At 46.0% G+C, this 144179-nt stretch overlaps 1 protein-coding gene and 1 long non-coding RNA gene across 2 annotated transcripts; both read right to left on the bottom strand.

Moving 5' to 3' along the window:
* Positions 1-19511: 19511 nt before the first annotated feature.
* Onecut1 (one cut homeobox 1) lies at positions 19512-55431 on the bottom strand. The gene is made up of 2 exons (XM_028865224.2): positions 53905-55431; positions 19512-26842 (listed from the first exon to the last, which is right to left on the bottom strand). The coding sequence occupies exons 1-2, from the start codon at positions 55007-55009 to the stop codon at positions 26550-26552; spliced, it is 1398 nt and encodes a 465-aa protein (XP_028721057.1). The 5' UTR covers positions 55010-55431; the 3' UTR covers positions 19512-26549.
* A 9195-nt stretch (positions 55432-64626) lies between these two features.
* On the bottom strand, positions 64627-68965 carry LOC119089042. The gene is made up of 3 exons (XR_005092889.1): positions 68418-68965; positions 68176-68255; positions 64627-66595 (listed from the first exon to the last, which is right to left on the bottom strand). It is a non-coding gene; the product is annotated as an uncharacterized LOC119089042 (long non-coding RNA).
* Between the last annotated feature and the right edge of the window lie 75214 nt (positions 68966-144179).

Raw genomic sequence — 144179 nt, forward strand, 5'->3', positions numbered from 1 at the left:
CGAATTATCCACAAGCCCTGGTCTTCTTGAGAAACAGCACAGGGCACAGAAACCGGAGTTATTGGCTCCCCCGGAAGGGAAAGCGCAGCCACCTGTTGTGACTCATGCGGGCTGTCCGGTAATGGCTTCCGGGTTTGCCTTCCAATTAAGAAGCTGAACAGAAGGACGGAGATTGTCTAGTTGAGCCTGTGGGGCAACAGGTGTTCAGACCATGAGTCCATGAGGCCACGCCCAGCGTGGGGACTTAGTCTGAAAATGAATTCTGATCTTTAAAAGTACTGAGAGCAGGGGCTGGGGATGCAGCTCAGTTGGTAGCACCTAGCATGCACAAAGCTCTGAGCTCAGTCCTCAGCACTGCCTAACCAGGCGTGGAGGCAGGAGGATCCCAAAGTTCAAGGTTATCCTTGACTACACAGAGAGGTCAACCCAGCCCCCAAGAGACTATCTATCTACACACGCGTACGCAAACGCACACACACACTGACATAGACACACACACACAGTGGTTGTGAGCTGATATATATTATCTATATATTACATAATATAGATTTTTATATAGTAATTGTGTCTTAAATTGTATAGAAATAATACATTATGTATAATTTTTTAAATTGGAAAATAAAAATTACTGAACCCTGTCGTGGGGTCTGAAAACAAGTGAGTCACTTCATATTGTTGAAGGAATAAACAGGAACTTACGTGACAGATTCAGTGGTTCGGGGGCCGTAGAGCCTCTGGTCATAGCAGTCTTAGGACTTGGAACTGCATTTCTTTTTTTCTTTTTCTTTTTTTTTTTTTTTTTGGTTTTTCGAGACAGGGTTTCTCTGTGTAGCTTTGCGCCTTCCCTGGAGCTCACTTGGTAGCCCAGGCTGGCCTCGAACTCACAGAGATCCGCCTGCCTCTGCCTCCCCGAGTGCTGGGATTAAAGGCGTGTGCCACCACCGCCCCTGGCAGAACTGCATTTCTAAGAAGCTACCAGATAAAACACCACTGCTGGGGGAAGGCTGAGCGGGGAGGAAGCTGGGGGAGTGGGTAGAGAGCGAGGAGGTCGGAAAGAAGGGTCTGCAGCTGAGAGAACTTGGAAATGTGGGAACAGCCCTCCTCCCCTCCAGCCTGCGGGCCTCCCTGAGGGGTTCCAACCAGGCACTTGGAATCTGGAAGGAGAGAGACCCACGAACTATGTAAGACCCATCCCCGTGGGACCATAGAGGGCCAGCGATGTCTCCAGTACAGAAGCCAGCCCTCAGCTTGTGTGAAAGATTTCTGCCAGGCCTGTGGTGGTGCATGCCTTTAATCCCAGCACTCGGGAGGCGGAGCCAGGCGGATCTCTGTGAGTTCGAGGCCAGCCTGGGCTACCAAGTGAGTTCCAGGAAAGGCGCAAAGCTACACAGAGAAACCCTGTCTCGGAGGGAGAGAGAGAGAGAGAGAGAGAGAGAGAGAGAGAGAGAGAGAGAGAGAGAGAGAGAGAGAGAGAGAGAGAGAGATTTCTGAGAGTTCAGCTTGTTCTGAGACCAGTGTCAACCCCAAATTCAGACTCTTGAATGGACTGTTTCCTGAAAGGCCTTTGAAGGGCTGTGTGTGGTAGCGCAGGACTACAGCTCCAGCTAGGAGGGAGGTGAGATGGCTCAGCAGTTAGCTAGGCCCAGCTCTCAGGTCACGTGGCTCACAAGCACGTGTAACTCGAGCTTCAGGGGATCCAATGCTCTCTTCACACACACACACACACACACACACACACACACACACACACACACAGAGAGAGAGAGAGAGAGGCAGATAGACATACACACACACATACAGTAGAAACACACAGAGAGACACATATACACATACATATAGACAGAAACACACATACAGACAGACAGAAACACATACACACATACATATAGGCAGAACACACACACACACATACACACACACACACAGCTGCTGAGTTAAGGGGTCACATAACTTCATAATCAGAATTGGTTTCATGGTAATTTTTTTAAATCAAAGCCCTTCCCTGCTTTTCTCTTAAGAGAAAATACAATTGTTACTGACTGGGAACAAACCAAAGTTACTTTCTAGTTCAGCACACGGGCTGAGGGAGTCTTGTGGAGAGACACACTTGCTTGATACTTCTGCACCCAAACTGAGTGTGGTGATTCACACCAGAACCCCAGCTGCCCTGGAGGCGGGGGCTGGAAGAGCATTTCAGTTCAGGAATTCGAGGCCAGCCTGGGCAATATAGTGAGACCCTGTCTCAAAGGGAAAAAAAAGACAATCTTAAGTCATCACTCCTTCACTCTGTTTTTTGAGACAGGGTTTCTTGTGGCCCAGGCTGGCCTCAAATTCACCATGTAACAAGACTGGCCTGATCCTTCTGCCTCCATCTCCTGTGTCCTAGGATTATAGGCATGTGTCACCATGCCCAGATTCTTCATTCTATTTTGGGGAGATAAATCACTACCCTCCCCCAACTCTTTCGTGTATAGCACACCTGCTTCGGTAAACGCCCATATTGTGACAGTGATCAATTCCCTGTTGATTTGGTTTGTCCCAGACACGTGCCGGCCGGCCTGCCTTATGACTAATGCACACCTTAAGAAGCCCTAAATAGCTGACCTGCCATTCTGGTTTTTTGGTAATAGGCCCACGTCTGGTCTCTCTTCCTCATCTAGCTGAGGCAGTTGATGCTGAGGGAACTTTCCTGTTTCTGCCCTGCAGGGGCATGGATGAGGTTAGCTACTCACGCTCTACTTCTGTGCAGAGGGGCCTGGGAGTGTAGCTCAGGCAGTAGAGCGCTTGCATCGTCCGCCCAAAGCCTAGGGTTTAGTCTCCAGCACTGTGGGGTGTATAATCCCAGTTCTTGGGAGGTGGAGGCAGGGGGATCAAAGTCATTCTTGGTCACATAGTGAGTTCAAGCCTGGGGATCATCTCTCAAAACCACACACACACACACACACACACACACACACACACACACACACACGGGGGGGCGGGGAGCAGAGGAGTGCCTCTAGGCAAGCATAATAAATAATTCTTACTCAGAAAGCTCCTGTCCCTGTTCTCTAAGGTCCATGACCTTCTTCCTGAGAGGTAGAAAAAATGAGTTGACCTGTCACCACCCCTCACCCCTGCCCCCGCAGATTTCTTACTTATATTGCATCCCAGAGAGTACCTGAAACTATATGTAAGCCAAACCCAAGGCTAAAAACAACTCTCTCTCTCTCTCTCTCTCTCTCTCTCTCTCTCTCTCTCTCTCTCTCCCTCCCTCCCTCCCTCCCTCCCTCCCTCCCTCCCTCTCTCTCTCTCTCTCTCTCTCTCTCTCTCTCTCCATCTGAGGAGCTGGGCTTCCCCTTGCACAGGGCCCTAAAGACCCCAACCACACTCCTGCCAGGACACTGTCAGGAGAGCCACAAATCCAAACACAACCCACCACACCCTATTTTCCAGAAGCTAAAAATACAGATCTCCCCAATAATGATAACTCTACCAATGTATTTTAGCAACAAAAACCCAACTTATCATTTTCCAAAAAACCAAAGTGAACACAGTAAAAATATCACAACAGTACAAAAGTCTATTTATTAAAATTAGTCTTCCTAGTTCATACACCAGGTCTCCTCAGTTGCCCCCTCATCCCTTCCCACCAGTCATCAGAATCATACAGAACCTCCTAGAAATGTTCTCTGTGTGACGTACATCTAGTATCATTTAGTTGACATCTAGTGACATCTAGTTGTCATCTAGGTTGACATCTAGTGTCTTCCTCCATCATTCTCCATCTTCTTTTTAAAAATATTTTATTTTTATTTATATGCAGATAGAAAGAAAGATAGATAGATAGATAGATGATAGATGGATAGATAGATAGAGGACAGTAAATCCCCCAAAGCTGGAGTCATGGGAGGTTGTGGGCCCCCTAATATGGGTGCTGGAAGCTGAACCCGTGTCTCCTGGAAGAACAGCAAGTGCTCTTAACTGCTGAGCCATCTCTCTGGCCCTTCCACCTAATTCTTTGAGGCTCAGCCACTCACTGAACCTGGAGCTCACCGATTGGCTGGACTAGCTGGCCAGTAAGCCTCTGTGGATCCTATACTTCCCGATTTGCCAGCATGGGGATTTATAGACATGGGCCACTTCTTTAGCTTTTTATGGCCGTGCTGGGGATGTCCACTCAGCAGGTCCTCATGCTTGTAAGACAAACACTTTACCCACAGTCATCCCCCAGCCCACTCCTGGAAGTATTGTACATATATTCAGGCACATATCCATTGCCATTGCCCTCCCTTTCTAGTCCGTGTGTGAGAACATCCTGAATGAAACTCCTTGTGCCCACCCCACCACCCTTTATTTCCTTGCTCGTTTACGACGCTTCATTTGCTCAGAAGACACCTTGTGCCTGGGGATTCCAGCATTGCCTGGTTCCCTGCTCCCACTACAGAGCACAGATGTTGCCCTGGCTCAAGGATGAGCCAGAGGCTTAGGCACCACACTCTGGAAACAAAGGGGGTTTCCGGCCCTTGTGATCCAAGGTGCTGAGCCTTGGCAGCACTAGCTGGTCCCTGGAAGGTGACCCGTGTTAGTAAAGACACAAGCTCACAGAACAGATTGTTTATTCCCTAATACATGACCAAATGTTTATAACTGGATTCGTACCAAGCTTGGGAATTAGAGTGTACTGAAGCCCTGTATGTAGCTCAGTGGCAGAGTATATGCTTAATGTGTGCAAGGCCCTGGGTTTATCCCCAGCACCCCCCAAAGAAGAAAGACTCTAGATACTTTGTAAACTTGGAGAATAAGGTATAATGTCTGTCCTAGTTAGGGTTACTATTGCTGTGAAGGGATACCATGACCACGGCAACTCTTATAAAGAAAACATTTCACTGGGGTGGTTCACTTACCGTTTCAGAGGTTCAGTCCATTACCATCATGAAGGGGAGTATGGTGGCATGCAGGCAGATGTGGTGCTGAAGCCAGTCCTACATTTTGCAAGCAATGGGAAATCGACTGTCATTACTGGGCAGTATCCTGAGCATGGGAAACCTCAAAGCCCACCCCACCGTGACACACTTCCTCCAACAAAGCCACACCTCCTAACAGTGCCACTCCCTATGAGCTTATGGGGGCCAGTTATATTCCAACTACCACAGTGTCATATCCAGCCTCACCTACCTGCATTCTCTCGTAGCTGGGTCTGTCACTTACAGGTGTGTGGCTGCTGGAAGGGTTGGCCCAGGAGCAGGATTAGGAGTGGGGTTAAGGCTGTGAGTCAAAAGAGTGGACACCAAGAGCTGGGGCTGTAGTCAGCAGCAGACCAGTTGCCTAGCATGCGTTTCAATCCCTGGTGTTGAAAAAAAAAATCAAAAGATTAACGTCCACATCTACCTCCTCACACGGATACACAAAGAGACACAGACACACACAGGCAGGCAGGCGGGCAGACCCAGACAGACAGACAGACAGACAGACATTGTCATTTAAATAGAAGTCAGCTTTTTTTGTGTAGTACCTTTTCTACTCATAAAATATTCTCAGAGGGGCCGAGGATGTGGCTCAGTCAGTAGAGTGCTTATCTAGGGTGCATGAAGCCCCAGGTTTGATCCCTAGCACCCCAGAAACTGTTGGAGCCCACTGAGGTTTCCTCGTGGCTTTCCCCAGCAGGACTGCATACGAGGATGATTGGACCACGGGTCTGGGTACCAGGTGTTTGGAAGGGTCTACACTTGGTTGTATCTAGCAGGGGGAGCTCTTTTTGCCTCCCCCCCCTTGGTATTGTTATAAAAAGCCCTTTGGAATAAAGTTCTGGGCCGGTGGGTTTTGACCCGGGCCCTCCCGAGGCTGTCCTGTGTTTCTGTCTTTGCTCTTGTCGTCTAGGTCTCTCGGTCTCTCTCTCTCTCTCTCTCTCTCTCTCTCTCTCTCTCTCTCTCTCTCTAAATTTATTTATTATGTATACAGCATGTATGACTGCAGGCCAGAAGAGGGCACCAGATCTCATTACAAATGGTTGTGAGCCACCATGTGGTTGCTGGGAATTGAACTCAGGACCTCTGGAAGAGCAGTCAGTGCTCTTAAAACCTCTGAGCCATCTCTCCAGCCCCATAGGTCTCTCTTTCTATCTAAATATTTCCCACTTCTCCCTGCTCAAGAGCACCCTGGTCGTAAAGGTGGGGGCTGGTCCCCCACAAGAAACTGGGAGTGACAATGTGCACCTGTAACCCTAGCACTCAGGAGGTGGAGGCAGGAGGATCAGAAGTTCAAGGTCGGCCTTGGCTGGATGATAGGTTTTTCCAGCCTGGGATACATGAGATCCTATCTAAGGGCTTAAAACTCTAGCCCTTCAGAAATGTTTAACTCGGATGTGTAGACAGAACTTCCAGCATGCAGGAAGCCAGCAGAGAAAGCAGGCTAAGCATCACAGACAGGCCAGTGGACACAACCGCGCAGCCTGGCGTCCTCAGGGCCACTTGATCCTGTCCTCAAGGAGTCAGCCTGTGGCTAAAAGGAGTTTTGAGGTTTGAGACAGACAGAAAGGTTTACAGGTATATAAAAAGCAGGCACATTGTATGGTCTCCTACGGATCCTAGTTTTCACAAACATGCTATAAAGACAATTTGGGAAGTTTCAGAATTTACTGCAAATTATATAGTATTGAGGATATAATTATACAATTTAATTTGGTTAACTGGGAGAGGTGATATTTTGACTCTGAAAGTGTTTTTATTTCTAAAAGATGTACACTGAGTTTTAAAAAGCACCTTCCCCCCCCCCTTTCCCTGGAATTTCCAGCCTTCAAAAGGGAGGTGACCAGGTGAGGCAGGCAGGTGTGGCTGTGCTGCTGGCTCATTTTTGTTCTGGTTTCTTGAAAACAGGTGGCGTTACTGACAAGTGGGGACAGATTTGTGGAGAGAAAGAAGAGCAAACTGAAATGCCTGTGGACTACACACACACACACACACACACACACACACACACACACACACACACACACACACACCACACACCCCTCCTGTGCCGTCTCTGTGAGCCGTGAGTTCTGCACCGTCAGCAGGCAGAGGCAGGGCCCGCATTATGCAAAGTCAGGCTTCTTGCTCCACAGTTTGGCGCCCTCTTACCCACATCCTATCACACTCACTGGAGATACAGCAAGGCACCCCGAAACAGCAAGGGAGCCAGGTACACCCTTGTTTGCACCATGTGCTCCAGGCCTCCCGAAGTCAGGGACCTGCTTCAGAGGTAGCAGGAAGCCCTGAGTAAATATTACCAAAGGACTCACGCGTGGGCGGGAAGGCAGACGAGGTCTCTGGGGGCTTTAGTTCCTCCAGGCGTGTAGACCTCAGAGCTATGCCTTCAACCTCTAATGAGTCCCTCAGGAGGGAGCGCATATGAACTGGAGCGCCAGCTTCTTGCACTGTGCCGTTTGGAACAAACCTTGAGATCCACCGAGAGACAGTGGCTCTGGATGTTTTTTCTTTCTTTCTTTCTTTTTTTTTTTTTTCAAGACAGGGTTTCTCTGTGTAGTTTTGGTGCCTGTCCTGGAGCTCGTTCTGTAGACCAGGTTGGCCTCGAACTCACAGAGATCTGCCTGGCTCTGCCTCCCGAGTGCTGGGATTAAAGGCATGCGTCACCACCACCCGGCAGGCTCTGGACCTTATTAACGCGAACCAAGAAACAACTGATTAAAACTAATCCAAAAAGCCCATCTCTGCTGGCTGTGATCCAGCACCCCTGAAATCCCAGCACTTCAAGGCCAGGGTAGGAAAATCCAGAGTTGGAAGTCAACTCATGCTTACACAGTGGCCCAGCCTAGCCTATGTAGTGAGACTCAGTCTCAGATGAAAACAATAAAAACAAAAACCCCCAGGCTGGCCTCTCGGCTCCCATGCTAGATACTCTGGGTTCTGGCTGACGCAGAGGCTGGGTCCTCTGCCTGTTCTTCAAGGTTTTGCGGGGAGGCTTGGGTGTTTCATGGTGCTAGGAAATGCTGAGTATTCCAGGGTCGCTGACGGCTTTCTAACCAGGCAGGGATGCCCCTCCACCAGTTGGCATCGGGCTGTAGGTTAGGAGTGGCAGAGAGGATGTCTTTAAATAGATTTCCTTTTTTGTTTGTTTGGTTTGAGGCTTGGTGATCGAGGTCACTCTGGGAGGAGCTTGGAACGTTGTAGAAGGCTCTGGGTAGAGGTTTCGGGCTCACATTTCACCACCATTAATTACCCTTCCACTTCAGTGGGGGGAAAGAACAGGGTTGGCGGGGTGGGGTCCAAAACTGAGAAAGAGAGGAAATCCGTGCAATAAAGTCAGCATGGGCAAGACTAGTAAAAATGCATTTCAGAAGCCGGGCGGTGGTGGCGCCACCTTTAATCCCAGCACTCGGGAGGCAGAGGCAGGCGGATCTCTGTGAATTCGAGGCCAGTCTGGGCTACAGAGTGAGTTCCAGGAAAGGCGCAAAGCTACATAGAGAAACCTTGTCTCAAAAAACAAACAAACAAAACAAAACAAAACAAACTGCATTTCAGGGCTGAGAGTGTTACTCAGTGGTGGGGGCCCTTGCTCAGCATGTATGAGGTCATGGTTTCATCTCAAGCTCCACAAACAAAAACCAACAGGAATGACAAGCTATGGTTCAGTCCTCCTGAGAGTTCAGTTCAGCTGGCCCAACTTAACTTGATGAGGACTCCTTGGTGCTCACGGCTGGAAAGCTTGGGTCTCCCAGGTAAAGACAAGATAAAGCAAGGTGTTCTTGTGTTGTGAGCAAGGAGTGAATTTATCCGATGTCCTAGCTAGATTAAGGTTAAATCTTTTATCTGACACTTGGGAGCTTGCATGGTTTGTGGGTGGTGGTGGTGGGGGAGCATTAAGAGAATGTTTTGCCATGCATCCCAGCCTAGCCTTGAACTCACAACCATCCTTCTGCCTCAGTCTCCAGTTTTGGTGTGCACCACATGCCCAGATAGCCTTAGTGTTTTAAACAAATTCTTTGGCTTCGTTGGGGCAACTAACAAAGAACTGAACTCTCGGGGCCAATGCAGACTCCAACGATCTCATGCTGCAGTGAGCAGGTCTGAGGTTTGTGAGAGAATGAACCCATCTCAGGTGTACAGTTATGGGGGAAAGTGTGTGTGTGTGTGTGTGTGTGTGTGTGTGTGTGTGTGTGTACATGTAGGACATCTATATATAATACAAATATAAACTTACATAAATTTGCTTACAATTTTGCTTTAAAAATGACAAGGAGCCGGGCGGTGGTGGCGCACGCCTTTAATCCCAGCACTCGGGAGGCAGAGGCAGGCGGATCTCTGTGAGTTCGAGGCCAGCCTGGGCTACCAAGTGAGTTCCAGGAAAGGCGCAAAGCTACACAAAGAAACCCTGTCTCAAAAAAAAAAAAAAAAAAAAAAAAAAAAAAGACAAGGAAAAATGAGAAAAAATGACGTGGTATATAGTTTCTTGGACTTAAACACTTGGGAGTACTCTTTGCTACTTTTCAGCAGTGTGACCCTGCGCACCTGGGGAGCCCTCCTTGAGCATGGAGGAGTCCTGCCTTGGGCTCCTTCAGGATCCTAGAGGCTGCAAGAGGAAGAAGGGGTGGGAGTGGGTGGGGTGGATGATTTAGCCTCTGAACTTTACATCCCTGTTTACTGGCTCATTCTTCCGTACCTCGTCACTTAAGTGTCTCTAAAGACGGCATCTCCTGGTAGTGATTGTACATCACGCAATGATGTCACCTGCTCCAGTGTGAGCAGGAGCTATCTCATTGTTATAAAGCTCTCTTTTTGATCCCTGGTTCTTCCCAGTTTTGCTGACAGGCATGTTGGTCAAGTGCTGCCATCTAGTGGCCAAAATACATGCAACTAAGCCTGGAAAAGATTAAGGGCCCAGGCATGTCCAGCCATTGGACCTGCTGGACACGTGGTCATTTACAAAGTTCACGCTGGAGTTTTAAAATCAAACACACACACACACACACACACACACACACACACACACACACCATAGAACTCATAATGTTTTAACTGTGTTTCCTTTTTTTTTTTTTTTGTTTCTCAAGATAGGGTTTCTCTGTGTAACTGGTGTGGCTGTCCTGGAATTCGCTCAAGTAGACCAGGCTGGCCTGGAACTCAAGGAGATCCACCTGCTTCTGCTTCCCGGGAGCTGGGACTAAAGGTGTGCGCCACCACTGCCCAGACTGTGTTTCCAATTTTCATTCATTGCTATCTCGGGTTTATTGCCCACCCCACCCCCCTTTTTAATCCGAATTTTTTTTCTTTTTCTCCTTTGTTGCTTTTCCTTTTTGTTTACTCTTCCCTCATACATTACACCCCATTGGCAGTTTCCCCTCCCTCCTCTCCTCCCAGCCCCTCTTCCTCCCCTCCCCTCTCCCCTAGACCCACTCCTCCTTTCCCTTCAGAAAAGGGCAGGCCTCCCAGGGACATCAACCCAACCCTGCATCACAAGTTACAATAGGCACCTCCCCTCATATTAAGGCTGGACGAGGCAACCCAGAAAGGGGAAAGGGTCCCAAAAGCTGGCAAAAGAGTCAGAGACAGCCCCTGCTCCCACTATTAGTAGTTCCCCAAGAACACCAAGCTACACAACCATAACATCTGCTGAGGACCCAGTCAGACCCACACAGACTCCCGGATGGTCAGTTCAGTCTGTGGGCCCCTAGGAGCCCTGGTTGGTTGACTCTGTGGCTTGTTTTCTTGTGGTGTCCTCGAACCCTCTGCAGCCCCTCCTCTTTTGGATGGTTGTAACCCATACTGCCAGAAGCATTTGTGTGTGTGCTTCTGGGTGACTAGGCCTTTTTCGGTCTTTTAGTTACTAGTGCAAATGGAAATTGTATGAAGAATTTTTTGAACCTTTTGTTTTGTTTTTCAAGGCAGGTTTTCTCTGTGTAGTTTTGATGTCTGTCCTGGATCTCGCTCTATAGACCAGGCTGGCCTCGAACTCACAGAGATCCGCCTGGCTCTGCCTCCCGAGTGCTGGGATTAAAGGTGTGCGCCACCACCGCCCGGCTGAACCTTTTTAATGTTCCTGTCAGTGGCATAAGAAAATCTAGACTTCTTTAGGGAGCCTCCAATGTATTAGTTCTGTCTTGCTTCCTTCCTTCCTTCCTTCCTTCCTTCCTTCCTTCCTTCCTTCCTTCCTTCCTTCCTTCCTTCCTTCCTTCCTTCCTTAAACAAGATCTTGCTAAGTAACTCTGACTGCTCTAGAACTTGCTATGTAGACCAGGCTGGCCTCAAACTTGTGATAATCCTCCTGCCTCTGCTTCCCCGGGGCTGTATGACAGGAATATGCCGCGAGTCTTGGCTTTAAGAAAAAATTGCTCTCCTAGTGGGCAGAAAGTGATGTTTCATCATGGTTTCGGTTTTCATTTCACGAATGACTTAATATGTTAGGTATATTTTACGTGCTTGTCGCCCATTTGTTTGTCTTTTCTTGAGAAATATCTACCCAGGTTGTCTGGCTATTTATAGACTAGTATTTGCATTTCTGAGTTGTTTTTTTATGTATATTGTGCTGCTGGAGTCGCTGTGTTCTCTATGATATGACTTGCAAATGTCTCCTGCTGGCTGGGCTGGCTTTAACTGTTGTGGTGGTGTCTTTTAAAGTGTTGTGTGAGCTACTTGTAGTGCAAATTCTAATTGGTCTTAATAATAAAAATCCAGAGTCAGATATCATGGTGAAAGCTGAAAGATCAGAGAAACAGAGCAGCCAGCCACTAGAGAGTCTTCTTACCTCTTGGAATCCTCTGACTGAAAGGGCTGAGCTCCTGTCTCCACCCTGCCTCATCACTTCTTCTCTCTGTCCAGTCATATCACTTCCTGTTTCCTCCTTCCAAGTACCGGGATTAAAGGCATGTGCCCCCCAAATACTGGGATCAAAGGTATGAAATCCCAAGTGCTGGGATTAAAGATGTGTGCCACCATTGCCTGGCCTCCAGTACCTAGTTCTGCACTCTGATCACCAGGCAAGCTTTGTTTGTTAGAGCACAAACAAAATATCACCACATGTCCCCTTTTTTTTATCTAAATTTTAAAAAGAAGGTTATAACTAATATAAGAAAAACTATATATAATAAGTACAATAACAATCTACAATATATACAAGCAATAATTACATTTACAATGTCTAATCCATTGACATTTGACAAATTCAGAAAAAATACTCCATTATCTATCCTATCTATCACCTATCTTGGTGAGTCCAATGGGTTATACCTAATTTACTTTTTATCTTACTTGCATTACCAAAACTATCTTTTAATGTCTCTTAACCCTATATACTTTACAACTGTTCAGTGAATTTCTTTTCTGACTCTGGTAACAAGGAAAAGTATAACTATAACTATAAAGTCTTCAACTCCATCAGAGACTCAAGAAGGAAATAATATTACCTGAGTAAGCAAGCAAGTGATTTCCAAAAAATGTGAGAAAAAACAGAAACAGCTGGCTAGCTGGACAGTCATCCAAGGTTCTTTTGTAATGTTGGGGCATCTATCTTTAGCCTACAGGTCTAGACTAGCTGACAAACTTATTTGTGAAGCAGGATTTTCTGAAGGGCTGTCCTACCTTGTCTTGGCAAAGTTTGCTTTCTTTTGTGTCTTGCTTGTCCATTTGGACAGTATACTGTCAGTAGTCAAGGCAAGGGCATTTTCTTGCCCACTGCCACAAAGAAAGCAAACTCCATATAGAGTTTCTTCTATGCTCATCATCTTCTCTGAAAGGAAGGAGCAGACACGTCTCATTGTCATAAAAAAAAAAGAATCTATATTATTAAAACATCTTAATGCCATTTCCTGTAGATCTCTGAATTGTTTGAAGACCACCTATTTACCTAAAATATATGTTTGACCTTGAAAAATACATAACATGACTACAAATTTAATTGTAATAGGTGACTAACTACTAACTTGCATTTCTTTATTATCCTAAATAGTTTGTAATTATAACTTTCAAGGACTAGCAATTTGCATTACATTGTTAAATGAGATGTATAGGTACAATACCTTGAACAAGATTAGAAATATATGTACTGCATGTTCTAACAAAAATAATCTCAACTTTGTATCAATATACAAAGATCCTTATCAATGTAAAATATTTAAAACAAATAGTTGCTTTTTAAGAGTAGATTCAATAATCTACCCTTTTATCCTATCATATCTATGTCTCCCCTTTTTTTTCTTTTCAAAACAAGATCCCTGAATCTCAATTCCTTTGTTCAGCTTTTTTCCTGACCATTACCAATAACAACTTGTAACCAAGCCCCCTAAACAATGACAAATATCCATAACCCATTGAATGACCAAAAACCACCCACCCCACCTCTTGAGAATGTGGGTGTTGTGTTCTCAAATTTACTTCCTGCTGTCTGGGGGTGACAGCATCCTTGGGGGATCCTCAAAAGAAAAATTTGGGTTAATTGTCAAGTTCTGGGAGAGGTAGCTGTATCATTTGTTGTCTCTGCATAATGAGAAAGTTACTTTTCCTGTAGTTGTGAAACATTTTTCTAATTATCCTTTTATCAATAAAAACTCAGGAGTCAGATACTGGGGTAAAAATCTGATTGATCAGAGAAGCAGTAGAGAATCAACCAGTGATTACCTTTCTCTTTCCTTCCTTGATTCAAAAGGGCTGAGCCTCTTTTTCTAAGCCCCTCCCTATTACTTCCGGCATCTCTCTATATGTCCTGGATCCTCTAAAACCTCTATGGCTAAATTGGTCAGCTAGTAGCTAGCTCTGATTTGAGGTAAACTTTATTGGAAGTTTTGGGAGTATCAGGGTGCAATCAAAATATCCCACAACATATTTGTGATATAATATCTGGGTAAAAGCAGCTGAATAGAGGAAAAATTTTTTCAGTTTATAGTTTCAGATCATCATGGTGGGGACCAGAAGGAGAGAGGCGACTGGTCACATTGTATCCACAGTAAGGAAGCGAGGTGATAGGAGCACTCAGCTCATTTGTGTGTGCGATAGGAGCACTCAGCTCCTTTGTCTGTTTTGATGTAACTCCCGGCACTAACCCAGTAAATGCTGCTACTCATATGTGGGGTGGGAGCTCAAAGATGTGCCCAGGGACCTGTATCCTAGGTGATTCCAGGTCCTGTCAAGTTCACAATCAGTATCAACAGTCATCAGAGCAAAGGTGTTTGATTTTGTTAAAGCCGAACTCTCCCGGCTTGGCCCCAGGTCCCATTCAGTCAAGCACTCATCCAGGGGCGTTTTCTCCGTGCGATTATCATCCCTAATTTGTGAACGTCAATAAGTGAGGTTATTCTCTATAGGTGTATGTCACTGTCCAGATTCCCAGCAGTGTCCTGGAACTTTCCAAAGCCTGTCATGTTATGTCATATCTGCCTTTTCCCTTTTAGTTTTAAACCCAGCTTTATGGGTTCTCCGCGTGGCCACTGCCTCAGGCAGCTGTGATATTAAACTCTTACTTTTCACTGCTCTCAACAAATGGCCCTAGGACATCAGGGTGAGCTCTGAGTTGGGCCAAATAAATACAATTCCTGTGAATGGAGATCTCTGGGGAATAGCCAGAGAGGTCAGACAACGGCAGTTCACAGAGATCTGCACTTTGGGAGAGAGCAATCGCCTGCTGCCCTTCCGCCATGGCTAGGAAATTGGTTTTCACTGACTGGGGAGCTATTGGTTCTTAAGGCTAATGGAGAGCTGCCGTGGCTTAGTGCGCATTAAAGCATCACAAAGTTGGTGGTTGAGCTAGTTGGCTTCATGTGTTCATGTATGTATATGGGTGCATATGCATGTGTAACAGTTGTATGTGAAGTTCAGAAAACACCCTTGCACATCATTCCTCAGGTGTTGACCTTTCCTGAGCAGGGACTCTCACTGGCTTGAAATTCTGATTAGGTTGCCCAGGGAGCCCAAGGGACCTCTTGTCTCTGCCTCCCCAATGCTGGGCTTAGGAACACCTACCACCATGCCCAGCATGGTGACACTCACTGCTCTGGGAGTCAAACTAGGGGTCTTGTTTTTGCAAGACAAGGGCTTTGCTGACTGGGTATCTCCCAGCCCTTGGATATTCTTTTTTTTTTTTTTTTTTTTTTTTTTTTTTCCAAGACAGGGTTTCTCTGTGTAGCTTTGCGCCTTTCCTGGAACTCACTTGGTAGCCCAGGCTGGCCTCAAACTCACAGAGACCCGCCTGGCTCTGCCTTCCGAGTGCTAGGACTAAAGATGTGCGCCACCACTGCCCGGCAAGATATTCTTAAACATATATTACTCAGATCACAGCAGACCTGAGACTAATTTTTGTCACGTGACTAAGTTGTGTTGGGTTGTTTCTGCTAGTGTCCTTGTTGCTTTGATGGAGGACAGACCCTGGGGAGTGTCTCTGCCTTCCCTGGGATACCCAGAACCCCCTTCAGGCTGCAGGTCAGTGGAGACCAGCTTCAGAGAACAGAGGTTCTTTCAAGGCTCTGATACTTGTCCACAGCCGCCTTCCTCATGCTGAGTCTTCAAAGCTGCCAGGACTGAACACAAGTATCTTCATGTGATTGTGTAACCCATCAGTGTGTTGGAGAACGGATTCCATATATCCTTTCCTGAATTCATTCCTTGAGAACATCACGGTTCTCTGTACAGTCTAGAGAGAGCTGTGTTGAGATTCTGACGTCTTCTGGTCCATTCATTCTAGACGAAGCCTTGTTATAAGTGTCCGATCCAAGCCATAGCAAAGCAAGGTGGGTGGCAGTTTTTTTTTTGTAAAGAAGATCTCACTGGATGTCTGTCAGGACGACACAGGTGGTGTGCTGACTCACTAAAGGGAGTTGTGGTGTGCATCTGTGTGCATGTGTTATAAAATGTGTTCAACATAAGCAGGTATTGAGATGAGGGGTGGGATGCTGTGCTGGACAATCACAGAGAGGGAATGGGAAACTTCAGGCAGTCAAGGTACCTTGAGAATGGGGCATGGGTGGCTGGCTGTTTTACAGGTGATGGAAGCAGAAGGGTGGGATAGTACTCCAGGCAGAAGGCTTCAAAGGCTGAGGCAGAGAGGGAAGAGAGAATAAACCTGGGGAGTAGCCCAAGCTGGCGAGAGCAGGAACAGGACAGTTCTTACAGTGTCTCTCGTGACTATGTCTTGATGTGCCTGGTATAGGGTTTAGATGATGCAGTGATTGGCATGACAATCAGAACAAAAATGAACAACGAATCTACCCTAAGTACTTTGGACAGCCAAGGGTCTCTCTGACAGCTTATCACCAAGATATCAGGGTTTTGTTTGATGGGTGGTTGTTCTGAAACAAGGCTTCTTCTCTGTGGATCTGTGGAGTGGAAGCTAACCTTGAACTCATACCCATCCTCCTTCATCCTTCTTAGTCTAGGACCACAGAAGTGCCACACTGTGCCTTCCTTAAGATGCCAGTACCAGCTCTCTCTCTCTCTCTCTCTCTCTCTCTCTCTCTCTCTCTCTCTCTCTCTCTCTCTCTCTCTTTCTGTTTTTCAAGACAGGGGTTTTTCTGTGTAGCTCTGGCTATCCTGGAACTCACTCTGTAGACCAGGCTAGCCTCAAGCTCACACAGATCCACCTGCCTCTGCCTCCAGAGAGCTGGGATTAAAGGTGCGCGCCACCATCACCTGGCAGAATACCAGTTCTTAACAGCTCCCTTTTCAGAGTGCTGGTTAAGAGAGGATACCATAGCCTATGACTAAAATCCTATGTCTCGGAGAGAGAACTTTTGGGGCCTAACTCTTTCCCTAAATAAAAATCTTTAAAGATGAAGCCAAATGCAAAATCCTCCTGTCTCAGGTTTCCTTGAGGGTTTGGGTGACAGCACAGGACTGTGTTTCTGAACTCATCAGTTGGATTGAGATCAGAGGAGAGGGCTGAAGTTGGGGGGGGCTCCTTAAGCACCCAGGAAGACAGAAGGGGGAGACCTTCCTCCCTGCACATGGTTGATGCCCTGCCTCGAGTGGACACAGGGATGAAGTACCTTAGAAGGACTGTTCTCTGCAGCCAGAACGTACACTGGTTTCAGTGCTTTAAAAAATAGGTGGTGAGATTGCTCAGCAGGTAAAGGCATTTGCTGCCAAGACTGATGACCTGAGTTCAATCCTTGGGATCCCCGTGACAGAAGGAGAGAACCAATTCCTGTAAGGTTTTGTCTTCTAACCTCCACAAGTACACTGTCACACACACACACACACACACACACAGAGTAATATTTATTTTTATTTATTTATTTTCTCCCTAAACAGGGTTTCTCTGTGTGGCCCTGGCTGTCCTGGAACTTGCTCTGTAGCCCAGGCTGGCCTCAAACTCACAGGGATCCACCTGCCTCTGCCCCCTGAATGCTGCGCTTAAAGGTGTGTGCCACCATCACCACCTGGCAAATATAATACTTAAAAAAAAAAAAAAGAAAGATAGAAGACTGTGGTCATTTGAATGTAACTGACCCCCATAATCCCAAAGGGAGCGGCACTACTAGGAGGCGTGGCCTTGTTGAAGTAGGTGTGGCCTTGTTGGAGGAAGTGTGTCACTGGGGGCGGGCTTTGAGGTCTCCTTTGCTCAAACTACTCCCAGAGTCACAATCTACTTCCTGTTGTCTTCTGATCAAGATCTAACCAGCACCATGTCTGCCTGCACGCCGCCATGCTCCCTGCCGTGATGCTAATGGACTGAACCTCTGAACTGCAACCCGCCATCTCAATTAAATGTTTCCCTTTACAACAGTTGCTGTGGTCATGGTGACTCTTCACAGCAATAGAAGCCCTAACTAATACAGCAGTTGGTACCGGGACTGGGGTATTGCTGTGATAGGCCTGACCATGTTTTTGTTTGGAGGAATTTGGATTTTGGTGCTTTGCGTTAGACAGAGACACAGTGACCATTCCTGGAAGGTTTCTATTTTTCTTCTGACTTCTTTTTTTCAGACAGGGTCTCACTATGTTGTGGGGACCTGCCCCACCGGGAACTTAGGTCACCTGTGAAGAGGTGGCCTGGAACTGAGGAAAGGTAAGTGCGTGCGGCTCACCCGTTCCCCAGCCTCCCTCTTACCCGGAGATAGTCAGACTCAGTGAGGAGTCAAGTCAAGCAAGAACTCATTTATTGATAGGCAGTAAGCCTCTTTTTTTTTTTTTTTTTTTGTTTTTGTTTTTGTTTTTTTCGAGACAGGGTTTCTCTGTGTAGCTTTGCGCCTTTCCTGGAACTCACTTGGTAGCCCAGGCTGGCCTCGAACTCACAGAGATCCGCCTGGCTCTGCCTCCTGAGTGCTGGGATTAAAGGCGTGCGCCACCACCGCCCAGCATAAGCCTCTTTTATACCAGAAAACTTCAGACCCCTGGGGGGGGTGGTGAAGGAACCAACCAATCATTTTAAAGGTCACCCTATTTACAAGTTGTTTATGTCCTGACATTATCTCCTGTTTTTAGTATCTTATCATAGCATAAATAACTTGAGCTAACTTTTTTCCTCACCATTTGTCTCTAGTCTCCATAACAAACAACCCAAGCTAACTTCCTCTCAGCCATCCTTTGTATCTACTTTCTGCACAAATAGCTTACGCTAACTTCCTTTGGCACCATTGAAAACAGCTTAAAGCTTAAGCTCTATTTGTCTAACTTTCCTCTTGGTACCCTCTTTGTAGCCCATGTATGCCCCACACTATGTAGCCCTGACTGTGATCTAGAACTCACTGTGCAGACTAGGTTGGCTTTGAACTCAGAGACCTGCCTGTCTCTGGCTTCCCAAGTGCTGGGTTTAAGGGCGTGAGTGAGCCATCACACCTAAGAAAGCAATTCTGTTCTTATTCTGTTCTTTAAAATATGAAAAACTTGATTCTAAGAGGATGGCCCAGAGGGTGAAGGCAGCTGCTGCCAAGCCTGATTGATGACTTTGAGTTCCTTGCCTGGGATCCCCATTGTAGAAGGAAAGAGCTGACCACCCCCTCCCCCAGCTGTCCTCTGGTCTCCAGTTGTATGGCGTGCTATGTGTGCACACACACACAAGAAATTAATAGAAATGTCATCAAACATTTCACATTGTGGCTGTGCCAGGGGTTGAATGGGAATGAGAAGACGAACCAAATCCTCTCTGAGCAGGTAAGCTAAGAGCCATTGAGGATTTACACACGAGAGGCTATGCCAGAGTTCGTGCTTTTAACTTCTAACCCCCATAACAACCCTGCCACACAGGCAGGCCCGTTAGACAGAGAGGAAACTGAGACTCGGAAAATCATTCACCCAAGCTCACACCCCTGAACAGCACGAATTGGACTCAGTGGGCTACTGAAGAAAAAAAAAAAAGATGGAGCAGTGGGCGGGGATGGTGGTGGGCGGGGATGGCGGTGGGAGGAGTTAAGAGGGGAGTAGGGTGTGAATATGATTGAAATACATTGTAAGGCCTTCTCAAGAATATTCAGAAAAATACATTTAAAGTTTTGTTTCCTTAATTGTTCTTTAAGCAGGCTACCCTCTCACCTCCACCCTTCCTCCAGAGGAAAATCCACGGACGGCTTCCTCAGCACCTCAGGTGGAATAAAACGAAAGCAGGCAAGGAGGGTCTAAATGTAAAGTGCTGGAAAATCCAACATTTTATTCACTACATTTCGGTGACTACACAAATTCGGGAACATTGTAACACTGGGAGCATGATGACATCACCACTTGCTTTTTTTTTTTTTCTTTTTTCTTTTTCTTTAGCAAACACAGCAGATGATATTGCACAGCATAAAAAGAAAACAGTATTGAAGCTCAAAAAAAAAATTAGAAGAGAAAGAAAAGGGAAGAAACCTTAATGCAGTACAAACCAGAAGAATGCCTAACACATGACACGTTTTGTCGCTACGCACGGGAAAATACAGAAGCGTCAACGGAGAAGAAGACAGACGAAGTATCAGCAAATGACTGTAACTGGGTACAATAATCATTTCATCTGATGTGTTGATGCAGTGTAGAGACTACCACCATTTTCTAATTGACAAAGAGAAGGACAGTAACGTTTATTTGTCGCTTATCAAAAATCTCCTAAGCCCCTCATGGTTAGATGTGTAGTTAATTAATCATGTATTTACTTTTTCTGTTGATTTTTTTTTTTAATTCATTGCTAAGGAAGAACTCCCCCTGCCCTTGGAAGATTTTTCTACTCTACTGATCTTTTATTTAACTTTTACCTGATGATTGTCTTAGGCACCCTCCTTATATAATAAACCATCAAGCTAACTTGAACAGGGAAACTGAGTCACACTCTTACAATAGCTGAGGTCAAAAGTGTGCTGAAAATAGAAAAGGGGGGGGGAAGGGACAAGTCTCAGTGAGTGACAGACAGATGGACAGCAAATGGGGCGTGGGGCGAGATATGACAACTGTTAGCAGAACAAGTGGAAGGCAGTGTTTTAAAGTTTATTAGTGTTCATTTTTAATTGTCAGTTGGTTCAGACGGCAATTCTAAAATGAGCCCACAATGATTATGTAATAAATGCAGAACATACTATAAAAAAAATCAACACTAACATAGAAATAGAAGTGTGACCTGGTAAAGATAATTCTGCTTTGAGCTTCACTGCTGACCTCTTTCAAAGCCTTCCCTCAGCATCCTGACTCCGCACTGCCAACCTGGGGCTCAGAGCAGACTGGTTACCCTATTCACATCCATAATCAGTATAAAAATGTTCCTCTTGACCGGAAACCTGCACCCTCCCCTCTCCTTCCCCACCCCAAACACACCTGCAAAAGAAAAGAAGGCTAAATGCCTGTGTTGAGGGGGATGTTGGGTACACCAATGAGTCTATGCAACCTACGCCAGTAAAGCTGACTGACAGAGTGGTGGCTCCTGTGAGGTTGGCCCTGGTCCTTGAGGGTTCTGTGTGTGCTGATCAAAGACCAGACCTGCCTTGGCTGAGGGGCCTGGCCAAGGCTCATGTCTGTGAGATGGAGAGTGAGAAAACACAAATTCAAATTGCTCTGCGGGGTATACTCTCCCCCAAGGACCCTTAGAGTCCTTCCCATTTGGGTAGGGTGCGCTTGAGAAGGCGAGGGTGGGGCAGCTGTGGGGATCAGGGGTGCGGTACTCTTAACTGTATTTCCTAAATTAGGGTGAGCATTAAGCCAAGTGAATTTGTTTTGCTTCTTGCATGGGCTGCTGGGGGTTGACAGCCCTAGGGCCGTCTTTCTCTCCAAGACAGCTTGGAGGAAAGGCTGCCTTCCACCCAGAAGTGTAGAAACAAGGGCCTTGAGTGGGTTTCCAGATTCAAGTTAGCTTGTCTCTTTAGGTTTTTATACTGTGACTTCTTATACCCATGCTTGGATAGTTAAAAACAGACAAACCAAAGTAGTGGTGAAACAAAGTTTCCCACAGACACAGGTGGTGCGAGACACTGGGAAAGGTCTTAAGCTCTTGGAAATTTCAGGTCTTACCTGCAAAGTAATTTTTTTCTAAAATAATAATAATAATAAATTAAAGGAAAACCACAGGTAATGCCTTCCATCTTTCTACCTTGGTACACTCATTTGGCATGGACAACTTTTTGAGAGGGAGCTGGCAGTGTTGAGAGCACATGCCGCTGTGCTCACCAAGGATAAACTCAAGATAACACTCTGAAGGCAAGAGAGGCTCTCTCTTCAGCTTAGCGTCAAGGACAAAAGAGATTGTAACATAGGTTTTGGCCATTTCATTGTACTATATACACTGTAAAAAGCACACAGTCATAAATTAACAACGTGATTAAATAAGTTCATATAAAATGTAATTAAATTAAAACAAATCACAGCACATTATAGAGAAAAATAGGAACCAGTTTCACAAAAAAGATTATATATATATATATAATTTTTTTTTTACCCTGTGGAAACAAATTTTCTACAAAACACAAACTTTCATAAGTCATGATCAAAACGAAAATCATTTCTTATTCCATTCTTGCATTTTTTACACAACCCTTAACTTTTAACCCACTGGGGGAACATTCCCAAAAATGAACTCTTCCTTGAGCAACTGAGCAGTTCGGCCAAGAAAATAAACCCCAAACCAAAATGGGGGGAGGGAGGGAACACCCAAACACACAGCTACAAAATAAATAAGAATTATAAAGGGTTTTTTTTTTTCTTCTTTAAAGTAACCTTAACAATTAACAAACTAGTAAGTTCTGCCTTATCACATAGAGTCTCTATACAACATAACCCTAAAGCTTTATTACTATGAGGTATTTGGAGGAATTGGTAAAGGTGACGCACGGCCTGCCTGGGGATGGGACTCCGTCAAGGAGTGGGGGAGGGCCTCAGGGAGGAGCAAGAGGAGGAGCTTTGGTTTATCAGCAAGAATTGGGGGTGGGGGAAGTCATCCTTTGGTATCAAAGAAAGTTTCATTGCATGGTTGCGCAGAAAAAGCACCACGGTGAATAATTATTCCTTTTTTTTTTTTCTTCATTAGTGGCCTTTCTAAGAGGCTGAGGTATTCAAAGAGTATAAGGTGAGAGAGGTTAACAGCGGTTTAAACACTTTGGTTCAAGCAAGGCACTCGTCCTAGGAGTTTACAAACTTTGCAACGTGTTTGCCTAGAGATTTACAAGAAGTAGCAGTCGTAAGAGTAGGCGTTCCTAATGTTGTTGTCGTCGGTGTTGTATTGTTATTAAGAATGAAGACAACGTCACACACTGAGAGAAGAGGGAGGAGGCGGGGAAGGGAAGGGGCGGAGTTCCCTCTGCAGACCATGGCCGTGCATGAAAATATCTTTGGTATTCTTTGGTATATCAATGTGATTAAAATCACCAATGGAAATTGAGTGAGGTAGCGTCTTTGGTTCACACTATAAATAGTAGATCTTTACACTTTTTTTTCTTTTTGTTTTTCTATTTTTTTCCTTTTTTTCTTTTCTTTTTTTTTCTTTTTTTAACACATGGAAGTAGCTATTTCTTACCTTCTGCTTCTTTGTCCACACTATTTGGGAAGTAGTTACCAAATGCACTGTAGAGCAAACCCACACCACAGTTATAATCCAGAAGGCCAAGTGCATCCCCCAAACAGCCTCTGGTATTTGAATGCACCCTAAACAACGAGATAGAAAAGGGAGAAGTGCTTTCTCTTTGTTTGCTAAATGCATAGTTTCATCCTGTATGTACAAAGCAGGGAGGGGCGGACCGTAAGGAAAAGGCCCTTAGACTCTTTGGTATAGCAAAGTTGCATTTAACCTGCAAAGACGGGTTCTGCACCTGGGGTAGCAATGGGAGTGGGAGGGGTCTGAATGGAGCAAGCGCTTTTATGTTGTTCTGGGAAAATCAGTATGTTTTTCGAGGGGCTGAGGGGCATGATGGGTGACAAGTTCCGTCAGAACTTATAGATATCCCTATACACTTCCTTTGGTCTTTGGAATCGATTCCCAAGGCGCTCAAGGACAGGAGTACTCAGTCCCCAGCATCCAGAATTCCTCCATCTGGACAGTTACTGAGATCTGAGTTTTACAGTCTCCAGACTCCAAACATCCCTGTTGGCTTTCAGCGAAAGCTTCCTGTTATTTGAGGACCTGAATGACTTATGGCCAAAAATTTATACAAAAAAGAAAAGAAAAGGAACAAAGAAAGAAGGAAGGAGGGAAGACAGAAAGAGAAAGGAAAAGAAAGTAAGGAAATCTTTGAAGTCTGGTTTTGTTTGTAATGTGCATAGCGATGAGAGATAAGGTCTGGGAGTGAATGGTGTGAAAGGACATGATCTGCTCTGTAGAACATGAGGGGAGCCATCAATTAGTGCTACATAAAACAGGAATGGAAACATGATCTCTGAGTGCTGGTTCCAAAGCAAAGAAAGAGTTGTTTCTACAGGGTGTGACAAGGTATTGCTTATGAAAGCTGAGTGTGTCTGCTACGGTTTCTAAGAAGCAAAAGTTTGGAGTATGCTCAGTCAAGTAAGAAAATTGCTTTTCAGGCTCTGACTTGTGCCTCTGTTTACGAGAAAATACATCTCTAGGCCCTGAAATTGTGTAATTGGTGCAAATTTAATGCTGGTATGAAATCATCTTTGGTGTCAGCAAGTAGGGTCACGGTTATTTCTCATGATGGGATTTTAAAAATGTAGTCATGTTTTATTTTGAAGACTGTGCCTCCACAGTACCAAATGATTGGCTTGAAAAAATGCAAAATGCAGTTGGGTTAATCATGGAAGTAACGTGGTAAAAGGAAAGACACAAGGTTGACTGAATTTTTGTTTTTTTTTTTTTTTTTTCTGGTTCTTGGAGTACTGAAAGTTGGTAAGACTGTGTATAGACACAATTAGGTTTCCCCTGAAATTTTAATTCCCTTGTTTTAAGTAAATAAGGCTATCCCCCCTCTTAAATTATAAATGCATCTACACTCCCCAGCTCTCTCCACTTTCAAGAGAGAAAATAATGTTTCTATTTTTAATTTTTGTTTATGCTACAGAAAACTTGAGCAAATCTCAAAGGGTGGAGATTTACTGGTTCTTCATGATTGAACTAGAATTGTGCCATCTTTAGAAGAAAAACTTTTAAGTTGGAATTTTGGGTGAACTTTTAAAAATACTGCAACAAAATATGTCAGGGTGCATGCTGGTTTCCTTCGCTCAATTGCCAGACAGATGGTTCGCTGGTTGGGTTAGGTGCCTCTCTCTAGGTATCTGACATTTGACCCCCAGGAGTGAGATTTTGTGTTATAAAATTTTAATTTTTTTTCATTTGGCATTTTAGTGAATCTTATTGAACAGCTACTATTAGGATAGTTTTTGGTGCTATATTTCTAGTTAGGTGTGACATTAACTGAGGGTACCCTATTCTTGACTTTCTTGTGCAGCAGGTAGTTATCTGTTCAGATCAGTTGTAGTTCTACCAAGTTCAGATAGAGTGTTTCTGGATGCCAAATGATCTTTTTTAAAAAAACAAAAACAAAAACAACTTTGTTTTGGCTTCCTGCCTTGGTCTGTGTGGCCCCAGTGAAATGGTTCAGAAAAAGTCAAAATTGAAAACTTTGATTAGGAAGCTTGGGTTTAATTTTTAATCTGTCCCTGCCAGAGAGTAGAAGCCGTGAGATAAAATTTTCCAGGTTCACTTATAGCAAGAAGGAACGTTAATGCTTTGGAGGTTATGCTTAGTAAAATGCATCTTTTGATTCTGAAGGAACCAAAAGGCTTGTGTGAGACCAGAGCACTGGCTTTTTGTATGTAGTTCTCCTGTGCTACCATTTCTCAGTGGCCCTTTGTTTTCCTAACATCTGCCCGATAGGACATCTGAAATCGGAATAAAGTCAGTTCAATTGTTTTCTGGGATGGTTACAACATATGAGATAACTAATTGTCATTAATATTGGTCATTAATATTGGTCTGCTTGCTTCATTCGTGTTTGGGAAGGATTTAAAAAAATATTTGGTGCCAAATGCATAAAGTAAATTTAAGCAAAATTAGTCTAAGTTTTTTTGGGGGGTGGGGTGGGGTGGGACATTTACTAAAAATGATCACTTCGGACAATTTTTCTAATTCAGTTATCTGCCCTGGTAAGCTTTAGTTTCCTAGTGTTTATATGGGGACCTACTCTGAAGAGTCCTCACATCTTGGCTACGTGTAGATGATGTGTTATGTCTTTTCTCTATGGAAGTGACATTTATGGATCCCATGTGCACCACGTCGACCTCTCTGCCATGGTGGTAACTGCTTCCCCGAAGCCACATTCTTCCTTGCCAGTTCTGAAAACTCATATTTCAAATGCTTCAAGAGTCATAAATAATAGTCCTGAATCTACGTGGCATGTGGGTTACAGCTAGATCAGTTCATACGTATAACTTTACATAGTATCTTGTGTAAAAATAGCTTTGGTTATTAAAATCATTGCAATAAAATACCTGCACTATAATATTGTGTGTTCTTTGGTACCTGGGTGATTTTTTTTTTTTAATGGATGGACTCTTGTTTCACTTTTCTTTAAAAAATATCTGAACATTTCTTAACAAACAAAGAGAGTGCACTGGTTTAGGTGCCATTCAAATGATCTTTGCTGGGTTTGAATCTGCATTTAGGTTGTGGGCCTGGCAGGTTCAAACGCTAGGCTAGAAGAGAGAAATCACACCTTAAATCCAATGAATTTAGAAATCCCACACTGTGTGGGTCACACTCCTACGGTGCAACCCTTCCTGAAGACCAGCCCTGCCTGAGTCCCTAACCACTGGTGGTGGTGGGTGGGTGTGCACCCGCACACCCGCCCACACATGATATCGAGACACGATACACCTTTGTGGTGTAGTGGAAGAGATGAGAATGTCTGATCTTAAAAGATGACCGCTCAATGGCTCAGACATTACTGTGCTTCGAGCCACGGAGCAGCCAAGCACAGTGCGGCCCAAGGGTCGAAGGCGTGAGATCCGATGTTTTCCCGATCCTTTCTCTTGCCAAGTTTTGCCCCGCTGAAGTGTCTCGGAACAAAGTCAGAATGCAGGTGAGCTCTAGTCTTTGGTTTCTTTGGACTATAAATACCACTTTTATTTCTTCAAATATTTCTAAGTATAAACCTGCTATCTCGAGGTCCTGGTCTTTAAAAACTTTTTTTCTTTTTTTTTTTTTAAATTAAATTTAAAGCTTTTCCACCGAGGTTCTAGTCCGTGGTTCTTCCTTCATGCTTTGGTACAAGTGCTTGATGAAGAGGAGGAGTTGCCTGAATTGGAGCTGCTCTCGTCTTGCCATTTGTCCAGACTCCTCCTTCTCGCGTTCATGAAGAAGTTGCTGACAGTGCTCAGCTCCAACCCCAGCTGCTGGGAAATGGTGATTTGTAATTCTTTGGACGGACGCTTATTTTCCTTGAATATTGCATGTAGAGTTCGACGTTGGACGTCTGTGAAGACCAGCCTGGGCTTTTTGGGGGTGTTGCCTCTATCCTTCCCGTGTTCTTGCTCTTTCCTTTTGCAAGCTGCAAAGAAATATGGAAGATGTTTAGAACAAATTCCTTGTGGGGGGTTTTGACCAGCCATTCCCCAGAGCCCACTTTTTGTCTGCTGACCCCAGACGAAAGCACCAAGGATGGCTGGGACAAAGTGTAATAAAGGCATAGAGAGCTGAAGGACAGGTGGAATTTTGTGCGCTGTGGGTGGGTCCTGGCATCCCTTAGTTTCTGCACTGTGTCTTAGGTAAGTCAGGTAGCTCCATCAGGCCTCTGGCTAAATGAACCAGCAGGCTTGAGTTTTTCTTCTAAAAGGATATTTAATTCTTTACAAATTATATGTGTGTCAGTGTGGGGGTATGTACACATGAATGCAGGTGCTAATGGAGGTAAGAAGAGGGCGTTCGATCCCCTAGAGCTGGAGTTACAGGCAGTTGTGAACCACTTGACATAGGTTCTGGGAACCAAACTTGGTTTTCCTCTGGAAGACCAGCAAATGCTCTCAACCACTGAGCTGGTTTCTCTAGCTCCTAATGTGACCTTTAGTTTTTTTTTTTAATTTTATTTATTTGTGTGTGTGTGTGTGTGTGTGTGTGTGTGTGTGTGTGTGTGTGTGTGGCCTGTGGTGTAACTCCACCACACTCTGCTAACGTCACACAGGAGGTAAAGCACTCTCCATCTCCTCCCAGCATGCAAATCTCTGAAACACTAAGTCTGTCCCCCAGAAACCTTGCACAGAGACAGGAGCCAGGTGACAGACTCTGTAGGGAAGGACCCAAAGTTAGACAGTGACCACTGAGGAGTGGGACACACTTCTCCGGAGGTGGCATCCAGGGGACACACTGACAACCTGGCCTTGGGTGAGTATGGGGTGTGTGGGTGTGGGTGGGGGTAGGTAGAAAATGTTTAGGATACTTCCAGGTTTCTGGTTAGATGGTGGCACCCAGAAAAAGGAGTTTTATGAGGGTGTAATTACTTGTATATAGGACAAAGTGCATTGGAAGTGCTGGCTGGCCACTCTGCTAAAGATCTCCGATAGGTAGTTGTCCAGAAGACAGAAGGATGTATGGAGCCTGGAGCTCAGGGGAGAGGTCTGAGCTAGAAATACAGCCTTGGAAGTCATTAGGGCTCCAGATGATAAATTATACAATGCATACTTAGGGAGAAGTAAATAACAGTATTGGGCGAAGTCTCAACTTATCTATCATTCAAAAGGCAGAGCTAAGGAAAATCCCCGCAAAGAGATGTCTATTTTCCAGCTAATCAGGAAGCACATTTGAAGGACTTTAAGAGGTCCTGGGTACTTGGCCGAATTCTGTGGCCTGAAACTACCCACAGCAAGTGATTTCCAAGTGTCATCCGAGCAGCAAGAACCTCTTCCACAGCAGTTCTTTGAAAGGAGGGTTTACAGGCCAAGGGCACCTAGAAAAACCCTACCTAAATGGCTGCTTTCTCAAGATTCACAATGTATGTTAGCATACCTAACTGTTTCTCAAGTCCATTCAACCCCAAACCCTTTGTGGTGGAGTATGTCTATCATAAATTATATGCTACTCATATCAGGGAAATATAGGTCAGTATATTTTGCCTCAAGGTTTCAAGTGCTATAGATACTGTAGGATCAGAAACTGCGAGGTGAAACTCTGGTGGAACAGGGACCTAGCTAGTCTCTTCCTTTCTTTTTTTTTTTTTTGGAAGGGGAGCTCAGAGCCTGTGGGGGCTATTGGAGATGGTACCTGTAAGTGCATGTGGTTACATCTGGAGAGAACACTGCAGAAGTCAGAATAGTCAAATACGAAGGCCGAAGAATCAATAGAATAGAGAACAGCCAAGCTCATCTGAGATTATGAGGTTACCAGAGGAGAAGAGGAACAGCCTACAGAAACAAAGTCTTACTTCTGGAAGCTTACATAGAATTATAACTGTTAGAGTCCTGGAGAGACCACATGAGTGAGAGAAATGCTTTGGGATGTCTGTGGGAGACATTGCGGCATAGAGACAACCCAGGCCAAGATAAGGAAACTGCAGCTGGAGGTCCGAGTCTCCACACATGTATGTGGGGGTTCAGGGAGGGACGCGGGAACCAGGAAGAAGGAGCCAGGGGCACTGCAGTGCAGGGAAGTACTCGCACACGAAGGCATACACAAGCTATACACAGGCAGGGGGAGGCAGGCAGAACTGGGTTGAGGGGTTACTACAGATACACGAAGCCCCCAGTATGAGTCCCCTCCAGGAAGGAGGCAAGCCAACATGCTTTCAGGATTCTGTGGCAAATTGTAGTAGTGGGAGATGCCTCAGCCATACGGGTAGCTTTGATCTGCTAGGGTGTGGTCATTCATATGAGTACTGTGCAGGAGGCAGATGCAGGCATGGATTGTGCCCATTGGGGAGAAAGGAAGAAAGAGGAAAAGAGCCGTGTGCAGGTATCACATCTGTGATTACAGCACTCGGGGAATGGAGGCTGGAGGATTGGGAGCTCAGGGTGGGGAAAGGCCAGAGGCACCATGTCTGGAGTCTTGCTTTGCCTGCAGCGTGCAAAGCAGAGCCAAACGCGTTTTGAAAAACATGAGTCTTCCGGGTGTTCAAAGATGTTCTGTGAACAGAGTTTTGAGGTCAGGTCAGTTTGGAAATGCTAATTGATCAAGTGCAGTGATTCCATTCAGACACTACCACCACTCCAAGCCTGTAATGTGGGAAAGTGCCCCAGCTCACGCTATCAGGAAGCACTCTCTGCAGGGAATTTTAGGACATGTTTCCCTTGGAAGAGTGTTTCTCAATATGTGGTTGGCTGCCCTCAAGCTGATCTATGACCTGTCACTGACCTACAACAGGATCACAGCAGGAAATGGAGAGTGACCAGGAAGAACTGTCTATAGATGCTTGACATTGCTGGGACAGTCAAGCATGATGGCATTCCTACCAGTAAATTTTTTCCATATTATATTCTAGAACTGCAGGCACAAGACACATTCGGATTAAAACAAACAAACAAACCCAGCAAACAAGTAGTGCTCTCCTACCTAGAGTTTAAGGCGTTTTCCCCTGGAACACACTTTATAAGCATGTTGTGTGGTGTCGTCCTAGAACCAGCTCTGAACCAGTGGCTGAAGACCACCTTGCCCATTTTCCTTCCCTAACAACACAAAGCCCTATCCTGCATGGGAAGTGTTGACTGTTGGGGCTGGAGAGATGGCTCAGCATTAACAGTTCATACTTCTCTCCCAGAGGCTGGGTGTTTGGCTCTCAGAACACTCAGCAGGGTTAGGGTTGCCACTAACTCATCTCCAGGTGATCTGATACCCTCTTTTGGCCTCTGCAGGCACTGTGCTCAAGCATGTATACCCACACAAGACACACACACACACACACACACACACACACACACACACACACACATAAATTAAAAATAAAGTTAAGTCTGAAGCATTGGCTGAGTTGTGCAAAAGTCTACCAGGAATCTGTCTGGGAATACGTGGGCATGGATATCTTGGCCAGGGGGATGTTTACAAAGCCAGATGGACTTGGAATACTTGTTAGATAAACCTGGACTCAGAAGATACAGTGGATAATCTCGGGGTCACTAAAAATAAGTAATTCTGTGTGAGTCTCTTACCATTTTTAAAGCTTAATGTCTCCAGTTACCGTTGGTTTCTTACTTCCCAGGATGGTAATAAGTTTTAAATAAGAATATATGCATGGATGTGATTAAAACCTTGAGCTCTTAAATAGTGCAGAAGTTAGCAAATTAGGGACTGGAGATGCAGCTCAGTGGCAAACACAAGGCCTGGAGTTCAACCCCCATCACTGTGAATTCTTTTGCATACGCATTTACCAGGCTTCCTCTTTCAGTCAGTATGCAAGTCAGACACTGGGCTCAGGTCTTTGCTGACTCGAACTTCTGTTATAAAGTTGACAGACCCCGGAGACCTCTTTAACTGAACAAAGAGCATTGCAAGGCCTCTGAGGACCCTGAAACTACCACTCAGAGCTGAAGCTCCTTTTCTGGTTTCTCAAGTCTATTATGACCTTAATTAAATAATGTCCAAGGTAATCCTTCTCTCTGTCGGGGTGGAGAGCTACTCCATTGACTTCCATTGTACCATCTATGACCTGTATGGATTTTTATTCTTTATTCTTATTGTTTGCTTGGGACAGGATTTAATTTCTCAGGCTGACCTGGAACTCACTGTAACTGAGAATGAGGATCAGAGATCCTCCTGCTTCTACCTCTCAAGTTCAGCGTTTACAGGCATTTGTGTCATCACATCGAATTTATGTGGTTCTGGGGATTGAGCCTAGCTTCGTGCATGCTAGACAAGCACTCTACCTACTGACTACATCCCCAGACTCCTTTGTGGTTTTTGAAAAAGAGCAAATAAGCCATGAGTCCTGTGGTCCACACCTATAGTCTGTCCAAGGCTGTACTGGGCTACGAAGGGAGATCCTGTCCCCCTCCAAGGAACAAACAATAATAGCAAGAACCAAAGACACCAATGAGGGCTCTGAGATCAGCTAGTCCAGCTTCAGTCTCATCCAGATGAAGGTGGTAAAACAGACTCCTGCTCCTCGTGAATCATGACTCTAAGAGCTTAAAGCAAAGCCAAGTGCCACAGACTCCATTAACAGTCCAACACTGTCCTCCTAGACCTCTGAACCATTGAAAACAGAGGCTGGAGTGGTGACTCGGCAGTTAAGGGCACATGTCGCACTTGTAGAGAGGACCTGAGTTTGGCTCCCAGGGCCCATGTCAGGAGGCTCACACCTGTAAGTTTAGCTCTAGGGTAACTGCACTCATGTATACACAGAGACATACACATAAACCTAATTAAAAGTAATAAAAACAAATCTTAAAATATATGTGCACACATACACGTGTTACATAGGTATGTGTGTGTGTGTGTGTGTCTGCTTTTTGAAGCCAAGTTTCTGCTTTTGCATGGCAGGTGTGAAACAGTAGTTTGAGCGTGCTGGCTGGTGGTCTTAGTCTATCTGTCCCAGGGCTGGTTGCTTCACACAGAGGAGCTGTGGGTAGAGAGAAGGTTTTTTTCAGTGTGGATGTGCTGTAAATCCAGAGGGGCCTGGGAGGTCACGTCATAAGAAAAGCACCACTCTGCCAGAAGCTTCCATATTCTGCTGCAGAGCTAATCAAATCCTTCCAACAACCTGGGCCAGGTCCTTCAAGGGAAAAAAAATGAAATGCAGCTACACGGCTTGATGATGCCAACCATGACCTCAGGGCACAGCAGACAAGGCAGACCCTGTCAAGGACTGTCTGCCTCTGTGTAAGGTATGGACAGCTTGAGCCCAGCCTGGTGGCACATGCCTGGAATTACAGCACTTAGGAGGCTGGGTTATGGGAATTGTTGAGGGTAGCAAGCCCGGGCTGTTTTACAAGATCCTGTCTCAACCCTCTCCCCACCCCCAAAAAGAAATGGACTCCTCAAGAAATGTGGGTTGAACGGTCATCTCTCAGATCAGCTGGTCAGTCCCTCTGTTCCCTATCCCCTTGTCTCACTGTTCACGCAACTCAACCTCAACCTCAGCCTTAGTCCTTAGTCCTGGGGACAGAGATGAGCATGAGGTGGGCCAGACTAAGAAAAGAAGCCCCTTTAGCTTCCATGTGAAAGAGGAGAGATGGGGAACTGAGGGCTTCATGTCCACATGTCCACACTCATACACACAATTAAAAAATATTAAAAAGCCCTTCGATCACTTGGAGTCCAATAATTGGTATGGTTCTACAGTTATGATGCTTGTTCTACAAGCCAGTCAAGATATATAGCTGACCTGATGAACTCCATGCTTAGTTTGCATTTCAGCTCATGTAGGTCTATTGTGAATTGTAAAATTTATTGATCCACTTTTTATAATTAATAGCTATATATTTTATAGTAGTCATAACAAAAAAGGTGATAAAACAACAACAACAGCAGAACTATAAAAATCAGTTTCCAAGGAAGAGAGAAGACTCAGCAGGCAAGAGCTCTTGTTCTACAAGCATAGGGACCTGAGTTTGAATCCCAGCACTCACATGAAAAGATGAATGTGGCTACATGTACCTCTAACTCCAATGCTGTGGAGTCAGGGGGATTGCTGGGGCTCACTGGTTGCCAGTCTAGTTCCAGGTCCAGTGAGAGACTGTCTCAAGAGAATAAGGTAAAGAGTGGTAGATCTGGGCACCCGATGTCTTCCTCTGGCCTCTGAGTATAGATAGCGTGGCTGTGCACAGTTTTGTACACAAATACATACACCATACACACAAAAATATAAATAAAAATAATTGCCTATAGTTAATTTTAAATGAGTGAAGTTTGCCTTCTTTGTATTTCTGGAAAGATGTCTATATGATCATACCATATAATATGCCAACAATGTGCACTAAAAATGAACTTCACAGAGGTCTCCTGAAGCCCAAGAAGAAAGCTCAATGACTACTCTACCTCAGTATCCAAGGATCTTGGTGCTCTGACCTCAACCACTCTTCCTCTTTCTCCCTACTGTTGCCCCCCACTGCCTACCATGACCCCCATGCCACCACGCCCATTGCACCATTCAGAAGCCATGCCTAAGTGCACTAGGCACATTCATGCTTCAGCATCTTTACCTACACTGTTTCCTCCACCCAGAATGCCATTTCTTCCTTCTCTCCATATAAAGAATTCCTTACATAGCAAAGACCAAGTTCCAGCATTTCCCCTTTTTCTATGCTTCCTCTGTCCCAGGGAAAACTGTTGATTCCTATGATGACAGACTACCTTCCATCAATCTCTCCCACTAGAATGGAGAAAATCTCTTGCATGGTTTTAAAAAAAGAAGGAAAGAAAGAAAAGAAAAGGGCTAGACTACAGATTTTATTTTATTTATTTTTAGCATTCTTGTTATATAAATGAGCTAGATGTGGGCCTGTGTGAAGTAGAGACACTCAAGATAAAATATAGTATCCAATTTCAAAAGTCCTTTTCCTGGACAGTTTCTCTTGAAACAGGTTAACACTACCAAGGAGACATTTCTAAAGTGGCATTAGAAAATCAGTGGAGGGCTGGAGAGAGTCAGCTTAGTGGTCAAGAGCACAATCTGCTCTTGCGGAGTACCTGAGTTTGAATCCCAGCACCCTAGTGGTGACAAAACTGTCTGTAACCCCAGTGCCCTCTGACTTGACACCCTCTTCTGGCCTCTGCAGGCACCAAGTACAAATATACACACATACAGGAAAATCACTCATATACATAAAAGAATAAAATAAATACATCAAGAAAGAAAGAATAAGAAATCAGTGAAAGTCAGCTGAGTCCTTGGGAAAAGGAAGCTGTGATACCCTGAATCAGGAGGGGGTTCAGAGCCAGACAGGGAACAAGTTGGAAGGATAGAGCCGGAGAAGTAGAAGGTACAGAGGAATTAAGTTGGTCTGAGACTCCAAAATGAGTTGAGAGTAAAGTAACCACACCTCTCACAGACAAATGGTGTGCAAGTTGAGGCTCTGTGCCCCAGAAGGCTAAGATACGCTGTGATCTTCCTTGCTAAGCCTGGAGTGTAACTGATCAATAAATCCCTAGTTAAGGGTACAGAAGAAAATAACTGGATTTTTTTTCCCTCCTAAGCCAGGGTCTTGTATAGCTCAGTCTGACCTCAAGCTTGCTATGTATCTGAGAATGGCCCTGAACTTCTGATCTTTCTGCCTCTACCTCCCAAGTGCTGGAACTACTATGCCCAGTTTATGCAATGATGGGGAACAAAGCTCGTACTCTACCAACTGAGCCATATCTTTAGCCCAAGAGTTGGAATTGTGCATGTGGACAACACATATCTACCTCCTTTGTAGTGGAAACCGTAGCAATACATTCATGATACGGTCCCTGGAAAGGAGTCTTGGAGGAATTCAGCCTCTGAGACTGAAGTGCTCACATGGATCATGTGCTGGAAATTCGTGAAGATGCCATTTTGCTTCTTTTCTGGAAGCTGCATGTCACTGAACACTTTACCATTTGGGTCTCTCTGACTACTAGTTCCCCACATCCAGAGCTGAAGGCATCATGCTTTTCTCCTGAGTTCTATGACTAGCCTGCGCTCTGCAGTGAGAAAGACTAGTAGTGGAACCTTCAGGAGTCCTTAGTGGTGGCTAGAATTTGGGACAAACTGAGAAGCCTTGGAAGCTGGTACCGGGGACCCGGCTCTAGACGTGCGATGTATCCAGTTCACAGAGGACCCAGGTGATTCAGTCATATGGCTATTGCTGAGATGCTCTAAGCCAGTGTTTCTTAGACCTGAGTCAGGCAAAGATTCTGCCTGAGCAGATCGTGATGGGACCTGAGATTCTGAGTGCTACCCTGGACCAGGTGCTTCTGAGGAAGGTGGGAGTTGGGATGCTCAGATCCATGGCTGGGAGCTGTGCTGGCTTTTGATGCTGGGTATTGAACCCAAGGCTCACCATGCTGACCACATACTCTACCTCTGACCCACAGTCCAGCCCCTGGCTGTGAGGTTTTTTCAGCACTAACTAATGGACCCTCCCCAACTTTGCCAAGCACCTAAGGAGGAGAGTGAGCAGGGAGACTAGAAAGCAGCTTCTTGCGTGGGGTACATATTTCAGGACCAGAGGGAACAGTTTTGGCGTGACTATCATCTGCCAGGCTGGCACCAGACGAACAGGGCGAGCCCACATTACAGTCTTGAGCTATGCCTCTCAAAGTTTAGTGTGCGTTATGGTCACCTTGAAGCTTGTTAAAATATGGATGAGGAGGATCTGCTCCAGGGCTTCTGGTTCAGCGTGGTTTGTAAGAAGCCAAGTGACGTGGGTGTGTGTGTGCTTGAAGGAAGAGCTGGGAGTTATTCCCATCAAAAAACAGCTATGCAGGTTTGTTTGCAGACATGCTATGGGACTGAGCAAATGCTGTGTGTGTGTGTGTGTGTGTGTGTGTGTGTGTATGAAAGAGAGAGAGAGAGAGACAGAGACAGAGACAGAGAGAGACAGAGAATAATTGATTATTGGGTATCAGGCTTCCGATTGTAGACTGAAGGATATATAACTAGGAATATATATGAGGAAAGGCAAAAGAAAAAAATCCATGGGAATATTTCACAATTATGTGGGTGCAGGTATTGGTATAAACTTGTGATTTTACACACACACACACACACACACACACACACACACACACACACACACAGAGCCAGTGAGATGGCTCAGAGGATAAAAGAGCTTGTCATCATGCCTGAAAACCTTAGTTTTGTCTCCAGGACCCACATGGTGGAAGAAGAGAACTAGTTACTGTAAGTTGTCCTCTGACCTTTACACATGCCGTATCATGTATGTATGATCATGAGTACAAACATACACACATAAAAATAAACAAACGAAATACAAATGTAAATATTCAGCATGTCCATGAATGCATCTATGTTTATCTGTGTGTAAATATTTATGTATACACATCCCAGCTTTATCTGAGAGAGCGGAGAAACAAAGCCATGCTAAAGGCACATGCGCACATAGTTCCCAGCTCTTCTCAGTCTCTAACACCTTATCCATCAGCATAAGCCTCGGGCCATCAAAGAAGCCACAAACCCAAAGCTTGGGACAGGGAGGGTATCAGATAAACTTGGAATATCTTTTTATGTTGGAAAGTTTAAGGAAAAATAATGAGAACTTGTCCCAGGACATAGAAGGGGTCCCCATCACCCAGGGATGTTAAAGCAACTCCCATCAGCCACATCTGGGACAACCTGAGCTCCAAAATACTTAAGAGCAAGTAACACATTTGCAAATTGTTGATTAAAAAAAAAAAAAAAGGAATGTGCGAGTCCACACCAACAATAAATGGGTAAGTAAGTGTGAGAGAGAGAGGGAAGGCTGAGGATTGCTCGTCCAATGTGCAGAAATGCTGAGGAAGGAAAGCTAGCCCAGGCCAAGATCAACAGGCACTAACTAACAGGGGATTTTGTAGAAGTAGGATATTTGCACTGTCTTAAAATATCTCCCATGGGTTGCTTTTTAGTTGGAAGGTAGAGGGGAAAAAATGCCCAGTGATTACACAGTATAGAAATTAGACAAGACTTGGGGTAAAGAAAACACACTCACCAGGTAAGTGAGGAACAGACAGTTGGGGGCCTCCGGATGTGGTCCTCAGAGAAGGCACACTGCCACCCATGCCGCTTTCTGGGTAAGAGAGCAGAAGCTCAATGGAAACAACAGAAGCACACACAGGAAAACGAGCATGTTCTAAGGGGGCCGATAATAAAGGCCGCTTGACCGGAGTGCAAGGTCTGGGACCCCTATGGTGGAGGGAGAGACTCAAGTTCTGCAGATGGTCCTCTGACCTCCACATAGGTGCCCTGGCATGCTTGCACCCCCAACACATACACATGTGCAATACACACCTACAAACAAGCAAACGAACGAACGAATGTAATAAAAGTAAAGATTAAAAAAAAGAGAGAATGGCATTCTTCAAACATGCAAGCTTTGTAAAAGACAGAAGATGGAAGAGGGACATTTGACAGTAAAAGAAGCAAAGGAGCCATGGCAGCAGAGCCCGAGATGGAATTCTGTACGGGAGGACCACGCTCGGAGGACATGGCTGAGTCACCCAACGAAGCTGAGCAGTGACCACACAAGGGACTATCCTCGTCCTTAGGAAAATGCTCAGGTATTTTGGGGTGAGGGGCCATGATGAATGTAGCCTGCCTTCAATAAACCCATATGGGAAGAGGGCAAACATGAAGTAGGACACTAACCATTGGCCAGTGTTCACTGGTGAGGAGGGTATCCTGACGGCCTTTGTCCTACTTTATCTTTGAAGATTTTTGTAAGTTGAAATGAGTTTCAAATGAAAATTTAATCAGCTTCGGAATGCTATTTAATGACCCTGAGGCATGTTTGATTTTAAATACTCTATCAAGTTAATTTTGTAATAAAATAAAAACTTAAGGTCTATCTTATGTACGCACCTTTATTTTTATTGTTATTGTATCTATCTGTCTATCTATCTATCTATCTATCTATCTATCTATCTATCTATCTATCTATCTATCTATTGTGTGTGTACGCACATGAGCCTGTGTGCGCATGCATGTGAGTGGGTATATAGGTAGAGGTCAGAGGACAATATGGGAGCATTGGTTTTCTCCTCCCACCATGAGGATCCAGGAGATTGAACTCAGGTCATCTGGCATGTGGCAAGTGCCTGTTTACATATATGCTATTAAAAAGCTAGAAGGCAAGAATTTGGTATCCAGAGGTCAGGGAAGACTGGAGCAAAACCATGTCTTCTGGACATGGCGGGACCCCTGCACTCGTGAACTCACGGCAGCTGTGGTTGCCAAAATAAGACCTGCACAAGATCAACCAGTCAACATTCCAGCATGGTGTGGGAAGCGGTTCCCAAGCCCCCCACCTCTAACTGAGGAGCTATTAATTGTGGATGGCTTCTAGAAGAGGGAGGTCAGTTCCCTTTAAGTGTGGGGTCGTGGTTGGTTCACTATATTCCAGTGGGTGGCTTCACACCCATAAGTATGTGGGCAGCATAAATTTTTTTTTTAAATGGAGGCCATGAAGTTTGGAGGGTAAGGAGGGGAACAGGAACCTGGGCGGAGTTAGGGGAAGTGGGTGTGGGTGAATATGATTGAAATACAGTGTGTGAAATTCTCAAAGAATTAACAATATTGTATTTTTTTTTGCAAGCAAGCAAGAACTAAACTAATATATAGAAAGGTATTATCTCTTGGTTATAGAATAATGAGCAATTTCCTCCTGTTTCTTTGTTATAATCTCATGTTTTCTAAAATTTTAATGTGGGCATCAAATACTTAGAGAAAAAAACCACCTTTGAAAGAGAAAACCAAACCTTTGGTAAAACTTCTTCTATAACATTGCAGGCTGCCCTGTCATCCCATAAGAGCAAAATCGAGCCAAAGCCCTGAATACCATGAAACACTCAAGAATGGGAAGGGTTGTTGGCGAGGACTTGTGAATTATGATACTTCTAAAATATAAAACCATAAAACTTTATTTCCCCGAGCAGTTTATAGACCAATGTAAGTGTCTAAAAATAGGAGATTGATTAAATAAATTATAGCACAACTATAAAATCGAAGATTCATAAATGTTTTCTGGCATTAAGCACTTGGAGAGCAAAGGCAGAGTGTCTGCTTTGTCTTGCAGATTGTGAGCACCCTTATCTCTACATATCTATTGAACGGATGAATGAATGCTACTCATAATAGTTTGGGAAGGGGTAATGGTGGGATTACTAGGGATTAATATGGCCTCTGTTATTCTTTCATGTGTTTTCAAATACTCCACCATAAATGCAATAATACAAGACATTTTTATTCAAACCTTTTGTATTTATTTATTTATTTATGTGTATATCTCTGTGCCTCTGTGTGTGTATATATATGTGTATGTGGATGCAGTACCTGTGGGGGCCAAAAGAGGGCATTAGATTCCCTAGAGCTAGAGCTTCAGGTGACTGTGAGTCAGTTGACACCGGTGCTGGAAGTTCAACTCCTCTGCAAGAGCAGTGTGCTCTCTTAGCCAGTGAGCCGTCTCTCCAGCCCCTCAGTTACTTTTCAAAGCTGGCTTGGAATAAAGGAAACTCCACTGAAGTTGGGATTACTTTCCACCTCCCTAGAGCATGGTCACCCTACACTGCCTCTCTGTTGTCACTCAGCCCTCTGCTCTGGCACACGGCCTGATGTGGGAGTAAACATTTCTAGAGAGGTAACTGTCAGTTAAAAGAACTAAAGCAAGAAGCCTTCTCCACTTTCCCTGGAAACTCATAGTTTGAGGGATGAAGAGCCTTTAATTATTTATAAAGAAGACCATCCACCCTACACGCACACACAAACACACACACACACACACACACACACACACACACACACACACGTGTTCATAGGCTTTAAAAGCCACAGGTTATCTTTGGAGAGTGCAAAAGGACCCCCAAGTTTCAGAAGCTCCCCACCCCCGCCCCATCCTTGTCCCACATCCCCGTAAGGATAACCAATCCTTTTTGTGTGTGAATATCCTTTCAGCCTCTTCCTGGTGGGATGATACATTCTAAAATTTAAAGTCCTGTTTTATTAACTTTAGTATAGAGTACCTGAAAACACAGAGAAGTTTAGTGTCAACTTTAATGACAGGAGGATGGGTTAGGAAGAAAACTTTGTATGCCTATTTATGTTTAACTTTTTAAAAATTATGATTGTATGATGTATACGTAAAATACATGTTTATTAGTTAGAAACAATCCTTCTTTCATTTTGGGGCTCATGGGACAATCATGCAAATAACTACTATGCTGGGTAGTTTTGTGAACTAGATACAAGTCAGGGTCATCTGGGAAGAAGAATCAGTGGAGAAAATTGCTCCATCAGATCGGCCTGTAGACAAATCTGCGGGAAATTCTCTTGATTAATGGTTGATGTGGGAGGGGTCAGCCCATCGTGAGCATCCCTAACAGGTGGTCCTGGGTTGTGTAAGGAAGCAGGCTGAGCAATCCATGGTTAGTGATAAGCAGTAAGCCACACTCCTCCACAGCTTCTATTTCAGTTTCTGCCTCGGATTCCTCCCTTGACTTTCCTTCATGATGGACTGTAAGCTGTAAGATAATACAAACCATTCTCTCCCCCAAGTTTGTTTTGTTTCTGATATAGGCTTGGCTGGCCTGGAAGTCACAAGTGAGCTGACTGCCTCTGCCTCGCGGGTGTTGGGATTAAAGGCGGGCGCCATCATGGCTGTCCCAGTTTGGTTCTGGACAGAATTTTATCACAGCAATAGAAAGCAACCTTAAGACAACCAGATTAAAGAAAAGCAGGATTCTCTTTCTGGTGAAATAAGGCTTGTGTTGTGTTCAGTGCTGTTCCCACCACAGGGTGACTCACGGCTCAACCAAGACTTGCCAAGACTTCACACACACACACACACACACACACACACACACACACACACACATGCCCACTCCACACACATGTCCACCACACATACATGTCCACCACACACACACACATCCCCCACCACACACACATGTCCACCACATACATGCCCACCTCACACACATCTCCCACCACACACACATGCCCACCACACACACATGCCCATGCTGAGTCTCTCTTCTCCTAGTCTTTGCTGACAGATTGGGTCCCTGTTCCTGGGGTTACTTCTGTTCCTCTAACAACAGGAGTGGGTGTGTTTCATCCCTTGCATTGGTTCTTTAAAGGTCTTATGTCCTCGGAGGCAGCAATTGGCCCAGGGTGGGAAAGACTGACTACCACACCATCACAGCTGCTCTGGGTAATGGTGTACCCAAATGCCCAGCTTCCCAAGGCAGGGTCACAGGAGTTAATCCCCATCAGAACCACTCCCAGGATCCCTGCTCCATTTTACTTTAGACGTAGCTCTGAAAATTTACCACTGCCCATGTTTGCAGGCCATCTCTCTTAGCTACTGCTCAGCTGTTCATCTGGCCCCTCCATTCCAGCATGCTCTCAAAACCGCAGACCTCATCATTTCATCTCACAACTGGCCACGGCTGCCTTTAGCCCCTGCTGCCAGAGGCCCTTGGCCTGTACAGACACATAAAGTCTCCATCGGTACTTTTAAGGTTCCTCTTTTGTGTGCCTGTACTTTGCCCAGTGCCTGGTGCATAAGTCTCTAGCCAGTCAGTGTTTGGGCAAACGAAGGAATAGGAAAATGCTGAAGGGTTTTCTATAGTCCTTCCCAGACTGTACACATATAGGAACCTCCTGGGGACCCTGTGAAAATACAGATTTAGATGCAGGAGATCAGGGCTGAACCCAGAGTTCCCAGGTGATGCTGCTGGTCTCTGAGGTTCACTCAGAGAAGAAAGGATGCACAGAATCATGATAGCTTCCAAGTTGGAAGAGTGTGTGTTTGGAATTAGCTCCTTCTACAGGGATCTCAAAATCTTGAGTGAACTTTAGAGTTGAAAGGGATGAAAAGAAGTTAGAGATTTTATATACAGACCCCGTGCACGCTGAGCAAGGCTATAAGCTATTCCAGAAAAAAAGAGAGAAGTAAATAAAAGTCACTTGGTCTTAAATTCACAGTACCACTTTAAAAAAATCAGGGTCTTATGTAGCTCGGCTGGCCTTGAGCTTCTTCCTGATCCTCTTGCCTCAGCCTTAGACTGCGGAGGTTACAGATGTGCATTATTTCTATGTTATGCTGCACCTGGGAATCTTTCTTCTCCTCCCCTTTGCCACCAATCTGATTGTCTCCCTCGAAGGAATATGTAACGTATGGTGCTTTGCTCTCCACTATTGAAATCATAGCCTGGGTGTTGCTGATGGGAAGGTGTTGCTGAGCCGGGGGAAGAGAGAAGCTGCCAACTTTGTAGTAATTCAGATTCAAGAAATTTGCAGAGAACAAAAGGTTTGGGCAGCTCATGCCTGTAGTTTCAGCACTGGGGAGATGAAGGCAGGAAGATCAGAGGTTCAAGGCCAGCCTTGGCTACAGAGTGAGTTAGAGGCCAGCCTGGGCTACACGAGAGAAACTTATTTTAAAAGAAAGAAAGAAAGACATAAAGAAAGAAAAACATAAAGACAGAAAGGAGGAAGGAAGGAAGGAAGGAAGGAAGGAAAGAGAGAAATAGATAAATAAATAAATAAATAAATAAAGAAAGAAAGAAAGAAAGAAAGAAAGAAAGAAAGAGAGAAAGAAAGAAGGAAAGAAAGGAGAAGCCTACAGAGGAATTTTAGCCCCAGGCTCCATGCATTCTGTTCCTGTCACCCTGACTTTGGACTTAATCCCATCTCATTCTCTAGGTCTTTAAAAGTGTTCTTTCACTACACTTAGACTTCTTCCTGCAACACACACTGAGCTGAACACCCTCAGCTCCTGGAAGAAGCATAGGAACAGAACAGCCTGTTGTCTCTCTGCACCAGTCCTATTTCCTGGACAAGTGTGCAGTACCTTTGGGTCGCCCTAGCAGACTGCACTAGAGTAGGGGCTCAGGTAAGGGAGGAAGTCAGTGGTTCTTCCCTACACTCGGCCCACAACGGACTACCTTTCCCTGACAAAACTGGTATCTAGTAAGGATCAAGTCCTGAAAAAATGACAATACAGAATGCTCAGGGTGTATTAGAATAAAAGTAGGTTGGGGGACCAGACTGAAAAACTCTCCCAAACAAATAAACCACCTCCCCAAACCATCATCTTCCTACCCAATGTTTAAGCTTTTTAATACTTAATGCTTTCAAAGAGACTATGTATCATGTGTATAAGATCTGAAAAGGTTACAACATAAGCTCTTAAACCCATCCACCACTCAAGAGGAGAATTGGAACACAGCTGTTGTATAAAGACATAGGGAACTTGTTTTTCTTTTTGAGATGCCAAGGATACAACCAAGGGTTTGCTTGTACTTGGATAAGCACTCCACTACTGAGCTACATCCATGCTCATTCTCTCTCTCTCTCTCTCTCTCTCTCTCTCTCTCTCTCTCTCTCTCTCTCTCTCCACATAATATATCTATATTCTATTATCTGTCCATTTATCTACCATCTACCTACTTCTCTATCTATCTGTCTGTTTATCTATCTATCTATCTATCTATCTATCTATCTATCTATCTATCTATCTATCATCTATCCACCTATCATTTATTGTTTATTATTCATCTACCATCTTCTATCTGCCATCTACCTACTTATCTACCCACCCAACTGTTTCTCTTCTATCTTATCTATCATTTATTTATTTTAGTAACCTTTTGAGACAAGGACTGTTTTTGTAGTCCCAGCTGAATTTGAACTCAAGATTTTCCTGCCTCAGACTCTCAAATTCTACCCTTTGTGTTTTAAAAATAGTTTGTATCATGAACATTCTGCTTCATATGTGTACACCTTACATTGGGCTGTTTCTGGTTTTTTTTTTCCCCTTCTCTTTGGAATAAAGGTTCCAGGAGCAGTCTTTTCACATTTCCAGGAATCCTGTGAGTTTAGAATTATGAGTGGAATTACTAGATGAGTGTGGATCCATGGTTATATGAGGACCACAAATTTGTTGTAGCAAAGATGCTAATTTACACTCCCAGGGTAGTGTATATGTGTCCATGAAAACCCATGCTATCCCTGTCAGCTTGCGTTACTGGAACACAGGCAATAGAATCTCACACTGCAGTACTGTGCCAAGAGACAGTGCTCCTGGCTGCATGGGCTGTTAGCTCCCGAGCACCTGACTAGAGAGGCCAGCCTGAGACACTGCCATCCAGATTGAGCAACCATGCCCCGCATCTTGTCTAACCCTAATATAGGTGGACAGGACACTGAATGGAGACAGGAGATGAAGGCGCCTGCTGGGCTTTGCCATGGTTACACAGTCGTGATAGGAGGCAATCAATGACAGAGTGAAACCTGGAAGGGACCCGAAGGCCAAAGCCTTCATTTTACGTTTAAGGAGACGGAGGCTCACAAAGGTTAAATTACTTGGCAAGGTCTAAGAAGTAATTACTGCGTGAACCTTTCTCTAGGGCACTTGATTCTTAATCCAGAGTTGCCCACGTTTAGTAATTGAAGACAGCATGATGTCATGTGTTAATTTCTCAAAGAATTAATAAAAATATTATATTAAAAAGACAGCATGATGTGATTCATAATGACTTTAAATATTCAAATAATTGATTTATTTTTAAAGGCAATTGTTTAACTTAAATGACTGATGAGTTTGATAATGTGCACTTCTTTGCTTATGGTGTGCACAGGAGTAATATTCAATGGGATGAATGGAAGACAGAGACAACCTCAATTATGGTTTCAATATGCAAATTTAACTGTACTAAAAGACATGGGTCTCTTGAGGAAAATAAAATAATCCCCAATTATCTCATTGATGATTCTTACTTTTGGGTCACCTTCTCAGGAAAATGTGAAGTGAAGGCATCTCCTTAAAAAGTGTGTGTGTGTGTGTGTGTGTGTGTGTGTGTAAAGCAAACTTCAAATTCTTAAGTTTCAATTTAGCTCTCCTTTATGAACATTCAAAATTAAGCTGTCCTAAGAGTCTGGGGGCCATGAGATTATGGTAGGACATCCTCAGTGAACTTTTGCTTTATAATGTAAAACTACTTTACACTGGGACAAGGAAAACTAATCGAAAAGAGACCAATATGTAGGAGATACTTAGTGCTCTTCAGAGTGAGCATAATGATTGATCATGCTGTAACCCAGTGCAGAAGACTCTGACCTACTCACTACAGGGAGAAGAATCCACCTGGGGAAGGGAGGAAGAGCCCTAGCAACAGGCTAGAATCAGTATGGGAAGCAGCTCCCGCAGCCTACAGGGGAAATGCTGGTTCGTGTCGACCTTGGGAATTCTCTGCTTCTTCACTCCTGCTCATCTGCCTTGCTCCTCTCTACTCCAAGGAGCCATTCTTCTTTTAAAAAACATTCCTTCCGGGCTGGAGATGGAGCTGAGTTGGTCGTGTGGTTGCTTCAAATGCTCGAATGTTCTAGATTTGATCCCCATCACGACACAAACTGGGCAGGGTGGCACACTCCAGAACTCAGGAAGTGGAGACGGGGATCAGAAGTTCAAGTCATCCTTGGTTACAGGGTGAGTTCAAGACTAGCCTGGGATACATAAGATCCTGCTGCCTTTTTTTTTTTTTTTTTTTGGTAATATTTTCATTTGACAGTGTCTTTGGTTTGGTAATAAAGCCTTCTGGGTACCACCCCTCTCTCAGTGCCAGAATAAAGCTTTCCAGGTGCTCATTACTTTGGGTTTGGAGGGAGAGAACACCTAGTGATTTTGCCCAAGAATGCTGACTATACTGTACTGAGTTACTTCTTGTTCAAGTTTTCCTCCTGGCAGTCATTTTAATCAGCACTTCTCCTATTTAATGAGCTTGTAGTACCATTACATAATCACCCAGCTCGCCAGATTAATGATGAAAAGAGGAACTGATTTTTCCAGCTGCATCATTCGAAGTAAACGTTAACTTTCTTTCTGAGTCCTTCGTCTAACAGCATTAGCGTGACAAATATGTCTTTCTCTAGCATAAGTAATTAGAATTTAATCACTTTAACTGCATCTTAATTACCCCAAATGAATTGAAAGGACATTTAATAGCAAAGATTAAATTGCCTTAATGAACGATTTCTGTGACTCCATCAATACTGGAATCACGGTAGCCGCTCCTCACCCACTCATCAAGAAGCCTGTGATGAGCGCCACTGTCACTAGGTGGCATTGCTTCACAAGCTTGTGTATCTATCGCCCTCCCTCCCTCGCCCCCGCCCCCCAGTTCCTCTGCCTAAGAAGGCAAGAAGAAAAGGAAGTGAAAAGCACATAGTTTGTTGTGTTCTTCTGACAACCTCTCTTTTTTAAACATCATCAGCTGTTAAAAGAAAGGAATTATTGCAGAAACTGTCCATTCTCATTACCCCACGACATATGCAAAGAATCAAGGGTGGCAGGTACCTTGGAGCCTGGCTGAAACTGAGTTGCTCTCAGACAATTATGAACATACACGCAGAGCTTTTTGTCTGTTTGCTTTGTGTATGTGTGTGTGTGTGTGTGTGTGTGTGTGTGTGTGTGTGTGTTTGTGTGTGTAGTTCTAAAGTATGTGTAGAGTCCTAAAATAAGCTGATTTTGGAAGAACAGAGCCAAAGGCAGATGAGAACATCAGCCTTGGAAGTACGGGTGGCTTGGGCCTTCCTCCAGGCATGGGTCCCAGAGGGCCAAGCTTACCCGCAGAGCACATCTAATGAGATGGGCCTTTCCCATCGATAATTGTTTAAGTGAACAAGTGGATATATCCATGAGAGATGTGAGCTTCACATCTGTTACCACTCTGCCTGCTTCTTTGGAGTCGAGCAATTAACAGAAATCTTGCTTATACATCTGAGAAGAAAGAATGTTTCAGAAACTTTTCTTGAGAGCCTGAGAGAAAAGATTTACTCTCCAATTTCAAGAGCTTTGTGATGCATGGACCTTGTTAAATGGATGCTTAAGATAGGGAGTCAGGCTGGGCGGTGGTGGCTCATGCCTTTAAACCCAGTACTCAGGAGGCAGAGGCAGGCGGATCTCTGTGAGTTTGAGGCCAGCCTAGTCTACAAATCTACAAAGTGAGTTCCAGGACAAGCATGGCTACACAGAGAAATCTTGTCTTGAATAAAGAAAGAAAGAAAGAAAGAAAGAAAGAAAGAAAGAAAGAAAGAACGAGAGGGAGGGAGGGAGGGAGGAAGGAAGGAAGGAAAAAAGATAGTGAGTCAGATGTCCACATTCTGGGAGCATTGACTATAGTCTGGAACTGGCAACAGAAGCCAGTGGTGTAGGATATGCTTGGCCAGTGTCATTAAATTGGGGAAACTGAGTCCAGGGCATCAGTACATTCCAGTGGAGTGACTAAAGACAAATTATTTAACTCCACTACAGAAAGCATCAGAGAAAGCAAAAGTAACTACCACACACCATATAGACTCCCAGACCTCCGTGCACATTAAGATCACTTGGGAGCCTGGGTCACACCCCACTCGATTTCACACCCTACTTGATTAGATTGGAATATCTGGAGTTGCAGCTAGACATTAGTTGTTTAAGTCTTTAAGTGATTTCCATGTGTAGTAAGACTTGTGAGCCACTGGCATAGACAGAGTATTAGGTGGGAATGCCTACCACAGCATGCAATAAACAGGTGAACAACCAACTTCAATTCTCTCCTTTTTCACTGGTATGGCAGCCCTGATGAATTATCCTCTAGGGCTGGGCTCTGTTCAGCTGTTGTCTTATTAAATCAATGCATTAAAGGAATGGAGATGTTCTAGAAGCTATGTGTTCCATTGTAACATCTTTGGGAAGAGACATATGTAGATGATAGAACAGTAAGACCAGATACATAATTGCATGTCTGCATCAAATGGTCAGATTGTCACATGATTGGCCCAGTCACCTGTCACCCCAGCAAGAAAGTAAGCTTTATCAGAGTGTTTCAAAATAAAAACCTGTAAAGTGGATAAAATAGGAATATATGCTAGTGTACTAAACTCATTTACATTAGAAATAAGACCTTCCTTCTTCATGGACTGTGAGACTAACATTTTCCATGTAGAAAGAACATGGCAGTCTTCTGAAGGTACTCACTGGTCTTATTCAAATGTTGACACACAGAAAATGATCTGTGATGCATATGGGTTGAATTTTTTTATTAGAAATGTATTTGATAACAAGCATAGCTTCATGAGATCCTCTTTCTGTAGCGACCCTTGGTTGGGGGGGGGTATTCAATTTTATGAAAGCGTGGAAATCTTAGTATTTAAATAGGGTCTGAAATGAAACCAGTTATTTCACTTTCCAGCTACTGAGGTTGAGTTACAGAAATGAGTGTGTGCTTAAATACTCCACTATATGCAGTTTGCTGAGAACACTGGGCATTATCACTTCAAGGACGTGGCTGCCACTAACTATGGAAGCCGAGGAGTGAGACACCTGGGAACCTCCTTCTAAATTACCCACAGCCAGCCACTAGAGTTGAATATTTCCTTTTTACAAGAAAACCAAGAATGGATTTTTTTTTTTTTACCAGTATGCTCTGTAAGAACTGTTGCTTAGGAGAACTTTGGGGACCAGCGTGTTTGATTAGCTGAATTTGCCACGGATGTGGAAGATGATGACATCAAACAGCTAGTGTAACAACCTCCTTAAAGACCTCGTAGATTAGAGATGACTATAGATTTTCCCCAGCACGGATCAAAGGGACTGAATTGAACGTTTTAGCTTAATGATCCAACTCTTGTCACACCCACAGGGACGCAAATTCCGATTTTATATGCTGGTGTGCACGCGCCATGCCACGTAGGGACAAACCAATCAGCCCCTGGTCTTTGACGACGGTTTTGATCTTTTCGACGACCCGGCAGGGCCAGTGTTTATTCTGGGAGGGGCTTCCTGCTCTCACAAACTTCGGAATATTAGTTGTTAATGTTTCCTTGCTACAGCGTGGAATCCTGTACCATCCCAGCAGCTTTTTTAGAGACAGAGTGCAGCCCAAGGCAGCGAGGCGGTGGGGCTCTGTCCAGCGTCCTGACTCTGGGCCAGGGCTCCATGCCTGCAGGCTCCGACAGCCTTTCACTCACCCCGCGGGATGGGAAAACAAAGGCTTCCAAGCTTAAGGCCCGGGGGGCTGCCTTCAGACTCACTCAGGCCAGTTTGCTGGGAAGCAAGCAAAACAAAGGAACTGTTAATCTGTGCGGACAATACTGGTCCCAGCTTCCTGGACTTCAGACTGCCAGGGTCACCTCTGCACTCATTGCTCCTCTTAGGTAAAAATATGTCGGAGAGCATAATTCGGGCATGGAACAGAAACTGCCACCCTTTCTGGGTAGGTTAGAGTTCCGGGTGTAATTGGTAGGGAAGGAAATTGTGTCTTCCTCGATGGGGCTTTTGTTAGGCATCCTCTTCCTCCTCCACACTTTCTTCCTATCAAAATACTGCTCAGAAAAATCTTCAGGACAAGGATGCTCTAAAAACAAAGCCTCAACCAGCATTAACATCTATCTCCTGTCCCCTCGTCAGGCGGCCACTAGGGGGCACGCGCAGCGTCCTTAGCACAGCCACCCCAGCTGCAGCAAAACGAACCTAGGTTCCGAGGTCCGGGAGCGAGAAGCCACTTCATCTCTGCCTCTGCCGAGCTCACGCGGGGCAAAAAGCTTCGAAGACAGTCACGTTGTAGGCTTTGGATGGCTTTACTGCCACGACCTACCTGTACTATTGGTAAGGTTCTCTGTCGGTTGTAAGCGGCTGGGTCTGGAGTGACCGCAGTACCCTGACTCTGGGCATTCGGAAATGATACTCAGAATTATTCAAGGATCTCCAGGCTGCATTTTAGGGGAGGGAGAAAAGGTAGGCAGCTTCTGAACATGCCATTCGGTTTGTTTCTGGTGGATGTCCTTCTGTGAAGGCCACAAGATCAACACACCGCAACCACCAGGTCTCCTTAAGCCTCGGAAAGCAGGCTTAGCCCGCTACAAAAACTACAATCGCTAATTATCGCCACAGGCACCTCTCAGCCTCATTGCGCTTCCTCTCCTCATGGGATGTAGCTGCCCCAACGAAAAATGCACAAAGGCAACTATTGTCCCACCGAGGGGACAGATAAAGTCTGTGAGAAAGATGTTGCTCAGAGCCTTCTGGTAACTGTCCCCAAGTCCTTTTGACTTTATAACCGGCTGGGGTGTGTGTGTGTATGTGTGTGTTCCGACTACCCCAGTTCACCCCCACCGTTCATCCCTAGAGGCTCTGGGACTCTCGGTTGCCTCCTGATAACGGGTTATCCCTTAGCCATGCTGGGAGAAAGCCATCCCAGGCCTTGACCTCAGCCTCCAAGGCGGACACGGTCGGTCGCGCCCTGCTGGCCCTTTGTTCAAGCGGCAGAGGGCTAGGAGCAGCTGCATCACGGGAGAGCCACGGCGCAGGGCGCCAGGAAATCGGTGTGGCGCCGCCACCTTCTCCTCCCACTCGGGAGCCCAGGAGCCGTTCCAGCCCTGGCATCTCTCATACCCAGTCCTGGCCACCCCCTTCTCTCTCCACCCAGAATTCTTCAGGGGTTGAACCAATGCGGTTCCTAGGGCTCAGCCTAGCACTCCTACCTGGCAGCACCAGACGCTTGAAATGTCACCGATCGGGATAAATATTAACACAAAAGCAAATGGACGTGTGCAGGGCCAGTTATCAATCAACCAGACCGCAAGGCCACTCATTGCAAACACTGCCCAGGTTGGGTTGGGCAAGACTTTCTCAGGGCCACTTCCAGGTAGAACCCCCCACCCCCCTTTGCCCCCAGCTTAGATCTGCCTCTGGCACAGAGGGGCAAATACCGGACCGCAAGGGGGCGAAGTACCGGGTGCTGAAGGGCAGGCCATCTTCATGCAGGGCTCTGGAGGTCTCCTCACCTCTGGCAGGGTCTGTGTGCCCGGCACACAGCCTTGCCTGGGCTGAGGACCTGGGCCGCCACCGCCACCATCTCCTGGGTGCACAGCGCTAGAGCGGCAGGCACTCACTGGTGGGTGTCTCTTGCAGTCTCTTCTTGCGCTGTCAGCTCCCGCTGAGGGGCCAAAGCCTCCTGGAATATTTAATTGGAGGCTAATCTCCTCCTGTCTTGATAGACGCCCACGTCAGAGGCGGGGCACCCAGCTTAGCTTCCCCACCCCACTCGGGACCAGAAGCGGCGGGCGTCTGGTCACGCTGCGTTTTAATGAGGAGCAGCAAGCATTACGTTGAGGCAACATATATTGATTTTTAAAAGGTAGTTAATTTGGTGAGAATTTCCTCCAGTCTTTCACCAGCGCTTGTAATTTATACACCCTTCTGGCGCCTCCCCAAACATACTGCCACGTGCAGGGGATTTTGACCCTCCAAACATGCTGCGTGGAACACGGGGCACAGAGGGGCAATGGAGGAAACTGCCCTTCCACTGCTGAGTGAAGGAACTAGGTCGGGCCTTTAAAAGGGGGTTGGGAAAAGATGAGGGTTTAGTCTTAAGTGCAACAGCAAGCAAAGCTGCAGTGTGTGTGTGTGGGGGGGGGGCGCGGGAGGGCTGGTTAGCAGGCCCTGAGTTCCTGCAGTTGCCACGGGAAAGCATCAGGCTGTCAGTCCTTAGACTCTGTCACTGAGACCTGCTAGTCACCATCCCAAGGACCAGAAACTGACCTCTCTTAAGAAGGGGCGGGGGGGGGGGGCGGGAATCAAGGAGCCAGCCGGGTTGGTTGTTCTTTAGTGACTCAAAAACAGACTGTGACTTGCGAGGCAGAAGGGATGGTTCTGGGTTTCTTGCATGAGCGCCTCGCCCCCTCACTGAAGACTTAGGCCCGATCCTTCTCACTCTTTGATGTTACAGAAACGAGAATGAAAGGTGGTGCTCTGCTCGCTCTGTCTCAGGACACCCAGTGTCCTTGGGTTTGGTGTCTGCTGGAACCTCCTATTTTCCACATATTCTAGGAAAAGGCCACATGCTTGGAGCCAAGAGTAACAAACAGAGCTAGCCATTGGGACCTAGTGTACAGACACCCTTTGATGACCTCCTGGGTCCCATGAGCACCTGCTCAGCACCCAACTTGTGCCTTTGGTGTGCAGGTTCTAGAACTCGGCCTTCATTCACAGGGCTCCCCAGTACCAAGCACCCCCCCCCCCCATCCCCAGCTCAGTTTTCTTATCTGGAGGTCAGAGGGTAGACAGGCTAGGTTTCCAGAACTAGGTAGGTACTCAGCTCAGCTCAGGACCTATCCGTTCTTCCTTCCAGGGTGTGACAGAAGACTAGGTGGAGTGTCCCTGATGTCTGGAGCGTCTTCACCAAGTGATGGGATGGGACTTTCCGTGAGGGAGTACGCTTTTTATCCACACTTCCCGTGCCCCACACTGACTAGCCTCAGAGCCCTACCTGCCTGGAAGTTCCGGAGCACTGGCTTCAAGCGAAGGTGTTGGTGCTATGGAAGGTTCTGAAGGTGGAGCAGTTAGTTGGGAGAGCAGCAAAAATCAGCTGCCCCGCGGGGAATCAATGAGCCCAGCAGGGGCTCCACCGCTACATAAAGTCATAGTGGAACCGTGCGGCTTAGGCGCGGCGTTCGGTCGGCCCAGGTCCCCCTGTCCTTCGCCTCACCAGAACCCTGGGCGCACTAACCCAAGCCTGCCTTGAGAACTTTAGAGCCAAGGACTGAGTGAGCTAAGCCGGAAATTCTGGGCGGTCAGAGGCTGAAGCAGGGTGGTACCTACCACCAAAGGCCTCTAGAGCCCAGATGCAGGGAACACTAGGGTAGCCTCGCGGGCTAGGATCCCAGGCTCGCCCGCACCTGCCTCTTCCCAGCTTCTCATTGGCAGGCACCGGGTAGGGGGAGGGGGGGGCTTGGCCTCATGCTTTGATTTTAGTCCGTGAAACGGCTCAGTGCCCTCGGCTCAGAGCGGATTGACTGTCTCTCATTCTCTAGGGACGAATTAATGGAGAACGATCAGTTAATTAACAAACCCTGATTCCAGCGTTTACCTTTCCCTTCACCAAGACTCAGACCTGGGCTCAGGGCTCAGAGGAGGCTGTGTGTGGCTTGAGGCGGGGGCTGGGGAGTGGGGGGACGCGGACACAGGAGTCAATCAACGCGGCAACCTCCACCCAGGTCTCAGGAACACAGTCCGCCCCTAGGCTGCCCTCTTCTCGCGTCTTCAAGGGTCGCCGACTGTGTCTGAATCCCTGGTGCGGTTCATCATCTGGGCTCAGCTGTCCACTAGGTCTCTTGGTCCACTAGAGGAGTCAGGCCTGGCGCTTGCACTTGGCAGCTGAGACTTTCAGCGCTCAAACATCAAACAGCCTGCTAGAGGTTTTGAACTGGGAGACCAGCTTGCTGATTGGGGGGGGGGGGGAGCATTTACACACTCCTACCCAGTAGCACCGAGATTTAGATGAAAAAAAAAAAAAATCACGAAAACGAAAAAGCGAGTTGTCAGCGGTGGTCCTTGGGCTCAACCGGGAGGTTCCTGGGGACCTGGTCACTGTTTGTCTCTGTCCCTCTCCTTTCCACGGCCGCAGCGCATGTGTGGAAACCCTTCCAAACCAGCCCGTCAGGCACACATCGCCTGCAGGTTTGGAATCTGCACACACCCTATCGAAGTGCGGTTCCCCGGACGCGCGGCGCCAATACAACGGGGGCAAGAGTGGGTGGCCGCGGCCAGCTCAGCCAAATACTGACTGGTAGCTTGAGTAGTGCCAGCCCCGCGCCGGGTATGTGCAGTGAGCAACCGGACCCAGTTTTAGGCATCCTTCGTCCCTTCCCAAACCCGCTGGGTTCCGCTGAGAACCACACACCCAGTGTCCCACCAGGTTCCAAGAGTCTCTCTCGGCCTGCGGCTCAAAACCCTGTAGTTCTGTCCCCGAGCACAAATGCGACCCCCAAGTCACGGAGGCCGCCTTGTTCAGTCTTCGAAGCCTCCCACAGCCCAATGCACTGAGCTCCCGAAGGAGAAGGTCGGCTGCCTAAGCTGGCTCTTCCAGGTCTAGGGGAGAAAGGGGAGGCGGAGCGGGACGAAGCGCGCCCAGCCTTCTCTCATTCCCTCCCACCTTCAATCCCTTATCTCGCCCACGCGCCCATCGGCTCACCTGCTAAGCGGAGCGCGGACATGCGCTGGAACTCCGGCTCCTGCAGCCACTTCCACATTCTCCGGAAGGTCTCCCGGCCCGACTTGAGTTTGCTCCAGGGCTTGGGGTTTCGCAGCAGGTCCGAAAGGGTCCCCTGGGAACGGCAGAGCACCCTCTGCGCGAAGATGGCCTGTGGGATGCTGTAACGTTTGAGCTCGGTGGTGATACGCTGCGCCACCTCTTTGGTATTGATCTCTTCCATCTGCCCTGAATTACTTCCATTGCTGACCTGCGAGCCGGTCACCGAAGGGTTGGGCTCCCGAGCTGTGCTCAGGAGCTGTCCGTGGCCCTGGGCATTCAGGTGGGCATGGGGATGGTGCGGAGGAAGGCCGTTGATGGGCACCATGCCGGCCGAGGTGGGCGTGAGGTGCTGCTCTCCGTGGCGACCGAGCATGGCAGGGTGGTGGGCTTCAAAGCCATTTGGGGTGAGCATCTTGTCGGTGGGCATAGCCGCTCCAGGATGAGCATAGTGGGGAAGCCCTTGCTGGGAGTTGTGAATGCTGCCCAGACCGGAGCCAGAGAGGGGCGAGAGGCTCTGGCCCATGCTAGCCACGTCCTTGTGGTAGGGGGTATAGAGGTTATTCATGGAGGCCAGCCCGCGTTCATCCCGCATAAGTGTGAAACTACCGCTCACGTTGCCCGCCAGGCGCTGGTGGTGATGTGGGTGGTGGTGGTGATGGTGGTGGTGATGGTGGTGAGGGAACTTGTCGGACACGGTGGAGATGGGCGGCAGCGGCTGCAGAGGGGTTAAGGTGGTGTAGGTGGTCGGCATGCTCATACCTGGGGGAGTTTCACAGGCCATGGTCATGGTGGGGTGCAGGGGGCCAGCCAGGCTGTGCTCAGGGGCGCGGTGGTGGTGGTGGTAATCGCTGCCTCCGCTGCCGCCGTCCAGCAGGGACGCCATGCCCATGGAACGCGGGTGCGCGGGAGGCAGGTGGCTGCCGCGGTGCCCCACGGAGCTGCGCGCGTGAGGGCTGCCGCCCAGCAGGTCGGCAGGGGCGGGCACCGGCTCATGGCTCACCCCGTGCAGCTCGCCGATCGCCTCCATGGTCAGCTGCGCGTTCATCGTGATGCGGGCGAGCGGGCTGCAACATCGATGTGGCCGGGCAGAGGCGGCGAGGGGCGCACGGAGTCCAGTCTTCACATCGGCAGCCGCCGGCGACTGTGGCCTTTCTTCCTCTCACGGTGGGGAGCTGTGTCTCTCGCTCTTTCTCTGTGTGTCTCGCCTTCTCTCTTGCTCCCACCTTCCCCTCTGCTTGCTTTTTTTTTTTTTTTTTTTTTTTAATATTAATTTCCAAAAAGGATCCGCGCTGTTGGGAGAGCGCGGTGCCCCTAGCCCGCCCAGCCCGGCCCCCTCACGCCCCTCTCTTTCTTAGAATCGTGCTGACCCCGGCTCCCTTGACGCGGCCCGTGCGCCTGCCGCGGCTGCTGCTTGCCCGGCGCGCCGCCCGCCAGCTCGAGCCATGGCTCGGTTACTGTTGCAGACTGTGGCCGCGATTCGGTAGCCGCCGCCGCTGCCGCTGCCCGCCCTCACGCCCGCCGGGCGCAGCGCGCATGCGCGCTCCCAGGCCCCGCCCCCTCGGTCCCAGTGCACGGGCTCCGTGACGTCCCAGTACAAATGAACCCGGGTGGGGGGGGGTCGAGGTGGGGGGGGGGAGAGAAAGAGCTTTCGAGGCGGCGCCGGATGGCCCCGGGGCGGTGCGCACGTGCACGGGACGCGCGCAGAGCGCGACCTGGAGCCGCTGCCACTGTCCCGGGAGGCTTTGCTTCCTCCCCCTGGTCTTCCTCACTGCCTTCCCCTCTCTTCCCAGCCCGACTCTCTTGCCTAGCTTCTGTCACTGTGGACCAGTTAGGTGAGAGAGTTAAAGCCCCTGGGTCTGAGTGGCTGTTTGCCGGTGCAGGTCGCCCGCGAGGAGCCGGGGTGGCGTGGGGACTGTGCCATGGCCCTCGCCCACTCGCCCACTGGGCTTTATTCCCTGGAGGGTTGCTGGAGGTCATTCTCCAACCTTAAATGCCTGGCCTATGGGGCCTGGGAGGTGTATACTTTCAAGCCTGTGTTAGCCAGGCCGCTGTTGAATCGGCGCCTATGATCCTCCCCGGTACTCCTAGATCCATCTTTCCCCATCCGAGCCATGGGCAGAGGAGCACTCAGTGCCTTGAGTCCGGATCGAGGCCACACCCCGCTGTTCCAGACTTCAGAGGAGGTCTTCCACTATGCTCCCTATTAAGGCGGCTTTCCACTTCGGTTAAGCCTGCTGGGGGGGGGGGTCGTAAGGGGGACAGCAGAGAGTGCCTGGATGGGCTCCCCGGTTAACATCGGGGGCTGCTCTCTCTTAGTTACTCCATAGCCTTTCCAGAAGAGCACCTAGAGGCTGCTGCTGCTCCGAAGGAGTACCCACGCAGGCAGAGTGCACGTGGCCGCGCGGGTCTCCGCTTGGCCCGCAGGGACGCCTTCCTCTTCCCGGCGTCCCTGCAAGAAGCCTCCAGATTTGAAAATCAATTCAGCTCTGGGCATAATTGCGCCCTTGTCACAGTCACGCTCCAATCCGGAATTGAACCCGGGCCTTCAGCCTGGTGGGGACGCGTGGGGAGGCCCCCAGTGTGGGACACACACCCGGCCGCCACATGCCGCGGCTTTCTTTTATTTACAAAAGAAAGAAAGAAAAAAGTCCGTAACAAAAGGCAGAGCCTTGTCTGCTTAGGTGCTTTTATCCCTTGGAGAAAGGACAGATGTGCCCATTGTCAAACCCTTGGCAGTTACGGCCGGGTCAGCGCCGAGCCTCAGCCCGGGGCTAGCGGTGTTCACAATAAGGATAGCCTCGAAGCTGGGCTTCCAGGGTTCAGTCACTGAACAAAGTGTCTGAGGCCTGCTAGTCGCCAAACACAGAGCCCACCACCGCCCGTGTTTCCTTCCCCAGAACCGTTTTTCAGAGAGGTTAGGATTGAGTCGTGATGGTGGTGGGGGTCTGTAAGAAAAGTTTGGTGGGGTGAACCCTGGGGACGAAATCCCATCAGCTAAGGCACAAACGAACTCATCTCTGAGCCCAGGTCCCTGCCACCAAAAGAGCAAGATCACTCCCGGTCAGTCAAGGTCAGTGGGTACACTAAGACTTCCTAGAATGCTAGGCTCCGGGACTGACTGAATCTTCTGGGTCTCATCATCAGAAAGGCCCCCATCCTACCCAAATAACTGCTGTAGATCCTACTTCCTGCCCACTTGGTCATGGCCGTTTAGGAATCTGGAGCACTTCCCCCAGGAAAAAGTATTTTTTTTTGGGGGGGGGGCGGGGGAGTCCACTGGCCAAAACCAAAACTACACTAATTTAATTTATTATCATCTCTTCAGACACATTCAAGCATAAAATATTTTCTATCTAGCGAATCAGCTTCAGAAGGCAAATCCACCGTTCCTTTCTTATTCTTGAACCCCTTTCCCCTCTCGTATAAGACCACAGGGTGAGTTAAAGCAATCCACGCTCAACTGTGTCTGCCACCGTATTTTAATCCCATTGAAATGATTGATCTGTCCTCACGATCCTCTCTTCTTGAAAGACCGTTCATTTGAAAAGTGAAAGAAATCAGTACACAAGTTGTTCGTGGTGTTCCTCCCCGACTCCGTTGGAGACTGGGAAGACCTCCTTCGTGGAGACTCCTGGCTGAGGCCCTGGAGCCCACGCGGGAAGAAGGGTGGGAACGAGGGAGCTCACCTCTGCCCACGCACCAAAGGGGCTTTGTCAAAAGGTGGCTTGTTTCAGCTTCGGTTCCCAAAGGAGAAAGGAAGTTCTGGAAGGATCTTTTGGCCTGGCTCACTTCAGTGTTTGACCCCCCCCCCCAACAAGAAGCCACTCTTGCACGGCAGTAGGACTTGGTTCACGAATCTTCCTCTTCCTCCTCCTCTTCCTCCTCCTCTAGTTCACACCTTTTATTGCACGGTTTTCCTGTAGTTGGTGAGTCAGAAGCAAGGTGTTTTTGACCTCTCAGCAGCATTTCCTGTCATCGACTATGGAGTGTAGAAAGGATGGTCCCCCACCCCTCTGGCCTCTGAGGGATTGTCAAATGCTAGGAGACTGGGGTTATCTTTTGTTATCTTGTCTTCTTTTCTTAGAGTTCCCAGCACAAAGCTTGGCTCCCTTAGGTGTACTCCAAGGGAAGAGAGAATTAGAGTCTGTGGAAGAATGCCTTGAAACTGGAGAGGTAAGTGTGTGAGGTGGAGGGAAGAGTTATATTTAACAGCTTTGGTTCTAAGCAACTGCAGGACAATTAAAGAAAAAAATGTCAAAAGCGGTATTAAAACATGTGTTTTAAAAAACAGGGGTAAAAGGCTCGACTCGATACTTGTTACAGTATTTTCGTATTGGAAATGAGCTTTTGTGCTTCTGGGGATTGAACCTAGGGCCTTGAGCTAGGCAAAGACTCTATTATTGATGTTTATTTTGTAAATGTCTCAAGTGTCTGGGAGTGGGTGGGTAAATGAAATGTGTCCTCTGCTAAACAGGCTTCAGTTTGCAAGGAAACATCATCAGACTTGGGGAAAAGGCCATTCTTGTAAATGCTGGCCACACAAGGTTCTCTAAGAATGGTCCATGTGATTCAGAGTCAATGGCTTAGTTTTCTTTGTGAGCAGTAGAGATGTAACATATGGACCATTCAAAAGAAATGCTTCTAGGCTCTCGGGGGGCCATCAGGTGCTCGGTTCCCATTTGGTATCTGGCAGTCCTGGGGTTCAGCAAATGTCCCTACCTAGGACTTCAGGGTGAGAGACCCTTACCCTCAGCTTCTGAAGCCCTCCAGCCTTTCTGAAGCATGCAGAGGCTAGCATGAAACTCCCAGGGAGGGACATGTGGGTGGATTCTGGCTACAGCAGAATCCTTGATAAATGGGGTGAAGGATTTGATTCTAGATGCTTCCAACAGGGTTCTACTGTCGTCCTCTGGAGTCTTTCTGTCTCTGGAGAAAATTTATTCAGAAAATTGCTGTTGGCGCTTAGAATAGACAAGAATTTTAGAACAGGTGGTCTGATGGTGCATTATTGAAAAAAAATTAAAACAATCTCAAAAAAACCCCCCAAAAAAGAAAAAAAATTAAAACAACAAATTAATTCCCAGTTCCATGCGACGTGACACCGTTTCCCAACCCCTTTCCTCTGCACAAAAGGGAGGGAGGAATAGTGTCTTCTCATTCGGGTGGGGCTTCTAATGCCCCATTTTCAAACTTTGTGCCTCTATTTTGTGCCTATATAGTTTTCATTCCTCTGTCTGGCTAACCTCCCTTTTCCTTTTTTCCCCCTAAATATTGTTTTGCGCATGAAAATGATTTTAAACCGAGCACTTTTGCACCACCCAGTCTTTCATCTCCTCCCCCCATATTCCTCAAGAAGATGCCTGCGGAAGAGCGGTCAGCTCCCTCTGACCCCCACCTAACTCCAGGAACTGCTTGGAGCCGCCTCGGTGGCGGTGGGAGAACTGACCACGCAGAGAACATCTCTGGTCACTTCCTGGGCAAGGAAGAAAACTGCCTGTTCTCCTGGGACCGAGTGAACTACCAACGGAATCTTCTGGGTTGAAACTCTTTCTGGGGGTCTCCTGCTTTGGGTGTCACAGAGGCTGTGGGACTAAGGGAGAGGCTTCTAGCTCCAGGGTGGCGGGTGGCAGAGCCCAGTGCCGGTCAAGATTAGCCTTCTGTAGAGTCTGACCTTCAGTGGATTTTTTTTCTCTTGGTTAGAATTTTATGTTAACGGAGAGAGGTACCCTACCCAAGGTGGTGAGGGAGCCGGTGAATTTCCCAGATTTGGGGCAGCGGTGAATACTCTTTTTCCAGTCCTTGTCCTCTGGAGGTCTGCGATGGATTAGCAGTGGCCGTCTGGTGGTGGAGAGTGTCCAAACTGGGAATTGAAAGGAAGGGGTGAGAGTGAGGACCCTCATGTTGGCGACTCAAAGCGACTCAAAGTAAGGAAAACTCAGAAGGGTGGACGGAGGGCCAGTTGTACTAACGCGATGCTCTCTAGTACTTCTCCGACGTGGGGAGCAGAAGTCACCAGCCACCATCCGGCTGAGAGCCCCAGATGCACAGGGCTTAGACCAGCCAACCTACCCCAAGCCGGGGGCCGACGCACGCACGCCCACTTGGCGAACTCCACCGTCGCCCGGCAACGCCGCCGACGCAGGCCCAGAACAGCTGCACTTGGGAAGGAGGAAAACTCTTTAAACAAATCATTTTGGTGTCTAATCAATTAGTGTTTGCGAAGTCAAGTACCATAGATTTAACAGAATAATCGTTACTGCCCTTGTCTTTATATGACCCACAGACACCTAGAAGATTTAAAAATAAAACGCAGGTGTTCTGAGCGCCTGCCCTCTTGCCTTCATCTCCCTCCTCGGCCTGCTCTGCGGGGTTTGGATTTTGCTTTTTCCAAGCTGGGGGACTCATATTTTACTTTTTCCTTTACTTCCCATACTTCACCTCCCTCCACGCCCCCTCCCCATTTCCGACCCAGCCCGCCTTTCACAAATCAGCCACCTTATCTCTCCAGTCCCCACCCTCGGTCTCAGACCCAGAGGCTCTGTGCCCTGGCCCTTTAGTAGGATTATGGAGTGGACTAGAGTCCCCTGCTCCACCCCAACCTCCAGACCTTGGCTTTCACGCGCCTTTCAGAACCTGTCCAAGACACAAGGGGTCTCGTGCTTGACCTCCAGTTTCTACGGAGTTAGGGAAAAGACCTTGGCCTGGATGTGGGTCTTGCCCCATAAATACAACCCGTTGGTCCCCCCCCCACGTGTGTGTGTGTGTGTGTGTGTGTGTGTGTGTGTGTGTGTGTGTGTGTGTGTGTGTGACGCTAAAAGGAAAAAAGGAAGAGTACAAAAGCTTTGGTCCATATCCCATCATCACCCGACTGGGAAGAAAGGTGTGTCAGCCGGTGGGATTGAAGAACCAAGCCAGAGGTTTGCCATGATACAGGGGACTGTCGGATGCAGGCTTCTCTAGGCCTGGCCCATCCCACGGTCTATGAGTCTGCCTGTAGGGTCTCCAGACTCTTGCGCCCGGCCCCAGTCTTTCACAGATTTCACATGCATGGTTCCATTTGTGTGTGTTAGTGGTGTGTGTGTGTGTGTGTGTGTGTGTGTGTGTGTGTGCATGTGCGCGTGTAAGTGTATGTGTAACTGGGTGAATTCACTAACGCTTTGCTACTGGAGTCCCCATGCCTGAAATGAGGTCTCAGACTGTTGAAGGGATGTCAGTAGGGCCCAAAGACATAGAGGTGGGGGTGTGGGAATACGGACGTGTAGGTAAGAAACTTTGGTAGACCCAGGCAGCCCTGACACCTGATGCACCTAGTTTGCGGTTTTGTTAAATTAGAGGCTGCAGTAACTCTACAAGGAGAGGGTGGGTGGGAGGTGGAACTGTAGGTGAATCTACCTTACCAGCCCCTCCAGTTCCAGATGCCCCCAGACTTTGCTCCAGAGTGTTCCCACCTCACTGGAACTGCCTGCCGCCCCAGTTTCCAACATCACCGGAGAAACCTTCCTCTCAGCAATAGATGATTATAATGTGCTTGACTAATGCCCGTATTTTCCTGTTTAACATACATTAATCCAAGTAACAAAAAATCAATATTGCTAACAACATGGCAAACAAATCCTAGTCCATCTCGCACAAAAAACCTCAGATTTTTCAATCACTCCTACCCCCTTGAATTTGTTAACCTCTGGGGATACCAGTAGCTCCTGACTACTGTGAAAATCAGCCCTAACTTTTCAAAAGCCTGGTCTCTAAAATTCCATTCTCCCCCACTCTTTTTATCATGGGGTGTGTGTGTGCAGAGGCACCATGACACTCTATGCCCAAGACACCTCTCTTCTGGGGTCATTTCAGAACCTCGAGTTCTCTTAAACCTGTCATACTGGGCGCCAGCAAATGTCTAAGGTCACTGGACAATATTCTGGGTTTTCTTTTTCTCTCGGGGACAAAACCCCATATGCAGTAGATTCCAACATTTTCCCAGCGTAGGGGATCCTACACTTTGGTCTTCTCCCGTTTTGTGCCTGCCCTAGCTATCCGAATCTAATGTTAGCTGGTGGTTCTTGTTGTAAGCTTAATGTAATTATTATTTTAAAAAACTGGTGTTTTCCACCTGGAAGAAACAAACCAGAGGGGCCGGCTAATGAAGGAACTTAGGTTTGCAAAACACCGTAAATAATTTATTATTGTATTTCAAGGGAAAAAATAGCTTTCTTAAATCATCCCCGCAATATAAATGGTAGACTTACAGTATGGTCCTGGTAAGTCTAAATTTTTAAAGGAGCAATATTCAAAGAGACATAGATGTCTGTATTAATTATTTATTCGCCGGTGCCTTCCTTCGTTTCTGACTTATTATTAATTAGGCGCCTCTAGTCTTTCACAGAGCGCTCCACTGAGCCGGTTGCAGCTTTAAATATGAATTAAAAGCAAATCCAAGCTACTGTAATGCGAAAATTATTCCGTGTCTTGCATGGCAGAGATGAATAGCTGCGTGGATCAATACCGTGAAACTCGGCTCCCAACGACAAGGTTATTGATAGTTCGTAGTAATGACATTAATGATGGAAAAAGGGGAATGACCGCCCACCCTCCTTGGAAACTTTTTAGCCACTGAAACCCCGCAATAAAAATGGGAAGGGGGCAGGAATCGGTCTTAAGTGTAAGAAGAAAATTATTTATGAAACCCGGATAAACGACTTCGGAACTTTGATGCATTTGAACCTAGAGCTCTTGGCTTCTGGCGGCCCTGGCTCCAGCTGGGGAGACCGCGAAAACCCCAAGCTGTGGAGAGCTGGGGGGCCGGGTGCGCCACAGCAGCCTTAGCCTCCGGTGTGCAGCCCTTCTGCCCGGTTCCCCGCTGGGAGAGCCCTGTAGAGGCGCCGAAGACAGAAGCCTCTGGAAGTGGGTGGAAGCGGACTGGCGTGAGGTCGGTCCCCGCTGTCCGGGCGGCGACCGGAGGCCGAACCTTTGCGGTCCGGACTTTGGCCTGGGTTTTTTCCTCGGGTTGGCTTAGCCCCAGTCCCCGAAGAGGACTGCGGCCTCCCGGGGGGGGAGGTGGGGGGGGAGGGAGCCTGTTGGACAAGGCTGTCGCGCGCGCAGCTCGCCCCGGCCCGAGTGATGGGAAAACTGTTCGAGACCCCGCAGGAAGCCCAGGCCCCGCACCCCACCTCCCCTCCCCGCTACCCGCTGGGTTAACAGGGCCTCGGCCTGGCCTGCGGCTGCTCTGTAATGCCGGGCGCCCCAGGCATGCAGAGCAGGCAGGCTTGGGTCTTCACCCACGTCGGGTCCTCTGCGGTCACTGAGGCTGCCAGTCCCAGCATCGACCCCTCTCCCTGTCCCCTAGCGGAGGCCACAGCGAGAGAGGACGCGTGCAGTGAGCGGGGATGCGAAAGGTTACATCCTGACCCTGCGGGGCTGCAGAAAAGGTCAGCGCCCTAGGGACGGTCGCAGGCCCCTGGTCCCTCCCCCCTCCCCCGTAGGGCGCTCAGCAGCCCGGTCCCCTCCCCCAAGCACGAGGACCCGCCTCTGGGGGCGGAGGTCGTGGTGACCCTGACAGCTACGTGAAGGGCTGTGTGTGCCCTGGATGCCGGTCGCTGCCGGCAAGCAGGCCTGCCGCGTCCTGAGAAGTGTTTTGGGTTAGAGTGGATAGTTGGGACGTTTGCTCTGGCCCCGAAAGGGACGAGAGGACGTCCATTGCTGGGAGAGTAGGGGCGACCACAGTTTCCCCCCCTTCAGAAAGATGGGTGATTTTGTATTTTTGTCTATTCGGTCCCCCTCTCTCTGTTTCCTCCCTTTCTCCTTTCCAACATCATCATTCTCTCATCCTTCTTATTCCTTACACCTGTCTCGTTTTATTTTTTTTCCTTTCCTCCTCTACCCTCCTACCCCCAGTCTTACTCGGTGCTTCTAACCTCCTTCACTCGCCCCTCTTCTGGGGCCTGCTACAGGCCTTCCCTCTAGACCTTCCTAGGAAAGGAGCCAGTTACATTTAGTACCAACATCAAGGAATCCTGTTTTTGAAGGAGGAAGGGCAGGTGAGCGAAGGGACCACCTGCTCTTCCGTGGTCCCTTGCTGTTGCCCCTGAAGCTTCTCAGCTAGGTTTTGGCTACTGCCAAGGTTCATCTGGCTGGAGCCTGGACTGGTCGGGAAGAGTTGCCAGGGCCTCACAGGGCCTTGTCGACCTCCTGACACCGGCAAGACTTCTGCGTGCTGTGCTCGTTTTTCTTTCACTTTATTTTATTAATTAAAGGAGGAGATCAAAATGAATCTCAGAGGTCATAACCACTAAAATCACCAGTTGAGCCTTAGCTCTATTTCAGAACAAAAGGGTGGGTGGTTAAGCTGAAACTGGTCTCCAGATAGTTAGGACAAACCCAAACTTCCTGACACAGAGAAAAGTCCACAGTCAAATGAGTGTTTCAGAGAAGCACCCTCTGCACACATACACACACACACACACACACACACACACACACACACACACACACACACACACTGGATACACCAGCCTCATCCCCACCAGGTCTACGAGCAACACCCCTCCACACACACACTGGACCCATGGGCCTCATCCCCATAAAGTCCACAAGCAATGAGTCTTCTCAGAAAGGAAACACAACAGACTGCAGAAGAAAAAAAAGAAAAGAAAAGAAACCCACACTTGATTCTGGAAAAAAATCAATATCAAAATTAGATTTATTGTCTGCTTATGCGATTAAAAATGACAAAGTGTTGGCTTTTATTTTCATAAAAAGACAGAAGGCTGAACAAAATAATTTACTATTGAGTTCTTTTTGTTTCATTTGCCTGGCAAAACCCTGAGGGGGCTGATCGGGCAGTTGGGAAGTGCAATGTTGCAGTCAGGAGCCCCCTGAGGAGAGGCCAGGGCACCTTAACCCGGGGAGGTGATTGCTGCTATGCCGGCCAGAAGAAGCAATTTCCTAATTTCAGATCCGAAGCAACTGAGTCCAGCTGAGAAGTTCTCAACTCTGCTCCAAAGAAATGCTGGGTGACCCCAACATGACCTCAACCCCGGGTCTCAAGTCTTGTTTCCCAAGGTAACTTCCGGTTCAGGATGATCTCCTTTGCTTTTTCCAGACTCCACAGCTCCAGACTCAGCCAGCTACCTGTACAGGAACAATTGCATGAAGTCTGCCCCCCCCCACCCCCGTGTGTGTGTGTGTGTGTGTGTGTGTGTGTGTGTGTGTGTTGCATTCAGAGCTTATGCTGGAATCAGCAAAATGTTTGTTTTCCATACCAGCCTAGGCTAGTAGATCTTTTAACTGTGGCGGCTGGGAGTGTACTTGAGGAATATACTACCTTGGACATGCCATGATTACATCAACAGACAGGGTTCTGCTTGTTTTTAAATGTTTTAAAAGGAAAACAAAGAGGCCGCAATGTGCATCTCCCTCTACACCCCCTAAATCCTCAAGCCGAGTGTCACAATCCACCGAGAGTCTCTTCATCTCTTCTCCACACTCTGTGTTGTCTGTGGTGCCCACTCCCACATTTTCATTGCCTTGGGCTGGAACAACATGGCTTCTTGGACAGTGGCTTCACACACGTGTTTAACAGGCCAGGTCCCTAGGCACCCTTAAATGCACCTTCAGGTTTTAAGGCAGCGCTCTTTGGAGGCGGCACCTGCTGGGACTCATTTAGAAAATCTTTGATGGCTTCTTTTGGTTGTTCTGGAAACCAGTCTAGAGTGCTTAGCTGTGGGACTTGTAGAAATGAATGCCCTGCCAGCCATCTCTTCCGTGGACTCCCCCGGGAGAGTCAGAGCTGAAGGAAGGAGATAGGCAGGCAGCCTTTGGCAGGTCAAGTCTTTGGGTCTCTTGCTTTGGGGCAGCATCAGCTCCTTGGATCTGGAAGGCAGATTCCACAACCGGTGTCCTGAGGAACTCACCTGGCCTTTCCCACAGCCCTCCAAGGCCCTCTTCTTGGGCTCATTTTGGGAGCAACCTGGAGCTGTGAGTTCCAGGGTCCAAGATCAGGCATTCTCTAGGCACAGGCTTCTTCTTTACACAGTTGGACACTGTAGCAGGGACTCTTGTCGTGGAGGCTGGGTGCCCACCGCCAACCAGACTCAGATCTCAGATCGCTCCCCACTCTGTCCACTCTGCAGTGCTGTAGGGTCTTGAAAGAGTGGGAGGGGGTTGAAATGTAGGAAATGATATTCATGTATCAAAATCAAGAAGTTTTGGTTGAGGAGGCATGCACGGTTCAAGGCTTCTTTAAGCATTCCCGCCTGGGTCTAGCTTTGACCAGAAGCCAGAGGAGAAATCTTCCATTGTCTCATTTTCTTCCCCAGACTGGCTAGAGCTGGAAAGAACGTGCCAAACGAATACCCAGCCTTCCAAGTAGGCAAATCTGTTCCAAAGGGGCTGACCTTTTGCCTGAATGGGGGCAAGGCCAGCAGAGTAAAAAGCAGGTTTCTATGCAAGCCCACGTGGCTCCATGTCACCAACACATGTCCATCAATTCCTGCAGGCCAGGGACTGAATATCCTCCATGTTTCCAGCCTTAGCTCTGAGCCCAGAGCTGCCAGGAGTTAGAGTTCTCTCTCCGATGAAAGCCATAGTCAATAGAATTCTGGGTATCAAATGAGCAATAATTTGCTGTGGCTACATGCTGGATAATGAAAGATGTTAGTGGGATCAATAAAAAATGAAAACACTTTTACTTACATCTTGAGTTACAGTTTTAGGAGAGGGAGAGAAGCAACCAGCCCAGCGCTGGGTTCACTGTCTCCTAAGTCTGTCCCCAGAGTCAGGAGGCTTCTTCACCGTCTAACTAGCTCTTCCTGACCCCCGGAGCTTCGACTTTCTCCAGGGTTGACAGGAGAGTAGACTATTTGCATTAAATTAACTCCTCAGGAACCAGTAATAACTTAACTGCCAGGGCTTTCTTCCCCCTCAAAGGCAGAGATAAAATAGTTTCCCACCAGAACTAAAGGTCTCCTAATTGGTTGTAGTTTACTGAAAATGTATGCAAGTGTCTCAAAGTGAATTTGTCTTTTGACATCCTCGGAGCGCAGGCTTGACCAAGATGGCTACGAGCAGGCCCCTTGTCTGCGGTCAGACACACGAGGGCAAGACCACGTATCTAATTCCTTCGGCTTCGTTTTGTGTTGTCAGTAAAAATCTAGAAATTTCAGTTTTTAAACCTGCTTCCCCCACAGATATTAATCGCTCACATCTTTTTCTGAGTTTCATTTGCTTTGTCCCATCTGCTTTTAATTTATGCTGGATTTATTTGTCCCAACATGTTTGCTTTTCTTATTGTTCAATCTCAAACACACTTTTACTGTTTTGGTTGCTAAAGAATCGGCTAGGAAAAAAAAATAGAGAAAACAGCCTACGTTTTTCAAAGATATCAAAACAAATAAACTGAGAAAAATACTCCGTGCGTTCTGCATAAAGCAGGCGCTCCGAAGCCCCCTGCCCGCTCTCAGCGCTGAAGTAATATGAGAAGAATATTTGAAAATGTGTTTGGCTGTCTGCAGGTTTAAATAACCTACCGTTCCTCCCACTACTTTAAACGAAAAAACAAAACAAAACAAACAAACAAACAAAAAAAAACAGAGCACAAATTTAGCCACTGTTGAAGTGAAAGAGATGGTATACCACAACCTTGGGTGTCAAGGTCAGCGGCCCGGTTGTCTTTAGAAGGGTTGAGTTAGATTCAGAGGAGCAACGGAGTAACCTGGGCAGTGTAGAAACGTCAACTAGACGTAGGGGAGAATAGACAGATTCCAGTCGGGGGGTTGCTCGGAGGAGTGGACCCTGCCCGCTCCGTGTGTACAAAACGCACAAAGCAGGTGCGCGGGGCCGCGGCGCGCTGCTCCGGAGTAGATCCGCGCGCAAAGCTCAGTCGCGCGCTCGCGTGCCCGCCACCCGCCACCCGCGTTTACATCCCGCTCCTAGGCCAGCTCTCCGTTCTCATTTGCTGCTTTAAACTCGCGGGGAGGACCTGTTGTTACCCACGGTGGAGGGCAGGCGGGCTCTGGGAGGGGAGCACCCCTTTTTCCGTATCCCGGGCGTGACGCGGGCTCTGCCCTCCGTCCCCCACCCCACCCCAACCCCCGCTCCCACGCTTTATGCGTGGCCACGAGTTCAGCAGAGGACCCGCGTGGCACACCCTGGAGCACCTGGCTGCTCTGACTCCCTATTCTCGGCCCACCGCCGCGTGGACCTGAGAGGCTGGCTTACCGCGGAGGGCGAGTCCGTGCGCATTAACGGATTTCACCGCAGGTTGTTTCTGACGCGCGACCAGGTTTCAGCTTTGCCTCCTAAGAGAGAGGGAAACCCGAGTCAATTTGCATAATTTCAAATGAGAAACGAGGAAATGAGGAGCCCAGTTTTAAGCCCCGAATCTCACCCCTCCCCTATAAATCACCCCTCGCCCTCCCGGTGCAGAACCGGAACAAGTAGCCAGTGTTCGTCGCAGGTACCTTTCTTGGCGTTCATTCTAAAGACTGGGACGCAGCGGCCGCCACTTTCTCCAAAGCCAGGGGCCCGGCCGTTCTCAGGCTTGAGGATTCCTGCAGGGTCGAGGGTATTAGGGAAGTGGGCAAGAAAGCCCACGGACTCCCCATTAGCACCCGGGGTCTGAGTCCCACTCAGAACCCCAAATCTCCTGCACTCCTTCGGCTTCGGCTTTGAGTCCCGGTAAAGATCAATTCCCTCCCTCGCGCGTTGGCTCTCTGGCTCACACGCGTTTGTAGCCGTAAATAAACAGCTAATTCAGGAACCGAAGAGCGAGGGAAAAAACCGGGAGAAAAGAGGTGACCCAGAACCCCAGCGCCGGTCTCGGCTCGCCCCGCGTCGAGCCGCTCCTTTTGCTCAGGCCAGCCGCGCATTTGGGGACGCAACTTGCATTTGAATAGCTGCCTGCGCTTGTTATGGACCCGAGAAAGCTCTGAAAGGGAATCACTATGCAAATTGTCCCAGTTACAATCGAAAGGTTCGATCTCCCGGAGCTGCCTGACGGAAGTTGATGTCAGCTATCTGTGCATTAGGCTTGCGTTACCGCCTTCTTAGGCCTGCTCGCCACCCCCGCTCGCTCCTGCCGGGAGGATTTTTTTTTTTTTTTTTTTTTTTGCTTATGTGTATATTTTCCCTGGTAATTAAAAAAAAAAAAACGTTAAAAAAAGAGGCTGAAGGTGGTTGTCTAGCTGGCTCAGTCCTGGGAGTCCCAGGGGCACCCCAGGGAGGTGTGGCGATTGGGCCCCTCCTTTTTTTCTTTTCTTTCCTTTCCTTCCCCCCCTCCATTTTTTCCCCCTGCAGGTGTTAATAGTGTGCCTGAAATCAAACATTTAGAAACACACACACACACACACACACACACACACACACACACACACACACACACACACTTAAAGAGCTTTGCAGGACCAGGAGGTGGAGGGGTGGTGGTGGCTGGGCTGCCTGTCTGCCTCCGCCAGTCTGCTTTATCCTACAATGCAGGCTGCAGATCAATACCCGCTTGCTGTAATCCCAGTAATTGTAGGGCTCGCAGCTTTTATTTTAAAGAAATAGGACACTGGGACGCGGGCGGGCGGCAGAGGCTCTGGGGTTGGGTTGTGGTGCCTCCAGGAGTCTTTGGGGGATATCTATCTATCTATCTATCTATCTATCTATCTATCTATCTATCTATCTAATCTATCTATCTACCTACCCATTTCTGTAAAACCAGGGATCCCGAGAGCTCTCCACAATAGGGTGGGGGCAGCCCCTGAGCAGCACTCAGGACTTGCCAGGCCCTCCTGGTTTCTGTCTGGGAAAGGCAAATCTGGAGGTAGGTTCAGCAGAGCAGGCCGCTCAGGGCCAGCCCTTCTGCAGACTTGGTCCCTGCGGAGTGCGGTAGGCCTGAGCCTCTTGGCCCTGGGAGCTGAGTCTGGGGTGCACACGTGTCAGATCTTGTCTACAGGGGCCCCAGGACGCCAGACTTTGGCCTAGACATGGAGGGTCAGAAGCCCAACCAGTACTGGACTGCGTGGAGCTTTTCCCTTGGCAGGCAGACAGGGGCGCTAGGACCCGGTGAAGCGGCCCCTGAGGCCTCGGCCTCCTCCTGGAGCCCGGCAGGGCAGCGTGTGCAGCCGCTGAGACCCACCCGGAGCCCCCAGGCCCCGTGGGCCGCAGGCCGCCTTGGCTGCCCACCCCCGGCAGGCAGGCAGAACCCAAGCAAGGCCGCCCCGGCCTGAGCCCCTCTGCTGGCCGGCGTAGCTTCTGGCGCCCCCGAAAATGACCATCTGTCATTCAATTAAGGTTTCAGGGCAGCTGATGGGGGAGCGAGGGTCAGCGACCCCAGGACAAAACGGCCTGCTGCCTCGGATAGGAGAAGTTCAAATGTTAAACGCAGAACATTGTGTCCTGTCCTGGTCGCGGCCCCCACCGGGCCGCAGGTCCGGCCTGTGGACAGCAGTGAGGTGAAGGGCAGCGGTCATTAGACTTAGGTTTCAGCTCTGGGCCGGGGCCCTTCTGTTGGGCTATTTCGACCAGAGAACCTTTAACCCTTTCTCGCCAGCCCTCCCCCTAGGGTAGGACAGATTGTGGAGAGAGAGACAGATGTAGTCCTATAAAGGGATCTGCTCACTAATCTGTAGGAAGTGCAAACGACATACCTAGAAGACAGACCAACATTCACTAGAGCAGACTAACTCGAGGCCCTCCCTAAAGTCTTTTTTTTTTTTTTTAAATTTTCGTTTTAAGGTAGAGATATATCTATTAAATGACTGTGGTCCTGTCAGACCACTGTGTGTGTGTGTGTGTGTGTGTGTGTGTGTGTGTGTGTGTGTGTGCAAAAATTGCAAACTTCCTTTTGAATGGTGCTTACCCATACATGGATGAGTGGAGATGAGCTTCAGCTAGCCAGACAGCTCCTTCTGGTGAAGGGGTCTACCGTACAACGGGTCTCCTTTATACTTGAAAATACCTCAGTTGCCTTTCTTGTTCTAGACTTCCCCACAATTAAATGAGATAAAAAGGGGCTGGAGAGCTAGCTCAGCACTTAAGAACACTTGCTGCTCTTACAGAATACCCAAGTAAGGTGGCTCACAACTTCTATAGTTCCAGCCCCAGGGGATCTGATGCCCCCTACTGGCTTTCTTAGACACCTACACTCACATGCACATACACAAACAGACACATAAAGAAAAATAAATTCTATTTGTTAAAGATGAGATACATAATATAATTGTTATTCTTCATAAGAATAATACACATTAGGCATCCAGGAGCCATGGGCATTTAGGCATTCACATTTGTTTCACCACACAGGACTCGGGAGAAGCAGTCACTTACTTAGCAGATGCACTGGAAGATCCAATTATTCCTCTTAATTACTAACCATGAAGCCTGAAAACAGCTCTGTTATCAAGGTACCAGTGCAAGGTGTAGCAATATCTAGGTCCTTCTGCAGCCTGGCTAGCAATAGAGGATGCCTAGGACTTCTGCCTCTAGTGCCCCGTTGTCCACATGAAATCTAGCCTCTACTTTTTGGAAGTAAAACTATCAAGTAATCAATTAATCAATCAGACATTCAGCATGGACATACCCTAGCAAATTTTTCATTAGGTAATAATGAATAATGCATGGCACTCCACTATATTGACTGTGGTAAATGATTTAAGGTAAGGTGCTGCAACAAGTACCTTTAAATAAAATCAAAATAAAAAGTTTACCACAATCATAATCAAGTGTTCGGTCATCTTCCTATTGACCCACATAGCATCTTTCTTCAGGGACATTTGGAGTTATTTCTTTCCCCCCTTACAAACAGACCAGAACAAATTGATGAATTGAGCTTTCACTATGCTAATTTAGATATTATAAATATTTAATTAACATCTCTAATAGCCATTCATAGAGGGCCTCCGATCTTCTTTACAGTCTTAGTAATCTAAAGTAAAAGCTTTCCCCATTAATAGCCTGACGCCACCCTAGCTGCTTCCTTTCTAAGAAGGCTCTGTTTAGCCCAAAGGAGAGGGGTAAAGGAAGTACTCTTCACCAGGCAGGGGCTTATTCCAGCTTGCAGAGGACCCCGAGGACAATGTCCGTTCTGCACAAATTCGACCTTGTCTAGTTTTTGCATGAGGCTGCTCTAAGAATAGGGCAGATCGTTTCATTCCATTTTCAAGGCAAGCCAATCACTTGAGGTTGTACTAGGATGTGTATTTTACTATATGCATTCATTTAAATTTTATGTATTTATTCATATTTATATATGCAAGTTTGCTGTGGGACGGTCTGTATGTCAAATTGCTCTGATTGGTCAATAAATAAAACACTGATTGGCCAGTGACCAGGCAGGAAGTAGGTGGGACAAGGAGAGAGGAGAGTTCTGGGAAGCAGAAGGCTGAGGCAGAGAGACACAGCCAGCCACCGCCATGACAAGAAGCATGTGAAGATGCTGGTAAGCCACCAGCCACATGGCAAGGTATAGATTTATGGAAATGGATTGATTTAAGCTATAAGAACAGTTAGCAAGAAGCCTGCCACGGCCAAACAGTTTGTATACAATATAAGTCTCTGTGTTTACTTGGTTGGGTCTGAGCGGCTGTGGGACTGGCGGGTGACAAAGATTTGTCCTGACTGTGGGCAAGGCAGGAAAACTCTAGCTACACAAATTAATTTTTTTTTTTTGCCTGTGGAAATATATCTGTATTATACATGAGCATGGTGCCCATGGAGGTCAAAAGAGGGTGTTGTTGGATCCCATGGAACTGGATTTATGGAAGCTTGTAAGTCACCATGCAGGTGATGGGAATGAACCTTTGTCTTCTCCAAGATCAGGAAGTGCTCTAGCACTAGCAATACCTCCAGTGCCCTGTATGCATTTTAGCAAGGAATATCCTGAAGTAGATTACAGATCATGTGTGACAAACCTCCCAGGATGAAATATGCTAGTCTTTTCAGTGGAGAGTGGTATTAAAAAGAAATCTGAACCCCTAAGGATCCAAGTTGAGGTCCAATGGCACTCACTCGAAGTAGGGCTCTTGGGTAAGTCTTTCCTACGTGCCTTACTTTTTCTCCTTTCAAATAGAGATGGTTAGGGCTGGAGAGATGGTTCAGTGGTTGAGAGCTCTTGCTGATCTTCCAGAGGGCTGGAGTTCAGGTCTCAGCATCTTTGTTGGACAGATCACAGTGACCTGGAACTCTAGCTCTATGGAATGCCACTCCACATTTCGGCTTCCCAGAAGCACTTTACAGTTTCAAATGGTGATTGACTTATCAGTCTTTTGTTTCTGTGATACAAAGCAGGGAGAAACCAGAAGGCTTCATCTGACTGGCAGGCAGCACAAGACCAGGTACCAGAATAGAGACATGTAGAATGTCGCTTCTAGCCACCGAACTGTCCTTACACAACGGCCCCATGTGGTTTAGTTTGCTTGTTTGTTTGCTTTTTGTTTTTCAAAACAGGGTTTCTCTGTGTAGCTTTGGTGCCTGTCCTGGATTGCTCTCTGTAGACCAGTCTGGCCTTGAACTCACAGAGATCCGCCTGGCTCTGCCTCCTCAGTGCTGGGATTAAAGGTGTGTGCCACCACTGCCTGGCTAAAAAGAGATTTTTTTTTGTTGTTATTTGTTTTGTTTTTGTTTTTTGGAGACAGGGTTTCTCTGTGTAGCTTTGCACCTTTCCTGGATCTTGCTCTGTAGACCAGGCTGGCCTCGAACTCACAAAGATCCACCTGGCTCTGCCTCCCAAGTGCTGGGATTAAAGGCGTGCGCCACCACCGCCCGGCCCCCCATGTGGTTTAGAAAGATTCCAGAAGTGGCATTGTTTTTCCTAGGGAAGAGGAATCAGGTCAAAACTGAGGGCTCAAGAAACCAGAAACTCCTGGGGTGATCTGACTCAGGCAGGCGAACCTGGAGATGTCAAGGCTGGAGTACCTGACCTAAGAAAAGAAAGAAACCTTGAGCAGGAGTGTTCAAAACACTGGGAAGCCATCCCATACAGAGCATCCCTCAAAGGATTTGATACAAAACAGAACTGATTTATTGGATGTCGTAAAATAGCAACCAGGATTATTCTCTTTGTTAGCACAAAATAAGCATGTGCAATTGTAGTATATGCATTAGTGCTGATATAGCAGATGCTTGTTTAGATGGGGTAAATATCCCAGTAATATTACATACCTTGGATTTTTGGTGTAAATAGCATTTCCCTGTTTGTTTGTTTTTTCTTTTAATAGGAAGCTCCTAGAGAGAAAGGCCAACGGGGAAGAGAAGAAAGACTGGCCAGTGTGGAGACCAAACAGGAGCTGTGAGCTGAAGCTGGCAGAGTCTGGCCTTGGTCAGCATATTCTCTTCTTTCTCTTTAAAGGCAGAGCCTCTGGTAGCCTAGGCTTGTATTGAATTTGCTGTGTAAACAAGGATGATCTTGACCTCCCGATCCTCCTGTTCCACCTCCAGATCGCTGGGATTACAGCCATGTGCCACTATGCCCAGTTTTATGTACTATGGGAGATCTACCACAGGGCCTCATGCATACTAGGGTAACCACTCTACCAACTAAGTTACCTACCTAGCCCCTAGCCACACCTTTTAATATATAAAACCTTAATCTGTTAAAAATCTCCATATTAAAAAAGACTTATTTTGTTATCTGTGTTTGTCTGCCTGTGCGTATGTGTACCACATACATGTAGGAGGCCAGAAGATGGTGTTAGATCCCCAGGAACTAAAGTTAGACAGTTGTGAACCTCCATGTGGGTGCTGGGAACTGAACCCAGGTCCTCTGCAAGGGAAGCAAGTGCTCATAACTACTGAGTCATCTGTGGTGGTTTGAGAGAAAATGGCCCCCAAAGGGAGTGGCCCGACTGGGAGGTGTGGGTTGGTTGGAGGAAGTATGCCACTGTGGGGGTGGGCTTTGAGGTCTTTTGCTTAAGCTTCATTCAGTGTCACAGTCTCCTTCCTGTTGCTTGCAAGATGTGGAACTCTCCGCTGCTACTCCAACACCATGTCTGCCTGCACTCTGCCATGCTCCCCATCATGAGTATAATGGACTGAACCTCTGAAACTGTAAACGAGCCACCCCAAATTAAATGTCTTCTTTATAAGAGTTGCCGTGGTCATGGTGTCTCTTCACAGCATTAGAAACCTTAACTCAGACACCATCTTTGCAGTCCCAAGGTCTCTATTTAAAAAAACTTAACCGCAGTGGAATGATAGTACTAAATTTGGTTAAGCAGGATGAGGTTTCACTATAGCTCTGGCTGAGCTGGAGCTCATTAACTGTCTCTGAACTCATAGATGTCCACCGGCCCTTATTCTCACTCTTGGTTGAACTTGATTTACTTGTTTAGTGTGGACAATCTTGCCCTGGCAGTGTGAGCTGGCAATATCCCAGTGAAACACGAAGCACCCCTAAAAGCCTTGAAGAGGGCTGGGGATGTGTTACAAACAGCTGAGTGTATTTCCCAGGGAACCCACCCCTGCAGGTTCCAAATATACATTCCAAATCTGTCTGCCCTGGTAGGGTATATCTTCATTTCAGATCACCTGGTCACAGGTCCTGTTTTCTTCACTTTGATGAACTACAGTTCGTTGATGTGTGGTGGTTAACAATGATCATCCACTTAGCAGGGTTAAAGACACTTGGAGGACAAGCCCCGGGACACGCCTGTGAGGGAGTTTCTGGTCTAGGTTGACTGAAGTGGGACAGCCCACTCTAACTGTGAGTGTACCATCCCATGAACTGAGGTCCTAGACTGAACACAGAGGAAGTGAGCTGAGTACCAGTGCTCATCTCTCTCTGCTTCCGGACTACAGATGCAGTGTGAACAGCTGCATCAAGCTCTTGCCACCGTGGCTTCTCCATGACCAAATGCGGCCTTGGATTATGAGCTGGGATGACTCCCCCTTTCCTGTAAGTTGCTTTTGCCAGCAGTGAGACAAATGACTAGTACACATGGCATAGTGGCTGTTCCACTTTTCTATTATATCACATGTAGGAATATACGATTTCTTAATACTTATCTGAACTCTAATTTTGTCCTTTGATGGTTTCACACATGTATATGATGTATCCTGGTTAATAATAATACACTATTGTAATATAGTACTAAATACAATCTCTCTCCTTTTTGCCCCCCTCCCCCTGTCCCGCCAGTCCTTCTTCTTTCCTGTAAATCTGTTTCCTATATTCATGAGTTTTTGTTTCTTTTGTGTCCCACTGAGTTTAAGGTTGGCATCTGTGTGACCGTGGGTTCGGAACTATCTATTGGAGCCTGGTGTGCTCAGCAGTGGACACACAACTGAGTACTATGCCTCCCTCTCTTCCAGAATCTGTTGCTTGCCAAGAGGAAAATCTCAAAATTTTTATTCTATGTCACTTTCCCCCCAGTTGGTTTCTCATTAGAAATGGTTTTGGATTTTCTCATGTTTTTTAAAATGAGCTTCATTTACTATTGATCTTTGTAAGTTTCCAAATACTCCAATAGGTCTTCAGTGTTGTCATGCCTGAGCATTTGCACTGAGGAGTACATATTCTTCAGTAAGAGACGGCTTTTGTCCTTACTGTCGTCAATGTTGGAGTCATGGGAGATGCATGCATCTGTAAGTTACACTATCAACAAAGTCTACGTCATGATAATAAAGGAGACAATAAAAATGTTTATTCCAGAAGAGTATTGGGTCAGTTAGATTGTGTTGAGTGATGATGCCCTTCAGAATCCAACCCATAGCAAAAAAATCTGCCCACCCAGGCTGACAAAGCTACTTTCCGAGGCAGGCCTGCATCCAGGAGAGGTTTAAAGTGATGGAGACTTGGGCTTCCACTGAAATAATGGGACCTGGCCAGTAGAAAGGTCACCCTGAATGACTTTGGCCAGAAGGCACACCAGTAGGATTTTCTCTTGCACTTGAGTTTGATTCACCTTGCCTCTCTTGAAACATACCGCATCATCTTCTCTCTGTTGTGACCAACGCTCTTCATCTCAGATTTGATGTAAGCAGCAAAATCCCTAAATTGGGAGAAAATGCATCCGTGCACCTCTTCCTCTTATTCTTATTTTTGTCCCAGAGCACTTGGACATGACTGCTGACTCGTACCGAGTGGCGCCAGTCACGCTTTACATCGATGGCATCTCCTGGTCTCTCTTAATTTAAAGTGAAGTCGGGCTGCTCCGGTAAAAGGATTGAATTACACGAAAACACTGACTTTATCCCTTGGAACCTTCATTCCTTCCTCTTTGTGTTCTTGAGACTCAAAACTCCAGCTGGAATTGCAGTCTAGAAGCAGAGTAAAAGCAGAATGAGTTACGTCAAGACAACTTGGTTAGAGGTAGGTATCTCGTTATTTAAGTTAGAAACTAAAATTTAACACATGTAGCCACTTAAGTTTGTGTTATAAAGTTGATCACTTTCAGAAGGACAAGAGTAAAATTCCAGAGAGTTCTGTGGGCAGTGAAGCACTGCTCCCTGGAAACTTGGATTCTCAGGAGGACTGGGGTAAGGATGGGGTTTGGCAGGTGGAGCATCAAGCTTGTCCCTGCTCCCACACATTTCAGGTATTAACTGGTCTCCACAGAGAACTCTTCTCTGGAAGCCATAGGAGTCAGTGTGTAGTGGCTTTTTGTTGAATTCAAGCAAGCATAAGCAGTTAGTATTTTCAGCACCTGTACATAATCTAAGTCTCTTTATTATTTTCTTATTTTTTGGAGACTTGTGATTACTAACCAATAAATACAACAAAGGGAAAAATAACTCTTTTAAAAGTTACATTTTGTGCTGGGGATATTGGTAGAGTGCTTGCCTAGCATACACAAAACCCTGGGGGTTCAGTCTCCAGCATGGCATGGTGGCTCATGCCTGGAATCCCTGCACTTGGGAAGCAAAGGCAGGGTGGTCAAGAGTTCAAGGTCATCCTCAGCTACAAACTCAAGTGGAGTTCAAGACCAGCCTGAGCTACATGAGACATTGTTTTCTCTTCCTAACTACAAAATTATCTTTAGCATTTCAAGCAAAAATATAATTTGACCCATGTTGGTAGAAATAGTTAATTTGTTTCTCTGAGTTCCTAGTTTTGCCTGAAATGTCAAAGGTCCTTAACTAGGTATTTGACATTAGTAAATTAATGATAGCTCCCTTCATGACATGGATGGCTGATGTGTTTCAAAAGCTTCTTTACCATTGTGACAATACAAATCCAATTTCCCCCATGAATATAATCTTGAACTGGAACAATATTACAGTTTCCAGAGATATTAGATGATACGGACATTTAAAACACTTAAAAATTTAATAAAAACAAATGCAAGACTTCTAGCATTCCTGTTCTTAAGACTTCTGCAAAACAAGTCATACATCTGTTGCCGACTTAATATTGCCCTGTAGGATGAATTACGGCCCGCGGTTCCACTGGTGTTGAGTTTACATTTAAGAGTTGTAGATACTACTGTCCTGTGTACCGTAATTACGTTATAATTTCACTTGTCACTGCTCACGTGTTTCGAACCTTTCACTGTGAGGTACACATATGGGGCTAGAAATCATAGCTGTGAATAAAAAGGCAGGTGGCTGGTGGTGTGATTATAGGCCTCAACAAAGCTGAGATACAAGTATTCAAAATGAATGTATGTGTCTGTGAAGAAGGACTAGTTTGGTACTTCAATCCAGATAGTTGAGACTGCAGTGGCATGGACAGAAATGGAGAGTTGGGAAAGGGCTCAGCTGTGTGGGGTCTTGTGGGCCATGACAGAGACACACGTGTTCTCCATTTGGTGGGAAGCTGGATGGTAGAGTGCTCGCCTCACATGCACGAAACCTTGGATGTGATCTTAGCACTGCATACATCATGGTAGTGGTGTTTGTCTGTGATCTCAGCATAGGGAGATGGAAGCAGGAAGATCAGACGTTTAAGGTCATTCTCAGCTGTATAACCAGTTGGCCAGCCTGGGCTACAGAGATCTTGTTTATTTGTGTGTGTGTGTGTGTGTGTGTGTGTGTGTGTGTGTGTGTGTGTGTGAGAGAGAGAGAGAGAGAGAGAGAGAGAGAGAGAGAGAGAGAGAGAGCACATACAGTGCACATGCACACATACAGTGCAGGAGAGGTCGGAGGACACGGTGCAGGAGTCAGCTCTCTTCTTCCACCAAGAAGATGCCAGGAATGGATCTCAGCCTATAGGCTTGACAAATGCCTTAACCTGCTGAGCAATCTCACCAGCCCATAATGTGTGTTTTAGAAGACTCCCCTGGCTGCTTTTGGTCACCAAATAGTGGGGGATCAAGAGTGGAACTTGGCGGGGGGCTATCGGGGAGTTTTGCAATTTTAGATGAAGGAGGATGGTTTGGACCAAGGTGGAAGTGATGTTTAGAAGATAAAGACGACACATTTGGCTTAATTGGCCAGGTGGACAGTGGGATGAGGCTTCAGGGAGGGAGAAGAAACAGAAAAGTGGTAGTGGGGAGAAGAAATAGACACTTCCCACTTTGTGTTTGACAAAGACAGAGAGAGAGAGAGACCTTTTATTCACCTTAGTTTCTTCCTAAAATGCCAGAAGATGGGGAAGCTTCCCAGGGTCAGTTCAGTGCTGTGAAACTCACAACATGGGTGTATTAAATTATGAAATCGTTGTGTGGCAAGGCTCTATCTAATTTATTTTGCCAAAGGAAGACACTATATTTAAATGGATTTGTTTATTGCTTTAAAGGAGTTTGTTCGATCTAATATGCCAATTTGATCATATTGTTACAGGAGAGAGAAAGGCTTAGACTTGGAAAAGAAGGGGAATATGCTTTTGTGACGAGAGATTGCTGTGCTGTTACCACTCACTTAAGCAAAGTCTAACAAGGATACCCTGGGTTGGTGGATGTTCCTCACTGCGTCATCAGGGGATCCAGGCCCATTTTAGCCTAGTGCTGGTTGTGTGTATGATATGTCCACAGTAGACATTTGTAAACATGGGTATGCGGCGATGTCTCTGCTAGCAAAGGCATTTGCTTCACAAGCATGAGGACCTGAGTTCAAATCCCAAGGCCCTACATAAAACAAAAACAACAACAAAACAAACCAGGCTTGGCCGCCTATGGCTATAACCTCACAGTGTTAACAGAGACAGGGGGATTGCTGGGGCTTTTTGAAGACCCTAACTCAAGGGAATAAGGCAGACAGTGATAAAGCAGGGCTGTAAGTGCACATCAGCACTCACACCTGCACACCCACAAGCACGTGTGCCACACACACGTGCACACACATATATACCACACATAATACCACACCCACTGCACACACACACCACGTCACACCTACACTCAACTAAAACAAATATACACACCCATGCCACATAATACCACACACACCATGCCACACCTACACCTACTGCATACACACACTATACCATACACTATACCAAACTCACACATACCATAACACTTCTACACCCAGTAAACACACACACTCACAGAATTAAAAAAAATAAAACTTGCTGAGATTTGAATCAGAATTCCATTAAATCTTTGTATCAAACTTAGGGAGAACGGATATCTTCGTTGAATCGTCCAATACGTGAACAACATGGTGTTTCTCTCGGTTTTCCAAATCTTTGATCTCCTTCCCTTGCTAGCACTTTAATTCTCAGCCTACAGACCCTGTGTCCAAGTTTAAGCTCATGTATCAACACTTTGTTTTCTTTGAAGTGGTTGCAAATGGCTTCCTGTTTTAAATTTCGGTGCCCACAAGTGTGCTGGTTGTGACTATAGACACACGTGGTTGGCTTTTCATGTTGATCTTGTATTGTGGACAGTTACTATCAATTGTCAACTTGACAGAATCTAGGGGAATTATGTTCTTTGGGTTAACTGAAGTGGGAAGAACGCCCGTTGTGGGTGGTGCCGTTCTGGTGACAGGGATCCCGAATTGTGTAAGGGGAGAAAGGGTGCTGAGAAGCGGCATGCGTTCCTTCCTCTTTTCTTCCTGGCTGCCTACACAAGGTGACCATGTAACCGGCTGCTTCGAGTTCCCACCTCAGTTTCCCTGCCACGATGGACTCTATCTTAAACCGTGAATGAGAGCAAACCTTTCCTTCTTAAGTCATTCCTGTCAGGGTATTTTATCACAGTAACAGGAGAAGAAACTTAAGCCATGTTTTACGAGGTTCTTCCACTCTCCAGAACCAGAGGATTGTAGCAAACAAACTCCGGAAGTTCCCCTCTGCATGTCTGGGTCTTTTCAGATTTTCAGTGTGGAATCTTGAGGCTCGCAGTTATAAACGAGGTGAATTTGAGCATATTGGCCTTCCTTAACATAGTATTTAATCTACTGTTGTAAAAAAAAGTTGCAGACAGTTTTTTTTTTCATTGTAGCACAGATTTTCCTGATCTAAACACATTATGTTCCTGTTTTTATTGTCTATTGTTCTTGTAGCATTTGGCAATTGAGTACAAAATCAGTAAAATCTGTCTTTACATCTTGGCTGTGTTGTATTGTTCTAGTTTTCCTTTTTTTTTTTCCCACTTGGACTTGAGTAAATGATTTATTAGGAGCACCCATGTACCTGTGATTTGATACCTAGATTGATCAGTTAATCCCGCTACCCCCACACCACAACTCATGCTTATGGCGGTGTGATGAACATCTGGGCTTCAGCTATCTCCTACTTTTCTTTAGATAGGAAATAAAATGCAAACAAGCACCCTTGCCATCTTTGTGGTGTGTTTGTATGCCTTCAGGGTGAGGATCACTGGGCAGAGGGCACTGTGGAACTGGTAGAGGTGGGTATGCTGTGCCAGGTGGGGGAGGTTTCATTGGTAGGAATCATTGCCCACCACTCAGCCCGTTTGAATTCATTTTTGATGTGGTCCTTTGTGGGAGCCCGTTTTCAGGTTCCTCGTGGCTTTACCCAGCAGGTCTGCATAGAGAGGATGATTGGACCACGGTCCTGAGTGCAGGTGTCTGAGATGGTCTGCACTTGGCTGTGCTGGAGGGAAGTCTTTTGCTCTACCCCCTTGGCATCTCTATAAATACCTTAGGGCCGAGACAGTCAAGGCTCATTGGAATAGGTTCCAGGCCCTCTCGAGGTTCTCCTGTATTTTCTATCTGTTTATCTCCACATTCTGAATCCTTCTATCTAATATTTCCTGCTACTTGCACTCAAGAAAACTCTGGGGAACTGTAGGGTTGGTGGGTAAACACCCTGCAGTCCTTACAAACAAGCACCTCAGGGTCTCACTTAGAATTTAGCAAAAATAAACAGTAAAGTGGCCATCACTTCTGAAAACTCAAATCCTTATATTTCTTAGCATGTGGAGGGATTCATGAAGATAGTCCACAGAGAGCCTTCGTAACATCTTTCCTACGCAATCCTCACTCAAGATCTCCACCTTTTGGGCCACTTGTGCCACGGTTTAGCTGCAATCACCTCTATTACTGCCATTCCCTCCTGCCTCACTGCCCAGATCTTTACTGTGCAGCCCAGCCTTTATTCCTTAAGAACAGGGAGAAAGGGAAAATTTAGAGGAGCTTGCAGTGCTTCCATTGATAGGGAAGAGATTGAATAGTCCTATATCATCAATTTTGGTCACATAATACTACAATGTAACACTAGTTAGATGCTTGGGAAATACTTGTTGAATTAGTGAATGAATGCTGATCATTCTTCTATCTCAGAAATTTATCCTACACCTCATTAGTTAACAAGAAGATCAAAGAATCTCATGAAATATTAGCTCCATGCTGCTCTCAAGGGACAGACTTGATCTTAAGTTGACTCAGCTGAAATCATCCTGGCTGGCATGTTGAACACAGAGAATATGCTGTTTTGACTTAAAGAATGGAATATGGCAAATAGTATAATTGGTGACTGAGTTGAATTTGTGCTGCTTTCATTGAAAATAATAGAAGCCACGGTAACAATCTCAATTTTATTCTGCAACGCTTCATATATATATATATACCAGATTATAAAGTCTGTCTATCTATCTATCTATCTATCTATCTATCTATCATCAATCTAGTATGTATCTGTTTCTTTCTATCTATTGCTTTGCTATGTATCTATCTACTATCTACTTGTATCTATTTACATTATTTATCTTTCTATCAATTATTTATCTATCTTCTATTCTGTCTTTCTATAAATTATCTATCTAATATACCTATCATCAATCAACTACTGTAGATCATCTCTATATTTATCTATGTATTATCTATATCTATCTACATATTATCTGTCACCTATCATCTCTCTCTCTGTTTTAGGGTGGCTAATTTGAACCATTTTCTTGAGAATTTCCTGGTTTAGCACTAAAATTCCACTATCTCAAGAATGCTTCCCATTGCCCCCATGCCCAGGGAAACTGAGTGATTTGTGAATTCTATATAAGAGCCTGTGATTTTTATTCTAAGAAAACTTTAAAAAGCTAACAGACATCCTGACAGCATACATTTTTTTGTCTACTTAAAATTTGCCCATCTATGCATTATTTGCTCATATGCGTGTATGTGTGGAGGTCAGAAGGCACCTTGTATATAGCAGGTTTTCTTGGACCGCCAGCCCCCAAATCATGACATGGAGTTATTAGTTATGAGTGCTCAGCCTTAGCTTAGACTTGTCCCACTAGTTCTTATAACTTATTTTAACCTTCATCTATGTTTTTACCTCAGGGCTTTTTACCTTTCTTTCATTCTGTATGTCCTGCTTTCCTGCTTCTCTGTGTCTGTCTGTCTGTCAGCTCTGTGTCTGTTGGCTACCTGGCTGGCGCCCCAGACATCTCCTACTCTTTCTTCCTTGTTCTCCCTGTCAAGCCTAGATTCCTCCTCCTACTTATTCTCTCTGACTGCCAGCCCCACCTATCCACCAACTGCCTAGCGATTGGCTGTTCAGCTTTTCTTTTTCTTTTTGTTTTTTGTTTTTTTTGGGACAGAGTTTCTCTGTGTAGCTTTGGAGTCCTTCCTGGAACTCACTCTGTAGCCCAGTCTATCCTTGAACTTACAGAAATCTGCCTGCCTCTGCCTCCCGAGTGTTGGGATTAAAGGTGTGAGCCACCACTGCCCAGCTTGGCTGTTCAGCTTTTTATTAGACCAATCAAGTGCCTTAGGCAAGCAAGGTAAAAACAAATACAACACATCTTTACATAGTTAAACAAATACAGCATGAACAAATGCAACACACCTTTACATAGTTAAAGTAATATTTGCAACATAAACAAATGCAACACAACTTTACTTTAAAGTAATTTTTCATAGCACTTGTGGGAATCAATTATCTTTTTCTACTACATGGGTTCTGGGAATTGAGCCCAGGTCTTCAGGTTTGGTAGTAAGGACCCTTAATTGCTAAGCCAAATTGTTGATCTATCTGCTTAGTTTTAACCATGACTCATCCAGTAACTTGCTTTCTGTATCAGCATGATAACTTGAGTTCAGAAACCCAGAACCCAATGGGTAAAAAGCCAGGTTCTATGGTGCACATCTGTAATCCCAGTGTTGGGGAGGTAGAGACAGAGGGGTCCATGGAGCTGCCTCATAGGTCAGTCTAGATAAATGGCTGTGAAGTAGAATAGGGTAGAAAAGAGCAATTATTAGATGCTGATTTATTGATTTATTTAGTGATTACTTGAAGCACAGTTTGTACTGTCTCCTTGCCAAGCATGATTTCACTTGGTACCTGAAACAGAATGACCTGGAGAATTAACTAAAACAATGGGTCATTGCCCTTAACAACCTGCTGACTGCCATCTGTAAAATCTCACTTACTTGCCCACCCCATCTTGTAGTTTTAGAGTATAAAATGAGAATGTCAACTGGACCTGGGAGCAATACTTTTCAGGATCTGTCCTGGCTTCGGTCCTCTGGTGACATCTCTCCTCCACTTTCACTGGTGTCAGATGCTTATTCCAGAAAGATTCCTGCAATACAGAAGCTCTAGAAGCAGTTCTCAACTTGTGGGTTACGACCCCCCAGGGGTCAAAGGACCCTTTCACAGAGGTTGCCTAAGACCATTGGAAAACACAGATATTTACGTTATAATTCATAACAGCAGCAAAATCACAGTTATGAAGTAGCAATAGAAATAATTTTATGTTTGGGGTCACCCCAACATGAAGAACTGTATTAAAGGGTCACAGCATTAGGAAGGTTGAGAATCACTGACCTAGACCTTGTCTAAAAAAAAAAGAAGGTGGAGGAGGCTAGCTCCTGGGAGTTTGATGTGGGGGGAACTGCTGGTGTGCCTTCACTGTTGGCACTCACTGCAGGGCACTGCCGGGGAGAATCCAGTGTGCACTGGTTCACTGGTCTCTGTCTCAGGGCAGGGTCAGACTGGAGTTCTGAAAGAACTGGATACAGATGGGTAGAAACCAAGTGGGCTTGTAGTTAGGGCTAAAGAGGACAAAGGCATCATAGACTCGGGAAGGCTTGTGTGCTGCAGACCTTCCTCATGATTGGCTGACTGAAGCGAGCTCTCAGGAACTTCTGGAGTTCTCCCAAGGGGCTCAAAGCCCACAGGAGAACGACAATTCTTCATAGGAAAAGGACTCTTCAGTCAGGATTAACAAAGTCTCATCAACATAACTGCCTAAACAGGAGCTGAATGAGGACAACACCAGATGAATGAGGACAACACCCAAAATGCCAAAGTTCATGTGGGAAAGACCATGAGGTCTCACTCAACCCTACACAATAACTGAGTAAGGCAGAGAGTGAGAGAAATAGAAATACAAATGCATAAATGTGTATGCATGTATGTAACAACAATCTATGAACAAGAGGCTGTTACAGAATATTATTTTAGCTAGGCAAAGATATGTTACATTTGTCTATGCTGGGGAATATTACTTTATGTGAAGGTGTGCTGCATTTGTTTATGCTGCATTTGTTATTATGTAAACATGTGTTACATTTGTATCACATTGCCTGCCTAAGGCACCTGATTGGTCTAATAAAAAATTGAAAGGCCAATAGCTAGGCAGGAGAGGGATAGGTGGGGCTGGCAGGTAGAGAGAATAATTAGGAGGAAAGAGAGAGAGAAGACAAGAACAAGGGAGAAAGAGAGGGAAGGACATGCCCAGGGCCAGAAGCCAGGTAGCTGCCAGTCAGCCAGTCACGGAGACAGCAGTAAAGTTAGATCTACTTAAAGAAAGAAAGGTAAAAATCTCCAGGTCAAAACGTAGATGAAGAGAAACGAGTTAAGTTATAAGAACCAGCAAGAAATGAGCGTAAGATAAGGCCAAGCAGTCATAACTAATAAGTCTCTGTGTCACGATGTGGGACCCAAAAAGAAAAGGATGGCTACAATCAAACAAACAAACAAACAAATGAATATTTCCATGCTACATGCTTAGCAAGAAACCTCATCTCCCATCCCGGTCAAGAGGAAGACACCATGTTGTTAGATACAGTTAATTATTTTCCATGTGTTTGTTTGTTCTGTGTTTTGAGTTGTGATGAAATACTGAAGATAAACCAAGAGGTGTGAGGAATAAGACACAAGCATCCAGGGACCCAGTGTTCTGTTTAAGAAATGGAATGCTTGTGTGAGCATCTGAAACTTTGGGCATTCTTACCATTTACCCATCTTTTTTTAAATTAATAAAAATTAAGCATTAACTGAGTTCATCAAAAGTTTCTTTGTGGTTCAGCATTACAAACTAAAACCTTCCATGATTTTCTTTTTATATATTTATAAAAGGTTTCTTTGGGAATCTATTCAGAAAATAAATTCTTCAATATTACCAAATATTGCTAAATTATGGTCCTAGGTCCCACTATTCCATAGGTTTATCAACACCTGATTTATTCAGACCTTAAATTCTGTTGATCCAATGGTGTGAAGTGACATCTCATTATAATTTTCTTTGTGTGTTTCTCCTAGTGAAATTTAAGCCATGGTTTTATGTAAATATTATTATACTTAAATTAACCTGATTATACATGTTTTTGATTTATAATTCAAACCTAAGTATTCCACTTCGTTACATGCTCTTTGTAAATATTTTAATGGCTGTATAATATTCCAGGATGAGAGAGAAAAACATTTGCTGTTACTAGAAATGTAGGTGTTGTCCAGACTTTCCCTGTTACAGCTGAGACGCTGAAGGCATTTGACCAGAAAGCCTTCTACGCATTTTGGATGGTTTCCTTGGGTTGGCTTGAAGAGCGGTTCCAGAGCTCTGGCTGTGGTGGTTGCCAAGTTGCTCTTGGAAAGGCCATTCCAATAGTCTCGCCAACCAGCAGTGCACAACCCTGGGGTTGGGAGGGTACTGCTGACATCGTTTCTGGATTCTCCGGAGAATGGTTCCAAATGCTTCCTATAATCCATTTGGAGCACATGCCAAGAACGTGGAGAGGGGGCTGGCTCAAGAGAACAGTCAGAATCTGGAATGCTGCTGAGCATCTAGTAGGCAGATGTGCTCCCCTCTACTTCCTAGGGAGCCTGACTAAGAAAGGGGGGACCAAGCACTTGGGACTCACTACAGCTGGCCGCACAGGAATCCCCTTCTTTCCTTTCAGCATAGTCCATCCCTGACTTTTCTGATCAAAAACTCGTACTTGATTTCTGGAGATAAAAGGGCTCCCAGCCCCCGTTTTTGAGACAAAGTGTTATCCAATTCAGGCTGGCCTTGAACTTTCTGTGAAGCCAAAGGTGACTTTGGACTTCTGACCCTGGGGAACAGGATGTGCCTGTTTCCCACGTTCCAGTTATCACAGGCACATCCCACCAATTCATAGTGTCATGAATCAAACCCAGAGCTTTCTGAGTACTGAGTAGGCACTCAACTGAGCCCCAACACCAGCCCTGTGCCTTAAAGAAATTGAATCCTTTTCCCCTTGGAGATAAGATGGTATGTGTATTATGCTATGTATAATAGTTTATCAAATTCATCAAATATCAGCCACTTGCTATATCCTGGAAAAATCCCCAGAGATTTGATAGCCCATTGCCTTATCATGGACCCTATAGCTGCCTCTTTACCATATACTCTATAATGCCAACATTAGTTATAAGAGTTACAACAGTTGCATCCATGGTTTGTAGTAATACCTAAGGTTATTGTTATAATTGGTAGTGCCTGAGAATTTGTTACAAAATAGTGCCTTTTGGGGGTACAGCTGGGATGCAGGTATTGGAGTACGGGGTACTTTTACCCCAGAATTAACAGATTTTTTTCATAGCTGAGCCAGTATGCTAGATTGAGGCTTCTCAGCTCTGGCACACTGCCCTGCTGGGATAATATGTTAACAGTAAGTGGTGCTCCTTCTGCACTGGCCCTGCCCCTTATTAGTGTCCCCCAGGATCTGCTCTGCCTCACGAGTCTCCATTCTGCCCCCAGTATTCCACTGGGGGCCTCCAGGGGTGGAGTTTGAGAGCCACTCATACATCATAGGTAGCTCTTTAAAAAGAGATCTTACGGAAGGCAAGATAATTTAATGGCCATGAGTAACATTTGCAGGTCCAGAGGCTGAGAGAACAATGAGACTGATGAGACCTTGGTGCCCAGGACACGATCTCCCCATCTAATGGGGAAGAAGCCACCTGGCAGTACATAGGGAAGGGGGTTCTTCTCCCCGCCCCCAATCTTCCTTTGAAGTTCATGGACTGTATTTGCTAATAGACCAAGAGGGGGAAAGAAAGGATATGGAAGAATATGGAGAGGATACCATAATATTCCATGTCTGCACAGTAGTTCAGTTCTTTAATTCAAAGACAGGTGAACATAAGCTAGGGCTAATGTAGCCAGACCACCCCAATGGGAATCTCTTAGCTGCAATGCTCCAGTTCTTCATGGGGAGGGATTTTCAAGGCTACACAGTGAACTCCAAGGACAGTTTTTAGTCCCTCCATGCACACACTTCAGCAAGGATGTCCCTGTATAATGTAGGTACCTGCTAAGGTTTAATAGCACGTATTGCAATGTTCCAACTTTTGCTGTTTGCAGACACTACCTGTATTAGCTCCTTTTCTGTCACCGTGATAAAACACAAGGACCAAGACAATTATAGAAAAAAGAGTTTATTTGTGCTTATGGTTCCAGAGGGATAAGTGTCCACAGAGATGGGTAGGCATGGCAGCAAGCGGTAGTTGTGGCCCGGAAAGCTGAGAGCTCACACCTTCAGATGAAAGCGCAAGAGAAATGAGGGCAGAGAAAGGGAACTGTCAGTGTGGGGAAACTAAAAACTCAAAACCTCCCCCTGGTGACACACTTCCTCCAGCAGGGCTGTACCTCCAAAACCTCCTCAGTCAGCTCCACCAACCATGGACCAAGTGAGATATGGGGGACACACTCATTAAAACCGCTGCACTCTTTTACAACAAACCACACAGCATCCAAACCTGACACAAATGGCCACAAAGCAAAATGAAACAAAAACAATACACTCCAGAGCCCACACAGTTAGGAACCGATTTTGTAAACTGATGGAATTTTAACATAGTTGGATAAAATTCCTCAATTTAAGAAGTTGTTTCTGATTTATTAATGTTATAAGCATATTAATTGTTATCACCATTATTAAAACTAATGAATTAAACTTGGCACTAGATCCATATAATTAGAGAAATAAAATTCTCTGAATGCTGAACTCCTGGGCAATCTGACGACTCCACCAGTTCCATTATTAATTCCAGGGTTGTTCAGCTTAGCTTCAATTAAAATTAAACATTTATTTTATTACTTTCGATTGAGTTGTTATCTTTGAATGGGTAATGTGGGTAATATATGCACAAGGTAATAAAATTCAAACAGCAAGTCTCCGTCCAATCACTGACCCAAGTGCCTACCACCTCCTCAGTGGCAGCCAGTATTGTCAGAGTTTTATTGTTCACCTCTGAGAGATTTATCAGAGCTCCACCTGCCCATTTATATCTTTATATAGCTCTATCCATATCTGATTTTATTTCATACAAATGGGAGCATAGTTTATATATTATTCTGCCACTGCATTTTTCTTAGTGTTGTATCTTGTCCATAGTTTCACAGTTCCTTGGTTTTGAATGGCTGCGTTGTATTTTGTTGAAACTCTGAAACATGTGGAGCAACTGTCACATGCTAGGTGCCACACGGGAAGTGACGATGGATACAGCAGGACTCTGTGTGCAAAATAATTGGCTGTGCATCTTCTCTAGGGAAGCTATGAGAAAAATCAAGAAAGGAGCCTCAGAGGGAAAGGTGAGGTCTATTTGAAGCTCTAAGAACTCCTTCTGGAAGGGGAAGCTGTGAACAAGGTATGACCGGGGCTAAAAACACCGTGTAGGGAGGGGTAGAGAGGGATGGAAAGTAACTCTGTTGGAGGCATGGTGATTGTGGCGTGTGGGCATGGACTGGTGCCCAACCAGGTGGGGGGCATGGAGATGTAGGCATGAGGATAGAGGTAGAAGACAGTTTGGGTGTTCGGGATGTCAAGCTCATGAGCAAAGCAGTGTATGTTCATGTACGTGTACATGTGCGTGCACATGGCTGTGAGGGTTTTGTATGGAGTCTTGGAAAAGAGGGTGGAGCTAGAAGAGGGGAAGCTATTGAGTAGGCCAGAAAGGAGAAAGGGCCCAGAGGAGAGGGGACAGGAAGTGTGAACTCTTGAGACATCATGGATCTAATTTTTCTTATGAATAAGGGTTGGCAGCTTCCTGACATCATTAGCCATTCTAAATCTATTCCCTGATGAACCTGGAGTTTTGAATTCCTAATGAGGACATTCTGACTGACAACCCATTTAGGATAATACACTTTAATAGAACAGTCAAACACACTTATTTCAACTGAGATACGGAGTGCCATTAATTTGCAGGAGAAAAATAACTGTGGGGTGGTACCCTCTGCCATGCAGCTACCATTGACAAGGCTGATTGGAGATGTCACTGAGTTACCATGTACAATGGCTTCTAAACATCATGCTTCTGTGCTTCATCGTGTATTTGCAAAGAGATATTTTTTTTAAAGCTAATTGTTAGACACTTAAAAAGGGTAAAAAAATAATGAAGGAAAATAAAATTCTCCAGGTAACTTTAAGAGAAAACAATAAATGGCATTTTGCAAGTCAAGTTCATTAGCTTGTCTCTTGTATCCATACCCTAGTGATAGATGGACAGCATCTGCTTTTCTTTGGTATTTGAGTTCTCTCAGAATTCCAAGAGATTATCCATCAGGAAGTGAGGAAGCAAGATCATTAGTATACAATGTATTGATGAAATTCAAAGTGACTTGATTCTAAAACAATATAGTATATTTTCTGCAACCCAGAATGATTTAAAATATATATACCTCTCCTTGCCCTCTGGAGAGAAATACACATAATGCTGAGAGTTAAATTGACATATTTTTTCTGTGTTCCCCTAATAAGTAGTTTCTTGCCCTGAGTGAGTGAGTGGCTATTTTCAAAGCCTGTCAAATATTTCAAGTTGCCTGCTGGGGAGCAGCCCAGGTGGGGTCAGCCACCGCTTTTGTTCGGCACAAGCTGTTTTAGTGGGTGGTGAGTTCCAGCAAAGACTCTGAATTCTAATCCAGAGAGGATTTGGGCAGAGGATTTGAGGCTGTAACCTCAGGAACCATCACCATGGGAGTGAGGGCAGAGTCAGCCTGGCATGGGGATGGCATCCTGCCGGCAACAAGCACCACTGTCTATCTGCCCAGGCAGAAAGTCGCCCTGAGCCTACTTCCTCTTTGACCTCCTCTGGACACTCTTGGGGTCAGACACATCCAACTGCTGGGCTGTTTCTGAAATGCTGTTGGACTCCGCTTCCTGGTTACTCTCCTCTTGGAGCTCTCCCCAGAGAGCCAGACTTGAAGGTGCACAGGAAAGGGTTGTATTTTCCCCTTTTCTTAAATATTTTCATACAGAAAATTTGAGACATAATATAAAAACAGAGGGAAAGTCATATTAAAACTTATCATTTACTGTCAACAGTTGTCAAAATTTTGAAAAATTCCATTGATACCACCTGCCTTTTAGAACATGGTAAGATAAAGCAAAACTCAGTCATGCAATTTTATCTGTGTGTACTTAAAGCACACCTCTGCTAGAAGACAAGTGCTTTTCTACATGTTATAATGTCACTGTCACACATCAAATTAAAGAGAAGCCAGAGGCTCACAACTTTAATCCCAGCACTTGGGAGTAAAAGGCAGGTGGATGTCTGTGAGTTCGAGGTCAGTCTGTTCTTAGAACAGTTCCAGGCCAGCCAGAGCTGCACAATGAGGCTCTGTCTCAAAATTTAAAAAAACAAAGAAAGGAAGGAAGAAAGAAAGGAAGGAAAGAAGGAAGGAAGGAAAGAAAGAAGGGAGAAAGATGTATATAAAAGCAATGGGATTTTTCGCAGTTTTAAAGAAGAAAGGAGTCATGTCATTTGCAGGAAAATGGTTGCAACTGGAGAGGTCATATTAGCTGAATGAAGCCACTCTCAAAAAGGCAAATTATTGTATTTCTGTTCTGTCTGTGATTTCTAGACTTTCTATACATGTATAAAATTTTGTGTATGTATGGGGGGTGGGCTGGGGGTAAGGGGAGGGGGTGGGAGGGGGAGAATAGGGGAACCTGTGGCTGATATGTAGAACTGAATGGTATTGTAAAATAAAATAAATAAAATTAAAAAAAAATTAAAAAAAAGAAAGAAAAATTCCACAACAAAAAGGTAAAAAAAAATTCTGTGTATGTGTGTGAGTGTGCGTGTGAGTGTGCATGTGTGTGAGTGTATGTGAGTATGAGTGTGTGTGTATGTGTGTGAGTGTGTGAGAGTGTATGTGTGTATGAGTGTGTATGTGTGTGAGAGTGTGTGTATGTGAGTGTGTGTGGATTAAAGTAGAAGTGAAGTTGTCTAGAGGAACAAAATGGGTGATAGGAAGGGGAAGGGGAAGAGGAGGGAGGGAAAGGCAGAGGAGAGGAGGCAAAGGGAGAGGAAGAGGAGGAGGTGTGGGTGGAATATGTCAAATGTATGAGATATACTTGCATGAACATTTAAAAAAGAGTAATAGTAACTTCCTAATATTATCCAGTGCAAAAATTCCCACTGTTTAGATCATCTCCAGAATGTCTTTTAAAGGTATTTTGTTTCAAGCTGGATCCAGACAACATGTAAACATTGTACCCTGTATTGGGCTTGTGTTTGAGCGTCTTTGAATGTGTAACAACCTCATTTTCTACTGCAAAACATCATTTATCTGTTGAGGAAAACTAATCATGTGTCTATAAAAGGTGCCGTGCCACAGATTGATTGCTTACATTCGTGTGAATTTTAATCCAACCACATCCATTACCCGTAAAGCACTAGTTGGTTCTGAGACTAATTTAGCCTCTTCTCTCCTTCGGCAGGAACGCAAGACAGATGGTGCTGTGAGCTTCCTCAGGCACCCCAGCGGGAGTGGCCCACTGTTAAGCGGTGCAGTATGTCGAGGGAATGGGGCCTTGAGAGTCGGTTGATGGGTCCAACTTAGGTGTTCAAAGCAGGGTATCTGAGGGAGTAGACACATGCTAATGCCCGATCTGTTAGCAGTGTCTGCGCATGTGCATGGCATGTATGTTCACACGCGTGGAAGCCAGAGATCATCCTTCGGTGTCATTCTTGAGGCATGGTCTACCTTATTTTTTGAGACAAAGCCTTTCACTGGGACCTAGGGCTCCCTGACAGGCTGGGCGGGCTGGCCTCCAAGCCCAAGAATCTTCCTTGTTCAATCCCCAAGTCCTTGGATTGAACATGTGCTACCATGCCTGGCTTTTCACATGGGTGCTGGGGATCGAACTCAGGTCCTTATGCTCTGAGGCAAGCATTTGACAGACTGAACTATTGCTCCAGACCCTTCTCATCTCTTTACCTGATTTATATTAGTGACGTTGAAGAGAAAGCCTCAGTTCCTTGCTAGATCACGGATGAGAATCTGGACAATCTGAGAATATATCATGGGCGGAGGAGATGGCTCCGTGGTTAAGAGCACAGACTGTTCTTGCAGAGGACCTGAGTGTGGGTCCCAGCACCGAGTTGGGTGGCTTAACACCACCTGTAGGTACAGCTCAGGGAGGACCTGAAATCTCTGGCATTTGCAGGCACCTGCATTTACTTGTACATATCCACACATGGATCCATGCATATCAACACACATAATCAAAAATAAATACACCTACCCCAAAGGCTCTCAAATCTCAGTGGATCACTCTTTTAAACTGGACAAGAGAGATCTGAGGCTGCTGTTCCCATACAGCTGTGAGCAGCAGCGGTCCACAGCTGTCAGATCACCTGGTTGTCAGCTTGACTTTGCAGAACACCCATCCTGGTGTTCTCAGGTCAGAGGAGGTTATGGGCTGCTGAAGGCCCTGCAGCCTAGAGCTAGGGAGCACACTCTAAGTGCTGTGATTCCATTTTTATTTTGTTTTTGATATTTTTTAAGTTAAAATGCAATTACGTCATTCCCCCCTCCCCACTCCCATTTTCCACCCCTCCCATGGGCCTGCTCTTGACCCCTTTCCAATTCATGGTCTCTTTTTCTTTGCTTTATACAATATAGACCTATATATTCCTAAATATATGAATACAACCTACTCAGTCCACAAAATGTTACTTGTATGGATATAATTTCAGGGCTAACCACTTGGTATTGGGTAACCAACTGGGGGGAGCTCTTCCCCGGGGAAGGATATTTCTCCCAAACTCAGCATCCTTTAGTTGCCTGATTGTAATTTCGCAGTGCTGTTCTCTTGGAAATAAACCTGAAGGGAAAGCCAGGAGGGCTGAGATGAGCACTAACAACAGCGATGTGATGAGCCCGCCTCCTGCACATTTGGCTCAGCCTGCCTGCTCCCAGTGAGGAGGGCAAGGGGACCTTCTGCAGCAGAATGATCCTGGCATCCTGTATCTCAATGTTCTTGTCCCTTGTAAACAGAGGTGTTTACAGAAGCCTCTACTGGGAGATCGTTAAAAGGGGGAAGGTGTATGAATAAAGACTTCTCTGTTGTCCCCCTTTCTCAGGCTCACTCTCCTTCCTCATCCTTTGATGCTCCCCTATAAGAGATGGGGGGAGAAGGCTGTAATATTTAGCAACCTGGAGACCTGGGTTTCAGGTCTGACCTTGTCACTCTGTGACCTTGGGGAAGTCATCCCACCTCTCTGGACCTCCGTGTCTGTCAAATGAAGGGCTGGATTGGACAATTAATAACCTTTGATAATCCCATGTTCTCTGAGCTGTGCGAATGAAGGAGGAAAGTGGTTGAAGGCTATCAGGGAACCCACACTGCTGGTGCCGGGGTCAGCCCTGACTTGGGGGAATGCCCGTTGGTGCTGACTGTCCCCTTCCTCACGGCACGTTCTGCATCTGTGTCCTCCTGATTCCCACTGGTGATAAGGACGTCGTTCCTGTGCATTCCATAGGGCTGTTCCATTACCTTGTTCTAACCTTGTCTTCGAAACTCAGCAGCTCTGGGGTTGGCTCTCCTGAGTGCCTCAGACTGTTGAACATTGACTATGCAAAACTCTGCTACGGAGCACAGGGGTAGACATACACCCCCAGGGTGACACTCCCCGTGGAGGGCTGCACACCACTGCCTGTGCTACAGGCTCCTTCTGTGAGGGGAGGCCTGCTGGATGGAAAGCACCCATGGATAGAAGGGAGGGCACATTAGTTGCTGAAAACCTGTTGGGTGAAGCTCAGGGAGTAACCAGTGCGTTTAATGAAAAGAAAAGCCAGTGCGGCGAGTGAGTTGATGAGCTGGATGTGAGGGTGGCCTTGGGAGAAGATGAGCCACAAGGGAAGTTTTGAATGCCCTGTTGAAGAATCTGGGTGACAGGGCTCTACTGAAGGTGAGTTGGATTCTGGGAAAATCTGAAGCTATGTTATCCTCGAATTTAGTACATTTGGTGGACCAACGCGAAGGGCATAGACCCAATCCCATAGTCTACTTGTGTTTGGGATCCAGAACCCCAAATTTCAGGAGGTTACATAGGACCAGCATGGATAGAAGAGACCCCCCCACTCCACCCTTAGTTATAGCAAGAGTGAGGGAACACAGGGAACTGGCAGACTTGAGGAAGTACCTCATGAGATCGCATTGGAGCACCCAGGAAAGTCCTTGGGATTCTTGGGATGAGGTGAGAGAGATGGGAGCAGTCTGTGGGTTCTAGAGAGTGGGTGGGGATGGGGGGGTGGGGACAGAGAAATGCTTTTGTGTAAATGTCATCAGCTCCCCTGGAAGACAAGAGGGTGGGAGGATCTTGGGTTGGGCTGTAAGAGTAAATCTTGAACCAGCTCTGCCAGACCCTGATCAAGGTGCTATATTGAAACTCCAGCCCCTTCCCACTTCCTGCCATTGCCAAACTCACTCACTGTGACCCACATCCTGATAGCCTGGGCAGAGGCAGTTTCTAAGACCTTGTCTGGACAAACAACTCCAGGACTGAGAAACTGCAGGCTTGGTGAAGTCTGGGCAGTTGCATCCCCCAAACCCCACATTTAAACTCCAAGTGTCTCCTTCCCCTTCAGGCAGGCTCCCCTTTCTTGCTGCATCTGCCCTTCCCTGTTCGAAATAAGCTGGTCTGTCTGTTGAGGTCAGGCTGGTCTCCTGGCTCCTCAAGCCACTGCAGAAATCTAACAACCACAGGAAGAAAGAAGGGAGCTGATCACTAAGTCTTGGCGGGCTCACGTGATGGGAAAGGGATGGGGACTCGGTAACTCTTCAAGACTGTGGTGGGATGGGGGGCAGGTGACTCCCCATGGCAGTGATGGGGTGGAGCGCAGACCACTTGTCTGACTTCCACATAAGGCGGAGGATATCCAGGCTTCCTTCTGTGCGGACGCCTCCAGATGTCCTGGGCTATTGGTGTGGAGACTTTCGTTCCTTCTGTTCTGTTTGTTTTGCCTTTTAGGGCTGGGATGGATCCTTGGCACTTGCCCACTCCAGGCAAGTGCTCTGTTATGGAATCACAGCTCCTCTTTGCTGTTTATGCTCAGCCACTTCCCAGGAAGCCCTGCTGAGCTAGTACCTTGTTTTTAAAAATGGTTTTGAATCTTTTAAAGCCCACGGATTATTAGCCAATGGGCTTCTTCAATCACAGAATGAACCAAGGTACGTTGTTTGCAGAAGGAGCTGGCTTCTCCGCTTTCTTCTCTACGTGCGTGCGTGCGTGCGTGCGTCTCACGGCTCACCTCAGCCCCAGCCACCGTGGCTCAGTCTGCAGTGAAAGTGAAAAACCCTTCAGTTCTTGGTAATTAGAGTGAGATGTGGAAATCAGGTCTCAAGAAGCCGAGGGCCTCATTCTAGCTGTCTTTCACATGTCAGCGCCCTCTGATCTCTCATTCTCTGGTGGCACCTGCTCAGATCCATTCAACACATCCACTTCAGTAACTCGATTACCCTGGGCAGTGCATTTACATAACACACCTCCCTCTAGTCAGGTGCAGAGCTCAGTCATTTCGCACGGGGCCTGGCGTCTCTCCTCTAATATCACTTTACACACAGATAATGAACACAGGTTCCCAACAAGTGACTGCCTCAGTCGATACAGGAGGCGCAGTCCTACCTGCGCCGCGCGCTGCCTGAGCTGCTCCTGGAACCAATTAGCCAACTTAAGCCCAGCGCTGCGGGAATACTTTCCCCAAAGTGGTTCTCAGGCTCACCCTGGGGTTATCTTTGTCTGTTCTTTACAGAGGGCATGCGGAGCACGCACGTTGTGCGGCTCTCTTGGGAGGCCAGTCAGGTTATCATGCTAGCTGAGAGCCTGGCTTGAATTGCCTCTCTTCAGTGCCTTGATGCACATAAAAGGACTCAGGGTGATTTGGTGTGTGGAGAGATGCCAGGAACCCATGCCAGGCCTGATGCTTTTTTGCAGCGAAGCCGCAGAGAGACCCGAAGAGGCGTCTCAGCCTCCTTCCCCGTCAAGTCTCGGGGTTTTAACTTGGCTCACAGAACTGATCCAGGGAGAAACACAAGTGCTCCTCTGGCTTCTGCTCTTCTCTCTTCTTCTGTCCCCTCTGGCCGAGCAATCCTAGTTGATGTGAAGGGAGGTCACTACGCTGGGAGTCAACTTGGGTTTGCTGACTTGGGAGAGCAACTTGCCAAGTTCCTAGTTAGTTTTCCTGTGGAAATTCTGGTTTGCATTGTCTTTTTTTAAAAAATTGTTTGTGTGTTTAAATGTACGCGCATGCATGTGTGTGTGTGTGTGTGTGTGTGTGTGTGTGTGTGTGTGTGTGTATGTGAACACATATTATATGTGTGTGCATACGGGCTGGGCTATCATTTCTCAGTAGCTGTCCACCTTGTTTTCCTGAGACAGGGTCTCTCTGAACCTGAGGCTAGCCTGATAGGCTAGACTGGTGGCCAGTGAGCCCCAGGAATCTGCCTCCTCAGCTCTGGAGAGAACCACATCCTGCTTTTACATGGATGGGGCAGGTCTATTCAAGGTCCTCATGTTTGTTCAGTAAGCCCTTTCTGACTGAGCTGGTGCCCCAGCCTTGGAGTTGCTACTGCTTTTCTAGGCTGCTGCTGCTCAACCATCTGTAACAACTGTGTGCGCAGGCAAAGCTCCGCACAGATACACAGGCCGTGCAGCGTGGGGTGCTGGTGAGGGAGGTGGGAAGAGCAGGGCCTTGAAGACAGAAGGCAAGGGCCTGGGGTACTCTGCTCAGCTCTGCGGCTCACTGGGGTCGGGGCCTCATCGCCTTACCTAGACAAGACTTGGGGCTCAGTTTCCTCAGGAACTATGTAGCTCACTCAAGGTTGTTCCAAGATTAGAGAAGACAACGAGGGACAAGATTCAGAAGGCAGAGAAGGAAGGAATTGTTGGTGTCTTTGTTGATGTAATTGTGACCTTAATCCAGCTCTCCCAGGCCCTTGGTTATTTCAAAAATTAAAAAAAAAAAAATCATAATTATTTATTTATTTATTTTTGAGTAAGAGTCTTACTATGTAGCCCTAGCTGTCCTAAAACTCCTATGTAGACCAGGCTGACCTCAAACTCACAGAGGTTTGCCTACCTCGTGGGTGCTGGAATCAGAAAATCTTAGTTTTTTTAAAAAAATTATTTATTTATCTGTGTGTGTGTATGTGTGTGTTCATGTGGGTATTTAGGTGCCTGCTGAAGCCAGAAGAGGTTGTCAGATCCCATGGAGCTGGAGTTTCAGGCAGTTGTAAGCCTCCTCATGTGGGAACTGAACTCGAGTCCTCTGCAAGAAAAGGAAGCACTCATTACTGCCGAGCCATGTTTCCAGCCCTGGCTATTTTATCCACGTTGTTTTTATTTTCCAATAGTTCAATATTGCTTTAGTTTGAAAAGCACGTCTCTCTGTGTTAGGTCTCAATGAGACAATAACTAACACAGGGCCCGTGTGGACAGTCTTTTCATGAGCAGCTGCTCCTTTGGTGACTTGTATACAGTTGGTGCTTAATGAATCTTGCAGGTCCATAGAAGTCACCTAAACATCCTGGCTTGTCTTGTGACTAATTTTAGAAAAGGGCAATAGAGATTTGACTCAAAGAAAAGGGGAAAAAATGAGCCCAAAGAGTTATTCTGTACCAATTTATTCTTTTCTTGATGTCCTTTTTCTTTGATTTAATGAATGACTCTGATTCCCTAAGCCTATTGTGGAAGTCAGTCACTCATCACCAGTTCTTTCTCCCCAGCGAGAGAGTAACGTCTTTAATGATGGCGCCTTGTTGTGACTAATGGAATGAGACTGGGAGAGATATCTCCTGAGTCAAGTTATAATCTCCACTTCAGTCTAATATGATATCTTAGACTGAAAGGTGCAATGGGATTAAGACACCATCCCCCCTATCAGATTAGAAGTATCGACACATTTGAAACTTTAAGGCTACACATCCATTGCCTTTTGATATCATTTTGAGCGGGGTGAATTCCCACCGGGATGGCCGTGGGGAGGCTTGAGTATCTGTGGCTGGTGCCAAATTGCTGCAAACAACATTCTGCTTCAATCTATCAACTGCTCGTGGAGCTCCTGTAAAGTGCAGAACACTGTACTGAGCGTTGTGGGAGAGACAAAAAATGAGGCGATTCGGTCACTGCCTGTGCATCAACTCCTGCAGGCACAGGGCCTGCATCAGAAAGCCAGAGGCTGCAGGTGCATTCCTTTGCAGTCCTGACTGATGCTTTCTTACAGTGCTAGGAGCCTGGATCCCAACCTTTGATTTCATAGCTCTGTGCCTGTGCTTGGGAGTCTAAACCTTGGTGCAGAGAGGATGCTTCTCTTCTGCCTCTGTTTCAGTAACATTGGCCACAGTAAGATTGGCAGGTTAGTGATTTGCCCTCATTCAAAGGATGTGAGAATATTCAGGAATGAGAAGGTGAGGTAGGGCAGAGGCAAACTTTTGGGTTTGAAAAGGATCTATGTTGCCCTAGTTATTTAAATACATTTCTCCAAGGTCAAATGGGCTGTTTTCTCCCTGTCCCCTGTACAGTCTCTAATCTGTTTCATCACCTCATTGAGTAGAGAACGCGGTTGCCCTCACATTCTCTGTTGTAGGCTATGAGATCAAGATTTCAATAGTGCATAGACTCAAGTCCAAAGTTATTTCAAATGTTCCCACAGAGACTCAACTTCTTTAATTATGAAAATCAAACTTACTAAAGTCTCTTGAGAGAGTTTACAGGAGAAGAGGAATAGGAAGCCAAGCCACAGGCTAAATCCAGCTGCAGGCAAGCTTCCACTTGGATCCAATAGTGGCTCTTCCTTCTCAGGTTAAGGTGTAGACAAGTTGAGTTCCTGTACAGCCCATTAGAATGTTGCTTTTTTCTTTTTGCATATGTATGTGTGTATAACATGTGTATTCATATTTGCATATGAGTATGTGGGTACATGTGTAGGTGTGTGTGCCTGAGTATGTAGTCTTCTTTCTGTCTCTCTGGTCTCTGTCTGTCTCCTCTCTCTCTCTCTCTCTCTCTCTCTCTCTCTCTCTCTCTCTCTCTCTCTCTCTGCACACGTGTGCATGCACGTGTGTAAAGGCCAGAGGTTGGTGATGAGAGTCCTCCTCAATTGTTCTCTGTGTTATTCACTGAGGCAGGGCCTCTCACTGGAGCTTAGCAGTTCAGTTAGTCTCACTAGCCAGCTTGCTTGGTGATTCTCTGCCCTGTTTTCTGAGTGGTGGAATTACAGATGATTTGCCTTGCCCACCCAACTTTTACATGGATGTTGGAAATCTGAACACCAGTTCTCACACACTTGTTTATACACTGATCCACTTCCCCAGCTCATGAACTGGTGACCCCTGGTGAGTCAAAACACTAGATCTGATTGAACAGGGGCAATAGTTGGATAACAGACATGAGATGAATATGGATTTTTAAAAATTTATTTTTAAAGCTTTCACAAAATATTTACTTGGATTTGGGCCACTTACTGGAAACTGTTCCATTTCATGGTCAACAGAGGAGGATCAGGTGATGTGGAGGTAAACACAGATATGTAATGTGGTGTATAATACCCAAAGCTGATTTCCACTCTGCCCCATCCATCATCTTCCCTGAGGAGAAGGTTAGGGACATCAGTGGTCCAGGACAAGGTGCCCCTTCCCAGAGATATTCAGCTAGAGACAGAGAGATACCATCCCTGACCAGCCCTGGGTTAGTATCTCTCTGGTTTAGTATAATTTTTTTTAAAAAGTATCTTTGAAATGGATATTTTCCATTATGCACAAAGTTAGGATAGGAATTAATTAGTTCCCCATAAATCCATTAAGTTTAATAGCTACCAACATCTGCCAATCATTTCTTCTACCAACCTCCAATTTTCCTGGAGTAGATTATTTATAAATAAAAAAAGCATAGCATTCTCAGAGTACTTTTTTTAAATTGAAAATGCTTCTTTTAAACAGTGTATTCTGATCACAGTTCCCCCTCTCTCACTTCCTTCTCTCCCCACCTCTCCACCCACCCAACTGCACACTTTTCTCTCTCTCTTTAGAGAACAAACAGTGCAATAAAAAAACCAAACAAGCCAGAATAAAACAAAGCCAACAGATAAACAGAAGAAAAAAGCACGAGAAACATACACATGCGTGAATGAGCACACACATACACACACACACACACCATAAAAACACAAAATTGAAAGCCATAATAGATAAACAAAAGACAAGTAAGTGCCTAAACAAAGCTGCTTCAGAGTGTTCCAAGGTCTCTCACCCTCTGCACATGGTCCAGTTGTGGGTCTCTGTGTTAGTTCTCATCTACTGCAGGAAGAAGCTTCTCTATTGATGGCTGAACAAGCTACTGATCTAGGAGTATAGTGGAAAGTCATTAAGAGTCATTTGATTGTTATGTTCTATTAGCACAATAGTATCTGGTTTCCCCCTAGGTCCGTGGCCTATCTCGTCTTAGGTTCTTGGCCGCTCATGGGTTTTGTCTTGTGGGGTGGGTCTTCAATCAATCAGATAGTGGTTGGTTACTCCTGACGTTTGTACCACTACTGCATCAGTGTATCACGCAGGCAGGTCCCGGCACCCTCGTTGATAGAAGGGTTTGTAGCTGGCTTGGTGCTTAGCTTTCTATCATATGAAATAAAATGGATGTGGTATGAAATGAATACATATCACCTTTGTCTCTTTACTTCACCCAGAATGCTTTTCTTTCCTAGCTCCATTCATTTACCCGTGAATTTCATTGTTTTAAACAACAGCTGCATTCTCAGAATATTTTAAAGCAAACCAAAATACTGGGTTTTGTCACTTGTAGGTACTTCAATGTCCTTCAGTGTCCATCATAACCATGATAACTGTTAAGAACAACAACAGCAGCGGCAGCAGCAGCAGCAACAGCAGCAGCAGCAACAACAAAAGCCTGCTGAGATGCCTCAGTGGTTAAGAGCACTTGATGCTCTTGCAGAGGTCCCAGGTTCAGTTTCCAGCACCGACACAGCAGCCTATAACTTCTGTAACTCTAGTTCCAGGGGAACCAACTTTTTCTGGATAGATATGAACAAATGCCTCTTCACTCCATATAGGCCTCCAGTGAAAAGGATTCCAGCCATGTGAAGTTGTCTAGCTTGGTTACAACTTACTAGGGTTACTAACATGGGTGAGGGGTTACTTATGGAGCATGGGTGACTCAAAGGTAGCGGTGTCACTCTAAAGCCCATTCTACCATAACTCACAAAAACTCAACTTGTAGGCAGCTCCACTGAACATTCTTCTCACCACAAGTAATTTCTTATTGTTTGTATAGCATTGGGGGCAGGTTTCATGAGTCTTGAAATTTTCTGAACTTCTTGAGTCTTGCAAGCTTTGGGTTGTAAGCCACTAGACTTGGGTGCTAGGATCCAAATTCAGGCCCTTTGGAAGAGCAGTATGTGCTCTTAACTGCTGTGGTGGTTTGAATGTAACTGGTCCACATAATCTCATAGGGAGTGGCACTATTAGGAGATGTGGCTTTGTTGGAGTGGGTATGGCCTTGTTGGAGGAAGTGTGTCACTGTGGGGGCGGGCTTTGAAGTTTCCTATGCTCAGGATACTGCCCAGTGTGTCAATTGACTTCTTGTTGCCTGCAAGCCAAGATGTAGTCTGCCTACATGCTGCCATGCTCCCCACCATGATGACAATGGACTGTAAGCCACCCCAATTAAATGTTTTCTTTATAAGAGTTGTCATGGTCATTGTGTCTCTTTACGGCAATAAAATCCCTAACTAAGACAACTGCTTAGCCATATTTTCAGCACTTACAGTGCAATTTCAAACCAATAGAATAACAAAGTCCTTCCTCATCTGCACGACATGCCTTCTTACTTTTCCTGTGGTGATATGGGTAAGGAAAAGGATCTAAAGTGCAGAGACCCTTTAAGAAGGTTGAAATGTCCTTGCATACAGAGATAAACCACGCCTCTACCACACGTATGGAGCTTGGAGAGGAGGATTGACTCATTGGGTGATGACTAGAGGTCAGAGCAAGACATGAGGATTGCTCTTTCCTGAGAAGATGTATATCTCGCCAGGGAGGACGCCTCTACAATGCTAGACGCTCAATAACTTCTAATTCATCCAAGCCTTCAATATAAATTGCCTATGATTTTCCTCACCAATGCTATGGGATCCTTACCTGAAACAATGCAAGGGAAGTTCTACAGAAGCCCTGCACACTGTATTTCTTTTTCTCCTCATCCCCTCCCAAGGCCGCTCCATGATTCCCATTACTGTGTAGAGCAGGCAACCGCTCTTTCTCTCAACAAAGGAATTCAGCAATTTGTGACACTGTTTCATCTTGGCAGCAGAAACACCGAATAGCAATAGTGCGGCAGAGTCAACACTAATAGCTGACAGCAAATTAAAGTGCCAGCCTAGTGGGATGTAGCACGGCCACCTCTCGACACCTCCAATATGGGGTCTGGTGCTTTAGCAGGACATGCATCAGCTGTAGTCCATGACGCATCATCGTTATGTATCTGTCCATCCACATTTGTTAGGGCTCAGAAGACTTCCTTGTAGCATGGATCTTAAAAGGTCTTATCAATAACATCAAACCTAAAGTCAGGTATTGGGGTGAACGCTGGAAGGTCAGAGAAGTAGAACAAGCCACAGCTTCCTCACCTCGCCTGTTCCTCAGCTGATCCTGTTTCCTGAGACTGGAAGCCTCTAGAAGTTCCTGATCCTCATGCCTTATATACCTTTCTGCTTCCTGCCATCACTTCCTGGGATTAGAGGCTTGTGTCACCATGCCTGGCTGTTTCCAGTGTGGCTTTGAACTCACAGAGATCCAGATGGATCTCTCTAGGTGGCATGTGTGCCACCATTTTCTGGCCTCTATATCTAGTGGCTGTGCTGTTCTCTGACCCCAGATAGGTTTATTAGGGTGCACAATATATTGGGGAACACATTATCACCACACTTCCTTGTTGCATAGAGGTTGCACTGCCTCTAGATGCAGTAAGCATGGCTGACAAGGCCTGCTTCCCAGTGTTGCTGTTCTTATACTTCAGGTGGCGGTGACCAACAGAGGCTAATTAAGAAGAGGTCTTTCAGAGTCTCAGTGGTTGCTCTTCTTTCTGAGAGAGCAGTCCTGTGGATGCACACTCTCTCTGACCCATGCTTCTTGGAGTACCTTCTAAAATGTGTATTTGCCCATGGATGGCTGGATCGACCATTGCTTGATTGGGAAGATTGGACGTTTAGTACAGACCGACTCAAACTTGGTTGGTTCCCAGTGGGGACTTTCCTTGATTTTTCTGTGCCATTGGGCAGACCATCTCAGTATAGCAATAGCTGCTCACCTTGTAAGAGCAGGAGAAGCTGGTTGTAAGGCCCTTAAAATTCTCCTTGGTTGTTATGGGCTTAGATTTTTTTTTTTGCACTTTAATTAATACCTTTGAACTCATGCATGCTCTTACATACCCCAAGCAACTTTTCAGAGCTTATAGATGTTTTGTGTGCTTTCTTTATCCTTTTAAAAATGATTTCTATTTTTTATTATTTTTAATTGTGTGTGGTGTGTGTGTGTGTGCGTGCATGTGTGTGTGCATGTGTGTGTACATGAATGCAGCGCCCATAGAGGCCAGAGAAGAATTCCTTTTGTTGGAGTTACAGTCAGATTGTGAGTCTCCATGGGGAGCTGGGAACCGAACCCAGGTCCTTTGCAAGAGCAGCACATGCTCTTAACTGCTACTCCATCTCTCCAGGTCCTCTATCTTTGTTTTCAAGGAGGTTGAGTTGTTTTCTGTGAGGGATGATGCTTCCTTGTTTCTGGCTTTTTGATTGCAGAGCCCTTGTTAATTGTGTTAATTGACAAGTTGGAGATGGGCTGGCTCACATGACCCTGTGATAGGGCAGCCCCTCAGTGGCCTGTTATCACTTGGTAATTGCTCTTACTCAGGACACCTGGTCACTTTACACTGCATGGGCCTCTGGTAGGGTTTACAGTGTGCTTTGTAGACAGCTGTGGGAGGAAGTGAGTTATGAGTTCTTCTTGCAGGTAGTAGGCATGTGAGGATGTATAGGGGCAGCCCAATCCTCTGAGTTGAGGTGGAATCTATTCTAGAATGGACTCTCTAAGCACGAGAGATACCAATTTAAATACCTTAATATAGTCTTAACTGGGGCTGGGGTCATAGCCCAGTCAATGAAGTGACTGCTGTGTAAGCATGAGGTTCTGAGATTGGATCCCAGCATCCTTGTAAAGGTCCAACATGGTGCTTCATGTGAATAACCCAATGCTATGGGAGTGGGGCAGAGGTGGGGATCCCTGGAGCTCATTTGCTAGCCAGCACAGCTGAACTGCGGAGTTCCAGGCTCAGTGAGAGACCCTGCGTCAGAATAATAAGGTGGGAGACAATCAAAGAAGACAAGCAAGGTTAATCTTTGGTCTCCTTGTGCACATGCATCTGCGCACATGCACATAAATCCACATGAACACACACACATGTACACATACACACACACACACAATCACCTGAATTTAACTTTAGATTTTAGAGTGGGTGGGTGGAGAGATGAGGAATATAGATGAAAAAGCCTTCTAGGAGTTGATAGTGGGTTATGGTTACATGGAACCTATCATGATCCTGTGGTTTTATGTATATATATATATATATATATATATATATATATATATATATATATATATATATAATGTGAAACTGTGCATAATACAAAGTTAAAAATATTTTTGAACTTGCAAAGTCTAGGATAACGGGATTTGACTATAATTATCTTATGTTGTTTGACATGAAAATTTATATCAAGCATTTTGCTGCTAATTTTATGCCAGTCTCTAAAAGGATTTAATGTGGGCCCTGTTTTGTTGGTACCTTTGGGACTTCCTTCAGCTCCCAAAACCACTAGTATGGGTGGCAGACTACAGCTCTGGTCAGCTCCACACTGCCTAGGAGACAGCCAACGCTTGACATACTTACCTAGGCTATTGTCTGATAGAAAATAAGACCCCTCACTTCTCCCTGGAATTTTCCTGATGATTGTGGCTGTGGGGAGAAGGCTTTCTGAGGAGGGAATTGTGTTCATAAGAACACACCTGCATGTGTTGTTGCTTGTGTGTGGATCGTCCTCCTTGGGTTTATTCTCATTTTTTTTAGAATGCTCTCCTGACTCACAATTCTAGACATCCAATTACACTTCATACAGCTAGTCTACACAGCAAGACAATAACATACAAAGGCAGGGGCTAAAAATGTTTTATGAATTAATAATACTAGGAGAGCATGCTTAGGTTACACCCATAGAACAAAATCTTAAGTGGACTAATGCCTAAGACTAGAGTCTAGGAGGTCAAATAACCAGGAATAAATTCCTGCCTGCTCAGAACCTGCTTGTGGTGAGGTCAAGACCCAGTGTGGGGAAGCAGGATGAGAGCAAACAGTATACACAATAGTCAAAGAAGCACACTTAACACTCATCTTAGAAAACCTGCAAAGCGCCTGCTTAGGGAGAACGCTGTTGTAAAATGGTAAATATCTCAGCAATAAGAGAGCCGTGGGAATCCTTTACTATGAGATGGCTCTGCTCAAACACACCTCTGAGATAAACGCGGGACGTGATCACAGCTAGCGTTAAGTCAGAGTGAACATACATGGAGACCCGTTGTCACTCTAGGCTACGATTTCTGAGGCTGGGGCGTGAAGTGGCCAAGACAAACACTTAGCTCACTCAGCTGGGGATTAGTAAGGGCCGCTGACAAGCCTGTCTAATTAGAACACTCTCAGGCCATCTGTAATAGCTGTGGGGAGTTGCTGTCGGTAAACAGTGTCTGTTCAGGGGGTCATCGCATGGGGCGCCTCTCGGCACCACGGAGAGGCTGGACTCCCTGCTCCTAGCAGTCATCTCGCCTGCAGCTCTTCCCCCCAACACCCCAAGGAGCTCCGTGCCCTTCTCATAGAGACACAAAGGATCCTGAGCTCATTGTGGCTGCCTCTGCGGGAGGAGGGTGAAAGATGACACTTGGAAGCACACAAACTAATTATAACCCAATTTAGTTCCTGTGGGTGACTCTCTGTCCATCCCCTTCGCCCTTTCCTACATTTCATTCCTATTTGTTGAGGAGGGATGGATTATTTCTGGAAACTAGCTCCTCCCCCTCCACACCATCCAGCTCCCTACCCCCCCAACCCCCCCAGCCACCAAACACAGGCGAGCCATGCTGTGGTAATTAACAGTCTCCACCTTCAAAGTACATTTTATGTGATTCTCAGTCAGGTAAATCTAAATGAGCTCGGTTAGAATGGGTCATAAGACACAGCACAACCCTCCCTATTAGCTCCTGGACTTCTGCCAATGCAGCACACTATTTTGGGAGTTGGGCTTCTGGCACCAGGAGACTGGTACCCAGGGACTTGGAGTAGGAGGATCTGAAGGGCTGGACAATAGGGGCCTTCCCTGTTTCTTGGGGTCAGTCACAAGTTCTGGGTAGTAAGCAAAGGGTTAATGCAGCTTGATGGTAGAGAAGAGAGCAGTAGGATGTCAGGGATACCAGGTCAGCCAGCCATGCTGGAGGGGTTCTTCCTGGGATTCCCAAGGCTTGGGAGAGAATAGAAGGGCGTCCTAGGTGCCTCTGAGAGTGGCTTGACCTCCTCAGGCCAATCATGTAGGCTGAGGCTAATTAGAAAGAGGCTTGGGCTCCAGACTTCCTGGAAGGAAGGAAATACCTCAGCGTCCTTGAATAAACCGCTTACTCTTCTCTCCTTCCCAGGGAAGGGCTGGGTAACATGATCTCAGAGATCTCTTCCATCTCAAACACCTACAACTCTGAAGAATTTTCTGCAAATCTGCGGACTTGCCCTGAGATGTTTGCCTGACTTTCAAGAAACACCCATGGCCCAGAGGAAGGTGTGGTCACTAGTATTTCTGAGAACATATCTTTTCAAAATTTATTTATTTTTGCCAGCCACTTTGGTTACTCTGCAAGGAGGGAAGGGATTAAACACAAAGTAATTCATTGTGCTGACTATAAAGAGATCACAAATGCAAAAAAAGAAAAACAAAACAAAACTGAGAACCTACTAAGTTCCAATGCAATTTACAGAGGTGGGAGAGGGAGAGAGAGATTCAAATGAGGTAGAGAATAGTTTTTTTTCCCCCTATTAATAAGACCCTGCCCTTAAGCTGTTTGCAGTATGAAGGAGACCAAAGTGGACTCAAAGAATTCAAGGGAATAAGGAAACAAATGAGTGAAAGCTTGACTCTGAACTGACCATGAAAACATACAGGAGGAGATGGGGCTGGAGAGATGGCTCAGCAGTGGAGAGCAAGTACAGCTTGCAGAGGACGTGAATTTAGTCCCCAGTACCCAGTCTAGGTGGCCCACAGTTGCCTGTAATTCCAGCTCTAGGGGATCTGATGCCCTCTTCTGAACTCTGTGGGCACTGTACATATGCACACCCCCTGCCCCCACCACATAGTTAGAAATAAATAAAATTAATCTTCACACTATCTAGGAGAAAAATTGCGATTTGAAAGAGAGAGTGGAGGAGCAGCAGTAAAAGCAGTTGTGTTAGGGCCTTCCCAGGAGCCCTTGGTGGCTCTTGACGTGGGGACACGGGTATTACTGAGGATTCCGTAGGCTTGCATCCTTGGGGCTCTGGGGAGCGCTGCCTTGGCTGCATTCCATCGTGGCCGCTCTAGTATGGTGGGAGAGAGAGAGGTCACATGGTGAGACAAGAGACTAGAAGGTGACCCAGAAGCCATCCTTGCCTTTTATTTTCACACACATTCCTGGGCACTAAGTGGTCTCATGAGAACGACTTAATCCCTTCTGATGGTGATGCCCCTGGTCACCTAATTGCTTCACCTCTGGAAGGTTCCACCCCCTCTCGGCATCACTGCACTGAGGACCACACTCCCAACATATTGCCATCTGGGGGGTGGGGACCACATCTACACCATAGAAGCTCTTACACTCAGGCCCTTCCACAGGAGGCTGCCCCTTCCCTCTCCACGCAGTCTGTAGGTGTGTGTGTGTGTGTGTGTGTGTGTGTGTGTGTGTGTGTGTGTGTGTTTCAGGGCAGAGTCATGCCCTCAAATCTTCAGGCTCAGATACCAAGGCCCTCAGAGAAGCTTTTTCTTGCTGCCTTTGAGCATATTCCAGGCTAGGGCAAAACTGCCAGAGGACCTCCCTCCTTCCCAAATTGTTTTTGAAAGGGGTTTAGCTTACCCTGCTTAGAGCTGTTTTCTGACTGTTTTCAGGTGGCTGAAGATGAAAGGAGAGAGATGGGGAGAGAGAGAAAAGGAGAGAGAGAGAGAGAGAGAAAAGGAGAGAGAGAGAGAGAGAGAGAGAGAGAACACAGTTATGAGCCTTTACAATGACACAAAAGACAAAAAAACAAAAACCCTAAAAACAAAAAACCCTAAAAACAAAACCAAAACCAGAAACATTCAAAACAAGACAAAACAAAACAAATCTCAAAAGCTCAGGGGCCCTAACTCTCCTGATACTAGACTCCCTCTCCACAGAGGGAAGTAATTTCTAGTTTGCTCTACAAGAAGGAATAAACAATCACACTGCTGTCAGTTTCCTAGTGTGGAGTTTTCGGGTGATTTTATATCCAGCCGCGCAGCTGTCGACCGAGGCTTAGCTGGGCTGAGCTACCTGCAAACCTTTACAAAACGCCTCCCCAGGACACTGGCAGAACCTTTTTCTGAAGGAACCTGCATCCTCTATCAAGATTAGAAAAATTCCTCTGCCACCTTTGAACACAGAATGGAGCACAGCGGCAGGAGCCTGACTCCGCAGCTGCGCGGTGAGAGCGTCTGGAAGCCATCAAGGAAGAAATCCCTTTTAAAGGAGCGGTCTCCCTCGAGATCTCACATCCACGGCCCTTCTGCCCCTCCACACCTCCTGTCCTCCCCTTATCCAGGGACAGAAGCCACACGGTCCCACTACAGTGCCTTTTCTCCGAGAACACTTGACCTGCCGACTCCACAAACACTCTGCATTCAAGTTGTGGAAAATGGAGGTGCAGGAGAGAGGAGTGGCGTCTTTTGAGTTGTTTGTGGTGTGTGGAGGGAAGGCGACCTGCCTCAGAAAACGCTCCTTTAAGAATGAGAAAGTCTCTTAGGCCACTTAGTGCTTGAAAGACTCAGTAGAAGGGCCGGTATGGAGGGCGCTTGAGGATGCCACATTCAACAGCTGCCACGGGATGCAAGGTTAGTTCTGTTCTCTAAATCACCCTTCAGAAAACAGGGCTCTATGTTATAGCCATTTCACCAAAAATAGCTTTTGTCTCCCTACTACGTGCTAGGCAGTGGTCTGGGAGAAGGGTCAGCTGATTCCTTTTTTTTTTTCCCTGTAAGAAAATAACCATTTGTAGTAGGCAGATAGCAACTGTTTCAGACTTTCTAAGTCCTCCATTTTCTGTTACATCTCTGTTCAGCTCTTCGCAAATCAATCAAAGCGACCATAGATAATACCTAATGATGGGCCTGGCTGTGTTCTAATAAAACTTTATAAATCCAACACACAAGCAGTGGCTTTTGACCTCTACTCTAGGCACTGGCCATAGAGAGTTGACCAAGCAACACTCCTGTCTTTAAGGAACATGGTTAAGGTAGGTGCTACTTTAAAATCAAGTTCTAAGGGCTGATGAGATGCCTTAGTGAATGAGGGCGCTTGCCACTAGCTGTAATGGCTCGAATTTGATCTCTGGGACCCACATGATTGGAGGAAAGGACTAACTTCTGCAAGTTGCCCTCTGGACCCCCCCCCCCCCCCCCCCGTTTTAAAAATGTAATAAAAGTAAAATAAAAGAAAAATAAAATCTGAATGTCTACTCTGATTTTGTGTCTTTCAATAAATGAGTCAATAACAGACTTAAACATGGATTGAAGAGGCTGTGTTGCTTTATGTCAACTTGACACAAACTAACATCATCTGAGAGGAGGGAAACTCAATTGAGAAAATGCCTCTGTAAGATTGGGTTGGAGGCAAGCCTGTAGGACATTTTCTTAATTTATGATTGGGAGGACCCAGCCCATTGTGAGTGGTGTTTCCCTGGGCTAGTGGCCCTGGGTTCTATAAGAAAGCAGGCTGAGCAAGCCATGGGGAGCAAGCCAGTAAGCAGCGCCCCTCCATGGCCTCTGCATCAGCTCCTGCCTCCAGGTTCCTGCTCTGTTTGAGTTCCTGTCCTGACTTCCTTCAGTGATGGACATGGATATGGAAGCATAAGCCAAATAAACCCTTTCCTCCTCAAGTTGCTTTTGGTCATAGTGTTTCATCACAGCAATAGCAACCCTAACTAAGACAGAGGCATAGATTGAAAAGGCTCCCTCTAGGTTTTGCCGTTAAGCATGTTTGCAGTATATTTGCTTACTTCATTTATCCCGAGCCCAATAAGAAGAATTGCAGGGGAGAAACATGATCAAAATGTATTGTATGAAAATTTTAATAAAAAGGAGAGGAATTTCTGACTAAATTCTTTTAATTTAAAGGAGATCAGCCTGTTTAGGGTGGTATGGACATAGACAGTTGGTATAATATAAATATGTATGCAGATGAAATAAAATGTCATTGCCATTTTTTTTTTTTTGTTGTTTGTTTGAGAAAGCATCTTACTATCTAGCCCTGGCTGGCCTATAACTCACAGAGATCCTCCTGTATCTGTCTTCTGAGTACTGGGGTTACAGGCACGTACTGCTCACTATGCTTGGTCTGAAGTATCATCACTTCAAGTAGAAAACTGATTGCTTCATTCATAGGCTAGAAGCTTTATATTCAAGTTGACCACACTGCTTTCTGGAGACCGTCTCTTCGGGAAAATGGGCAGCTGTCTTCCACTGTGTTGTCATTTCTTTCTGGTACGTCCACGACTTTCAGCAAACATCTGTATAAGACTGTATGTTGGGAAATTAAAGGAGGACCAGTACTACATTCTTAGGTGGGAGGCATTAAGTGGTTCAGTCAACCTGCACCAAAGCATGGAGAAGTGATCCAGATCTGGACACATGGCAGCCAAGCTGACCCCTAGTTACAAACACACCTCTTAGGTGTTCCAGAGGTGCCTGGAGAGGGCAGCCTGGCCAAAGGTTAGACTTGTCAGGAATAAAGTGAAAGAATCACTCCCAGCACTGCTGCTCAGGTTGTAGAGGAGAGGGAAGTCCCTTGGTTATGGAACTGAAGACCCCTGGGCAGTACATTTATGAGGACCTGCTCTGTGCCTGGTGTAGAGTTGGGTTTGGGGATGCAAAGCCATTCTCCATCCTCATGAGAGTCACAGCATCACATGATAGATTGGTTCAGTGGCATCTTGGGACACATGACAAGTGACAGAGGTGTGTACATGACATCATTTGAGTGGAGGGTACCTAAATCTGTCTGAGAAGGTAGGGAGAAACCAGAAATAGTCCCAGGAGGAGGCAATACTCAAGCTGAGTCTTAAAGGACGACCAGGGGAGGGCTGGAGACAGCTGGCTCAGTTGGTAAAAAGTTTACCTTGTGAACGAACATAAGGACTTGAGCTGATTCCCGGAGCCCACATAAAAAAATCTGGGCAAGGTGGAGCATGCTTGTAATTCCAGAGGTAAGGGAGCAGAGGCAGGTGGATTGCTGGGGTTTCATTGGATAGCTGTCTTGGCCTGCTTAGTGAGTCCCAGGCCAGTGAGAGAATGTCTAAACAACAACAACAACAACAACAACAACAACAACAAAACAAAAAACAAGGTGTACGGCACTTGAGGAATGACGCCTTAAATTGATCTCTGGCCTCCACCTTCATTCCCCACCCTCTCAAGAACAAACAGCTACAATGGAGAAATAAATTTTAGGCCAAAACAAGAATGGAAGTAAACCCAGAAGTATGAAGGAGCATGGCTTTAGGGGAAGTCACGTAGCTTAGGCAGAGACCTTGTTGGGATTGAGGCTTAAGGTAGGGACTGGATGTAGAAGAAGGCAAGTTTATATGACACACTAACATCTGGAGTTTATATACATAGCGAGGCATTAATTTAAAGGTTGTATGTCAAGGAGTTGCATCATCAATGAGTCCTTTAAAAACAAGTTATTCTAGGTGAACCTGAAGGATCCCTTAGGTTGGATTATGCAGAAGTAGAGCCTGAGATGGGGATATTTTTGTGTAAGTCATTGAAGGAATGCTACTGTCTCAGTTAGGGTTTTATTGCTATGAAGAGATACCATGACTACAGCAACTCTTATAAAGGAAAAACATTTAATTGGGGCTGGCTTATGGTTTTAGAGGTTTAGTTCATTATCTTCATGGTGGGAAACACAGCAGCATGTACGCAGACGTGGTGCTGGAGAAGGGGTTGAGAGTTCTACATCTTGATCCATAGGCAACAGAAAGTGAATGGTATCCCATACTGGATGTAGCTTGAGCATATAAGAGACCTCAAAGCCCACTCCCACAGTGACACACTTCCTCCAACAATAGTGCCACACTTCCTAATAGTGCCATTCCCTATAGGCCAAGCATTCAAACACCTAAGTCTGGTGGTGGTGGGGCATACCTATTCAAACCACCACACCTACCAAGGAGAAATATTATAAAAGTTTATTTTTATTTGTGTGTGTGTGTGTGTGTGTGTGTGTGTGTGTGTGCGTGCGCGTGCGCGCGCATGCAACTGTGGGTATCAGTAGAGGCCAGAAGAGGGTGTTGAACTTCTTGGAGCTAGAGTGACAGGTGCTTGTAATCTGCTCAGTTGTGTGCTGAGAGCTGAACTCAGGTAGGTCCTCTGGAAGAGCAGCAAGTGCTCTACTGAGCCATCTTTCCAGCTCCAAGATGGAAATCTTCTGAGGGAAGTTGGACAGAGGAAGGAGCTTTGGACAGATATGGTGCAAAGAGGAGACCAGCTTCAGCTTGGGGCCGTGGAGACCCCTGGAATGTTAGTGTCACTACAGGGCTAGGTGGCATCACAGGAATTTTCAGGTTAGGCTGCTCCACCAGTCATGACAGTCTCCTAGGGGGAAAAAAACCATAGGTACAGGTTACTCACAGCTACAACTCTTATCATCTGGGAGGATAATTCTTCAGCTAGCCAGCAGTATCGGGGATCCAATAGTGCTAGCTATAGAACAGAAGTCAAAAGGTCAGCCTGCCAGAAAGAGAGCAAGAAGGAGTTTGCCATCAAAGTATGAAGTGTGGCTTGGAGCAAGGAGTGGGTTGGTTGAAGAGCTGCCTATGAGGTAGACCAGTTGGACATGATGGTGGTTAAGGTAAGGACTTCTTGTCCACAGGGGTTGGAACTTGGGTGCGTTGCTTATTGTCAGGGTACAATTCTTTGACTTAGGGATCCAAGAATGTGGTTGAGTTTAAAGTGAAGGCTTCCTTACCATTTCAGGAAATGCTGGTGAGGGAACTGGAGGAAGTGTAGCACCATGGACGTCATGGTTCTGGGTGCCTCTATTCTCAGACTGAACTTTCATCTGGAGCTCTTGCTTCTCATGTCTTCCTCTCTGGGCCTGATAGGTAGTATCTCAAAACATGGCTGGGTACACAGACCTCCTCTCCCTAGCACTTGTGTGTGAATGGGAGAAAGATGCTCACTGCCCATCCTCAACAAGGGTAGAACAGTACATTTATCTACACAGCCCTAGTTGTCTCACCCCCAGGGATAGGAGATCTAGAAAATTTCTTAGGGATCCTGAGGAGAATTTTCTCCTCCATCAAGTGTCCCTTGATAATCAAATGCATATAAGACAAAAGCGCTTGGGGCTCGGATTTTTACTTTCATTCTTTACCATTATTTTTTGAAACAAAGTTTTATGTAGCTTGAGATTACTGAACTTGCTGTAGCTGAGGATGGCCTTGAACTCCCAATTTTTCAGCCTCCACTTCCCAAGTGATGTGTGCTACTGTGCCCAGTTTATGTGGTGTTATGATACAACCCAGGGATTTGTGCATATCCCCCAGTCCCTCTGTGTCTCCATTTTTTAAAATTTATTTATCAGGTAAATATGGATGTGGGGGAAAGGAAAGCTCTGATGATATCCCACATTCGGGCTATGGAGAGTTAGGCTTTAACTAAAAAATCTTGCTTTGTTTTTCTGGTGGACTGTCCTGGGATGCCCACCTAAGTGCCTTTAACTTCTAATGGGGTAACTAAGGCTCCTGTAGCGATGTGTGTGGAAACATGTACTGGGTATGTTAAGTATTCCGCAGCTCCACCTCTGGCAGCAGACAGATGGTGATTTATCCTGGGTTCTGTTGACATGCCCTGATGAAGTGCTCTGTCACAGAGCTGCTTTGGCAGGCCTACTACTTCCTCCTCTGTGGAGCAGCTGCCTTCCCTCTGACATTCTTGAGCTACCTTGCTCCAGTGAGCATAACTGGAATGCCCTTACAAAGGGTTTTGTTTTGGTATGCTTTATAAGTAATAAAAGCTGGCGGTTTCAAGTGATAAAGGTTGGCCAAATCCTCGTGTTAAGACTCATAGTAGCTTCCAAAAAGTCTCTTTTCTCTTTTTGGTCACTCCTTCTCTAATTGTCACCCCAGGTGGCCACTAAGCTGCTTCCTGGTGCTATATTTGTTTTTTCACCTTCTCTAGAATTAAAACTGACAAAATAGTAATGTGACGAATTATCTGTGAAGTTCATTAAAACATTAATTTGATTAATCATAAAATCTGCCAATACGCAAGGGTGTCAGGTGGGTTGAGTGTTCTAGAAACAAGCAGAGACACCATTCAGTAGAACTCACCCTTTGGGTGGCAGGGGAACCACTCTTCCCGTACTGTGACATCAAGTAGCCAATTTGAGTTGTCTTCAGGATATTTTAGGTCAGGTGTATTAGGTTGTTTGAATCGTAGTGACTCTTTGCGGACCTTGAGATTCTGCTGGTTAAGCTTATTTACACAGTGAAAGTTGCTGCAATATATCATTGATTCTTGTTATTAAACAAATCCACACGCTGGAGATGAAAATATAGCCAGGTATGGCTGGAGTCAGGAGAGTTAGACCATGTCTGCGAAACATCTGCCTGGATGTGGTGACCGAATGCTCTTCATTTACCTCTTCTCCCGCTCTGTGGTTGCTTCCTTGTTATCCAACTCATTTCTTCTCTCTGTGCTCATGTCCCCACCACCCTGTGTGTTTGTGTGTGGGGATGTGTGTGACCCAATAAGTTTAACTGGAGGTGCTTGTATGAGTATGGGTGGGAGGTTATTTACAGGAGCGTGGGCAACTGACGGGTGCCTTTACCACTGAAGAACATGCCTCATCCTCCCTACTAATTATGACCTGCCAATGGTTTCTCAGGGAGGGTGGGTCCCGGGTCCTGGGTCCCGGGTCCCTCCCCCCACCTATGATAGACTGTTGATAGATCCAGCCCTCTTCCGGGCTTTTGCAGGTAACTACAGCTGCTGTGAGTTCCAGAGTGAAACAGCTTCCTATGTTCGGAAGATGGTGCTCCCCAGCACTCCAGCCCTTCCTCCAGCTCTTCCTGCCCCACGCAAGCAGTGCTCCTTGAACCTTGGAGGAGAATGCTCATTTATTTCTAAGTCTGTTATCCATGGCGTGGGGTGTGTGAACTTGACAGCTTGGGTGGGGAGAAAGGAAATGCTCTGGGAAGGTGGCCTAATCTGGGCTTTCGTTTCTTTCTCTCTAAGACTCCTGTGTCCCCTTTGCTTTTTCACTCTAGGGCTGCACTTCTGCCCGGTCTGAGCCCTGGTGATAGACTATCCAGGGGAGTTTAGATCCTAGCAGTCTTTTAACCTTTGGAGAACAGAGAAAAATCACCTCTGTTTTAACCTACTTAGATCAGATGAAAAGGAATGTGTTCGTGCGAGTCTGCTGGAGGTGGGAAGGGAGGGGCAGAAAGGATTGATTTGTTTTTTGTGAGCGAGGCTTTGGACTGGGTGTGTTCCTATGATTTTTATAACTAAGAAAAATCTCTATACCAACACTGTGAAGGCAGCTAATACTTTCTGAAAATCAAACATTGCACTGGGGTTAACTGCCTTTTTCTTTCATCCTTCCTTCCTTCCTCCTCTCCCTCCTCCCTCCTCATTCCCTCTCTTCTTCCTTCTCTCCCCCCATCTCTTTCTTTCTTTAGACAGAGACTCAGGCTGACCTTGGATTTGTTATATTGATGATTTTAGGACGACTCTAAACGTCTGATTTTCCTGGCTCTACCTCCTTAGTTCTGAGATTACAGGTGTGTACTACCATGCCTGATTTATATGGTGCTGGGAATCTAACTCAGGCTTTGTGCGTGCTAGGTGAGCAGTCTACCAACCGAGCCACACCCCTAATTCCTTAGTTGCTTTTTTTTTTCCCCAGATGAGGGAAGGAAGGCTCAGAAAAGCTGAGTGACTGCCTGAGGTCACAGCGTCAGTGATGGCTGATTGATTTCTCTTAGCGGATCTTGGGAAGACAGACCCTGTTTGGAAGGCTAGCAGTACAATGGGCCACATCGTGTCAGCATTTCCAATTAAAGCATTTTAGAATGGGGATGGGCAAGCTGCCTGCCTGGGAGTTTGTGTGACCACACACAGCTTCAGTATGAGAAGATGCTCATGTCTCCTCCATCGTTGGGCCCCAATAGGCTGTTTCTGCTTCTTGTTACCTCGGCTTCTGTCTCATTCCCTCTCCCAGGACCCATGGATTTGGGGGTGAGTGAGGTGGGTTTCCAGTCTCACCACTTGACGAGGCTGAGTCTCACTGGACACATAGTGCTCCTGGGACACAGCAGAACCCTGCCTTTATCCTGCTACAGGGCCACCGAAAGGTCCTGTTATTACTAGGCTCTCCAGAGCTCAGGCTCTGATTTAGGCAAATCGATTCACATTGTCTGGGGTGCTCAGGCTTTACCTGAACTACTGATTGCACTCTGTGCACTCACTCCATTTCAATAAAAGCAACATGGGTCATCTGAACACTGAACCATTTACTACCTTTGTGCCCTTGGATTTCAGATCCAGGGTAACTGGATCCACATGGTCATTCATGTAAGGGTTCCTTACTAATCTGGATCTCTGTCTGGTCCTCTCCCAAACTCATGAAGCTTGTTTGGTTGCACAATCCATCTTACCTGTGGCTTGGGGACTCTAACAAAGCAAGACTGAAGCTGGGCAGGCTGGAAAGCCTGTGCCTTGACCGTCACCTGCTTTTCAAGTATGACAGAGCTTGCAGGGAGGCCATAGGTGTGACAGCCTGCAGAGACCCAGAGGCTGGTCCTGCTCTCCCTTAACTGCTGCACTCTTGCATGGCTCCAGGGATTGACCTGACTGGGATGGCGAGAGAGGGAAGAAAGGCTGAACACACAGAAAAGGCTGGGATTGGGTGGTCTGGGCTCTCTGAGGGAGAAGCCTCAGCACCAAGGCCAGTTAGGTTATTTATTCTAAACAGTTGAACAGGGAGGCAGGGTTATTGCATGCAGCTGAACAAGGAGGTGGAGTTATCATATACAGATAGACAAGGAGGCAGGTTTGTTATATATATAATTCTTGGTAGGAGCGGTCTCTGTGGTGGATTAGTCTTCAAGCCATCAACACACAGGGGGTGAAAGCTATGGTGTATATCTTCTGCAAACACTGTCAACGTCTACATGTGAGCCCAGAGGGAAGGTTTTGGCATTTGCTGTGAGTATAAGGCATTGGGGTCAGTGACATGGCCATGCTCATGCCAACACACATTCGCTCAGGGTTTCACTTACTCACTGTGGTAGTTTGAATATAATTGGCCCCCATAATCTCATAGGGAGTGGCACTATTAGGAGGTGTGGCTTTGCTGGAGTAGATATGGCCTTGTTGGAGGAACTATGTCTTTTAGGGGGTGGGCTTTGAGGTCTCAGTGCTTGAGTCTTACTTGCTGTTGCCTTCTGATTACGATGTAGCCAGCATCATGTCTGCCGCCATGTCGTCATGTTCCCCGCCATGATGATAATGGACTAAACCTCTGAAACTGTAAGCTGTCACCTTAATTAAATGTTTTCCTTTATAAGAGTTGCTGTGTCTCTTCACAGCAATATAAACCCTAAGACACTCCCTATATGTGACATAGAGGTTGGGTAGAGAGAAGGAGAAGGCTCTAAGCAGTAGCATATATATCATGGCTTCCAGATGCTAGGCCAATCATGCTGGCTTGCTCTCATTGTATTGATTTCTTTTGCCTTGTAGTTTAGAAATATATATCACCGGGCGAGTGGAGGCTTCTCTGGTATTCTCTGGGGGCAGCCACTCTTCCGATAGACTCATACTCTCCTCCATGATAGGTCTGTGTTCATGCTAGGAGATTTGGGACCTGGGTGAGGGAGAGAAAAACAAGATGGCAAGAATGCAGAATTTTAGGAGCACCCATCTCGAGCAGGTGCAAGAATAGGGTCAGTGGTTGCATGGCCCCCGGGATGATCTCTTCCTTATATTTTGTACTCCAGGTCCTTCCCCTGCCTCTCCCTTCTCCTGGCGTTGCTAGGAATTTATAAATCATAGAAATGGCCCTCTGAAAAGGCACACATTTCATTAAGACAGGGAGAAAGCCCACAGCACTTTAGCTCGCTGACAAAGCTGGCCTGTTTCTGTTGTCCCTGGTATGGAAAATAAACCCTAATCATCTGCTCGGGTCCCATTGGAACGTATTAGTTCTCCTGAGGGATGTGTCAGCAGGTACAACCCACATGCCAGGGACCGGGGAGGCAGCAGCGACGAGGCTAATTTGAAAATACTTCTGTGGCACTTAGCAGGGTGTGATTTTAATTCATTTTTTGTCCCTTGATAATCATAAAGTGCTCTCAGGCTGTGAATATCCATTTTGACCAGCATGCTCATACCTCATCTGGGGATGGCATTTAATGGCGTGGCGATGATGGGGTCCACGGGGGAATTGTGTAAGGGTACAGGCGTTTGCTTCATGGAGAGAAACACCATTGATACTAATTCACATGGCTATTTCATACAAAGACTTGTAGACCCAAATAACTACTAATGTGAGAATATTGTTTGTACACGCAAATTGAGCTAATATCTGCATGATGTTTTGAGTTTGGCCAAAGTTTGACTCACATGATGTAGTAGCTACTTTCCTAATTTCTGTGATGAAATGTCTGACAAAAAGCAACTTAATGGGGTGGGAGGGTATAACGCGGATTGCTAAACGGTCTTATTAATAAAAAACCCAGAGTCAGATATTGGGGTGGAAACTGAGAGATCAGAGGAATAGAACAAGCCAAGTCACAAGTTCTTACCGATAGGAAATCCTGAGTCCAAGAGAGAGCTACTTCCTGTATACTCACGCCTATATACCTTCCTGTGCCCTGCCATCTCACTTCCTCTCTCTGCACAGCTACATCACTTCTTCTTTCTGCCCAGCTCTATCACTTCCTGTCTGTCTATACAGACCTCCAGACCTCTATGGTTAACTAGTGCTGGGATTAAAGGCATGTGCCACCAGCTGACTCTGTTCCCAGTGTGGCCTTAAACTCACAGAGATCTGGATGAATCTCTGCCTCCCGAATGCTAGGATTAAGGGCGTGTGCTACCACTGCCTGACTTCTAAGTTTAATATAGCAGCTGGCTTTATCCTCTGGTCTCCAGGCAAGCTTTATTTGTTAGAGCACAAATAAAATATCACCACAGGAGGGTATAGTTTGGCTTTTGTTTTGAGGGAGCAGTCAGTCTAACCTGGCAGGGAAGGTATGGAGTCAGGGACAGGAGATAGCTGGTTACACTGAGTCCACCGTCAGGAAGCAGAGAGAGACGAAGGCTGGTACTCAGCTTGCTCTCCTCTTTTGCCCATCCTGCACTCTGGCCCACAGGAGTAGTGCCCACCATGCTCAGGGTGAGTCTCCCCCATCAGCTAAATCTCTCTGGAAACACACTCACAGACACACCCAGGACAGTGTTTCCATGGTGACTCTAAATCTAGTCAAGCTGACAGTCAACAATCACCGGGAAACTGCCTACTGTGACAGAGGGAGCATAAATCACATTGGACTGTTTGATCCTGCCCTAACCAGGTATGCCACCTCGCATAAATTCATCTCTGAGTCTCAGTTTTCTCAGCTGTAAAGTGGGGGCCATCACATCTGCTTTCTAGGGCTGCTGGAGGATGCAATGGGCAATAATCATATAATATACATATAACACAGGTACATGGGGGGAGATTCACTAGCTGTCCATTCATTCCTCACTGGCTCCAAGCTGAGGCTGGCATACTTTTCGCCGCAACCCATGTATCCCCGTCTTGTTGGCTCTGCCAGCTTTCTGACAGTGCCGATGGACTGAAGCCCAAAGGGGGAAAACTGTCTGTTGCTGATTTTGGTATGGATTGAGGTCTAGAGGTGTGGGAACTAGCCAGGCTAGGACAGGGCTCCAATGTGCTAATCTAGGCTAGCTCCACCTTCCAACCAGGTGGTGCCTGGTCAGGCTCACTCAGACGGTTGGCCACTGTACGCTCTCTGAAAGCGCACTGTGCTTCCCGCAGCTTCTCCATCTGAACACAGCTCTGCTTGACTCTTGTCCACTTCTTCACCTCTTTCCTCTTGTCTCTTTTCTTGATAGACAGCTGGAAGCTGCTTCCTGGGAGCCTAGACTTTGCACGGGTGACCACCCTCCCCGCCAACTCTTAGAACTCACGGTTAGAAGCAATTTCTGGTGGTCTGTCTCATAGCCTCGAGAGTTGGGGAGCAACTGTGTAATTTTCCAGTGGAGGCCAGAGAAAATGCTACAGATTTTGCTACTTGACAGCTTGTTTCTGGGTGCCATCTCAAACCTAGTAGGGATTTACTGTTTGCTCTGAGGCCTTCCTCACCCCATCAGCAGTCCTGCCTTGATTCTGGCCAGTGGGACTTAGAATCAGATCATCCGGTGTGTGTCTAGCTTGGCTTTGCTGTTCACACCCATTTACCTTATAGGAGCCTTGATTTTCTTCATGTGCAATATGGGGGAGACAATAACAAACTCTATAGGATTTTTAAAGGATTTATTTTTATTTATGTGCATACATGTGTACATCTATCTGTGTGAGTGAATACCACATGCATGCTGGTGCCTCTGGAGGCCAGAAGAGGCATCAGAACCCTTGGAGCTGGAGTTACAGGTGGGTGTGCCCCACCTGATACGGATACTGAGAGCCAAATTCTGGTCTTCTGGAAGAACAGAGCTCTTAACTGTGCAGCCGTCTTCCCAGGATGCTGCCTCTCCCCAATTTTTATTTTAAATGAATAAAGAAAGAAGGTAGATAAAAATCTTCAGTACTGAAGTTGGGCCCATATGGAGCAGGGCGTCTGGCCAATGCCAGTGATTGCTGTTTTTTTTCCCCTGTGTGTGTGGGTTTGGTGTGTGTGTGTGTGTGTGTGTGTGTGTGTGTGTGTGTGTGTTTAGGATGTAGGTTGAAACCTAATGTTTTCTTCAGTTGCTTTCAACTTTAATTTTTGAGACAGGGTTTCTTACTGAACCTGGAGCCCACTGATTCAGATAGATTTGTTAGCCAGAGAGCCCCAGGGATCTGCCTGTCTCCTCCTTCCCAGAGCTGGGGTTACAGGCTCTGGGGAGCTGAACTCAGGTCCACACGCTTGTATGGTAAGCTCCTTTTGGACTAAGCATCTCCCCAGCCTCCCAGCAATTGATTCTGGAAATGGCCAATGCAGGGGCCCGGCTCGGCTTCTTCTGTTCCTTCATGTTCCCTCCTCCGTCTCCGATTCCATCTCTTTCTCTCCTTTCCCTCTATTTTTTTCCCTGTCCACAGACATTTCTCTTAAGCGTTGGAGACATAACATCTTTGGAAAAATGTAAACGAAGAGCAAGCAAGGCATCTCTTGATCCTGTAAACACGGCTGATATTTAAATAAGGCTCCATTTATAGGTGAAATAAGAAAACGTAAATTATATCAGACTTTTTTGGTGATACAACTCAAAACCGCCAGCATATTTGGAAATAAATGCATTTCCCTTCATAGTATGACATGTTTTTGAATTTGAGCAGTTAGTACATATACATGCACATTTTCCCCATTTGTCCCCCCCTCAGAAGCATGGCCAAAACAGCAAAGAAATTGCCCTACCTTGACCTTTATGTGATTTCCACGGCTGATCTGAGCCCTTAATGACTGGTCATTTGGGAGGGGTCAGTCCAGTCCCCTGCTGCTGTAAGGGGTAAAAGGACAAGCTGGGAAGCCATTTGTACCATTTTACAGAGAAAAGGGTTATCGATGGCAAAGTGGAGGGCCTTTTAAAGACAACTCCCAGGAAGATTAGGACCCTGAATATCTGGCCTGGCCCGTGACTCAAAACCTCACTGGCTACCCTCTTCCTCTCATGAAAATTGGTGCCCGCTGAACACTCCTTTAAAGCGATCATTTTGTAGCTTGGGTTTTTCCCTCACCCTGACCGTTTGTGTCACCCCACATCTGCATTTTTCTGCAGCAGCCGACCTTTCCTCAGCTTCCTCTCACTTTCCTGGGGCCAGTGGATGGATGCGGCTTCCCTGGATTTGACCTTTGGTGCTGCTATTGGGCTTGTCCTCCAGGTCTCTCTTGTACTGGTGGGTCTGATCACATGATCCAACCCACCCCCATCCCCTCAATAGGCTGGTCAGAGAGTAGGGATGCTATTATCAACCATCTCCATTAATTAATTAGTTTATTTAGTGGTGACCAGAGGCCTGCTCTTCTCGAAGCTCACAGAGGACTTTAATGATGAGTGATGGGCTTGATGATGGCCCATCTGCATTCCAGTTTGCCTTTGTGTATATGCATGCACATGTCCATGTGTGCACTTAACTATATATGTGTTCATGTGCAGTGCGTGTGTATGTGTGCATGTTGGAGCCAATGGTTGACATCAGTCAGGTGTCTTCCGCAATCATTTGATACCCTGTGTTTTGAAATAGGGTCTCTCACTGAGCCTGGGGCTCTCTGCCTATTCAGCCAGACTGGCTTGCCAGCCAACACCGTTTCTGCCTTCTCTCCACGGTGCTGGGATACAGGCAAGAGCCACCATTCCGGTGACTTCTGGGAATAGGAACTCGGGTCCTCATGCCCGGGTGATAGGAAGTACGTGGCCGACTGAGCTGTCTCCCAAGGTTCCTCAGTTTACTTTCTTTTTGTGATGTGTTGCAATCTGACAGGCTCATGACAGGGACAGGTTGGCCCAAACTGGCTTCTGCTAATAGCTACGAGGTGAGATCTAACAGCTCAGAGAGCCAGCAGCACAGATCTCCATTTCCTGTTCTGTGTTTCTTCCCGCTGTTTTGCAAGGGTCTTTGGATGAATCAGTGAGGTGTTTGCAAAGCTGCCCCTCTTGCAGAGGTGACGGGCCATAGGTTTTAATGTGGAGCTGGTCTTCCTGGCTCTTCTGGGTCAGAAGGGACGGATTCGGTTGTGATTTGTCACCTTGCTGCAAAGCCTTTGCACAGTGGCCAAGAGTGGTTCCTCACTGTTTTAAACCCTCCTAATTCTGACAACTAACGTGCGTCCCTACAAACTTCACACGAGCCACTTGTGTCCCTGGGAGAACGAACCAGGGAACTTCTTGCTCAACTATTGTGGCATTAAAAAAATATATCATAAGTGAGAAAGGAGAAAAATATTGTTTGCTAAAGGGCTGCTGGGTGAACTGCCTTTTGGCCTTTTGATAGTGTCTTTGAAATGGAAATGGCCAGCTGCTTGACCTTCTGTTCGGTGGCCCTTTTTGTACAAAGTCGGATTGCGGCAGCCTCACACAGCAGTTCACCTATGGGCACAAACACCATTTCCATTGTTTCCCTACACCTCCCCATTTGTTATGACGAACATTTTTTTCAGTATTTGCATGCAAAACATCATGCTTAAAAAAATAAAGAAATGCATGGAGACATTTATAACTCATAGTGATTTCAAAATATCGGTGATTTGTCTGTCTTCAGGTCTGCTCTTTATCTGAGCCTTTAAAATGTAGTGTAGTGTGAAAAAGCCCAGGAAAAGATGATTATTCATGAATGGAGCTAGGGGATACTCAGGTTCTCATTCTCTTGCACTTGAAAGGGCAGAGGGGAGAAATTCTCCCCTTTATTGTGAATGAAAGGACAAACAGGGAGTAGGCTCTATTTTATGTATTAGGAATGGGAGGAAACAAATAACTGCCTTTATGCACTCTTGGTGGAGCAATTCTAAATTGGAATTAAGGGTCTTTCGACAAAAGGAACTAGTGCTCGGATGTGCTGCATGCTGGACTGGGCTGAAGCCTGTGGCTCAAGAGACCACACTGGAAAGAGCAAGCCTTGGGGGCTCCCCCCCACCACTGTTCTCTCTTCCTGTACTCTCTCTGCCCTAGTGGACAATGCAGAATATTGTGGTATTGTATTCCCCCAAATATTGTGCATGCTAATAAACTTATCTGGGGCCAGAGGCAGAGCAGCCAGAATATTAAACATAAAGGATAGGCAGTGGTAGCACATGCCTTTAATCCTAGCATTCCAGAGGCAGAAATCCATGTGTTCAAGGATACAGACAGGCATGGTGACTCATCACGCCTTTAATCCCAGAAAGCAAGCCTTTAATCCCAGGGAGTGATGGTAGAAAGCAGAAAGGTATATAAGGCGTGAGGACCAGAAACTAGAAGCATTTGGCTGGTTAGGCATTTGGCTGGTTAAGCTTTTTAGCTGGTTAAGCTTCAGGCTTTTGAGCGGCAGTTCAGCTGAGACCCATTCGAATATGAGGACTCAGAGGCCTCCAAGATCCGGCGAGGTGAGGCAGCTGTGGCTTGTTCTGGTTCTCTGATCTTCCAGTTCACCTCAATACCTGGCTCCAGGTTTGATTTTATTAATAAGACTCTCTAAGATTTCTGCTACGGAATATCTCACGAAAGACTGGAGTTGAACTGAGAGAAAGTTCAGGACTGTGTTTAGGGAAGGGGCTGCCCTGCCATGGATACCGTTGCTGGGCTACAGTGGGCCATGAAGCAGAAAGCCTGGCTTCTTATCCCCTGACCCACACATGCGTGTCTGTGCTTTGTGCCGAGATGGGGCAAAAGGGTACTAAGTGGCAAGTGGGCAAGGGAGTGGAAGAAAGAGCTCTAGATCCGAGGGCTGTGATGGGAGCTGGTACTGAGGTTCTGACCCTGTGCCGGCCTGGTTAGCCATTCTATTTTATTATGTTTTTAGTGAAGAAGTTTCAGGGTCAGTGATAGGGCTCAGGAGGTAAAGGTACTTGCTGCTAAGCCCGATGACCTGCTCTTGATTCCCAGGTTCTACGTGGTGGAAGGAGAGAAATGACTCCCGCAAGTGGTTCTCTGATCTCCACATGTGGGTTGTGGCATGTGTGAGTATCCTTGTGCGCATGTGCATGTGCACACATGCCCCCCCCACTGTAATAAAATGTATGTGTGTGTGTATTGTATCTGTGGAGTATGGATGTGGATATGAGTGTGCATGCACGTGTGTGCATCTGGGGTAAGTCTTTCTTTGATTGCTCTCCATGTTTATTTTTTAAGACGGGCTCTCTCAATAGACCTGAAACAATCCAGCCATGCTGGCAGGCAATGAACTTCAAGGATTTCCCTGTCCCCCCTGCTCCCCCTGCCCTGACTGTTGGGATCATAGGCATGTACCATCACACCCAGATTTTTTTCTGTCAGTTCTGAGGATTCAGCCCAGATCCTCACTCTTGCATGACGTTGTACCCACTAAGCTGCTTGCCCAGCCAACCAGTTGCTTTAATCCCAGACTAGTTCCATGGGGCTGGCTGCCGAGATTGACAGGAACAGGTTCTGGAAAGGGGCAATCCTAGCTTCAGATTCTGGCTCAGCAGTTTACTAGGGAGCCGTTCTGCTGCAGACACAGGGTTTTAAAGTCTGGAAGTCTCACTATAAACTGAAGGTTGCTGTGGGGTTGATCAGAAATGATGAGCTCGGCACAGCTCAGCCTACCACACTCCTCCTCCTTTCCACTTACCAGAAAAGGAAAGTCAGGAAATGACCAGATTCAGATTTAATTTAGTTTTTCTTCCCTTCCCAATGCCAAGTTCATGGCCCTGCAATGTTTCCCTATGCAAACAAGGACCCAAAGGTGCTTAATTACCCCTTGTGAAGATTTCTTCACTACTCAGGCTTCAAGTCCATGTCTTCTGTTTCAGTCCTAGCTGTGACTGGAAAATGACGACAACAGACAGAAGAAACAGTGTTAGCATCCCAGCTGACACCTGCTCTATTGAGCCACTGTTTTCTACCATACTGGGGATATACCTGTCAAAGCATAATTAAGAGGCCCTTTAGCAAATCACAATAAAAAATCCTGAGTTTTCCTAACCGTCACTGTTTTTACCTCAGTTTAATACAATGTGCAAGCAGTGTTTATCTCACTGAACGCAAATCTTTTTTGATAAATCACAAAGCACATGATATGACCATTAACACACATGTGCTGGGTGTCGTGTATGTGTGTATACATGTTAATGTGTGCATACACATGAACACATGTTGAGGCCAGAGGTTGATGCTGAGTTTCTCTTTTTTTGAGACAGGGTCTCTCACTGAACCTGGAGCTCACAGGTCCAGCTAGACTGGTTGGGCAGCAAGCTCCAAGAATCCCCCTGGGTCTGTCTCCCCAGGACTGGCATTGTAAGCATGTGCCTCCATACCTGGCTTTTTACACTGGTTTTGAGGATTGAACTCAGGTCCTCATATTTACACAACACACTTTACCAACAACTGTGCCTTCACCCAAGCCCAGCATTTCTATTTATAAAACAAATCCAAATCCATAATTACTCTGAGCCAAATGGAAGAGTTAATAGCAAGTCCCTTCATTTAAGTCCCTCCCCCCGCAGCAGGGATTCACGCACTCATTTAACAAACACAAACTGTGCATCTATCATATATTAGGCACAGAGCCAAAAATAAAGGTTGACACAAATGCAGACATTAGTGAATCCAAGGACTGGAGCAAAGGGTCGGGCAGCTGACACGTGCAGTTTTGCAAATCCAATCTGAGTTGTGGAAATTTAAAACAAGCAAGCAAACCAACCACCCACCCAACCAAAGGTAGACTCCAAAGATCCGTAGAAGAATTCATTTCCATCAGATGACCTGTCATCATGAAGTCAGAGGAGGCACAGTGGCTCAAGAAGCAATCAGGATTCGATTTTAACCGAGGGCAAGAGCACACAGTATGTTTGACTCGGGCCTCTTTCTGCCAGGCTTCCCCACATGGGATCAGAGAGATTGTGTTCCACCAGTAACAATGGCCCTGGCTCACCAAGGTCGGAGATTTAGTTCAGAGAGGCCTCGGAAAGCTCAGATCTCTATCAGGAGCAGCCCAGCGTGTTGGAGGCCCTTTGATATCTGGTTATCAGGATGAAAACAGGACTTCTGGTACTAGATACTGCTGATGAACCCGAGTGTGCCAGGAGTCTTTACTGCTATTCTGCCTGGAGTCAGCTTTGAAAAAGCTTAATAAAAGAGAAGTGCAAAGGAAAAGATTAGCCGGGGCTTTTTTCTGTTCTGGTTTGTGTTTTGCACAAACTTCAGGTTCTTTGCTTCCGTTAAGGCCCCTGCCTGGGACGCTGGACTAAGTTAGGACGAAAGGCAAATTGCAGCGTTCATACTTCTCCAAGTGTGTTGTTTTTTTTTTAAATACTTATTTTGATTATTAATTATGCATATTAGTGGGTGTTTGTGTGGATGTATGTGCTCTCTCTCTCTCTCTCTCTGAGTGTGTGTGTGTGTGTGTGTGTGTGTGTGTGTGTGTGTGTGTACCTGCAGAGGCCAGAAGATGGTGTCAGATCCCTGGGAACTGGAGTTACAGGTGATTGTATCCCACCTGATTTGGGTGCTGGGAATTGAACTCCAGTCCACTGGTAGAACAGGAAGTACTCTTAACCACTGAGCCATCTCTCCACACCCCCTGCTCCAAATGCTTTTAATCTTTTCCATCTGTACAGACTGCTTCCCATGAATTGGAGAACAAACATGTAATTTTGTCACATAAAATAAATGTGATATTTTGCAGTCATGAAAATTAATTTTTTGAGGTATAGAGAACAACACAAAGATCTTATATCATTAATAAGACAATGGAACTTGAAGTGCTACTTCTATTTCCTTACAAGTGCAAGGACCAAGTTCAACCCCCAAACCTACCTTAAAAATGTCATGCTTATAATCCCAGCACTTGAACAGTGGAGACAGAACCCTGAGGCTTGCTGGCCATCCAGTGTAGCCTAATTGGTGAACCCCACACCAGTGATAGACCAGGTCTCAGAAAAACAATGTGGGGGCTAGAGGGATGGCTCAGTGGTTAAGAACATGTACTGCTTTTGCATAGGATCCAAGTTTGGTTCTCAACACCCATGTCATACAACTCACAATAGCTTCTGTAACACCAGTTCCAGGGGTTCTGATGCCCTCTTTGGGCCTCCACGGGCACCCGTATTTATGTGCACATACCCCTACATACACATGCAGGCATATACACAATTAAAAATCTTAAAAAATGTAACATGGATAATGTCTGAGGACCAACATCCAAGACTGACCCCTGACCTCCACATGCACACCACCACACATGTACGCACAACTGCATACACATGTGCTCCCTCACACATGACTATGTGCTCATATTTAAGTGGGAAAATTACTGAAAAAAATTGGAAGCCTATAGACTTGTCTCAACTAGTTTACTATGTGAAATGGACAAGATATCTTTTTTGTTATTTAAAAATGTTTTCATTCATTCTTAGAAAACTTCACACAATATATTATGATTGTATTCACTCCAACTTCTCCCCTAAACTCCTCCAAGCTCTGTATTCTCCCCCTTACTGTCCCCCCAAACTTTGTGTCCTCTTTTTAATAACACTTAATAATCCATTGTCTCGTTTGGTTTCTATTTTTGTGATCTTGTTTGGTTTCTATTTTTGTGATAGACACCATGACCAAAAGCCACATGGGGAGGAAAGGGTTTATTTCATCTTACAGCTCACAGTCCACCATGAAGGGAAGCCAAGGCAAGTATTCTATCTAGCAGGAATCTGAGACGGAGCTGAAGCAGAAGCCGTGGAGGAGTGCTGCTTACTTCTTTACCCTCCCGGCTTACTCAGTATGCTTTTTTAAATACACTCCAAGGCCACCTTCTTGAGAGAATTCTGCCTGCAGTGGGCTGGACTGCATGAATCATTAATCAAGAAAATGCCCCACAGGTTGGCTGCAGGACAATATAATAGGGACCTTTTCTCGTTTGAGATTCCCTCTTCTCAGATGACCAGCTTGTGTCAAGTTGATAAAAACTAACCAACACACCCACTGGCTCCAGTTTGTTCTGCCTGCATACTTGTGGTCACGGGGCCATCCACCAGAGCATGGTCAACCTACCAGGGGCCACACCACTAAAGAAAACTGACTCTCCCTTTTCTGGAAGCCATCAGTTGCCCATATTTAGTCCTCTCCTAATTGGCTCATTTTTCATATTTGTAAAATGAGGCCAGAGTGGGCAAGGTATCACTTGGGTGCTCTTCTCCCACGTCTGGCTTCTGCCCTGTGCAGGTTGCTGTACCCCAGCTCATCTCTACAGTGACTATCAGTTTCTTTTCCTTCTAGAAAAAAACCTGCTGTGGTTGCAGGATCAAGTTTCACAGCACCAAACATGTGCAACAGCCACAAGTTCAAGTGTTCTTGGTGTAGATAGGTGTTTGGGTCAATATAAGCACTTTTGTAGGGACTCATGTCTAGCCTGGCCTGGCCTGGGGAAATCTTATGGTCTTCTCTTCTCTTGGCAGTCTTGGGTGGTGGTGGGCTTTTGGGAATGTATTCAGGCATTGATTATGCCAGCAAGATTGATTTTGGAGTTTATTTCTTCAATTTAGATCCTTGTTATCATAAGTCTGACTAACATTCTTATTTGAATTTTCATCTGTAGAAATCTAAAACCAAGCCAAAATATAACTGGTCTTTTAAAAAATGTTTTATTTTTTATTTCTGTGTATGTGCATCTCTGTGTGAGTATATGTCACATGTACGGGTACTTGCAGAAGCTAGAAGAAGGCTTCAGATTCCTGGAACTAGAGATACAGGTGGTTGTGAGCTGCCTGACATGGGAACTGGGAACTGAACCCAGGTCCTCTGGAAGAGCAGCAGATGCTCTTAACCTCTGAGCCATCTCACTAGCCTTAGCTGGCATTTTTTGATGTCTGTTGTCTTAGTTCATGCCAGAACTGTTAAGCCAAAACTCCAGGAGTCATCCTTGACCTTTCTCTCAGTTCACCACCAAGTGCTTGTCAGGGTGACATAAGTTTCTGTATTTCCTCTGCTTTCCTAGTCTCCAAGCTGCCTCCCTAGTCTGCGCCTACACCTTTCCTCCAAAGCATGGTGGTAGCATTCAGTCTTCTCTTTTGATATCTATGTATATGGCCACAGGAGACAATGGCTGTGTTTTTTTTAGGTTAGAGAGTGATAATTTCTCCCACCCTGATTGATCTTCCTATGTTAAACTATGGAACTTTGTATCTTGATTACAATTCTTACTCAAGTCTAAAAAATCTTAGGCAGCCTGGCTTTTCCTGTATGACCTTGTGGGTCTTCTCTGATGGATACTGCTTCCTCCTGTGTGGAGAGAGTATCATCATTTCCACCTACATGTCAGACCTGATGCTGTCTAGGAAAGCCTTACCTGTCTTTAGATCTGGACATGTCTCTCCTCCTCTTAAGCTCTTATAGGCACTTGTGCTTTTCTTCTGAAGAGGAGATGAAGAAATTGAGGCTCATAAAACCTTATTCAACATGAATCAGTTACCTAATAACCAGCAAAGCTGGAATCCAGGGCCCCAAGGCTCTTAATGAAAAGACTGGCATTTAGAACCGTGTCTGATTCTACACCCTTTGCTGCTAGCTATATACTAGAGACAGGCAGTAAGGTATCTCGGGGAGATTTTGACTGACAGTGCAACCTGTGGTATTGTGACAAAAAGGATTCTGAGGTTGCATCTTTGATTAGTGGAGAAGTGTTATGTGACTGACTAGTGATACCTGCCAAGGGTAAAGGGTTGGAGAAGGAAAGTACACAGGATTGTGTCCTTGTTAATGCTGCAGTGCCCAAGATTATAGTGCTCATCCACTCTTAAAAACCAAAAGCAGAACCTCCTTACAGATCAGAGCAGTCAAGGGCAGAACCAAGGTCTCCTTAAGGTGACAGGCTCCCTAAGACTAAGATCCTTAAGGATCTAGAAGGTGCCAAATTGAACAATAATAAAAATTATGTCTGGCCTATTAACAGTCTCCTTTACTCTGTCAAAAACTTTGATGTGCCACTGGGTATCAGAAGCAGATGGTGAAGGTGGCGTTTCCTCTGACATCACCGCCATGACTGGAACACACTGGAAACCCTGCCTACTGTTTACAGCCATTAGCATTCCAGGAAGGTGTGAGCAGAGGGCAAGACTTTCTCACATCTCAGTGCCAGATGTTCGGAATCTTGGCACTTTCTCTTCAAGTCTACTGGGCTGAAATTTATTTCAAGATCTGAGATTGGTCCTCCACATCTCTGCACCTCCCCTGTAACACCTAACGAAGGGCTTGGCTCCTGATATTTATGATGGCTGGGTCTACTTTACCTGCCAAAGGTCCCACTTGCCTGAGGCAAAGTCATTGCTTGATCTTGCATCCAACCAGCTCTTTTCCTGTTTCTTGTCTGTGACCATGGTTGGGCACTAGGTATTCACTCAGGAGATTTCAACTCTCTTAATTCTCTGTAGGAGGGTTTGCTCATCTTGGGCTGGAGACTTCACTGTCCAAGTACATCCACTGTGTCTCAATTCTAAGGACCGTACAGGGAGAGCTGTACCTCTTTCTATGGCCTCTGCTTGTTATCCTGCAGAAGAAGACAAAAGCTAAAGCTTTCAGGTTCTGTGCTGTGCCTTAAGATTCCATGTTCTTGGTTTGAGGTTTTGCTTGCTATTTGTGTTTTGGTTCATCCCTTAAGTTTTTTTTTTTTTTAAATTGTGTGTGTGTGTGTGTGTGTGTGTGTGTGTGTGTGTGTATTCATGCACAAAAGTACAGAGGGTGCCTATGGAGGCCACAGGCATCAGGTCCTCTGGAGCTGGAGTTACAGGCAATTGTGAGCCACCTGACAGGTGCTGGGAACGGAACTTGGGTTCTTGGCGAGTGAAGTACATGTGCTCTGGCTTTTAACTACTGCATCATTTCTCCACACAACGAAGGCTGTTTTTAAGAAATTATTTTTATTTTCTTCAGGGGTCTCATTGTAGCCCTGGATTCACAGAGATCTGCCTGCCCCTGCCTCACAAATATTGGGATTAAAGGAATGTGCTACCATACCCCTGCTCATCTCTTTAAATTTGCATTGCCAGGACTGATGTGTGGACTTATAGTCAGTATCTTGTTGTACTATAAACCCTGGTATGTCCTGGGGTGATGGGTGATGTTGTGCTTTATACTGTGAATATATGTTGCTCTGATTGGTTGATAAATAAAGCTGTTTGGATGTTGGATCATCTGGGCCTCTCAGGGGGTCTTCTTTATATTTTATTTTTCTTAATTAAGAAATTTTCTACTCCTCATGCTATCCACAGACCCCCCTCTTCCCTCCTCCCCCCCCCAGCCCTCTTTCCCAAGCCACCCCTCATTCCCACATCCCCCAAATTGAGGTCTCCCATGGGGAGTCAGCAGAGCCCAGCTCACTGAGCCTAGGCAGGTCCAAGCCCCTTCCCACTGCACCAAGGCTGTGCAAGGTGTCACACCACAGGCACCGGATTCCCAGAAGCCTGCCCAAGCACCAGGGACAGATCTCAGGGGGGTCTTCTTGATCAAACCATATTAGCCTGGAAGCAATCCATAGGTTCTCGTTTTCTGTGGAAACAAAAGCAGAACCTCTTTTCCAAAGCAATGTATCCTTAGACATAGATTTTGGAATCAAGATAGCTTTAAAACGCATATATTGATTTAATTCAGCAGCTTTTGCAATCAAATGTCTCTCTGCAGTTAAAAATCCCAAAGACAGCATAATCCAGACTCTTTGTGTGATATCTATCTTCATGTGGCTTTTTAAAAATATTACTTTTACTTTCTGTTGTGTCTGCTGTCCCTGTATTCCTGTAGGGAGATGAGACCCAGAGACAGGAGAGTCCCTAGGAGCAGTGGTGGGTAGTGAGGACCAGCACCCATCCTCCCGACCTTCATACATGCTGTGGCCTCCATATGATGTGGTGTGGCATGTGAGCACCACATCCACAGGTATGAGTGTGTGTGTGTGTGTGTGTGTGTGTGTGTGTGTGTGTGCATGCACACACACAAAGGAGGTGGGGGGGACCTTGCAGATTGAAGAATTAACCTAAGTGAAAACGTATTACTAGAAACAATCTACAGCTTCAGTGTTAATTCTCATTGAAATTCCTACAACAGTTTTCACAGAAATAGAAGAGAATTGGAAAAGTCATGTGGATCCATAAAGGATGACAAATAACCGGAAAGCAATTTTGAGCAAAAAGAGGTTTTAAAATTAAACAAGAGTTTATAAGAAATCTGTGTAGTCCAGTAGCCAGTAGTGCGTCTCTGAATCAGTAATTAAGAAGTCCCCCAACAAAGGAAAATACAGGGTCAGGTGGAGTCACTGCTGAATTTTACCCAACATTTGTTGTGAGAATAGCTAGGCATTCGCATTCTTTCATGATTTTTAAGAAGGAATTGACATGCTGAAAATACCATGTTTGGGACATTCTCTGTACAGTCCCTGCTAGAATTATAGTTCCAGACCACACTGTGAAGTACTTTCACTATTACATACTGAGGCACTGAACTCTAGAATATTCTAGGTGTCAAAAGATTGTTCATTAACAGGTGTGGTGGCACACGCCTTTAATCCCAGCACTTGGGAGGCAGAGGCAGGTGGGTCTCTGAATTTGAGGCTGGCCTGGTCTACAAAGTGACTTCCAGGATAGCCAGGGGTGTTACACAGATAAGCCCTGTCTCAGAAAGACAAAACCAAAACCAAAACAAAAGAAAGATTGTTCATTAGATGCAAATGGAGGAAGAAGCTGAGTCTGGAAGGGCGGAGAGGCAGACCCTGTAGACACTGTTTATTGCTGTAGTCTCCACACACTGCTGTGATACGACACTCTGGTGGGATGGCCACATGTATCCAGTTCTTCAGCTGTGGCTTTGACTTGAATTGTAACATGCATGCTCAGCATACAGACACACTTGTATGCAAGTCTCCTTCTGGAACTCATAATTACCACATAATTCAATCTGAAGTTTTCTCCCACAAGGAATCAGTATTCTAGTCAGTAGCCACCCAGTTTCTAAACAGTGAAATCTCACCATCAACAGCTTGATTGAATGACCCACCTGGAATTGCTTATACTTCATTAATGCTTTCCATAAATCATGGGTTTGACAGGCTACTGGCATGGACTTCCCAAATCTTATAATTGTGTTTTGTTTTTCTCTGGCTTCATCAGTTTCTTTTTGGAGGCTGACAGCTTAGCAAATGTTCCTTTTTTTTTTAAGTTTATTTTAATTTTATGTGTACGGGTATTTTGCTTGAATATATGTCTGTGCAACATATGCATGCTTTATTCCTGAGGAGGCCAGAAAAGGGCGTCAGACCCCCTGGAACTGGAGTTACAGACAGTCGTGAGCTGCCGTGTGAGTGCTGGGAGTTGAATCTGGGTCCTCTGAAAGAACAGCAAGTTCTCGTATCTGTTGAGCTATCTCCCCAGCTCTGCAAATGTTCTGAATACTATTCCCTACTCTAGTGACTTCCGCTGGGAGTGCCTGCTGTATGTCAAAATTACCCTGAGTGTCTCAACACCTGGATTGTATGTGACCTTGGTGTTGCCGTGTGTGTGGGTGTGCGACCTTGTCAGGGCTCTGATATCACATCTGAAAGAAAAAAAAAAGAGGTCTGATCTTAAAGGGGGCCATTGGGATGCCATGAAAACTACAGGTAAAGAATTCAGCACAGAGTTTGGCAGGCACTAAACATAATGTTAGTGATAGTTTTTTTTTCTAATAGTGAGACCCAAGAATACTTGAGTAGATACAGGCTGGAGGGCTCCCCAAAGATCAGCTGGGAAGTCACAGGGTAGTACCTCATGCCCACCTGTAAGAGCAAAGTTTTCCGGGGGGCCGGGGGTGGGGTGGAGAAAGAACTCCGTTCCTAGTATTACTTGATTTCTTTATCTCACTTGGTCAGAAGCCAGCTCAAGCTTCTGGGTGCTAAGGAAGGAGTGGCGTTTCCCATCGCAGGACCAGTGCAATCAGCGCCCTAGGAGGGCTTGTTTTAACATTATCAGGACCTAGGACAGAAACAGTCTTGAATGGATGAAAGGATAGAGAAATGAGGTAAAAGCAGGAAAGAATTCCATTGTGTATAATATGCTATACTATATATTATATACATTATTATAACCATTTATCCACACAGTACTTATACACTTTCAGATTATAAAAATAATGTAAAGGGCTGGAGGGGTGCCTTAGTGTTTAAGAGTATTTGCTAAGGGACTGAGTTCAGGTCCTAACATCCATGTTGAGTGGCTCACAACTCCTTGTAATTCCAGAGCCAGGGGTTCATATACGCTTGGCCTCTGCAGATACGTGCACGGACATAGGCATGCCTGCCCCATAAACATAACTAAAAAATAATACGGTAATTTTTATTATGTGTAAGAAATAAATTTCTTGTAAGAAATTAGACAGAACTGGGTGTGGCAACATGTACTTGTAATCCAAGCACTCATGAAGCTGAGGCAGAAGGATCACAAATTTGAAACTCCCTGGGCTATATAATGAGTTCAAGGCTAGCTTCAACTAGACTGAGACCCTTTACAAACAGAGAATCCCAAAATAAGTGAAGAAGAAAATTGTCCCCTGAAGTCCCAGCCCTAGAGATAAGTATTGCTAAGAATTTGCTATTTACCTTCTCTGATCATTATTATCATCATCATGATCATCATCGTCATCATTTTAATCGTCATCATCATCAACAGCAGCAGCAACAGCATCAACAACAACAGCAGTAGCAACTACAATAACAGCAACAGTAACAACAACAGCAGCAACAGCATCAATAACAACAACAGTATCATCATCAACAGCAGTAGCAACTACAACAACAGCATCATTAACAACAACATCATCAACAACAGCAGCAGCAACAACAGCAGCAGCAGCAACAACAACAGCAGCAGCAACAACAGCAGCAGCAACAACAGCAGCAGCAACAACAACAACAACAACAGCAGCAACAACAGCAGCAACAACAGTAGCAACAACAGCAGCAACACACATTTTAACTTGTGCATGTTATCAAAATAGGTTCGTCCTATTCAATCTGTAATAATTTGTTTCTAAATTTAGATACAGCTCAAATATTTTCCTGAACCGGCTCATGTAGATCTACATTTGTTTACTAGGGCTGCATGGTTTCTTTCACAAGTTCTCATTGTATATTATTTATCCATTAACTTGGTAAATAACCCAGATTGCTTCTACTTTTTGTATGCTCTGATGCCTATGTGATATTTCAGGAAGTGTCACATGCGTATCATTGGGTTCCTTCTAACCCTGGGATTGCTAGGTGACATAGGAACACATTAAAAATATCTCATGTTACATGTCCCTTTGAATTTGGAAACGTGCCTCCCCCGAACCAGAGAAGCAGGACCAGCCACTTACCTGGTGTTTCTCCACTGAAGCAGTAGACAAGGTTGCTGACGCGGGCTCACAGGCAGTTTATGAACTGGAGCTTCAAAACGGTCCTCTCCCGGGCAGCTCATCCTAGGCAGGCTATGTAGTGGTTTTGTGGGGTGAATCCCCACAGAGGGAGAAAGGAGGGGCCCATCAGGTGTCAAATAAGATGATAGGCAAAGGAGTAACTATGATATGCTAGTGTGGTGACTAGTTTCCATGATGTGTTGATATGAGTGAGGGTCGGGAAATCGAAAGACTGTTTCCATTTGTGGGGCAAAAATAATTCTGAGCTGAGCCACATCGCCTCAGCATCCTTTCCTACTCGGACCCCAGCCTAAGGCTGTAAAGTTTTATGCCCTGAAGAACAAACACTGCACAAAATCATTACGAACCTGAACATCAGAGGCCTGCCTGCTGGGGTGAGGATGGAAGGATGAGGAGAAAGGCCTGAGTCAGGCTGGCTCTGCGACTCCGTGGAGCAGGCAGGGATTTTCAGGGTGATTTACTGTGGATTGATTTGCAGTTCGTTCGGCAGCCATTGTTTGTAATGTGCCTTGCCAGCTCATGTACTCTGAACCTTAATTGTTCTAAATTAAACTATAGGGACCAGACAGCACACATTTCCATCAGAAGAACAAAATATTGTACCCAAATCCCACAGGGATGCACCTGCCGGGACAGGCTTGCACTTGAGGGAATTGTCAGAAGGAATGCACAGCAGAGCAGTGTGTGTGTGTGTGTGTGTGTGTGTGTGTGTGTGTGTGTGTGTGTGTGCTTGCATGTACGTGCACATGTATTCGAGTGTAAGTACACATGGATGTGCCTGTGAGGTCAGAGTTTACACTGAGTGTCTTCCTCTACCACATTCTACCCTATGTTTTGAGACAGAGTCTCTCAATGCTCTTGGAGCTCACTGATTTTAATAGGCTGGCTGGCCAGAGATCCTCAGAGATCTGGCTTCCACATACATACACATCTATGCACCAGCACAGGCTTGTGTGACTACACACATGTGAACATGCCCAGATACATGTGCACATACCACATACTGACACAAATGCAGAAAAAGGACCAGGTTCAGTGATAAAGTTACGTAGGGAAGAACATGGAACAGTATTCTCCATTGTAAAACAGAAGATAGGATCACACATTTAGGTTCACACAATAAAACAAAGACACATTAGCAGCAAAAGTCAACGCTAACCTTAGGGCAGCGGTTGTCTGGAGTGACAAAGGAAGATGAGTCGGATTCGGAAGGAAAACAGGCTTTTCAACTGTCCCTGCAGAATTTTATTTCTTTAAAAGGATGTAATCAAGCAAGGCAACATATTTCTATCCAGCAGATATGAGTGGTGGGTGCACTGATGTACTTCAAACACACAGCACCTTTCATTATTCTCTGCAAGTGTGAGCTTGAAGAATTTAATAAGAAGAACGAGCAGGGCCTCACTGGGTGGATAAGCCTGGGTTACATGTGCTTGTTGTAAAGATATTTGCCATTGTAGATTAATCTGTGTGGCTTTGGTGGATTTTTGCATTCTCCCTGATCTTGTACAAGATTTCCTTTCTTCTTTCCAGGCATCCTTGGATCCTTTTTTTTTTTTTTTTCATTTGAGCATTCTTTTTTCTTTGAGAATTTTATATGTGAACAGGTAGGTGTACTTTGCATATCCACCCCCTCTGCCTTATCTCCATCTCCTCCTGGGCTGCCTCCAATATACCCCTTCCCTCCCCCAGCTTGATGAACTTCACGTCTTTTTTTTTTTTTTTTTTAAATCATGCTGAATTCAGGTAGGATTGCCTACACATATATGCTTGTGGGGCCATCCACTCGGAACTGTTACTTTTTAATTTTTAAAATCGGAGAGAGGGGTCATCTCTTTTGAGGAACATCTGTGGTTTTAAATTTGCTTTAGGGTCCCTTTGAGACCATACAGAATCTTTTCATGAGTCCCTGCTGAGGTTGGAGGAGGGGATTCAATGAGTTAAATATTCCTACCTGGATGCTCCTTGACTCACAATGAGGTTTTGTTGTGGTAAATCCATTATAAGTTGAAAACACCATAAGCCGAAAATGTGTTGAATACATCAGACCTGCAGAACATCACAGCTTAGCAACAAGATTCAGGCATTCCTCTGAATCTGAAGGGGACAGGCTCCAGGACTGAGCATGGACACCACAGTCCCTGTATATCCTTTATCTAAAATGACACAGTATCGGCATGTAACCTACTCACACTCTCTTGTATTCTATGCCTTAAGTCAGCTCCAGGTGGTTGATGATACAGTGTAAATACTATGGACATTATTGTTTCCAGATGAGTGCAATGAATGTCTGCAGATGTTCAATAAAGATACAATTGCATGTCCTGTCTGCACCATTGTAAGAGTTGGGAAAACTGTAAGTCAAGCCATTGCAAGTACCGGGTTTGTTTGCATATTTGTGTTCTGAGGCTAAAGAAGAATTTGAAAAAAACTGACTTAGCAACCCCTTGCCTGGGTGGGTGTTTTCCATCTTTTGACTCTGCTGCAATGGACTCCACATTGCACTGTGGGAATGGCTAACTCGGTCCGTTCTTCTGAGCTCTTCTAGTTTGGCATGCTCAGCTGGTCTGTATTACAGAAGTGGTCTCATCTCAGGGACAAAACAAGCAAAATCACCCTCCACTGCTGGCCATCTGTGCTCTTTCTCCAGTGCTCTGTCTGTCCCCACCTGCTCTTGCTAATCTGCAGAATGACCTTCCTGCTTCTGGCTCTTGCTTTTTATTATCAGTTGACCCCACTCTTGCAGAGCTGTTTCGTTTAAGTGTGTGTTCCCATCTAAAAACTATCAACAATTTTCATCTCCGAAATAAAATTTTGTTCAGAACAGTGCCCCGACTAGTCTCATTGTCTACACCATGCCTTCTTGACCTGTTTATCTATTTCATTCTCCTTTAGAAGCTTAGCTTTGTCTTTTATTTAACATGCAGCAATTTGTTCTGTGACAGCATTGACTGAGTCCCCTATATCTATGTGTCTGCTAAACTATATTTTGATATTTGCCACACAATGCTCCTACATTCAGAGGATATTGAATTAGTAATTTAATTAAATTGTTGTTCACGGTTAGCCATTACACCATTGTATGCTCTTTTGTCTGTATGCATGCAGCCTACTTAGACGGTAATCTCTTCAGTGTTGGATAGCAGCGGTCATGTTCTGAGGGCCATTTGCTTGTGGAGACTCAATAAGCAGTTCAAGTACTGGAAATTCATATTGTGCGTGAATTTTGTAGCTCTTCAAAGTCTTAGAGCTCCCATTGAATTCCAAGAATCAGAAAATGATGACACAGAGTTCACATAAGATAAACACAAATGTTCCATTGCCTGTGAGTGATTGTAGCGGGCTTTTTTTCTTTTGGGCCACCAACCAGCTCCCAAATCATGACATGGAGACTTCTTATTAGTCATGAATGCTCAGTCTTATCTTATGCTTGTCCCACTAGCTCTTACAACTTTCATCTATGTTTTGCCTGGGAGGGCTTTTTACATTTCTTTCTGTCTGTGTATCTTACTTTCATTGCTTCTTGTGTCTGTCTGTCTGTCTGCCTGGCTTCTGGCCTCAGGCGTGTCCCTGTCCTTCACCTTTGTTCTCTCCTTCCTTTCTTTTTCTTTTCTCTCTCTCTAGCTTAGATTTTTCCTCCTACTTATTCTCTTTGTCTGCCAGCCCCACCTATCCCTCTCCTGCCTAGCTATTGGCCATGCAGCTTTTTATTAGACCAATCAGGTGCCTTAGGCAGGCAAGGTGAACCAAATGCAGCCCATCTTTACATCATCAAACAAATGCAGCACAAACAAATGTAACACATCCTTACATCATTAAACAAATGTAACACTCCTTCGCATAATTAAAGTAATATTCCATAGCATAAACAGATGTAGCACATCTTTGCCTAGTTAAAATAATATTCCACAACAAGTGATTTGACTATTTCTCCAATGAATGAAGCAGGTAATGAGATTTTGGCTACTTTTAATTTTTTTTTCTAAGCATTCAATAGTTGCTGCTTGAAATACAGGTTACAAAATTGCATTATGTTTTCATATTTAGTGACTGGAGTATGTGGTCCATTGGCCCCCAAGAAAGACTCCACATCTGCATGATTGGTAAGTTAGGAGTCTTAAAAGAGGATGTGGGTTTGTTCTTTTTCTTTCTTTCTCTCTCTCTCTTTCTTTCTTTCTTCCTTCCTTCCTTCCTTCCTTCCTTCCTTCCTTCCTTCCTTCCTTCCTTCCTTCCTTCCTTCCTTCTTTCTTTCTTTTTTCTTTTTTGGGACAGGGTTTCTCTGTGTAGTTTTGGTGCCTTTCCTGGATCTCACTCTGTAGACCAGGCTGGCCTTGAACTCACAGAGTGCTGGGGTTAAAGGCAGGCATGTGCTACCACCGCCTAGCAGGATGTGGGTTTCTATCATGCACCATGTAGAACAAACTTTATGGCTAGCATTTTTGTATTCCTTAGTGACCAGATGGTCCATCTACAGGCGTACTTTACATCAGTCATGCACATGAGGCCCTTTCTTCCCATGTCCTACCCTCTTCATTCTCTTTCCCATTAGGCAAAGAGGAAGAGTTTGAGCATTGTGCTTTTTTTAATTTCATAAACATGCATTTTTATCTTATGGATAAATGAAGTGGTGTTGAAACCTTCGGGTTTGACTGTGGTTTTCAGTCTCTTCAGCTATGACCACTGGCATAGGCACTGTGGAGGAGATTTTGGTGAGACTGTCTCAACAAACCCAGACACACAACAAAGTCCAAAACAAGTTCTGTGCACATACGTGTGCACACATATAGACAGATGGGGAGAGATCCTGACCAAATAGGATTCGTCTTGGGGCATGGAAGGGAATCAAGTTTTCTCTTAACATCTGATCCAGAACACACTCAATCCCTTTCAATGTAGACATGTCTAAGGTTTGAGTATGTGGGTCTTTCTTAACCACAACCTCACATATGTATGTTTTTTCTCTTTCATTTTTTTTCCTAGCTGCAGTGGATCTTTGCCTGTACCCCGAGTCAATTTTCCTCCAATGGTCTCATGTTCTTGTTTCCCTGGGCACAAAGGAAAGAAGACTCTGAGTTGGATTTCATGATCTTCTCATAGGTGGAGTATTCCCTCCTTTTCAGGTCTGCACAATGGAGAGTGTCTTGCTTCACCCCCTGTAGAACACTCAGTGGGAACCTTTAACACCTGTGGATGGGTATTAGCCTTTCCTTCCTGTGACAGAATGCCTGAGATGGGTCCTTTAAGGGAATGAAGGTCCTTTCAAGCTCACTGTTTCATAGGTTACTTGGCTTTGTGTTCCTGAGCCTGTGGTAAGGCAAAGGAATGTGGAGAAGAGGAGCATGATAGAAGCTGAGCTGCTCGCCGCATGGAGACCAGGAAGCAGGAAGCAAATGAAGAATGGTTTAGGACAATCCCACCTTTGAGAGGCGGGTCCTTAGTGACCTACTTCCTCCAATAGCCCCATCTTCTTTTTTAAAATGTAAATTCTTTTGTGTGTAGAGGTCAGAGGATGACTTGTGGGAGTTTGTTCTCTCCTGTAATGTGGGTTCCAGGAATCAAACTCAGATTGACAGTCTTGGCAGCAAACACCTTCACCCACTGAGCCCTCTTCCCAGCTTGAGGCCCCACCTTGTTACAATCAATTCAGCTATGAATTTATCAATGGAGGGAACCATTGATGAAGCCAGAACCCCCAGGATCCAGTCATTCCTTGTAAGCCCTCCAAATTAAAAACCATCAGGGACATCTTTCAATTCA

This window comes from Peromyscus leucopus, chromosome 14 (assembly GCF_004664715.2).
Source record: "Peromyscus leucopus breed LL Stock chromosome 14, UCI_PerLeu_2.1, whole genome shotgun sequence".
Taxonomy (NCBI): Eukaryota; Metazoa; Chordata; class Mammalia; order Rodentia; family Cricetidae; genus Peromyscus; species Peromyscus leucopus.

What these genes read in the sequence shown, in the direction of transcription:
- Onecut1 (XM_028865224.2), bottom strand. Translation starts at nt 55,009, where the DNA reads ATGAACGCGCAGCTGACCATGGAGGCGATCGGCGAGCTGCACGGGGTG. An exon ending in GTCCGCGCTCCGCTTAGCAG is followed by an intron (nt 26,843 to 53,904) that starts GTGAGCCGATGG and finishes ATTTCTTTGCAG; the next exon opens with CTTGCAAAAGGAAAGAGCAA.